Raw genomic sequence first — 144,179 nt, 5'->3', positions numbered from 1 at the left:
AATCTACGCCTAAATATATAATATATCCAATTGGCTATACATTTAAAGTGTTAACGTCTGTCTCGCTGTAAACGCGCAGCTTTTGTTTTCTTTTTTTTTTTTCCAGTACAGCGCGTAATCTGCACAATGAGCAAACAATCCGCAATGTCTCAATGTCATTTGTTTGGCGGTTTCGAGTTTCGCGGCAGCTTGTTGTCGTATCCTCTCGGGTCGGTTGTTATGCACGCGCATACGTGTGCTGTTACGAGAATGAGAATAACTACGGTAATGTTTCGTCGTTAGTTTTCTGTATTCTCCTTAATGGTGGGCAGGTAGAGGGAGAAACTTTCCATCGCGCGCGGTTCTTGCATGTACGTGTCGCCGTGTTTAGCGCTCCGGCGAATAAAACCTAATGACCGCTTACCGCTTATTGGCATACGGCGCAGACCGGAGAGCTAGGTCGTTTTAGCCAAGACCGCGCGTTTGGCAACGAAGTCGTGATACTTCTCGCTTCGCAACTGATGCCTCTTGCCGCAAGCCGCGACGAAAGGGAAAGGCTCGATCTGCAGATTGTACAGCAAGAAGATGCTGTCCGTTCGTCGTTTCACTGCTTATCCGTTGCATTTTACTTACCGATCTCTCGGCTGCCTCTGAACAGTCGCGTCTGAACGATCGTTCGATAGAATCACCCTGCGATTAATCGGCGACGAGGCTAATCCCGAGACTCCGAGACCTCTCTTCTCGGAGCAAAGCTTTCGACGTGAATCTGTTTCTGGTGTGCGTGGCACGATCTCGACTAAAGCTTAACGCTTATAGAATCGCTCTAATGCCTCGGTCTGACACGACATCATCCTCGGTACGTTTCCTCTCGCGCTCGTCATTCTTATTTGTTCGAGTAAAGTTTCGCGTCGCAGTTGCGACTCGTTGTCGATTCGGTGATATCGCACGATTCGTAGCTACATGTCACGATGTTTTCGCTGATTCATTGCGCTCGCGATACGAATGTCTCCTAAACATTCTCATTCCGCCGTATATGATTATACGAAATGTCTCGTGACATCGTTGCGCCGCTCCGCGTTGTTACGTCGCGCGATTCTTGTCGTCCTGTTGCAACATTAATATGCACACACACACCCAGCCGCGCGCGCGCACGTAGATTAATTTTAATCTTGGTTTGATTGACTTTTTATTTTTTTCCAATTTTAAGAATATTAGAACAGAACAAAGAGTAAATTAAAAACTCGTCGCAACATATTACGACATTTTTCTCATTGCATTTAATATATGTCGATTGAATAGCGCTAATTAATTTCAACGAACAAAAATGACGGGACTCGTATGAAAAGAACGAATGCTATTTTAACAAGAATAATTCAAATTTGCAGATATTACATAAAGTAAAAGAATTAATAGTAAATTCAAATTTAATATATTTTTTATCTTAACATTACTGTACAGAAACAAATGAATTATTTGTACCCATGAGGATCTTTATTTAAACGATTACTGCATAGTGGCTCCATTAGATCCACATCAGCTCCGAGGAATTAATCTACAATACATAGGTAGAAATGGGCCTGAGACTTGCGTGCATCAAGCTTCAGATTGCCGAGGTTCTAATACTTGTTTCTGCCCCAATGTAGATTAACTTCAATCTCAATTCATCTTATTTGTCATCTTTTTCTGTAATTCTTAAAACTGGAAAAAGATAAAAAGTAAAGTAAACCAACTATATTTCAGAAACTGAAATTACATAAATTTTATATTGAAAAGTAGCGATTAATTATAACTACTTTTTGAGTATTAAATTGGATTTCTATAAAGGAAGTTATTCTACGTTAATAGAAATGAGCGTACATCGAGCTTCGAATTGCCGAGGTATACCTGTTTCTGCCAATATAGATAAACTAGAATCTCGGTTCATTTACTCTGCTCCTTTTTCTTTTTTTACGTTGGTGAAGATGGACATAAATCATCCGGCTAATCTGGAGTTGTTGGCTATTTAAGTAGCATACAGCAGCCAGCAACGGAATTTATTTGGCATGCATGCCGTAGTATTCCGAAATGATCGACAAGCGGTCCTCGATTGATTTCTGCGCATTCTCATCGCGTGTTTGATTTAGCGTTTGCGGCAAAATGCCACGTACGTCCGAGAGGTAACGAGCTTCTAATGACAGAGGAGGTATCACACAATTTCCTTGACGCTCGTTAATTCTCCGATTTGTAACCGTACGGCGCAACGTCGCGTCGTGGGAAACTGACGTCTATTACCGGGAAACTAACTTTATGAATACCACTACGAACGAGTTCGACATTCGCGGTGCTTTGTACACACACCAACACACACACACAATCATTTCACCGATTGATTTGAAAATCTTCGACTGAAACATGGCTGCTAACTCTGTAATGACGCTTTATTTATTTTTCTTCTTTGATGTGTTGTCTTGTAATGAAGGTTGCGATCGTTAAGGCGATTAAAATCTTGGAAACAGCAATTCTGAACTGATTAGAACGCTTTTATTAAACCTCGGGGTGCTTTCATTAAAATTGGCGAAGGTTTTTAGTCAAGATGTTATTCTTCTTCTCATTAGAGATTCCCTCAGAGATTCCTTTTACTTTTTATCTTCCTTTGGATGACCAATTGCAGCTTGTCACTTCTAGTTTTACAAATGTGCTCCTGCCTGACATTCTAGCTTTCTCTGTTTGATGGAATAAAAAGAATCGCTCTAAAAAAAAAAAGGGTTTTTATTAATCTTTTGTGAACCAGCGACTCCATACATTTGGGATTATCCTCTTTTATTTTATAAACTAAACTGCTCGTTCTCGATTTTTATGAAATTTGCTCTATGGGTTAATTTAGCTTTATTCTGAATTGTCAAAAATACAAAATGCTATAGTTTCAATATTGCGTGCGTAAACGGACAAAATTAAAAAAAAAATAATTTGATTATCATATAATTTGGTTTTAAGGAATTTTTAATTGCAAAGAATAACATCAAGTTTTGCTTTAGTTGAAGCTCATCAGTACTATGCAAACAGTGTTGGTACTGACTTTCAAACTCTGCTTATATAAGTCCTGTGACACTAGATCTTCTTTCACAAAGGTTATTATGCTTTGAAATTCAATATTTTCAGGCTACATTTGAAACCCAGAGATATCAAGAATGTCTTAAAACCGAGTCTCACGATAATCAGATCATTTAGAAATTTTAATTCTGAGACTCCAAATCTAATTTGTCAGTGACTCCGGAAATTCTAAAAAATAAGATTTTTGTTTAAAAACTCCGATCTTGAAAGAATAAGAGAGAAAAAAAATATTTATCGTTGGATACGAGGTTTTGCTTAGAACATCGCGCTGGAACAGAGAATACGTATCCAGGCGGACCAGGTAGATGAGTTTGTTGCCATCTGGAAGCGGCTGTATCATTGACGGATGCCCGAGGAAAAGCGTCTGCATGGATAGTCTGATTCCTCGAAACCGTAAAGATTCCTTCTTCTCGCTCGGTCGCTCTTCACGTTCCTCTTCAGCCTGAAATGATCTTCGACCGGTCTCAACTAACGATCATACGCACGTGCATCCGAACCGCGCACCGGTTCGATCATAATCACAGAGCAGCTGTTTTGGTTGCAGCTATCGGTTGCGAACACCGTTGCGGGGTGTCACGAGCGTATAGTTGGCGGCGTAGATAACGTTTCCGTATAGCGTAGTTAACTATCGATTATACTTTCAAGGCTCCCATTACATATTTCATATCGGCCATCGCGCAGATATCGCGGATATCGCGAGACGCGCACGTATTGTCCGCGTGACGTCCGCGTAATCCCGCCTGGTTCGCGGAACTGCGACCACGCGCGGCGGTAGATTCTTTGGGACGGTTATTTTGCCGATCAGGGAAAAAATAGGTATATAGAAGTTTAGATAGAAGAAATAGATAGATTGTTTGGGACGGTTATTTCGCCGATCAGGGAAGAAATAGGCACGATCATTTCCTCGATTCTCGCCTGATCGACGAGTGCAGGCGTTTGATTCATGATGCCGTTGCTTATATATATAATATAATAAAACGCACGAAATGTGAGCGAGATATATATCGTTGGCTCTATAGACACGATAATTGATCTCCAACGGCGCGCGAATGCGAATCATGCAATCGGTCGCGATCGAAACTCTTCTTCGCGTCGACGCCGATGTGGAAAATCTTCGGCTCTTGTAGGTTTGCCCGTCACAGGTAACAGCTCGCACCTTTGCGTTTTCTAGGGATGTGCGAGCTATGTGCCGTTGAGAGCTATGCACCTTTATACATAAATTCTATTCCCTGATGAACAATTTTTTTCACTATCTTTTTTACACAAAGTGAAACAAATTTTTCATATGAATTGAAACAAATTTCCGAAATACTGAGAAAGTATTATATACATCTTTGTTTAGAATTTATGTATATATATATATATACATATGTGACTTTTGAAATGTTATAAAATTTTTAAGATTTTAGTCTAAAATTTTTGAAAAAGGTATCTGAACTTTTTCAGATAAAAAATTTGTATGAAAAATTCGATGGCGACCTCTTAACGTTAAAAGTATATTTTTATATAAGGTATATTATACTTCTATAGAGAAAAACTTGGTCGAGGGAAGGTAATGGTGACGGCCTGGCAGTCCATTCCGCCAACGCGAATGTGGTGGGCAGTACTGTAGTGTCGCAGCATCATACCCAACAGCAGCTGCAGCAACAACAGCAGCAACAGCACAGCAAGCAGGCAAGCATGACGGCGCATAGCAAACAAGTGGCCAACGCGGCCAATGGTGGTGGTAGCAGTAACCCCCAGGGCGACGGGGATTATCATTTGGTGCAGCATGAAGTTCTTTATTCCATGACCCATCAGTATGAGGTCCTCGAGTTTCTCGGCAGAGGTACTTTCGGGCAGGTAAGAACAAAGTGTATAATATATCGTAGAACCTTCTTGTATTTTAAACTGTATTGATTATGTTCACTCTTCCTGGTGAGAATGGGTTGTTGACAATTGATTTGTGCAGGTTGTAAAATGTTGGAAAAAAGGAACAAGCGACATAGTAGCCATCAAAATTCTCAAGAACCATCCATCGTATGCGCGCCAAGGTCAGATTGAGGTACGCATAAATATTAGTAAGAATAAGACGCAGAGTATATATTTGTAAACATCAACTGAATTATATCCTGTATTATATTGGGCAACTTATTATACTTAAATAATATTTTTGCAGGTCTCCATCCTGTCTCGACTTAGTCAGGAAAATGCGGATGAGTTCAATTTCGTGCGTGCCTACGAGTGTTTTCAGCACAAATCACATACCTGCTTGGTATTCGAAATGTTAGAGCAAAACCTCTACGATTTCTTGAAGCAGAATAAATTTTCACCCCTACCTCTCAAATACATTAGGCCCATTCTTCAACAAGTGTTGACCGCACTATTGAAATTGAAGGTGCAGTATCATCGTAGTTGTGTTTGCGTCATACTTGGATCGACATTGAAGATTAACGTGCACATATATGCCTTTACCTTTGCAGCAATTAGGATTGATACATGCCGATTTGAAACCGGAGAACATTATGTTGGTGGATCCAATGCGTCAGCCCTATCGAGTGAAAGTCATCGATTTCGGATCGGCCTCGCATGTATCTAAAGCCGTCTGTAACACTTACCTGCAGTCACGATACTACCGTGCACCCGAGATCATACTGGGACTTCCGTATTGTGAAGCGATAGATATGTGGTCACTCGGCTGTGTGGTTGCAGAATTGTTTCTAGGATGGCCTTTATACCCGGGTAGTTCCGAGTACGATCAGATTCGATATATAAGTCAAACGCAAGGCCTACCGACGGAGCATATGCTAAACAACGCCAGCAAAACAACAAAATTCTTTTATCGGGACATGGACAGTACGTAACTTGATACAAAATACCGGCAACGGGGGAGAGCTTTTCTTATAAATTCCACACGTATTTTTAGGTACATATCCATTTTGGCGATTAAAAACACCGGAAGAACACGAGGCAGAGACTGGTATCAAATCCAAGGAAGCGAGAAAATATATTTTTAATTGCCTTGATGATATCGGTCAGGTTAACGTACCGACTGACTTAGACGGCGGTCAACTCTTGCCGGAGAAAGCGGACAGGCGAGAATTCATTGACCTCTTAAAGAGGATGCTTACAATGGACCAGGTAGTAATATCTAATTGATGCTTTTAATTTAATGAAGAACAAGATTTTTTTCGTGTACACTCGGAGTTTTTCTCATACGAATATTATTTATGTTAAAGGAGCGCCGTATAACACCCGGCGAGGCACTGAACCACGCGTTTGTTACTCTGGCACATCTAGTCGATTACGCGCATTGTAACAACGTCAAAGCTTCCGTCCAGATGATGGAGGTTTGCAGGCGCGCGGGAGATTTTACTGCGAGTCCTGCGCATCATCAGGCTCCGCCGGCGCCTCAGCCACCTCCACCAACGTCTTTAGTAGCCAATTTTGTACCGACTACTAACGGCAGTGCGGTGACTCTCACTTTCAACAACCAATTGTCTAATCAAGTGCAGCGATTAGTCAGAGAGCATCGCACCGCACAAACAGGATATGACAATCTGGTATGTTTATATAACGCTTTATTTTTCTTATTGTTATGTATGTATTATTTTATTGCTTCCGAAATAGATTACAATCTTGTATTACAATATCGTATTTTTCACTCGAAACTATTAACTCTATAATCAACCAACTTATAAACCGAGGTACATGAAATGAAAGCTAGTTCGAACTCGAGATCTGCCGACTACGAGTCAATCTTTTATGCGGAGCTATATTTTATTTTCGCATTTCTTGTATTTTAAGGTACATGCATTTTGTAAAAACTTGTTGGTTTTACATAATTTATATTTTCTAATTTCAGTACCAAATATATAGTAACAGCAGTCGACGAGCGACACAATATAGTGGCTCGTCTAGTGGATCCAACAGTGGACGAAGTGGAGTTCATGATTTTCCGCATCAATTGGTACCTGGCATATTGTGTCCACCACATGGCTACCAAACTATGCCAAGTCCTGCAAAGCACGTAGTTGTTGCTCAAGTAAGAATAATTACCACAGTTATATGAGCAATAAATTCATTGGAACGATTAGTCATTAATAACGATTTATTTTACAGCCACCGCAAGCGCAACAAGCACCTTTGCAGATACAATCATCTATTATATCGCAGCAAGCCGTGGCTGCGGCGGCTGTAGCTGCCCAACAACAATACGCTGCAGTTCCCGTATCTATGGTCGAGACTGGTCGGCAAATGCTGCTTACCGTAAGTAAAATAGTATTTACTTTCAAATGACAGTATAATGGTTTGTTATGTTTTTATATACATTTATGATCATCATAGAATGCTGTGCAGACATCTTGGCCTGGTGGAAGTCGTCAGATGGCTGCGATCGTACCATCATGGCAGCAATTGCCACCGCAGCACATTCAACAACCACTCCTCAGCGATACTGGAGATTGGGGAAGGCCTCTTATTGTCGATAGTTCTGCTATTCTACAGGTAGTACTTGTCAATAAATTACTTGTAATATTTAGTGAAAGATTAAAGCTTATCAATATCTGAATGTAGCTTTTCTTTTTTCTTTTGTGATATTTTACATCACATGGTAGTCACTTAAAGGATGGTCACTCCATCCTTTAAATAATAAAACATTCTTCCTAATTTTTTACACGTTATAAAACTAGAAAATTCTCAGTTTTTAACTAATCTCCCTTGTTTTGGGGAAGGATCAGCGGCCAGTATTTCCTGTTACGGAAGTTTACAATGCTAGTGCACTTGTCGAGCATCCGTCGCAGAGCTGGGGCAAGCGCACCGTTACCAAACATCATCAGCATCATGTGACGGTACCTCAGCAGACTCAGCATAGACATGAACACAAGAAAGAGACACAACAACTGAGTCCTGTGAAGAAACGGGTCAAAGAGAGCACACCGCCGAGTAGTATGCGACGACACTCACCCAGTAGTCATTGGCAGGAACAGCCAGTGCAGTCTCATCATCACAGTAGCAAACACAGTAGTAGTCATAACGTGGAACATCAGCCAGTCGCATCCGTACGACAACAGACCATCACGATTGATGACACGCCTTCGCCAGCCGTTTCTGTTATCACGATTAGTGATAGTGAAGATGAGGCACCTGGAAAATGGTGAGTATTATACCAAGTGCTACGTCTCAGTATATATATTATAAATTAATATATCAAATGTGATAAAATTTTGTAGTTTAGGGATATATTTTTTATTTTAAACTTTAAACTCTTTAGTTTCAGTAGAGATTGAAATTGATATAATTTTGTAGAGTTCAGAGATTTAGATAATATAGATACACATATAATGCTTATGTTTATTTGTGTATATATAAAATGTAATTAATGTAAGAGTATTTTTTTATGTGTCTATCAAAACTTATATTTATTGAAATTATATTTAAATTTACAAATTAATCTTCCCAATAGGCAAATCAAGAGAATATTGTGTATATATATGTTTCCAATATTAATAGATTATCTTTTTTTTTTTAGCATTATCTTTTGTAAAAGAAATATTTATTTAAGCACGTGTTATACATCTATTAGTTACTAGTTGGTAGTACAATCATGCATGGATATTATTGACAGCTGTGGAGACCGTCAGTGCAGCGCCTGTCAAAGTTTGGCAACTCGCCTGTCGGGCGACGGACGTCCTGTCCGTGAAGAAATCATACGAAGGTATATTAATGTAATATGGCGGTGTTACGTGGTTAATAATATTTAATTACATCTTATTAAGAATATGCAGTTAACACATACAGATTGTGAGTGTCACAAGAGATAGGATTAATTTGCTAGTTTGCATTTCGACCCTGCTCTATTAAGTCATTTATAGTTAATTTTTACCTAATAAACACTATGCTTCGGAAACACTATGCTTGAAAAAATAACTTTATAACTTATAGAGATGTTCGTGAATCATAATTATATTATATCCTTAGTATAAACTATAAAATTTTTATCTATTAATGTATGTTTTGAATAATACAATTTATTTGGTTATATAACGAAATAGACACGGGCTATTTAGGGATCCGGTTGCGGAGCTTGGTGTGAAACAACTGTCGACTAACACAAAGCTATGACACATAATAAATAATATTGTTGCAAATCATCTAGCATGCGATATTTCATGGATGCGGCATTAATTTGTCAATGGTTAAAGCACGCGACGATGATTGCCTCGATGACTCTAAATAAAGAAGTATCTTCTCCTTGATTTTGCAGCACTCAATCAACACCTCGCGTAATACAGCCGATGCAACAGTCAACACACACGAGCAGTCAGCAACATGCGAGTGGACATATTACAACACATAGCAGCTCGTCGTCACATCGAACGCATCGCAAGAATATCATTAGCTGTGTCACTGTTGGTGATAGCGACGGCGAAGCCAGTCCAAGTCGCACGCATGCCCATTTATATTTGCCGCAACACTCGCAGCATCAGCAGACCACACAGTTAATTAAGCACGAGCCGCAACAACAACATCATGTCAGCAGGTGAGTGTTCGATCACTGATGATATCGATATCTGCGACAGGAATTTATCATAAAATAATCATTCAATTTTTAAAATTAAATTTTGTTATTTTTACTAGTTTGTTATTCTTAATGATTCTTTCATCAAGTGTACATAATTGCTAAATTCTTTAATTAACTGTTGCTATCAATGTTTGTTACAGTAGCTCAGGATATTCTTCTCAATCACAAAAGAAGCGGCTATTGGCGAAGGTGCAGTCTGAATGTAACATGGTGAACGTCGCGACGAAACCGGAACCCGGTGTCGAGTACCTTGCTCCACATCCGTGTCACGCGCCAGCTTGCAAAGAGCCACCGACCTATCAGGTTAACTAAGATTTCTATTTTCAAGTACCACGTCTAATTTCTTCATACATTTTTATTTGTAATTCTTGTGAAATCACTGAACTATTTTGTTCACTTAGTATTCTATAGAATGACCGACAAAGAGAGCGAATAGAGAGAAGGAAGAAGGGTAACAAGGCCGCGTGTAACGGCAGTTTTTTAAAAATATCTTTTTCGTAATTTCGTTTGGTAAATGTTTTTTAGAGAGAGGATGACGTCTATGACATGCATGACCCCTTCTTGCAGTATGTGACCACGAGTAGTGCGCATCCTCACCTCCAAGAGCAGCATATTGTGTACACGACCGGCACGGACAAACGAGTGTCCTGGCCTGGGAAGCGAGCTGAGTACAAACATGAATACGTTCAACCACCAGCTGCTCACTCGAGAGACCATCAGAAGTGGGTGGTGGCCAATCCTGTGCATCAATATAGGTGAGGATCGTCTTTCTCGGCATGATTGTGCCAGCGTCTTTAATCGAGACATGCCATAATTATGAGATAAGTTTTAAAACGATTTTTAAACGATACGATACATAGCGGCGGAGCATGTTCTCATCAAAGGATCACCGTGTTATGTGCATGTAAGTTTTTTTTTTTTAAAGAAACGAACAAGCCAATGTAACAGTTAACACGATTTTAGGCAAGTAAATGGCATGTGAATATGTCTTTATCAGAAATCGTAGTAAAACAGTTTTTTAAATAAATGAGTTTATTTCCTCTTTCGATTATACGTCGAGCAGACTGGAAGAGGAGCTTGCGAATCTATTAAGAATTGAGAACGCATTCGTTAAATCTTCTATTTCACCCTTAAAGGGACGTATTGCAGTAAATAAATGGAGCGTATGGCGAAAAAATGGATTTTGTTTTGTATTTTATAGGCAGAGCCAGGTGGTAGGTACGGCAGCTCATCCGGGTCATACCCACAGTCATCATGGGCATCCAGCTCATCTAAGTCCCGGTGGCAGTGGCGGTGGTAGGAGTCCCGCCGGAGGACCTGTGATAGGAAGTGCCCAGCATTTGGGACAACCTCTCTATCAGGAATACGCTCACGTGCGCTCGAGAGCCCACGCGGTGCCGCCTCCTGTGTACGTTACCGCGGCACCATCACAGGCTGCAACAGCTATTCAGCAGCAACAAGTACCCACGTATCAGGGATTCACACCCGGGTGGGTAGAGAACCAGTCGATGCATGCGTTTTACCCATCTTTACACTTTTGTTCTAGCGTTAAATTTATGTCATTTGTGACCCAAAAGTAGACTTGCTATTCTTTCTTTCATAAATGTTACGTTTTATGGCATGCAATATAAGTCGAAGCGCAGATCCGCAGGAAATCGATGATTATTTTGTTATACTTTCCGATATGCATTGAATAGCTTGATTTTTAAAACTAGGCCTTAATCACTGATTGTTTGTATAGCAGAAAGTTACGTTAGATGCACTAAATTTTTTTATTAAAACATACAATAAAGGATATTTATTGTAATGTGCTATAAATTGTAAGGAAATAGAATTTGTATATGAGTGCAAAAAATTTGTTTTATTTTGTTTTTATTTGAATTTTATCGAGAATTTTTTATTTGACGACAAATAACATCGAGATTCTGCTAATAGAGAATTTAAAATGTAGAATTTTGTTAAAAGTTAATTGTTTTCTACTCTTCTCCCGAGTTTTCCTTCATATAAGTATTTGCTTTTGGCTCCGACTATCTATAATGTAATTATTCTATATTATAAGAGAAAAACTTATAATTTTCTTTTTTTAGAGCTTAATGGAGACTTTCTAATGTGCGTTATCCCGTTTTTTACAGCTCGTCTCCATTAACGTTATATGATTCTAGTCGAGCGTTGCCACCGCCAGCTCATCACAGCTCAGCCAGACCGTTACTGGCGAGTCACGCAGCACATCCATTGCCTGCACATATGCAGCCTACAGCCGTTTATGGATTGGCCCCGCTTTCGCCAGCCAAACACCAATACCAACCTTCCAGTTTATGGTTTACCGAATAAATTATTACCGTCGAGTCGTGGATAAGAGTTGTGTATGAACAAATAATGAGTAATTGTATGATTTTCTGGGAACTTACGAGCCGCTCGTGCCAATCAGCGAACATGTAATCGATATCAAATGGCACAAAGAAAGAAAAGTGTTGTGTTGATTTTCCCTGTTTTTGTGCACCTGGCCAGTAAGTGAGCGGGTAGGGAAATTCCGAACCGCTGCGATTTGCGAATACGATCAGTAGCACAAATACACTATCAAACAAGTTTGCCGAAGAGAGCAAAGAGCAGAAGCTCAAACATTCAAGCAAAAAATTTTGACAATCCGTCCTATATGTAAGCAGCGACCACTCCCTTCCAATCGCTCTCATAAGAAGTGAGACACAAGATCATGATCAATATAACTAGATCTCTTTGTAATATGTTTGTTACGTCCTTTATGTGTCCGAAACAATTCCATCGTCTTATCGTAACAATTTCATAAGAGGAAAGAAACAAGAGGCAAAAAGATTATCTTGCTCTGATATACAATTATATTGCAGGGTACCGATCATTTAACTTTTCTTCAGGCAGACATGTAAAAAGTGAAAACTTTTAGCATTGAAGTTAATGGAGAAATTTTTCATCTATTAGAAAAAGTTACATGATCGGTACCCTGATTTCTCATAAAATCTCTGACACTTTTTTTCTTTCTTTTTTTTTCTTAATTTCAAGAGACACATATATCTCGACATATGCGGCATACTTTAAATTTCGTAAGTTTCCAGAGACGCGAAGTTTTATTACGGAAACGGTAGAGTTTATAAGGACATTGTACAGACCAAAATTTTCTATCGAATTGTTCCAATCTGCTTAAGTCTCATACGTATAGTTTCTTTCTCTATTGTACATACATATACATACATATATATATAAATATATGAAACTAATATGTGACTTAAATAGATTGGGAACATTAATATCGATGACAGACAAGATATGCACGTAATGGCAGTGCCGATCCACATGCACGTGGAACTGTTATTAACGAACATATGCGATTTATAATAACGATTTAATTTAACTGCGTAGTGAGTCTGCATTTCTTTGTGATATGTCGCAAGACATATCGCGCGCGAGTATCTTGTTTTTAATGCTCCTTAACAAAATTATTTTAGCGAACTAGGTTTTTTTCCAATTGCCGTAGTAGCGTTCCTTTTGTTCTTGCTCGTGAAGTTTTTCGATTACATTAAGAATATCGCTAAGGGATGTAGCGCTCTATAATCTTTTACGATATTTTATTCATAACGGGCACTCAAAACTAATGAGGTAGCCACATTATTCTTTGTAGTTTGTAACGTTATTCAAATGTTATTCAAGTATACATTAACACATACACATACACGCATACACATACGTCTACACGTACATTATTCAGTTATATGTTATATCGCATATTCTCCAAACTTTTTCGAGTAGGATTATTCGGGTTGTCGTAGGTGTAGGAGTATTTGTCAGATATAAGCAAGGAATTTAGAATCGAGTCACCAATTTATTAAAGTGATTGCACTATATCTGAATCGACAAAAGCTTTGACGTGCCTTTTTTGGAACAGTCTCATTATTTATTATTAGATTATTACTTTATATCATCTTCACATTCATCTTATCATTTTCATCGTCGTCGTGATCGTTATCATCTCCATTAGCATTCTCATTACTTACAATCATCATATTGCTCTTATGTCTAACATATTTGTTTTGAATTGTGTAAATAGCATATTACAGGCAGCATGCCTCAAGCTTGTGGTTTGAAATGCGAAATTATGTGTGACCACAATTTTGAAAGATTCATAAATTGTATATAAGTTTAACGATCTTTCATGAATATTTCTTTTTCCATTAACACTTTGCATTTTGACAAGAGGAAGATATATGAATCAAGTACATTGCACAAATTAGTGAAAAAAAAAGAGAAGGAATGAGAAAGTGACAGTTTATCTTTTCAGAGTACAGAGTATAGTGATCTTTTCCTGATGGTTGGGAGGGAAAGAGAAAAAAAAATGCATTCTATGAAAGAAATGTATGCCACACACAAACAGCAATAAAATATCATACTGGGTTTTATGATAAAGAGTTTCTTGCGGATATCACAAATTCGCATATTTTTTTCCCGCATATATATATATATATATATATCATATATGTATGATAATAGTAATGATATATATATATATATATATATATATATATCATATATGTATGATAATAGTAATGATATTTGGGGAGAAAAAATTCTATTTATGGATACTTTTCATAAAATGATATTCGCAATTACGTTTTTCTCGTTTAATCATGTTCTTCCTTGTTGCATTTTCCGAACTACAGTCAACATCTTACATCACTGGTTTTCACTCTAATTTATCACTCTTAGACGATATCATAGGCATGGTACGTACGTCGTTCTTCTAGTATCGGCGTCATTGTGCGCAAATGCTAATATATGTATTTCGTGATTTAATGAAATAACGCTTATAGGCATTGTTTCGCTAATTCTATTAATATAAATGTATAGAAAGTTTGTAACGGTAATATTTGCGTATATGGGATTCATTGCGGTATGTTGTTTAGAATGATCACGTCCAAGTTTAATTAGAGATATTTTACACGTAGAGTGAGAGTGGAAGAGAGCGAAAGTATATACGAAAGAGAGAAAGAGAGAGAGAGAGAGAGAGAGAGAGAGAGAAGAGAAAATTATAGAATTTATAGATATATAAAGATATACAAGTGTAGTGTAGGTGTAACGGAGTTTTAAACATGTTACCGGTATCATTGAGAAGAGAACCCTTTACGCGATACAATAAGTAAACGACAAACGATATATACAGCCGCAATTTAACTATATTTAACTTATAGAGCAGGGCCATTACGGCTATCGGGTCCATGATAGCCTCGCAAATCTCTCGAGTGCCTTTATATCGAGAGGCATCAGACGAATTGATGTAATCTAACGATGCCGAACTTGCTTCGGTAAAAGCAACTCTAGATTTCTTTATTTCTTCTTTATCATTATCATAATTTTCTTTATTTGTATAGTTACGCAGTTTATTCTCTTTATCTTAAGATTGAGCGATTTCGTATACGGCTATTAATACGTTTGTACACATTGTACGAGGAAACAAAAAAATATTTAACCAATCGATGTGCCTGTTTAACAAATAATCGTATTTACACTGAGTAATTAACTGTAATGAGGAAAAAAGGAACAAGTAGAGAGGAAAGTCCGTTCTTTTTCTTCGACATAGACTGAGCACGCTATGACGTATCAGTAAAGCATCGCAATCATCGTAAAAACCGTTTGCTATTGGTATCCATCTCTCGGTTTCGGCATAACGGATCGGTCCACACCCAATTGTACATATACATACATACATATATACATACATACATACATACATACATACATACATACCATACATGCTTCCACGTATGACAGTAGAGATACTCGCGTTGCATTATAAAAAAGGAAAAAAGGGAAAAGATAACTACCATAATCGTTCTCCACGTGAGTAGTAAGAGGAAAGAACACAAGTCATGTCTTTAGCTTTTATCTCCCAACGTCGAACGTGCGTACACATACATAAACATGTGTACGTATGTAAAACAAGTAGTCATACCAAGCGATAGCGATAAGTTTCATCCCCTATATTTTTCGTCATCCTCTTCACACAAGTTCATGCATACTACAAGATCAATGATGATTTTAGTTACGTTTTTTCATGAGCAGGTCTTGACTGACAGAGATTTCGAGGAGTAGTACCGAGAGAAGGACATTCGAACGATTGCAGTTATATTAACGTTTCTCGTGGGTGTTCACGTGTAAGGAAGAAACACGTAATCGTGAACAGAGTGGTGAACATATAGGTGACATTTTAGGTGGGTGACATATCGACATATTTTAAGGGTACAAAACGTGCACGGACCACTTACTTAGGTCGACTTGATTTCGTATTGTATCGTATCAATATGTTGTTTGAGTTTTCGGAGTCGCTCGTCGGTCAATGCGTGCTCCGAGTCATGGTAACGCACTCATGGTCATTTTAATGAATATATAAGTTGTAAATAAGAAAAAAACACGTTCAAACCCCACACACACACACACACACACACCTATGTACCGTACACCTGATAAACTACCTAAGTAAAAAGAAGTAGAGACGCTATAAAACGCTGTGTGGAAAGTTAAGATACCGTAACTGTATCAATGGTTCTATATAGTTGTGATATTTTATTATAACGCTGATAGTCGCAGTTAACTTTTAATGGGTTCTCTCGCACGCCCGACCATACACACACACACACACACACACACATATATACATATACATATGTACAATACGTGTGTGTATACATACATTATATGTGTATATATATATATGTATATATACATATATATATATATATATATTGCGAGATATAAAGTATGTAGGAGTATCCTAATCTTAACACATTAATTAAAAGCGGAAGAGAGATTGTATGTTATTGCAGTAAAAATAATTCATGATGACCGATAGAACGATATAATAGGTGCATCCAGAAGCATGATCGCTCACTAAGCGCTCAATGAGCTTTTTTATCTAATTGGCATATTCCATTAGATCTAAAAATATAAACCAAACGGGTACAAGAGCTTACTGAGCACTCAATGAGCGGTCGTGCTTCTGGATGCACCCAATGTTACGCGCGTTTCGTTTCTTTTTTTTTTTTTAATTTCAAAGTCTAAGCTGTATCATCTGAACTTTCACGGATGTTTTCTTTCGTCTTTTCAGCAATTCTCAAATTTAAAATGTAAAAGAAATTTAACGTTTTATGGTTTAAAATTGTTAAAACTGCTTCATATTAGGATTATATGACTGATAAATTTTTCCCGTGACATGAATCAGGGGTTTATATATTAACTATATAATTGGTACTGATTTTCTAGAATAAAATAATAAATTATTATTTTTATCTACTCGCGCAGTCGTGCGCAATTGTAACGTTTACTCTTTTCGTTAGTGTAATAACACATATTACAGATAGATATCTAGTTCTTTTAATTGTTTTGAAATATGTACATATGTTTTTCTTATTGCATCCGTGGTGGGGGAGTGATATATTAGTCTTAGATGTAGTGCCTAAAGTGATGTATGAATGTGTGTGTCCGTTAATAAGATTTATTTAATGTAGAATCTCCAAGTCAGTTCCGCGCCGGTAGAAAAAAAAATTACTGTATCGCGAACGATTGCTTGAGAATTAAAGCTTGATTTATATTCAAACTCAATTAAAAATTGATAGTTTTAATACTAATAAACTTGTTTCAATATACTAATAAATATAGGAAAAGATCAGAGGTGATCAGGCGATCGGTATTTTTTTTATGTACGGGCCGCGGATTATTTATGAAATCATGCAAAAAATTGGGAAACGCTTGGGTATATTTAACGTGGAAAGATATTCGTGTAAATATGGAAATGCAAAGAAAAATGAAAAAAAGAATATAGAATAAGGGGGCAGGCTTACAATTTCATTGTGGAGTTAGGACTATAATATTCATCGCGTTATACGGACAGTTCGTATAATAAAAATTATATTATCACTGTAAACAAAATAACACTGACTCTCACGAGAGATAGATATGTAGTTACATATATATAAAGTATAGAAAAGAATAACATATTTTTGGAGTTAATAGAGGATTGATATTGTACTGTGCTACGTAAGTTATTGAACGTTTCTTAGGTTTTCGGTCTCTATTTGATGGATTGCTTGTCATAATCGGACCGCATTTATACAAGTATGGACAATTATTAACTAAACTACAGCCAAATTCGTCAACAATCGAATTAGATATTGCATTTTATTAAATGCCATATATTTTATCTTGCAAGTTATTCGATTCTATTTCAATGTATTCGAATGTCTTTTGAAACATTTCTACTAATATCTCGAATTTTTTGAATTTATTTGAGAAAATATATAAATCTAATATTATATTTATAAGCAATCCCCAAAAGTAAAAAGATTATTTTTTTAATTTAATATCTACATTTGAAAGTTAAAATAACTTAAAATTTGATCTAACTTGGACATAATTATTCAACAAGTTAATCATAACCAAAGAATCCTAAAAATTGTCGTTACTATGATAGATGAAGATCCGATTAAGGAAGCAAGAATAAATAGTCTGTCGCGCGGGGGTAATTATAATGTAGAAAGCGACGAGATTCACTATCTGACTGTTCTTCGATGTTCTTAATGTTCACTATTATACTGTGGTAATGTAACGGCAAATAATAATCAACGGTGGGAATTGTATTATATACGTTTATCGATTTATGCATAATGCTGTATTATAAAAATTAGTTATAGGTGAAAAGAGAGAGAAAGAGAATACCCTTGTATGTATAGACACATGATTGTTTAGATTCTTTAGCCGTCTACGAGTTTTATCTTGGCGTGGCTAATATAGTAAACTTTTGATTAGGGGCGTGTTTTTTTAGTATGGAAAATACTTCTCTCCACGAGTCGGTAGTGAATTTGGTGTTTTACAAATTAAACATTTTAGACTCTTTCTTCCTCGTAACATAGAAAAGACGATCCTCAAGCTTTTAGTTGCCGAATCGTTCGTGCATTGGACCAGGTAGAGATTGATCTTTACACTCATATTTGTAGAATCAAAAACAGACGTGCGTGCGTAATTAAAGGACTCTTTTTTTTTTTTTACAAACGCAGGCCATTTTTCGCTCTTTCGAGTCTCTCTACATTTTTCGTATTACGTATACACGTTGAGGGACTGAAAGCGTCGCCTCTTCTAGTATCCAGTGGCGTGCAAAACTTGTATTTTAACTACATCTCGTGTGAAATAAACAGTATTCATTTCTTTACTACTTATTGTATTTAGGCACGATTCTCTTAGCCATTCAAATAAAGGATAAAGCCGAGACAAATTAGAAGAGGCGCAGAAGTATGTGAATGTCCGTCTCATTTCGACCTTTATGTACGATTGTAAGCCGAACTTGCTGCTCTTTATCAACAAAGCATATATCAACGCTACGTACTTGTACCGTGTGTAAAATGTACGTTTCTCTTTCGTGTATTTTAATTGTACTATGATAATAGTAGTACGCGCAAGCTGCATAATTATTGGATGCGTCATTTTAGTGGCATCGTAATTACAAGTATTGTTTATTTCAAAATTACGGATCGTATAGATTATCGTAAATTCTTTAGTTTAAGCATTGATCAATTAAATATTCGATACATTATACTCAATAATCTCCAGCATGTTAATCCAAATTTCTTATATTTACACAGCTAATTATCTAAATTTATTTGTTTGAGTTAATTCGATAGAGTACTACAATTTTCGATAGATTGATTTTACGAAACAATTCAGGTCCATATTTATGTCACTCATTTAACGCTAAATGTTTTGGTATTACTTTAAGTTTTATCTATTTACAGGAAGATCTTAAATAGATGAGTCTCATGTAATTAGTATTAAAATACGATTTACGAATGCGAGCCTCAATTATCAGAAATAGTGTCGAATACAATTCTCTACGATCGCGCGTGTATATTCACTCTGTCAATCTTCTTTTAGAGAAGAATTTTTGTAGCGTTGCCTTACTAATGAATTATTATCGATATATATGATAATTGTTATACAATATGTGCGACATTCATACACACATACACACAATGCACATTGCCGAATAAATAAATTATTAAAGTAATCGATTAATATACTATCTGCCAAATCTCTTTCTCTTATTACACGAACGAACAAACATCATACAAATACATCATGAAAGATCCACGTTGTGGGTAGATTTAGGGTCGTACGAATTTGTCTAGAAATTATGAAAATTATTATTTGCTTATATTTGAGATTGATAATCCAAGAAATATTATCAGCTCTTCCAACGACGTGGCTCTTTCTTTGGATATATCACATATGCGCCAAGAATATATAGTAACCCCAATTGATCGTCCTAAGTGACGAGTAAAGTGAAGTTTCTAAACTACGATACTAAGTGTATAGAGCGTTTTTGAGCTTTCCAGGCTTTCCAAGCCTCTCAAAATATTGTAATTTGACCCAGAAAATCTCCACTTGCGTACGTGGTGACCCCTTCCTTGCGGGTCCGTTCATCAACACACAACAGCACACAAGTCGTAGTGTCATGAACGGTGTCACGTCTAAGCACGGATATCTGACGAGCAATTTAAACATTTTCGACAGAGCTTTTTTACATAAATATCGTAATATAAACGAGATGAATGTTTGCTTATCATGATTGTCATTTTCAAGTTTAGCGAAACAAAATGTTATACGCGGACCCGCTCTGTAATCTATTTACAATTACGTCTCAGCTGTTAGCCAATATATAACTTGAACAATCATCTCTTTCCGAGTAACATACGATTGTTATAATAAGATGGCATTATTTTGACTAGTATTTCATGAAAATTTTCATCCAATTTCTTATTTGAATTTGCACATTGTGTCACAAGTATAATAAATTGAAATCGCGAGATACTCCCAACATAAAGAGTTATTCTTTCCGATCTATTATTAAAAATAATGTATCGTATATTTTCAGTTATTGAGCGATACAAAAATTTGACATCTTGAAATTTACATTTAGCATGTTTACATCTTTGGCAATGTGTTTTCATAATTATTTATGTGAGAGTTGCTCTCCAATTATGAAAATAATTGGCATGGATACGCGCAAATTAAAGCATATATAGAGTAGTGTCTTTAGCAGGAACATAGTTACTATTATAAAGTAAAGAAGAATTCTATAATTAAGGGCTTTAGAATAGACTTAGATAGAGCGTGCCTTGCATTATCGCGACATTGATATCGCTGAATGTCACTTCTTCGGAGTCACATTCGTGCTAATCCGTACTTGGGCACTCGACAGGTGTGCATCGTGTGCGATTAATCATTTAAAAGCACATGTATAATTATATGTATTTACATATACAAACACATGTATGTAAAATATACACATATAATTATATATATGCGTATATCTACATAGATAATAAATGCATATATATACATATGCATGTATATTATAAATATTATATACATCCACTACTTATAAATATTATACATATATTATATAACGAAGCTTGTGTACGTGCGACGGATTATTACGGAGGTCGACCAGAGTACAAAGCGTAGATTTAGTTTGGCCTCGGAAATACTCTGCGCACGAAGTCAAATTGATGTCACGAATCAATGACATGATCGTCGATTCACTCATTAACAGAGTCCTATTGAATAGCGTAGAAAAAGAACCGCCACATTTTATTAATATTGTCGCATCGACTGAGAACGGATTGTCGTCTTCTTCATTGACAATAATCAAAAGTTACGACGGATATTTATCGAGACGAGCGAAACCTTTCTGGTAAAAATTCAAGTTTGGATACTTCTGTTAACGTAACATTTATAATATCTACATCCGACGTTGCTACATCAGGAAGGAAAATTCCGTGTAAAGAGGAAATTCCGACTCTCGATCGATGCGGTACAACATTTGACGAAATAATGTATATCGCGACGAACGTATAATGTATAAGCTATCAACAAATTTTTATCTCATCACGATGCAATTCGTGACCGTCGAGAAATGGCGATTGTGTTGCAAAGAATAGAAATAAGAAAAGAAAGAGACCGAAGATCGTTCGACGGATTATTAAGGCATTTCTTGGTAGTCACGAGTTCCTCGCTCTTCCGATAATAGGAATTTTAACAATCGGTGACGACTATTAAGAGTTTCTGGATTTTTTAAGTCGCGCATCGACGTTAAGATGCATATATCCTTTGGGCGCGAGAGGTCTATTTGATATTTATATTTTAATACACACACACACACATACACACACAAGTCGATTATATTTAGTGTATTGTAATTATCAAATATATTGATCGCTCCGGCCGTTCGCCCGCTCGTTGCGTGACTCCAGCACCTTTATAGAAATTTAGGGGCCTATTTTGTAACTCTTCACGATTGTAACTCTGTAGCGTTATAGTCGTTAAGAGGTACAGAATAAGCTCCTTAATACTGAAAGGTAGTGATTAATTACTTATTTTAAACATTAATTTTTACAACATGGGAAAGCCACTATGGCGTTAAAACAGTATCATATTTTAAATATGGTTGTTACCTTTCGACGTACTCTATTATAGAGATCAGTCATTATCAAAATTTGTTCCAGTGCGTTCTTTTAAAAAAAGGTCATTGCAGGTTTAGCCCCCCTGTGAATATCTTGCCTCTGAGGCAAGGAATACAATGAAATAATGAATTATATCAACTCGAAGAAAAATTGTAAAAAAAATTGTAATGCCCTTTAAAGAATAAAAGCGCTGGAAAACAGTGCTTCGAATACACAAAATAAGTAATTGATCATTTCTTTTTAATATTAAATTGGCCAGGATTAAATTGGATTTCTGTAAAGGCGGAAAGATAGCCAACTGATCGATCGAGACATGCTGGAATGGACGTACGACGATAGAGAACGACGAGATGGCGGACGACCGGTCGGTGCGAACCACGATTTTCTGTATATTACTGTAGTATAATAATCAAACACTAAAGACTAATGCTTAAGGTGATCGATGAGGCTCCGTTGTAATTCGGAGTCGCATAACTGTATTCAAATTATTATGCAACGTAAATGTGCGAGAGAGAGAGAGAGAGAGATTGAGATTGAGAGAGAAAATAAAGGGAGAATGAGTGCAGAGCAGAAAGGTGAGATGAAAAAAAATACATTTGATTAATTAACAATGATCGGGTACATGCAGCGGTAACAGACGTCACTGTGTCTTAGTTCGTAAATAAATGCGGATGCCCGCGGGTAATCTGTGAACTGAGTTGTGTAGTGTTAAGCGCACTCTCTTATTTTCTTTTAAATTAAACTTGAAAAGTCTCCTCGATTGCTCATTCAAAAGCTCCCGTTTCCACTGATAATATTCAGCCTGCGCCTATGAAATATCCTAAATAACAATCGCTGAATCTGTTATTTTCTCACGAGATATCTCTAAACTTTTTGACAATTTTTCTTTCTTTCGCGTTTAATCGCACATTTGGTTATTTCTGTCCCTATTGATAAAATTCAAATCGAATAAGTAAAGCAGTATTTCTTCAATATTCTTGTATTCTCTACTTTTTTCTAGACCAGCGAGTTTCTGAGCTTTTGCGTTCGTGATAACTTCGGAAACATTTTCCTCGGTAAATGGAAAAAATCGTTTTCTCACAGGTGATTTTCTTAGCGTCAATGTTCATTTTTTAACAAGTAGAATCAGACAGAGTAAGTCGGTTCGAACTTGGTATAAAACCTTTGATTTTTTGCTCTAACGTAAATGTCAATTATCTTGATATATTTGCGACTTTTAAGAACTGAAAATAACAGTTACTAAATATGCCTAAGTCAGCTTGTCACGCCTGAAAAGTCAACTGCTCGCATATCTTTTCTGGATGCTATCGGATAGCGTTGCAACATGCAGCGGTTTCAAAATGAAAAGTTTTCGTGAGGAGGAGATAGGAGGGTGGCAAAAAAACAAAACAAACAGTAATTCTTTAATTCTTACGTACCTGTTCTATGTATAATATACGTCTAAGTCTGTAATCAAAGTAAATCACTTCACCGAAAGAAAGCGATCAAAATGAGACGTCGATCAAAAGAAGCCTCGCGTTTGTAATATACATAGAGCAGAGAGTCTACTTAGACGTGAAACTCGAATCGTCCCTTTTTATATGACACTGCATCGAATTCAGTAGCCGCAGATTAATACGTGATTATAGTGATTAGAGAATCCGATACTTTGTGTGTATCTTAGCGTTTGTACTTCGCTTCGTTCTACATTTCTCTGTGCTGACGTTAAATAATGATGTCTTGGTACTCTCTAGATTGACCAATGTGATTCTGTGGCTTAGCACCCCCGATCCTCGCTCGTGTCCTTACCGAGATTTCAACGAGAATGCTAGTTTCAAGGCGGCACGATTTTTCTACAATGATATATATCTTCTTTCTGCCCTGTGTTTTCAAGCTATGATATATTAATTGTGAATTTGATATAAAGTCGTAGGGCATTTAAAAACTTACGCGATAAACAAGTGCGTATCTGTACGAAAGCCAATCCGTAGAACATTAAAAATTAAGCTTGTAAGATACATTCTTTGTAAGCTCCATAGTTTTTCATCGTTAGGAGATGTAAGGATTTCTACTCTACATTAACGTGTGTTGGCAAACACAGATATCGAGACATAGTAGATCTACGAAAAAGACGAAATCTATTTAACAATGTATATTCACGTTTCTTCTTACATCCAGTTTTAAGTCCTGTATTATTAGATTATACGGACAAAAATTATCGCCTGTAATGCTTCCCATGTTTCTCATATCAGAAATTTATTCAACGAGATTAATTTCTAACAGTTGTTATTACCCACGATTGTGTTGCTTTCCTAAAAATATTTACTTGTAATACATTAAAATTGGTTTTCTTAAAATGCAGAGGATCTAGACTTTTAATTTACAAAAACAGCTTGTTTTACTTATATTTCTTCATTGCATTTTATCAATTTTACATTTTTTGATTGCAGACACTCCATAATATCAAATCGAATCTGCGTAAAACTATTTAGCATAAACAAATCGAATGTTACAACTAGTAGCAGCCAAGAAGCAATAGTAAAGAAAGTTCAGAACGCTTTGAGAATTTTGTAAAATCTATCGATGTTTTTCCGAGCCTTGGGCATACGCGTATAGTCACATTCACACGCAGTAAAAGTGAAAGTTTTGCAAAATTGTTTCCATCGATTTAATTATTTGTAATTCAAATTTATCTTGGTGAAAATTTTTCTTAGGTGTGTTTTACATGTTTCAAACTTTCAATACAAATTTGAAAATATCATTTTATAACTCTTTAGAACATTTCTTATCATAATGAATTTATTAAACGTGAACACTTGTCAGAAGTGTTGAAAAGTATATCTCTTTTCTTTGTTATATAAATTCGAAAATATTCTAAGAGTTTTCATTTTATAATTTCTAAAGAAAATATTTATAAAATTTAAGGTTTGAGACTTTTTTTTTTAATCTTCGTAAATATTTTAAATATAAAAAATCTTTTCAAATATATAAAATACGAGTTTTTTTCGTTAAAATAATTAAATGTTTTTCTGAAATGATATGTCTTACAAGAACCGAAAATGAAGTACCGGTGAAACATTTCATGATTAATTCGTACAGTTTTCGTTATTTCATTAAATAGCATTTTATATTAAAAGTTTAATGTAAACTGCGTGTCAATTGAGAGTCTACACAGCGCAGTGCGTCGTTTGATTTTCATTAGTGAGGTGTTGCCCATGAAGTTTCGTGTCTCGAGTTTAATGTTATATAAATCAGAGCACGTAATTATATTAACTAAGCATACGACTGAATAATCAATCTAAAATTATTGTAATAAAAAAGGTGATTCGTAGAATTTATATATATATATATATCCGTAAATAAAGTTTGCTGGTAAAGGACTTGCTTGCTTTATGCGACGTCGATTCGCTGTATATCTGTGGATTGTGTGTATACAGCGGGACGATATTGTATAAAACAAGTACATTGCCTGCAAGTAAATGTTATATATAATATATATATATATATCTATATTGTAACAATTGATTAAAAATCAGGGTATGTCTTAATATGTGTATGTGTAATACATTGATTCATGTACGACACACCCCGCGATTACCGAAACGTTGCGCGTCGGAACGAAATAATTACCGTATATTATAACGACGTCCGGGGCGTGATATTATATTGTAAATAAACGACGGCGTTATTTCGTTGATGCATTTTGAGCATGTGCTGCTGTAAATGTATTATTGGGGATCATAAAAGAGGGAGTGCGAAAAAAGAAAGCGGCATCGCGTATAAAGCGTCGTTTTGATTTTGAACAAAAAGAGAAAGAAGTAAAACGGCAATTTGGTATTAGATCGCCGTAGATTTCTTAATTATTATTATTGTTCCTGCCTATTTGCAATCTGTGACTGCAATATCTCGTAAACACGTCGGACCAATGTCGTTGTGAGCACTAGTTGTAAAATGTAACAGCCTCCATATCGTTGAGTACCCCCATTATTATCACTTAACAAAAAAAGGGAAAAAGATAGAGAAAGACATCGTCGTGCGCGCGCGCGCGCTTCGATATATAAGAAGTCTATTCATTTTGAGAAACTTTTTACACAGTTCATCTTCTCATTTTTTTCTTCAACATGAAAAAAAAAGAGAAAAAATGAGAACTGTGCAAAAAGAGTTAAAAAGAGCAAGTTAAAAAATGTGTTTGAGAGATTTTTTCCTGTCAAGTTAAAAATTCAATTTTTTGTTTATACAAAAATTATTGTTCACGTTTTACACGACATGCTTTATCCAAAAGATGTTTTGAACATTTTCTTATGGCGGTCAAAGGATATAAAGATGTCATTAGCATTTCTTTTGAAAGTCTGCCGTATATAGGCATTCATATAAGGATAAATATCTCTTGTTTTAAATCACATAGTGTTAGTTGTAATATATATGTTTTATAACGTGATACATACATGTGTTTAGAGAAAGTAGATTTATGGGAATTTCTACCAATATAGATTAATTTTAACTTACTTTTCATCTTCTTCTAGTTCTAAGAATTAGATAAAACGAATAAATTAAACTGAGGTCAAAGTTAATCTATATCAATCTATATTGATAGAAATGGGCCATGTCCAAAATCAATTGATCTTGACGCGAATAACGACTGATGTCTTTTTTATAACTTGCCCGTTATTACAATGATATATAAATTACTTTGTGAAGAAAATAGCCATTTATTACAGCTGAGAAAGTTTGTACAGTTGAAAATGGTCTTGTGCGACAGATGCTTGATTCTAGTATAATTCTAGACTCTTATCCGCAGAATTCTTTTTTTATACATATGATGCGCTCACATCAACAAGACTTGCAGATAAATCTCGCCAAAATGATCCCTGGTCTCAACACGATAATATAATATATTCCGGATATATCATGATTTTCAAAGAATTAGTTATTATTATTGGTGAAGCACGAAATTTTCTCAGCTGCAGCTTCTATTGAGGTTTGTAACTTTTTTTTTTAGTAGCTCGAGGCTCGGAGTTGTTACTTCAAGCAACGCGTGTACATTAAGGTGACCAATCCCTTAAGGCAGAGACATTTAAAAAAATGTTAATTATTATAATTAAATTTTAATAGATAAATATTTTTTTAATAATTGTCAACAATGCACATAAATAATATATTATATTATGAATAACTAACGACACTTAATGTGTAACATCACCTGAGATCACAACAAAAATTATGTCAAGTTATGAGATCACATTTTCTTTTAGTAAAATTGTACTTTTTGATAATTGCATTTTATAAATAATATAGGTTTCGAATAAAAAATCATAAAATTCTTTACGTATTAATTAAAAATTAATTTTACACTTAGCATTTTTGCTTATTTCATATTTATTATTTTCACATTTAAAAGAGGGATATTTTATTACATAATTATGTCCTTAATTTAGGACAAAATTTGAGATGCGATGTAAAGTGGAATGAAGAATAAAAATTTAGAGCTGTCCCTCCTAATTTGAGATGGTTGGTCACTAAGATGTACATTCATTCGCAACGGCGAGTGAATTACTATTGTCACGGTATATGTATTAAATACACTGACGATAATAACATTAACGATAACAATTACAAAATAAATGTTGCCTTTTGTCACATTGGTAAACGAGCAAGATACTAATAAATTATGTGCGATTAATAATGTAATAATCTATTGTATTATAAGTACTAATACCGCGCGATCACGCATTATGTACAACGTCGTGGAGATTATTTCGTATGATTGTAAATGATATATGTGTTGCGTTGATGTAACGCGTCCCTATATTGCAGTAGGGCTGTGAAATAAATCAACCAGACACTTCTCGCTAGTCTTGTCTTTTGTCCCTAAAAATATAATTGCGTAGTAGGAAAGTTTTATTAAACCGTTTCGTTTTCGTAGAAATGCATGCCTAAGGGACCACGATATTCTTTATTCTTATCTTAACATAGTTTACAGAGTTATAATATGTATTATATTAATCTACATTCAAATATTATTCTACACGATTAGCGCCATGTGCCTATATATTTTGATTGATATATAAATTAAAAAAACAGTATTTTAAATAAAATCTAACACAGACACATGAATAGATAAATTTCCTTAATAGTCTCAAATTCTTATCAGATCTGCATTTGGATATTTCAAAATGTCGTTGGTGATACGTTAGAGCTATTATTTTGTATTACTTTATGCAACACACTGGCCTGCGTAGAGGATGTTATCAATTCGGTCATATTGACAGAAATAGTTTTTGATGACGTATAGAAGAAATGCAGCATTAAAACAGTTGTCAACAATAGCTGCATAAGGAAAATTGTAAAACCACATAATATAATCCTATGCCCCCCTGTAAAATCAATTATTAAATATATTTATTTTGCTTGATATATTAATTATTTTATTTGTTAGATTAATTTGATTTAAATGGTTCTTCAAGTATTTTCTATACAATTGGAAAATTGTATTAAATTTAACTAGAATATATATATAGAATAGAAAGTAAATTTGTTAAGAAGTAACACAAATATTATGTAAAAAATTAATATAAAAAAACGACACTGACACAGTTTGTAAGCAAATTGTGGAAGAACATTTTTTAATAAAATAAACATAATTTGTTCAATTAACACATTTTAGTCATTTGTCTTAGAATTTATGTTTTAACATATATTATTTTATGTTATTTGCTCATTTACTTATAAATTATGTTATTTTAACAATGTTAAGAAATGTAAAATATCAATTTAACACAAAATATTCAAATAATACAATCATGTTATATTAACATTATAATATGTATCAAAATTTTAAGAACCGGTTTTTTGACCATATTTTTTAATGTGTACACACATTTTAAATACAATATGTATCTTACCTACAAGTATTGGTAGCAACGATCTTATTAAAATTCCTCCAGATAAAAATGTCACCAATATAACTAGACTCCATTGCAACCAGTTAATTTGAATTATCCACAGGAAAACTACCGGAATATAAATGCTTAAGGAATATCCATACAGACACAGAAGTTCTAAGAGTCCTGGAACGTAATACTGAAAAATATCAAAAAAAAATTACATAGCAAAATAAACAATATTTAAAAAGGATAATGTAAAGAGCAATTCAAGAGTTATCGATAAATAAAAATAAGAAGTTATTATATATAAAAAATTAGAAATATAATTAAGAGAGATAAATTCAAACTGCATACATAACATGTTTCAGCTCCTAGATTAAGCCTTCTTCAGATGTAAACAAAATCATTTTATCATAGTGAAGGTAGAATTATAAATGTATTAATGAGATGTCAGATAAGTGACTTCCCGAGAGAACAAATTCGCTGACAAGAGATTGGTAAATTCAATATTGGTAAAATTGGTCGGTAATCTATTGTGGTAGAACGTGGTGTAAAAAAAAATGGATTTCCCATTGTCTCCCATTATAGCGGATTTGATACTGCAAAAGTTAGAGAAGAGCGCAATGATATCGTTTCATAACATCCCGTTTTATTTCCGATACGTTGACGATGTGCTTACTGCAGTCTCTCCTTTCAAGGCAGAAGATCTATTTAATCAATTTAATTCTTTCCATCTTCGTCTTCAGTTTACTTTGGAAGTGGGGGGGGGGGGGCAGCACTTTAAACTTTTTGGACCTGACAATTATAAAAAACAATTAACTGATTTTTGACTGGTACCACAAACCAAGTTATTCAGGCAGATTTCTTAATTTCCTTTCTATAACCATCCGATATTACAAAATAGAGATACAATAATATCACTAATAGATAGAGCCATTTTATTATCCAACATGATTATAACACTAAAAATTTAAAAACAATTATCAATATTTTATTAGATAACGATTACCTGATTAATTTTATTTTTGATACAATTAATAAAAGAATCAATAGCCTAGGTCAGAGAAATACAAATTGCCGATGTCATCTGTCATTAATAATGATATTAATAATGATATTGATACATCTGAAGAAGGCTTAATCTAGGAGTCGAAACATGTTATGTATGCAGATGGATTAATTATATTTCTGATTTTTTATGTGTAATAACATTTTATTTTTATTTATCGATGACTCTCAAATTGCCCTTTATCTTATACTTTTTATGGTTTTGACATTGATAGTTTTATTTAATTAGTATTTATTTTTAAAAATAATATTTATAATATATACTAAAGATTTAAAGCTTAGAAAAATACTTAATAACAAACCCCAATCACTTCTTCTGCACTATATCTGTTGGTCAACTTGAGTGTACCCCATAGGCCTAATGGTACAATCCATGCATAAAGAAATATAATAGTGGCTGCATATGTCACAATATGAAAATTATATCTCCAGTGATACTTGTTAGAACTAGCAGTCTGCAAATAGTTTACCATGTTCTCACTAATCGCAATAGCAAACACCAGAGTCACACTTATCCAGAAAGGTCCATATAAATCTGGATTTGGCTTTATGTGCGTTAAAAGATAATCGCTTCTATGTGGTATCATAGAACGCTTGAGCTTCTCCAAGATGTCGTTTGTGTTGACATTAAAAAACTTTTGGTAATACTCAATTGTCCAGAAGTTGTGCTGAGCAGTATCTAAAAAATGACATACTCTCGTTTAAATCATAATAATGTACCACAATAATATATAATGATTACTTATATCGATAAAAAATGAAACTGAGAAATTCTCCAAGAAACTATACAAACCTTCGGTTTTAGCAGGCATTCCTTGTAAATCTTCTATTATGCCAATATCCACCGAGTCATTTGAAAGGTCATTAAAAGGTTGGTGAGCGGAGGTTCCGGTGCCCAGCTGTCCTTCGGAGTTGCCAGCATGACTTATCGATGAGAAATCGTGGAAAGATATAAACTGCGAATCTGTGTCTTTTGATTGACCACTATCCATGATTAAATTGCTTTTTCTTCTATATTATGGTTCCTGTCTCTCGTAAAAAAAGTATAGGAAGACAATACGACCAACGATACTTTTTTAATTAATGACTCCCGCCTCCAGATGACCAACGATACAATTGCAATAAATTGCAATAATATTATCCTTTATCAGTGATGACAGTATGACACTGATGAAAGTGATGTATGTACATTTGACGTCCTTAAAGCAAAGCTTTCAGCTCCTCCATTTTTCCCCACCCAAGTGACACAGTGTCATCACGCGTCACAACGGACAGGCGCACTCGTGCTGACTATACTGGATTCACAGATACCAACAAATACTACATGTAGTCGGAAAGACAGATTTCCTAACCTGAATAGTCGTCAACTTTAACGCTAAATATCTCGGTTCGTAGGGCAGAGCGACACTTTTTTCTGCCAGATTCTTTCGTTTCATGCAAAAACGCGACGAATAAGCCTGATATGATCGATTTTTGAGGTGAGGCAGTGATTCTGTATAATTACCTATATTATTCTATATTATTATAAAAAATTTCTTTATAATTGAAATAGTTAAAATCGATTTATTCTTTTATAGGTTAAGTTAGGTATGTATGCCTGAGAAAAGAGGGGTAAAAATAAAAATGTTTCATCGGCCCCATAATTTTGTAAATTTTATTCGAAACGTAACATGCCGATATCATGCCGATCAATTGTGTATATACGAAGTTGGGTTAGTTAGAAGACATGCCAGTATTTTAATAGTGCCCAAGTATGGTACACAATATAAAGTTAATGCTTTTTCGAATTCTCAAAAAGTCTTTGCCAACAGAAAGATAGGTAGGCACGGGGTTTGCAGATGGACTTGTGTGACAAGATTTTTATCCGATGATGCAAAGTCTAAAAATAAGTCTGAAACAAAACTAGCTGAGGAAGTTCAGCAGAGAATAATCGAATTAAATGAAGAGAAATTAGGTAAATTAAAAGAGAGAGTATTAGACATAGAACCAGTTATTTCTGACGAGAAGAAGGAAGGACAGGCAGCAAAATTTGTTGAAAAACAGTCTACAGAATCCAAAGAACCATCAAAAGATGATGTCATCTCAAAGAAAGGTATATCAATATAGACCGATTTAAGTTCAAAATATTAATCTTCTGATTTGTAGCAAAAAAGAAAGTCAGAGTTGACAAATCAACGTCTTCTTTGGAACGTAATTTTATTACACCTGTGAGGGCTATGGCAGATTTTTTGTTAAAGCCTTCTGATTTAGAGAGCTTGCCAAAAACAAAAAGACGTTCCCCATATGAACTTGAACCACCTATCACAGTTTATTGGAGGAAAGATGTCGAGGCTAAGTAAGAGAACTGATTCGATAAAAATTTCTATATACTTATGCTTTAAAAATTATTTAATTAAATGATTTAAAGTTTTTTTCTTTTTTCATAGAGCTTTAGAAGTCTGGGGATCTAGAGAAGCTTTGTTAAAAGAACTTTTGAAGAAAGAAGTTGAACGGAAGATCTATCAGCAAAGTAAATATTATATGTACATCTTCATATATATACTTTTATCAATTTACTTAATTTAAAGTACTTGTTCCTATAAAAGAGAACATTTCATCAAGACAGAGAATATCTGTGCTTAGAAAATATCCATCTTACAGGATTATTCACATATTCTTAGTCTAATAGGAGTATCCTATAATAATAAAATAAAATTAATTGGTACAAAGATTGAAATACAAGCTTTTCGTCATAGATGTTTTTACGGTCAAACGGAGATTGAGAGATTACAGACGGGAAATTGGCAGCAAGACGGAAATAATTCAAAAGGAAGGTCTTTTTGGAAGATCTGGTAAAGTAGTGTTGACTGCAATTGCTATGTACGTACTGCATTTATTGTACTGTGTATCATATAATTGTGTAGATTTGCTCAATTAATTTCTTCTTTTCCAGAAATGCTAGTAATTTTTTGTGCAAGTTAGTTGCTTGGTTATACACTGGCTCACACAGTATGTTTTCCGAGTGTGTACATTCTGCAGCAGATACTTGTAATCAATTGATTCTAGCATATGGCATTCATAAATCGGTGCAGGTAAATAAATAATTAACGCGAATAATTTTAAAATTTCTATCAAGTTCAATTTTATTTATACAAATTATTTTGCAGAATCCTAATCCCGATCATCCATATGGTTATACGAACATGAAGTACGTTTCCTCATTGATATCGGGTGTGGGAATCTTTTGCGTCGGTACAGGTCTTTCCATCTATCATGGAATTCATGGTCTTCTTTTTCCTGCGCCATTAGATACACTGTTCTGGGCATATTTTGTCTTGGGTGGATCTTTGCTATCTGAAGGAGCGACTTTAATGATAGCATTACACTCTATAAAGAGAGGCGCAGAGGAAAAAAAAGAAAGTCTTAAACAGTTTGTTCTGGAAGGACAAGATCCGTCTGTGAATGTTGTGCTCATGGAAGACTTTGCAGCTGTAAGTTGTTATTCTTCTTATTTTTTGTTAAATCTGTTAATTAAGCATTTAAAAAGATTTTCTATGTCATTATTAGGTGCTTGGAGTCATTGTTGCAGCTGGATGTATGGGCTTGACCTCATATTTAGAAAATCCAATGTTTGACGCTATCGGTTCACTTCTGGTTGGCGGTCTGCTCGGTGGAGTGGCGTCTTTTATAATCTACTCAAACGTTGCTGCACTTGTAGGAAGGAGTATCTCGCAAGAGAATCTTGATAAAATTAATGCTGAATTAGAAGCAGATATAATGGTAATACTAATTTTAAAAAACCAACTCGATATTTTAAATTCGTTGATTTTTACGTTTGTATACGTTTTAGGTTCGTGCGATTCATGATGTGAAAGGCATTGACATGGGTAATAATTTAGTAAGATATAAAGCCGAACTGGATTTTGATGGACGAGAACTCACAAGATCTTATTTAGATAAACATGATCTTATTGCAATGTTGGAGGTATAGATTTTATATTCTTATTTTTATTTTGAAAGATAAGATATTATATTAATAAACATCAAATATTTTTTTGTAGGAAGTGAAAAGTATGCAAAATATTGATGAATTAGAAGCATTTTTATTAAAACATGGTGAAAATATCGTAGATATGCTTGGTGGAGAAATTGATAGAATCGAATTAAAATTAAAGGTAAACAAATATGTTTTGTATGTAATATAATAATAGTATATATTAAAAATAAATAAATAATAAAGCTCTCGAAGTCAAAATAATAATAAAGGTAAAGTAAAGGACAAATACGCGAAAGTCGGTAATAAATAACAATTAAAAAAGAACTTACATGTAAAATTACAATTTAAAATTAGAATATAATTAAATAAATTTTGATACATTATATGTAAACACTTTTTCATATCAAAATTTATTTAATTATATTCTAATTTTAAATTGTAATTTTACATATAAGTTCTTTTAATTGCTATTTATTACCGATTCTCGTTTACCCTTTACTTTATCTTTATTGTTATAGTATATATTATAGTAGCTTTTTGTTGTACACTATGTGAATATTTAAAATAATAATTAAAAATTTTTTATACGATTTCATCTTCTCATGATTTTCAGAAAAATCATCCAGAAATACGGCATTGTGATTTAGAAATTCTATAAAGACTTATTGATATATAGATTCTCAATTTAAATCTAAGTAAAAGTGGATGTAAATTATTATTTTGATGTAAGGAATTGTTTTAATAGAATTATTTGGACATATGCTTCTATTATAGGAAACAACTTGTGTTTTATTTACTACCACAGAGAGAAAAAAGAATTTTTGTAAAGATTTTATGTATGTTGTACAGATCTTGTAGAATTACCATTCAGTATAATAAATCAGGGACTTCTTAAACATATAGGTATTGTTACAAATGTCTTATTTATTTCTAAAATGTTGTAATTTATGTGTGTACACTCTTTAAATTCTTTGGAATCTTATTCATAAAGAGTGAATATCATTCAAGAGATTTTAACTGTCGGTCGGATATCTTGAGTTTGGGTAATGGTAATGCTAACGTCAGTGCTATTTTATATTTTCTTATAAAAAAGAATGATGGCTAAATCGCATATGTTAAAATATAAATTTTTATTCTGTATATTTTATTTGATTCGTTTTGAATGAGTTAAAACGAAACTAAATATGCAAATGTATACTGAACTGGTCGCTATCGAACTTAATATCACAACAAAGCGTTACTATGGGTACCTTGTGATCCTAAATACAGACTTAAGTCTGTGGTGTACACGAACAACACTCTGTGGTGCGAAGTTAAACTAATAGTTTTATATATTGTACAAATACTTTAAAGTTGAAAAGAAAAATTCATATGGATTTATATACGCGTTTGAAATTAATTGCGAGATGGTCGCGAATCGACCGTAGGACAACTGAACGATTAATTTATGCTTTAATTGCGTATTAAAATGACACGCGGAAGTCGAACCTCTCGAAGATCTGCAGCGATCGGTAATCAACAGCGGAATGATACCGAGGATGAAGTTTCTGTTCGCAGTGTGGAGAACGATAACTACGTGAAACACGGTAGCACGCTGTCACAGAAACGATGGACCACCCCGGAAGAGTCGAACCGACCTTACGAACGAAAAATCAAATCAGTCAGTATTATTTATATACAGGGCAAAAAGTAATTCAAAAATTGTTCAAAGTATCTAGATATAATTAACTGTAAATTATTTGTAATTTGGTAATAATTACAAATTGCAACTATATTGCAATATTTCTACATATGTAATTAGTATTCAATATTCAAAAATGAATGAATGATTAATTCACTCTGGCAGTGTACATGTTATTTTATTCATCGGTAGCGCAACATTGTATTGATCTAATCAACAATTAATTTAATAAATTATTAGCATTTTATTTGTGTCAATTATTTATTATTTACCGGGCTGAGAAGCACTAGGTAATTATGTAAATTTAATCCTCAATTAGTTATTGGATTTTTTTCTAAAAAATTAATCGTATTTAATATAGAAAGATGAAAATAAAGAAACTGAAGAAATAAATTGTTGAAGATGTATATTTTAATTAAAAACATGTCAAAATATTATCGTAAAAATATATTTATTTCTGCAAGTAAAATTACGTTATAATTAGAAAAAGTGCGATTGCTATCGGTTTTTTACGCAACCTGATGATGCTAGGTAGAAAAAAGTTGAACACTTAACTTTTTCTTTTTCTATACATCGAGTCTCTTCCCGATTTTTAAAAATTTTGCGCAATTTTCAAACGTTCTGAGTATGCCATATCTCGTAACTGAGGGTTAAAAAATTATAATTGAACTTAATTATTTAATATCTTAGAATTTTCCTCGAGGACAAAATAATACTGAAGACACGGAGACCGAATCATCGGATGTTAAAAGCAATAATAAGTCACGCAAAGCCGAATTACACTCGACTCGTGGAAAACCGGGTTATTTAGACATTCACGTGAACGAAGAAAGAATTACATCGGGATCTCTTGGGAAAAAGAGGAAACATAGTAAACGGACTGAAAGACGAAAGTTTGAAACACGGCCTCGCACAGCAGAGACCTTTCATGATCATAATCGAGTAGATATCGGATCTTCTGTGAAACGCTACAGTGACAGGGAAGGTAGTGTCACTGATAAATCGCGAAGAAGAAAAAGACACATTTCCCGAGGTAAAAAAAGAATCCTTTAAAAACATCATAAGAATCAAACTAAAAAAAGAGAGCTGATAAAAATCTATTAGAGAATCTATTAAAGAATATATCTGCATTAGAGAAATTTCAACATTTACGAGGAATAAAAATAAAATCTATAACATAAATTTAATAATTTTTCACGCAAAGAGGACGACGAGGTACCTATCACTGAGATCTTGAAAAAGGCTCAAGAAAATGCGCGCACAAAATACGAAGAACCTGTGCCACTTTCGGAATTGACTACGGACACAATTTATATTCAAGGCAGAAGCGGCTTTAGCGCCGTGAAAATTGGTGGATCGAGACGTGCTTTGGGAAATGATACGACACATGCAACAAAAGATAGAGGAGGCTGCGTTTCTGCAGAGACTCGAACTTATACGCTCATAAAGGTAGCAATCACAGCGCAAAAATTTTGGAAATGCACAGGCCTCGTTTATCAGGGTCTCTTGGGCGGTATGGCATTTCTGCATTTTATAATGGTAAACCATTCTTTCTCAACTACCAGTGTTCGTTAATTTAAACATAGATTTTATGGATATAAATTTAAAAAAAAAAAGCTATCTGATTTATGATTGCAGGTTCATGTCTTTTTTAACACTTCAATGGAATTCATATCGAATTATTCAATCTTCTCCGAAATATATACGAATATATTCTCATTCTTAGTTGCTCTTTGCATCATCTCCATCTTCGATAAGTATGTTCGACATTTAAAAAAGAAGATTCGCCATAATTTTACCTTTAAGGCTCCTGTTCATTTATCACCACTAGCTCAAATTACAATATCAGAAAGCGAGAAAATATACAGCCTTGTGCAAAAGTATTAGGCACCCTTATTATTATTATGGTTATATTCGACATGCATTCTTAGAATTTATTCTTTTGTCAGTTATTCATTAGATGGTATATTTACTCTAAAATGTGAACACAGATATGGTTTCAATGAAGTAATAAATGATAGAGGGATTAATTGAGATTTTTTGTATTTTTCCAATTAAGTATTATTCTATTATCGGTGTTCGTAGTGAAAATATACAGTCAGTTTTACATCATGACAAGTATTATGACACTTTTTGACCAAAAATAGAATAATTTTTTTCAATTCTCTTAATTTATTCACATTAGTTTAATTTCTATTTATAATTTTTATAGTGTATTTACTGATATTATGATCTAAGCTAATAGTGGTGAGTGAACAGAAACCTTAAATATCGTTAATTTCATAGAAGATATATCGATGGTTTTAGATTCGATCTGGCGCGGCTTGATACGGAACACTTACGCGAGATTTACACGGATCACGCGAAAACGGCGATCGCTGTTCCGCTTTACCTGGTAACGTTTGGACTTCATCAAGCATCGTCAAAGATGGACGATCAGTTAGCTCTAATACATTATCAAAGCATCAACGAAACATGGTCAAATGTAAGAATATAATGACGATTTAATAGATTAACAGCGAAGAAACGTGCGTAAGATTTTTTATGTAGCTTATGTACGTTTTTTTGTTTTTATTAGAATACGACGCAGGAAACTTTCCTGGAGGAGTTGAATGGCTGGCAGAAAATAACGATAACGAAGGACCTTCTCGCGATTTTCGCTTGGCTATTCGTCGCTCTCGGAACGCGGGATAACATGCTATTGACGTATCTCGAATCGATGGTGCAATACGCGAGCAACGCGGAATCCCCGAGATGACATTCGAAGAATGACTTTCACTGTCAAACGAAACAAATGTGTATGAAGTTCTTTCATGCGCAGACTGACTGCTATAAAGTATTGAAGATAGGAATATTTTAGAAAATAATTATTCAATCTTCTTTATATAAATACTTACCCCGATGCATATCGATTCGATCCTATCCAAACATAACATGTCACGATAACGTCCAAATAACGTTAAAATGAAATTGATTAAAAAATACTTTTAGTATATAATCGTGGTATTTTTGTAATCATTTTGACATTATTTTGATGTTATAATGACATGTGTTTGTTTAGATATTCCATGTATAAAAAATACACTGATATTTTCACTAACCAATGCTTCAAAGGAAAGCAAATACGATTTAAACATTTATTTGTAACAGAATAGCGTTTGATATGTACAATATGTATAAAGTTCGCCTAGACGCTAATCGATAATACATGTATACATAATAGCAAAGAGAGGACAATAATATTAAGATTAAAACCCGCTAAACAGAAACTAACAGTAACGCGCGCGCGCGTTACATCAATATTATAACTTCCCTCTCAACAATATAAGTGTAATATGATACTTTATAATACGATATTTTACAGATTGCATCAACATATTGGTTAGTATGTTAGATAGGCTTCTTTACCAAGCATGTGTGGTCGATCAATTACATTTATAAAATGTAATTAGTTGATCAATACGTTGATGTAACACTTAATACATAACAGTTACATTATTGATTAGGAAGTTATAACATTGATGTTATATTTAGTCTGTATTTAGCAAAGATAACATATGATCCAATGATACAGTAGTAAAATATGTTTGGACTTTTTCTCGTGCGAGGACATCGGTGGAATCTGCAATTGCAAGATTTTGATCATCAAACGATCGGCCGTTGTGATCGCGAAATAAATGTGTATCAAAATTCATACCGCGTGGGACACAATGGAGGGGGGGGGGAGGGGCTATCGATCGGTGGGAAAATTTTTGTAGCTTACAATTGTCGATTCGAGCGGCGCGCTCTCGTTTTTTAACGCGGACGAAGGTATTTATCCATAAATAATGTGCAAAGGCTTGTACTCATTTACGAAGCAACGGATATATACATGCTGCTTGTGTGTGAAATTTGTTACACGCTAAAGTCTCTCTCTTTTCCCTCTTCTCCGCTGGTTCCTCTTTAATTAACAATTTACACTGTCACGACGTTCTTTTTTTTTTTTTACGTGTACTCTAAAATATCTCTGAGCTTAACAATATCATGAAGGCACTGTTTGCAGTTCTATCAAGTCGATTTTCGCCTTGTCTACGCTGCACCGGATACAGATCGATCCGTCATCGTGTTTACGGTAGGTGCATGAATTCGTTCAATCATATTTATTCAACGACGCAGTGCGTGCGAGCCAAGATGAAAAAAAAGACATGTTAACTAAACTCGATGACGTGCGATCCAACCGTAGGAAAATTGACATCACTCGATCAGATCTTTTTGTCAGACCGCGAGAAAAGTCAGACGTGGTCATGTGGCTTCCATAACGCGCAAGTTTCATTTTTGTCATGGCTTTTACAACGGCGCAATCGGTATACTTGAATCGCGATTGAAAATTGTGCAAATTTGCAATGGCAGTATCGAGTCAGCGCCTTCGCGCGTGCAAAATTTCGTCGAGTTTGTAAAATATTACGTTCGACAAAGGAGATTAGACTTTGTGTATCCAGATAACCAAAGTGCAATATGCTAGTAGTTGCCAGCAAGTTCAGTCATGATTTTAAAGCAAATTTCTATCCATTGTATCCTCTTTAGTTTAATTTCTGCCATTACGATTTACCATAATGTAATAACGGAAATGCATCAGAAATGGAGCATACCTTGTCATTATGATGTCGTAATTCAGCAAACAAGCTGATGTTATTTGTCGTTATTTTGATACAAAATAATATTTGACCAGAATAACGACAAATAAGCTTGTTTGCTGGGAATGCAAGGTACTATACTCATTTTTCAATATATTTCTACCGATATTAGAAAAACAATAAACTATTTCGGCTGTTTTTTTTTGCTAGTGATCTACTAACATAATATGCAACACACAATTTGCGATACATTCTCTTGGTAGATTTGGCTATCTGGATAATTAACGTTAATGGACCGACGATGCACTATAAAAAAGGATTCAGGTTCGTTTTTATTCGGGAGAAAATACCACAGAAAATATTCAAACACCATTGACAACGAGAACTACAGTTTTGGCTAGTCGTGAGTCGCGCAACCGATCGGTTGCGCCGATCGCGAAAGGCCTTAGATACATACTCGAGATAATTATACTGGTCCTGCAAATGTGCCCACGCATGCTTGTTTATTAAAAGTGTGTTCATATCTTTGTAATTTCTTGCGTGGGAACGCTGCTTGAAAAGGCACTAAAGCCGGATTTAAAACCTGTTGGCATTGCTGCGAGCTTATGAAAATTCTGAAACGATACAATAAAGACGGTACCATTGCGAAATAAATCATTACGAAGGCACGAACAAAGTCGATCGATTTCAGAAGCGATTTTCGTGATACGTTTCAGTGTTTTCTTTCATTTCTTTGTAATAGCACCGTCTTTGAAAGGATCTATTTAATATCGTTGGTAATGCAGACGAGTCTTAAACCCAACTCCGTTGCACAAGTGTTCAATGATCAGAAGCACCTTTTGCTTTCAGACCGCAAGACGTCGGAACGATTTTTACAATTTATTGGTTTTTACCTTTGAACTTTTGCTTCCCTCTTTGATTGTCCGTAATCACGTAATTTGCGCAAAGTTCGCGGGAAGCGAGGCAACGATCGACGGAGACTGCGCCGTTTCTTTATCGTTACCTCTATTTTCACTTGTTGATACCTTTCTGAACACGTTAGGGGAAGAGAGTGATGAACGAGAGCCCGCGGTTGAGGATGGTTCCCTTTCATCTGTACGATCCCGCGGCTGTAATCGCGCATCCTCCCGCCCCTACTCCGACGATCAAACGGTCTCCGGATTGTTCTGCATGTATCTGCACCACGACTGGCCGTTGTTGTTGCCCTCGGGGCATTGAAGCAATTCTCAGTCGTCAAAGTCGTGCCTGAGCTTTATATAAAGGCAGGAGCCGAGAACGATGCCGAAGAGCTCGAGGACAGATAGACCGAGCCCGACAGCGCCCAGGATTATCAGGTGGTCTTTCGTCGTCTCCAGGAACTTGTAAATGCAGCCCTAAAATAACAGATATGTATATTTATCAATCTTGTGTAAAAATTATGTACTTCTGATGAAAAAGCTTATTTATTCGCGTCGATATTTATTTTGAAAAATTATAGTTCTTAGTCATATTAGACGCATTTTATTTTTTATAATTATTAAGTAAAAGGTATCAAATTTACATTGTATTATCCACCTACTTATCATTGTTGTAACCGAATAAAAACAAAGGTCTATTCTTTATCGTTGTACTAAACTGTACTAAAATATGTTTTCGCTTTCAAATATGTTTCTATTTTTTACTTTAAATACAATTTCATATTATAGTTCAGTTATAAAAAATCTTACAATATCGTACTTAGGAAAAGATTTATACTTTCTTTCTTTCTTTCTAAGAAAATAAATTGAATTCAAGTATAAGCTAATGTCACATCTCTGATATATAATCAGCCAAGGAAAGCAGAAAAATTCAAAGTCGCAGCAGACATACCGTGTACTGAATATTGGAGGGATGATCCCTTTTCCCACAAAGTAACGTCGGTGTCTTGCAGCAGCTGTCAGGTACGACGCTGCCGTTCTTGAGGACCTCCTCATCCTTATGCCACTCGCTCACGAGCCAGTCCTCGAATCTCAAGGCACCGCAGCATTTGAACTGCAAATTTCAATAATAGTGTCTCTTACGACAATATCGGGAAGGCTGAAGAAAAGTAGGCGAGTAGTTCCCGCGTGCCATGCATCCGTTATGTAAATATATTTCTCTCAGCCATCTTTACTGAAGAAAATTTTAATTACTCCGTGAAAAAGGAAAGAAAGAACTTTATAATTAAAAATTTTGTAACTTTTAATTAAAATAAATTGAAAATTCATTAAAAAATATATAAAAATATGATACTTTCGACTACACACAGTACCATATTTCTTATATTAATAACGAATCTTTTATAAATGATTATGTACCAAAGGAGAAACTGACAAGTTTTCGTCTACATTGGAGTCCGTTTTGTTAATTGTAAAGACACAGAGAGGTCCATCTTTCTTATTCTCCAATTCCGTTTACGACGTGTGCAATAAAGTATACGCGGATAAGACAGAAAGGGGGGAACGATGATAGCGGCGATAGCAACGATAATAGCCGCGGCGTACGATACTAACGATAGCAGGACGCGTTATACACCGGAGCATCGTGCAGTCATTGAGAAAGGAGGGTCAGAGGGAGCTAAGGGAGGATGGAGGGGAGTAGATTAATGGAGGTGAGAAACGTGTTCCGGCGGCGGCAGCAAGTTAAATGGTAACTTTAATGCGGGCACGTAATCCCGCGGGATTCATCGCGCGCCGGAACCATTAGTCGCGATAAACACTTCTACGGATCCTTTACACGTGCAGGCGTTACGGTCAACGAATTTTGCCTTCCTTCTTGAACACGCATAATTCGGGCGTCCCATCATCGTCTTAGAAATGCTAGGATTAATCTAGATTAGGCTATGCAATTGTTAAATTATTATACCCAATTTGAGTTATTTTTTTTATATTTCCATAAACAGTCACGGTCTCTACTCAATATGTCATTAATTTAATTAAAACAATGGTGTTAAATAATTTAACTCAATATATAATATGTATAATATTAATTTAGTTCAAATTTACTATATTTATTAAGTGTATATGTTAATATGATCACATTGTTTACTTTAAATTTACTAAGTAATTCAACCACATGTAATGTAGGTTGAATTACTTAGTAATTAAAAAGTGGATTAAATACCTATATTTAATTATGTATTTTGAATTAAAATAATACATTAAAATAAAATGTTGTTTAATTTAAGAAATTTATTTAAATTTTTAACCCTTTAAGCAAGCAGACATTTTTCCAATGCGTGCATATTTTTTTATACGAGTTATGTTATTTTGGTTTCTTAAAATGAATTCATGTGCTTTTTAATTAATATAAATTAAACGCAGTCTATAAGCACCAGTAACTGCAACACAGATTTTGATGTCAGCACCAGTAGTAATATGGTTCATATCAATAAGAAAATCATTCGACTTCAGCCATGACTGTGAGATAAAATCTAAATTAAAGAGAATATAGAAAGAACGTAGAGATAAATTTTTAGTGAATATTCCACGTGAGAGATATATCAAAAAGATTTTCGTGCGCATTCGTCACAGTACCGGTGTATACGAGACATTTATTTCCGTTCGCAGAGTCGCCTTAAAAATTCCCGACGAGCGCTGTCGCGGTAAAACTCGATTTCCCGAACGGAATGAAATGCTTGTACACGTAGATCCTCTGTGTATAAATAAAATGCGAATCCTGAATTTCTCGCTTGCCCGACAGTTTCGCCAATTTCGGCGGACGGAAGGAGGTTTAATGTCGTCGTGCATTCCGCGTGAAGAAATGGAAACGAAAATCTCCTCGGTCACGTGGCCAATGAGATCCGACAGAAGGGTGAAAATTGCAAGGCTTGATTTATCAGGATAATGGGTATAGTGGGAGCGACTTAGCTGCCGCGCCATTATCACAGTGCCGTAAATCCCATCACGTGTACGCATTACAAGTCCGATTCAAATCAAGATGCTGCACTCGGCGCAAAGTGGATCGAGAGACAACACGCACGCGATTAATGCTCTATTAATGCTACGCGACGGAAACGTTCCTTCAAAACAGGCAATATACACGTGATCGGCGTAATCCCATATACTACCGCACTCTCCCTACCCGTCGAATTAATCCTGCAAATATAACGAGCAGCTAGCTTAATCCTACGATTAACAACTTCGACTATTAAACGCGTAAATTCTCGTTTAGATTCTTGCGAGACGCGTAAGTGCATTCGGAAGAGAGATGACGCGCAGAGTGACGACATTGTGCTCGAAAGTATGAGACGAAACCGCAAAGTTTTTCGCTGCGAGTTCACTGTGGCACTAATCGATTTATAGCGAATGGGCGGGAAACTGTTCCGCGATGCGATAACGATGATTTACTATTGTAAGGTTCTCGTAAGAGAGTACCATTCGTCGGCGGAGGACATAAATAAAAGTGCCCTGCTCGCGTGATATCATGGGCACAAAAGCCGCCGCCGCCGCCACCGAAGCCATTTCGAGCTGCATTCGTAAATTAACGTCGAGTAATTCTGAGATGACGCGGGTGTGGCTTTCTTCCAATCAAGGAAACGCGGAAGAGCCATGTGGTGTTGGAGCTGTTGTTATCATCGTAAAAAGTATATCAATTTAAAATGAATTATACAATTAAAGGAATATTTTTGCAAAAGTTTCTCAAGTATTAGATATAAGAATTGTTAGGATATCGGTCGCTATTAATAGCGCCTCTATACAAATATCTATCATTGTATTAGGTTGGAATAAGTTTGTAGTACTATAATACTTTATTTTTATTACGTTTACATGTTTTTAAAAAAATTTGGCAATCACTTGATAAAGTGTTGATTTTAAGAATAGGTTTACTGTTTTTTTTTTTATTGCATTACGATTATTTTTAAGAGAGTTATGATTAATCAAAGTCAAAATGCTCCTTTTATTTAATCCATGATAAGTCAGTAACAAAAAATAAAAAACAACTTTATATGAAACACATTAAGTTTTCACGCGTTAGAAAGTTGAAAATTTTCTAAAGTTTTTTTGGACACGTGACAGACAAAGTGAAAGGAAAATTTCTCATTTTGTTCAGTTTGTAGTTTTCTATATGTTAAAATAATGCTCAAACTCAAAGAAATTGATTAAACTTACCAGATGTAGTGACCTTCGAAAAGTAGAGATTTTAAGCAAAATACATTTTGTAAACTTAAATTTCGTTAATTTTTTACAAAGTTGCTTGAATTTTGAATTTTGCAGCGCTATGAACTTTTGTTCCATCCCATTACATACGTATTATTTTGTTTCGTTTGTATACCGCTTCTTCCCTTTTACGTATAACGGACTAATCCCTCGGTATATCTATCTCTTCATAAACTCTAATTCTCATCAAGGAAGAATCGCGAATTGGCCATAATTATTCATGATTAAAAGGGTGTTCGCCGATCCTGGAACATCCTCCATTTGCGAGCGACGATCGTATTACATATTGACAAGCCATACGAAACGTTTTCAGCAAACACTCAACGCCGGTATCATATTGCGTATTTCTGATGGCACCGCAACGATGAAGCACCATTGAAGCTGCGCAAAAACGTAACTTGGGGGAGGTCCACAGCGCACAGAGACGCAACGGGAATAAAAATGACAACAAGGGAGGAAATTGATACCGCGGGGACTGCATGCACGGTATTCGTGATATCGGAATACTGGTCCTATTTTGTTCACAATTGTTCGATGGATGACTCTTCAAGCGCAAACGGCCGTGTACATGTACCATATATATATATATATATATACAAACAAAAAAATATATACATATACATATATTATGTATACCGGATCAGCCGGAGAGGTAAATAAGAAATTCTTCCCGATACACGGGAGATCGTACTTACTTCTTTCTGCATTTGGTCGATGGCCGCAGTTTCTCGAGATCGCACGGCATAGTTCTCGAGGAAGGTGCGATTCAAATTCATCTTCAATTCAGGGCCAACTTGTTCCTCATACAGACGTGCCAGGGCACCGACTCCGGCCTCCAGAACGAGCACCGCCATCACCACGAAGATGTACTGTGTCGGCAAAAGAAAGACGAAAGAGATTAGGACAACATCGGAACAGTCTTCCTGCAATCACGCGATTATAACTCAACATTTAACGCCTTTATCTAATGAAAGGAGTAACGATAAAAGAGCAACGAATGCCTCTCCGTCTAACTGAATGGGAATTTCGATAAAAACTGTCGAATGAATTCTATCGTTGAAAAAAAGAACAAGAAAATAGAACGGCTTTTAATAATAAGGAAAAAATAATTGACTTATCACCAAATAAATGAACATTCGCTTTATGTCCGAAAATATAATTCTTTGAAATGACGTTATATATGAAAGAATGATTTCTAACGCGCACTCTTTACGTGATAAAGCCCGAGATTGAATCTGTCAATTCTACCGTTATATTTTCACACAGAGAAGCTTCACACGTTATACAACGGTATTTATTTTTCGTGCTGTTGTTCTCTCTTCTCGTAGCTTTTTTTTCACGCCAAATCATTGATTCGCCTGATTCAAAATACGAATATCTCTGATATACGCAGTTCTCTATTGAAAAATGTACCTTTCGCGTGAAAATGGCGTATTTTGCGAATAAAGTTTGAAACAAAAACAAAATATATAAATATATAAATAAATAAATATATATATATATATATATATAGAGAGAGAGAGAGAGAGAGAGAGAGAAAGAGAGAGGCAGGTTCCAAAACGTACGATGTTTAATACCGTGCTTTCGCGTAATTTGTAATACGGATTTACGTGGAGCAAAGCCGCTGGAATATACGCAGAGTCACCTCGTTCTTTCGGAGTCATCGTCCTTCATCTCTCTCTCTCTCTCTCTCTCCCTTGTAAAAGCTAGCGCAACATATTAAAATTGCGTAATGTCCACCGAAGCTTTTCAGACTTTTCATGAATATAAACCCCTGCCGAGGGACGGAGCGCGCGCCATGGCAATCCCCCTTTCCTATGAATATTCAAATCTTGGTGACTAACTATCGCTCGTTCGTACTTTCGCAAGATTTTGCGACCCGGAAGAGAGGCGAATGTATACTAAGAAACACGTGAGAGAGGGGACTTTTTTTTATTTAATAATACGAACAGTTATTAATTCTGTTCTATACGGAGTGGCTTATGCGTTGCGTCATCGCGCTTAGCTTATCGGAAACTTAGTCGAATCGCGAGAGAGCAGAGTGTGCATTAGATGGATGAAATATTGGTCGATGTACGGAGAAGAGGAAGTGCATGAAGGAGAAAAGGGGAGCCGCATTGCCAGCTAATTTGTGATCGATTCTCAACTACGCTGGGAATTAAGCCGCATCGCACTAGTAAACGATGCTTTTGCGCAGACATTTAGTATTCCTGCGGCTTAATACAAGTGATGAAAATGGTAAATGGTATCGCAGAAACTAAAAGATTGATGGGAGCTTGCTAAAACTCATGATTTAAACATTTTAAGAGGATATGTTCACCCTGACAAATCTTTTAAGATCGTTGCATATATAGCACGATTGTATCGCATTTCATAAAATATTTCAATTTCTGCACAATTAAATTATTCGAAAGCAATTTATATTATTAAATTTATGTCATGATGTAAAAAAAATTTGAATCAATTGGAATTATTTTTAATCATTTCTAGTTGCCACTACAGAATATTAATATATCGTTAATTTAACTATAAAATAGAATTTAATAATTTAACTACACTATTAGATATTAAAAGAGAGATTACTTTTTCAGAGCTGTGTGTGTGTGTATCTAATTAAATTTTTTAATATTTAGCAAAACCATCCTTTTCGTGTGTATAAAAGAAAACAAATTATGTAATTTACGCGTTACAAAATTTTTTGAGAAAGCTTTTGGAACATAAAAGAGTCAGAAGATAAGTTTAGTTTAATTATAATCAGAATAAACCAACATAAAGATATACACCGCGTTTGCGGACAATCGCGCTCATCTCGACCTTAAAACTGATTAACAACGTGCTCTTTCAGTCTCTCAATTAGATTGGGATGCACAAGTTAAACGTATATGCGAGAAATTAGAGCAGCCAAGAGTAAGTAAGCCGGTGACGATCGATCAGATTTCCGCGTAAACGCACGCAGTCCAGACGCAGAGTAAAATGTGGAGTTTGCGATGCAATAACGTATGATAATTCGTAATATACGTATCAGATTGCCCGCGAGCAAGCGAGCGACGCGAGATAAACGTTCTACGTCGACTTTCATCTTCGTGTAGTTGTTAGTCAGTATCCGTTTCGGTCATTAAGTCGAAGCACAGGGGGCAAGCAGAGATGAACACACGCGGATCGAAACGCGCGCTTCCGCTTCCTTCGGCATGCATCAGCCGTTACTCGGAACTCCCGAGTGCGTTGAGAGTAACATTGAGAGGTTGCGACATCCGCTGCCGATCTCAATGTATATCTATAAGTGTACGTACATCATATTAGTACCTAAGTCAATAAATCGCACGGGATGTCCTATATGGCGGAAACAATGCGGAGAGGGTAGGAATGGCAATCGACAGTTTGCGATTGGTGAGGAGGCTGACAGTGAAGGGGAGAGACGATAGATTAAACGCACCAATTGCTTTTCCACTATATAGCTGTGTGTGTGTGTGTGTAATAAAAGAAAAACATGCGCGCACACACACATGATTTTGACCAGGAGACGGAAGCCGGTTGAACGTTCTCGAATAATAGTTCGAGACCGATGCTCTTGTCGCGGGAGCACTGGAAAACGTGCAACCTCGACTATCAAGTAAAGCTTGTTGAAACACAAATCGGAATTCAAAGTGCAAGCCTGGACACAATAATCCATAGGGAAAAGAGAAATAGCCAACGTGTACACGGCAGCGCATGCGGCAGAATAAAAAAAAAAAAAAAACTTTAAAGTATATGTACAGGACTTTATTAATGCCCTAAGTAATATTGTCTATATTTAACGTTATAAAAACTTTTAAAACATACTTTTTAAACTATAATATAGAATAGACACGATTTTTTAAAGAACTTTCTTATAATGAAAAAGCGTAATGTAGATTATGGAAAAAAGACTTTTATGTTACTCTTTCTATAAATCTTGTTTAAATCAGCCAGAAAATGATAGTTTCCTCTTTCTTTAGCATATAATATCCACAATATTTTAGAATTGCAGCGAATGCTGAAACTTGCAATAAATTTAGTTAATGTTTTTAATCTTCTGAGCATGAATAGTATCCCATTGTATTCGTCGTTATGCACAGTGCAGCAAGATAAACTTCGTCTTGAGATTACCGTCGCGAGACATTGAGAATGGAGTTTAAGCCGGTCATGGTTCTTGGACTTAACACGAACCTGTGATGGAAACAAGAGCAAGTACCGGAGTCAGCAAATACCGCCGCATGGAGAAGACAGATCATGAATGCACGAATGAGTACTATATATTTGATGAAATGCCAATTACAACTATTGCTGTAATGGGAACTTTAACATAAAATAACTCACTATCGAGTGATATCTTAATAATTATATACGTTAACGAGATTTAAACATTTATTATTAAATTTATTGATCTTTAGGAGGCAAGGGTCTATTTTTTAAATCTTACAGTTTTTCCTTGAATTAGTCAAATTTATTATAATTTATTATTTTATTGTATTTCTTGTCTCGAAATATGACATTGTTACGATACCATTATAGTGATTCACCTATTCTGTGAAGATTAAAAAGAAATTAAAATATTTGCTATTGTATTCAATAGTAAAGTTACTACTTTAGCAAAATATCGCGTGGCTAGATATATTAACCTTCCAAAACTGACACTGGGCTACATAAGATCCATTTAACTTATGTTAATTAAAGGACACTATAATTAATTTCGAGAAACTCGTGCAGAAAATAAGAATAATCTAAATTTGCAGATGTGACATAAAGAAAATTGAATTATTTGACATTTTTAACAAAGAGATTTATGTTTAAGTGGGTTCAATAAAAATCATCAGGTCCAGAGGATTAAAATACAATATCTAGCTGTAAAAAATGTTAAGAAATAAATATATAATTTAAAAGCCAAGCATTAAACAAAAAATTCTATACATTCATAGAAAATCATATTTTGAATATTCACTTTATCCGTGAATTCTAGATCAGAATCCTGAGAAAATGCATGAGCCGACAAACAAAATCGATCGCAAAAAATAAGACTGGGCAGACCATGTATTATGTACGTATAACTTTCTCCATGTACGTACTCATGAAGTCTTTCCTCTCCTCCGTCGAGTCGCCAACTCGTGTTCATTATGTGGATTTACCTACCCAACACCGGTAAAAATCTTAATTGAGCACCATATAAGGTCTCGGCTAATGAGACGGTTCGCTCGTGCCATCCGTGTATAGATAGTGAAAGGGAGCAGGAAAGTCGAGGCAAAAGGTTGCCGAGGCAAGAAGGCCACCTCCCTGGAAGGCTTTCTTGCCTCGAGGATCGCCGATAGTTTATCGCTGCTACGGTGGATTAAGCTCGTTACTTCGTCGTTATTAGGCAACAAGCACTTCCGGATCACGAAGAGGAACGATGATAATATCGACAATACGTATAGAAAAATATCCAGTAACGAATAGTATACACTGTTAATTAAAAATGCGGTAATGACATAATAGTAAATTGACGTTTTGCTTAAAGGCAAATTATATATTAGTAGATGTAATGGATAAGATCATCGAGTAGAAGCCATGCGTATGATAATTGGAAAGTAGAGGAATGAGTCGCCGATTGGATGAAGACATCTTGCATTGATTGTCGATAGTTTCCCCAGAAACAACAACGTAGGTTGTTATTTTATGATTATGAAGGCATAAGAGAGGATTTTACGAAAGTAACTATTACCACGAGTTTCTAGCTGTTTAGAGAGAAACTATATAGCGGTCCATTCGCTACAACGGTATCAGAGTTTACCAAACAACGAGCTAGCTGTAAGATAAAAAGCGATATAATGTAACAAATGTATGTTGTTAAAGGTACTATTTTACCATTAGTATTTCGACGTTATATTAGCATTATAGTTTTTACTTTTTATCATAATAGACGTTTGTAGCATTTTAAAGTTGTATACGCCCGCGGTTATAGAATTCCTTCCTTCCCTTCTTTTTGTTCTTTCGTATCTTTTTTTAACTTCTTTAATCATTTTCGTACATCATTGAAATAAACAACTGATATTAATGTAAATAATAAATAAAAAAAAATAAGGTTAAAGAAATGAGTATATACAAATAAATATATTTAGAACTGAAATAGTTTCATTATAAAAAATTTAACGTATCAAGTGATTTAACGTAGTAAGTGAATTAATTTAATTTTAATATCTTTTCTTATTTAATATCTTTGCTCGTTTTTCTGACCATTGATCTTATATTTATTTATTACTTTGCACGTAAGCAGTTTGTATTTCTTTATATATTTTAACATTCATGTAAATATCAGTTAACATGTTTTGTATCCAAAGTTTCCCATTTAGAACAAAGAAGGTAACTTTAAGAATATAAAGAAAGAAATTTTCTGTTTCTTCTTAGTTGTTGCTGCTATCGTAGTTGAATAGCGGGCGACTCCGTTATCTCGCAATAATTGTGCAATTCAACAACTTGAAGTCGGAAATGTAATTAGGAAAAAGGTTCCTGACTTCACGAGAGACTCGAGAGAGTATCCAAATAAGCGGAATAAAACGCAGCGCGTAAAACAATAGGGCGATACTAAATGAGGATGGGAAGAAGGAAGTTAAGAAAACGCTGTCAGGAACTTCTTGGAGAGATCACCGATATAACTTCGTTAAGGGCGAAGTAAAATCGTTATTCTGCCATTGTGGCGGACGCGTTTCGCGGGTAGCGCGCGGACTCGCGAATTTTCCACAAGGGCGGAAATTATGCTTCTCTCGGCAGGACAGCGGCTACAATCAGGCAGGATATTGTTCGTTTTCGCGAATGCATGGCCAGGAACACAACGAAAATGTGGAACGGAAAATTTTGCACCTCCCCGCTTATTGTGATTGCAGAGCGCGATTTTCCACGCGAATTCCCAAGCTTCGTCGTAAGTGTAGCGACAAATTATTATAAAAAGGATTCCCTTTTTCATGTCCCGACGTGATGCAAAAAGCTCATTTTCTCTGAGCGCTTTCGGACAATTCCATCTCATGTACATGTATTTTGTACTTAATAAATTTTCGGGTAAATCTTTATATACCTTCTACACAATGTGTATGCTATTTAAATATCGCGATTTGAATGAGAAAGAAAGAAAAGCTAAAATATGCAATATGAAAAATTTCAGGCATTCGACAGGTCTCTATATCGATGAGTTTGAAATAACTTGAAAGACATAAAATAATAGGGTTTACTGAGCGAACAAAAGAGACGCGTCCTAGAACGCGTTTCTTCGCGAAAGGCAAGGAAACGGTCGTTTTATACTGTTCGTAATCCGAGACGTCCAAAGAGAGCGGAAGCATAAAAATGAAACAATAACGGCTAATACTATGCAAAGTACTTTCAACCTGTCGTGAAGCTCAACTTTATGCTTTAAATTAAATTATGCTATGAACTTATATGGCCGTTATTTCAGGAATGGAACGCGCAAACAAATATGATACAGCGTATCTATTTTTATGTTGGTTACGTAACATATTGCCTTTCTACCTTTTATTATTAAAATGTAAAATAACTTTGTAGAATGATCTTCCGTGAAACTTACGCTGAGAAGTTGAAAAATTTCGAAGAATTTATTTCTCAACAGATAATAATGGAATATTCTGTGCTCGTTTAAAATTTAATTTTTAATTGCTTTTACAACAACAAATAAAATATAAGTGCGTTATAATTATAATACAACGTCCTAATTTATTATTTCTGCACATAAAACAGCAATATCATAATCTAGGAGAGCTTTAATCGCTTAAAATTTTACCTGTTTTTATTGCGAAGTCCTTAATTATTGGTCGTATTCATAATAACTCATACAGCTAAAGGATTAACGTTAAACAAGACGAAATTATTTCCTCATTTAAAAAATAATATAACTCAAAAAGTATTATTTTCGATTATCACGAATGGAGGTAGATAAAGATTATTTTTTTCAATCATCCAATGCACATTAATTTAACTTCATAGTCCGTTCGCCGCGCCAAATAATAATAATGCTTGTATCATTCTTAAAATTTTTCAAAAAAAGTCATAACGCCTTTTATAATAATGATACGTTTTGAGGTTTGTCATTTTTGTAAATAAAAAAAGAGTCTTCCATATGTTTAGAGTTAAGATAATTTTGATGATCAAAGTTTGCAGAAGAAAGTGTTCTATTTTATTGATCAAGATAAATATAAACAGAGTTGGTGATAATTCGAGTTGTATTAGTTTTGACAAATTATTCTGAATTCGTCATAATTTTTCAAGATAATAAAATCGTCACAATTCAAAAAGGGTGGTTTTTTAAGAGTTTTAAAATAAAAATAGTAAAAATGACATTTAATTATGTTTCTAAGAATACAAATTCTTTTTCATATATATATATTATATATTTAATTCGTCAATATTATGAGTATAGTTAATTTTCTGTTATATAAAATGAAGAATAATTTTTCCCTTTTTCTGAAGATATCAATTTTTTAGTAGGTTTGAAGTAAAAGTATGAAATCATTACAAATACGTCCATGTCAAGTAGCAATTAAAAATATCGTACGCTTATTAAATACGTTATTCCGTGATGCAAAGAGCAAGATATATCAAGTAATGTTATCTGTGTAAAAAAAAAGATTGTCGAAACTTTATCAAGCTATTACGAAAGTACGTTTTAAAAAACGGCATCGAGAATTAACGGAGAAACAAGCTCGTCTCGCGAGTAGCGTTTTCCCTTTCGTTGCGATTGCACGCCTCACCGAAAGGAGAGACGACAGACAGCAGCGTAAGAAATGCCGATTCACCGTGGCTCGTTTCGTCCGCGGGCGACGAGGAAACCGCGCAATTATAAAGACATTAAACTTGACGAGCTCGTAGTACCGACCGTACCTCATTGAATCTTTACCGCCGCTGAAGATTGCCGCGCCTGCAAAAAAAGGGCGCGATGTAGAATTCCAGGTCCGCCTTACGAGCAATTCGCTCCAGATAACTCGAGGCGGTTCGTCTCAGAGTATCTCGTATAATTGACGACCGGGTTTCAACGGAAAAGACGAAACGGGAAATTTTATAGAAATACCGTTTGTGCTGGCCGACGAAGTGACGACGCGCATCACGCAAATTTATCGACCTAAAAGTGCATCCTGCCATTAAACTTCCAATAAATGTCTTTTACGTTAGACGCGTCGCTTTGTGAGATACGACCGAGAGAATTCAACGATTGCTTTTATCAATGCGAAACGGCAGTAATCGCATTCGTTGAAAGAGAGTTTTAGGCAAAAAATATGTTTGTTATATAAAGTATATTAAAACGATAGAAAATGTATATGCTATTAAACGTGTGTTTAAAATTGAAATAATTATTGACACGAAAATTATAAGTCATGGGCGCATTAAACTACAGAGAGAAAATGTACCGTAAATTTTAATAAATAATTGTTTGAATACTATTAATATAACATTTAATTATAGAAAATAAATATTTGCTAATATTTGAAATAAAAAAATGTAATAATTAAATTATTGGTTTTTGTACTAAATAAATATATGGTTGCAAATTTCAACTAGCACTATTCAAATAAATATTTACTAAAATTTAGTACAGTTTTTTCTCAATATGGATATTAAGATTGATATTGGATTAGAATTTGATGAATAAAACAAAAAGTTCACTAAACTCACTACTTATTTTCTTTCTTCAATTCCAATCAAATTTCAATTCTAATTTCTAGCCTGATACGGATAGGCATAATGATAATGTAACATAATTTTAAAAGTTAATTGTCAAAAAGTATTTAAAACTTTTACTTAATTTTATTTATTACAATATTTGAAATTGTTAGCTTTTTTAACTTATCATACGAGCAACTAATCAACCCGCTATGTTCTCTCGTTCATAAATACATGTAAACACTGCTTAATAGTATAACGTATGTAAACAAAGAGTACTTTTCGTATGTTGAACAATTTCAAGATTCGCGATCAAGAAGGTCATTCTTCAACGTGGACACGTTTTAACAAGATACTCACTATCCGGCTTCGAGGATCTCCGTTTACGTCCCATCGTAACTCTAACAAGCTTCGTCACGTGCTTTCGAGGAAAAAAATTCGTCCCGAGTTCTTCAAATTTCACTATCAGTTACGAGATATTGTCAATTATTCAAAACATAATGAATGTGAAAATTAAAAAAAAGACACATACAATGCAACCAAGACATTGTGTATAATTATTTTGTATCTTACAAGTAACAATAAAAAATATATTGCGACTGAATAAAAAAATAATATTAAAAATATGCTACAAAATATTTTATAAATAAAAAAATATTATGAATATATTTTATCATTTCATCTTCATCTAATATTAAAAAAAAATTTAGACAATAGGCCTGAGAAAACATCGACTTGTTTCTTGTTCTTCTTTCAATATACCTCTGAACCAGCGATCATGCAATCCCTTTGTAATTTTCCAAAGCTCGTACGCCATTCATCTTCCCTCGATAATAAACACCCCAAATAGCGTTTTGCGGTCTACGCAATACCTTTCCAGTCGACGAGCTTGTTTTTTTCCTCTCACGACTTATTGTTCTCTTGCATAAATTAGCCACGAGCACTGCGATCAAGGCATGTCGAATACTTAGAAAGTAATGCAGTCTCGCCCGAAGCATTTGGATCCGATGCGTCCAGGAGAGATGTTAAACTGGTTCGAAGCCAGGCGTCAAGCTCTGTTCCGGAGATTCCACTGCCGCGATACGTCATTCTCGCCGCTGCTAAATCGAAAACATAGACCGGCGTCTCAAAAAAAAAGTTGACGGCCTTAAAAACTTGACCATCTCTTATTTTGATTGTAACTTCAATCACGTGTTTTATTCAATAAGCGTTTACTACCTTCGTGCAATTCGAGTGGAAAGTAATCTGCCCGATTGGGTTATCAATCATATTATTATATCACTTTCCAGATAAACTTTTGAAAATCTTTTTCACGAAGATATTAGAAGGAGCCATTACTATATATGTATATCTACACTTGCCAGAATACCACCTATTCTTTTATTAACTCTGTTATTATTTGTGCTAATAAATAATAAAATTATGTATAAAGGACTCTTGTTAATAAATAAATTTAAAAATGAATAAAGGGCATAAGAGTCAAAAATTAAAACTAATCTTATATGTCAATTTAAAAAAAAAATTTTTATTACGAAGATAAAATAGAAGATTGATGTTCTTAACAATATAATATGATGGTATTAACATTAGAATAAATATTCTATACATTAGAATATTCTAATGTCAATATCATATTATATTGTTAAGAACATCAATCTTCTATTTAATCTCTCTGTCTTCGTGATAAAAATTTTTTTTTTTAAATTGACATAAGATTAGTTTTAATTTTTGACTCTTATGCCCTTTATTCATTTTTAAATTTATCTAATAAATAATATGTTTAATTCACGACAGTCAATCATTTCATTTCATTATAAATCCTGTAAGCGGACACAAAATCTGTTGCTTTTTTAATGTAACGTAGATCGTCGCAACTAATGACGTTAATTTACTATTTGCTGACACGAGTAATGCAAGAGAATTGGCGTTCATGAGATGTCTATGTAAGCAAGTTTCTTTGCATCCATTTATTGCATACCGCTGGACGGAACACGGCAGATCGTGCGCGAGATGTGCACGGGAAAGTCTTACGCAATTAAGATCGAGCGGATGGATGGAGTCGTGATTCGAGAGAGTGCAGTGGCGCGGCGTGCAAGTAGTAGTATTACCCGGTGATTAGTGATGGTTGTTGTCGAGTGATTTAATGTTTCTTTTTCGCTGCAGACAGCGAGTCTCTCTTGAAACACAGGTGATTTATCACGTCAGCAAAGATACGAAATAGTCAATCGATAACGTGTGAAAATGATAAGACGATTATGGTTGTAATAATGTCGTAAGAGGACGATTAAAAAGCGCAGTTCATAGCCGTGGTGCTTCTGGGGGGAAAATCGCGCAATTAAGGCTGAACTAATGATTCGGGAAGTGGATACGGGTTAAGTGGAATTATCTGGTGATTAGCGACGGTTATTATGGGTGATTTAGTCCTCATCTTTATTTGAATAGATGAATCGCCCGCGTTAAAAGCGTATTACGCGTTTAATCAGATAAAGAGGAGTATGTAAATAAAGAACTTTCTCTTTGAATGTAAATAGCCAAAATAGATCTGTATTTAGCTAAAGTTATATGCACTGAAAGAAAAGAGTGTTTGAAATTTGTAATCATCACATATAATTACATGGTAAAATAATTATAAATATAGTTTCATTTTTTGATAGTTATTTGATTGCTATATTGTTAGTGATAATAATTATATTTATAGTTCTACATATAAAAAAATTGGCACACTGAGAATGACAATTATTATTATTAACATTATATAACAGTAATAACTACAAAAAAATGTAACTTCTAATCATAATTATTTTACTATGCAATCGTAGTTACAAATACAAAACACTTTTCTTTCAATGCTATAAGTTATAGGTATATAGTATCATTTATCACATTGGCGAACGAAGAAAGACTACGATTTCTTGAGTCCGCGGGGAAGGAAAGAAAATAATTCGTTTTGTGCTTGAGACGAGCACTTATGCAATTAAGATTGTGATTTGAAACTACATACATAAGAGAGAGGCCCTATTGGCAAATGCCACTTGTAAAAGGACTTTAACTGACGATTAGATTGAATAAAAGATAATTCAATTTCTCCGATTAGACACGTCGCGGAAGTGACAGTGTTAATACTCGGTCAACAGCGATTTACCGTTCAGAAAACTAATTGGAGTATAAATGAAGATGTTTATGTCTCTATGATGATCGTTAAAAGCTTCATTTTCTAAATTTTTTATATAGGCACATCTCTTATAGAAAGCTCGATATTTAAATAATATTTGCATCTCAATAGACTATGTGTTGTATATACGTTTTAAACGCGTATAGAAATAAACCGACGTGGAGAAGTGGCGGCATAATTTCCAAGGAATGGTGGAACACCGCGGTTAGTAACGATCGGCAAAGCTCGTTACTGGTGTTTAACTATCATTTAGGCAGGATTAAAGATAATCCAGTCGGTGTCGTTGGAGATATAGCGAAAGCGTGAGCTACCACTTACGGTCGTCGCGGTAACTCCCGATTAAGGTCGATTTATTACACGGCGAAGGGTATCCCTTCTAAAAGGGGGAATGTGAGCGGAGATAGGGGAAGGCCGCTAAATATACCTCCCGGTAGGCTTATCGTGGGTGACTATTATAACTCCCGCGGAAATAAAGAGTTTTCCATTGAAGATATGCTGACGGTTTATAAAAAGTAGCCTATTATCTTTCTAAAAGTAAAGAAAAAGAATAGAAACTCGAGTTTTCATGCACGGAGTAACAATTTCTTTGAAAGTAAGCGAAGTCTATCGAGAAAAATCTTCTGTTTTAAATCAATAAAAAGATTCAACAAGAACGACATTTTGGTGAGACGAAATAAAATTTTTAGTAACTAGGTAGACACAAAAATTATGATAACTATGCAGATCTGTTTGATCTTACCAAAATGACGTTCTTTTTAGATTCATTTGTTAGTTTAATCAAAACATTTTTTTTTTCAGTGTAAATACTGATCTGAAGATAAAGGGCATAATAAGCAGGTAAAATCTGCTCCCGCACCAATCGAGCTCAAGTTGGTGTCATTAGTTGGGTACCCCTGAGATGTAAAACTTCCCCAAATATTAGCCTTGAAAGCGAAATAAAAAAAGTGTTATTTTTTTTGGAAACGACTGTATTAATTTTAATGAAAAAAATATATGTTGTAAACATCGTTAAAGACAATTTTTTGAAATTTTTACGATGCCGCGGCGCGACATACCTATTCCTGCATAAGTTTGTATTAATGCACGTTAAATCACAGCTATACGTATGTGTCCGCACGTATGCGCGTGATCGAGTGTCCCCGATGAATAATGTCGTTCGTGGCGCGCAAAATATGCCAGTGCCTATAGGCTCCAGTCGGCCTCGGGCAGCATCGTCGAGACTTTGTCGGCCGACGGCGATAATGTCGGAGGTGGTAGACTATACGTAAGGTCAAAGGCGAACTCGAGAACTCCCTTTACCTGAAGGTTCAAAGGAGGAGGTCGGGCATTGTTAGTAGCGACTTATTGAGGGAGAGCGGATCTGGCGCCCGAGAGAGTCGCCGGCACGGTGAATTATCTCATATCGACATTACGGTTCATTGTAATCGGCTGCGGGATTATCGATTTTTCATTTATAACCGAGAGAGGCGAGGGGCTTCCTGCACATCGATCAAGGCCAAAGGCGCGTATTTTTAGCGACCGTGCGCACTCGGGAAGTATGAAATTTGCGGAAACGCGAAAATACGCTCTCACTCATGCAATGAAACAAAAATAGCGTCGCACTACCGATTAATCCGTAAATTACACTTTAAACTAGTTTACAAAAATCTGTAGTATTATATATGTGTATCGTGCGACAGTCGTAAACTATAAGTTTATAAATATAATAATTTTATCATCCTTTAGGCGGATAATTGAGATTTGCTATCTTAATAAAACAACTCCATTTAAATTCTTTATAACATGATTGAAAAGTGAGATATTAAAATTAAAAAATGCATTTTTCGAAATACATGCAATACGGGCATGACTTCTGATCAGAATTTCAAGATAACGTTAATCTTTTCTTACAAAAAAAAATATCAAATATTGTAGAAATCTTAATTAAACTTCGATTATTTTGAAAACTTGACATGAAATTTAACTTGCGGTTATTATTTGCAATACATCCAAAAATCTATAAAAAACAACACCTTGTTTCGTTCAAAATAATTTTTGACTGTAAACTAGTGTTGAGATTACCGTAAAAATAAAAATAATTTATGCTGCGCGCGACAAGATTGCGATGCGGATCTTCGGACCGAAATAATATTACTGTAATCGAGAAAGATACTATTAGTTTATTTTGTCGGATAGGGGGATTAGTTGGCGTTGAATAACAATTTTTAATTTACTCGTACAATCCCCACAGTTTACTTTTTTTGCTAGTCACGTAACTAACTGGCTTCTAACCAACAAAGACTGTACTGCCCCGAGCAATAATGTTGAAGCTGCTCAGCTAAGTCAAAGGAATGTTCAAACCCGTAGGTGAAGAGCAGCTCGACTTCAAGCAGCGTGCTCAAGCTACTTTGACGAAGTTGTTCTTAGAAAGTTCCAAAGAACGATGTTAACAACGAATAGCATAAATAAATTCTTTTGAAGTCCTTCAGAGAGTCCACCGTCATTTGACATTGGTAAATGATCGTTAAATAAGATGAAAGGAAAGGATACCTTCAAGTCGAACAGTATAACCAGCGTAAAGTAAAGGTTTCAGAGGTACACATGAAATTTAATCGGCCTCAAAAGCAATTGCTAACTATGGTTAATTGAATGTTCTCTGTTTGCCTATTTGTTACAAACAGAATCACGATTTAAAAGGAGAGAGTTAATTAAACTACACTTAGAGCTAATTGATGTTAGTATGAAACCGTCCATTAGACAGTTAATATGAACTTTGTTTAATAATTTCACACTACAGCTACCACAAAAGTCATTTTCATATTGCATGTATGCAGCTTCTCTCTATGACCAACTTGGTTTAAATATGCTCTGTGTACATATCTATATGTAGATATCTATACTGCTTTCTCTCTCTCTCTCTCTCATCTGCAGACTTCGTACCTATACATGTTTCTGATATCTGGTTCATTCTATTTTAGAAGCCCTATGGCTTATGCGCTCCCTACAGGATGTAATCAAAATTGTGATACAATCTGGAAAAAAAAAACGGAGGAAACTTATTGTACCTCATCTCTTGTCTTATTTCTTTTTACTTATTTTTACACGAGATAGTTCTTCTTTACCGACTACACGTAATTTTACAGTAAAAACTTTCTACACCTCATACACGATTCTATATAAATAAATTCTTGAATATAAAAAACGTTTTTTTGTGTGCACCAATTTCAAATTTCACTTGCTCTATCTCTTCTTATAACCGACAGGCTATAAACGAGACATATCGTCAAGATGGTTGCAAGATGACTTTCGATAATCGACTGAAGTGTTCGACATGATATCGATTACAAACAGCAGCCCATGATGTATCGGGACATCGCGGACGATCGCGCACATAAAAGCACATCTACAGCATCCTGGATAAGAAGTATCTTTAAGAGCGACACCTCGTTTATATCCGATACTTAACTTTGATATCTACACTTTTTCGCTTTTTCAGAAAGACATTCTCGTGACTATCTCGATCTTTCGCGCGCAAACTGGGAAATGAATTAGTTGAATAATGCTATCTCGTTGATAAATGATCCTCTCTTAAATCGATAAGATGGATGAAAAACATACGTACGATTTCCTTGAGCGATATGATGAAGTCAGAGTGACAAAACTTTATTTTCTCTACCATTTTAGCAGAAAACATTTACCTACTTGTAAAATAAAAGCAAAGCTTTTATAGACCATATAGCTTATTTGCCATTTATCATCTAAGATCTCGTACGAAAATGGAATATGCTTGGAACGGGATTATTACTGTAATCGATCCAACTATATTACTTCGCGTCAAACTCTGCAGTAACACTCTACATCGGTTTCTGGAAGACGATTAATGCGTAATTCGGACGTGGCGAATGATTAATGAATAATCATAATCAATTCCGGAACACATATCTCTAATAAACGTAGCGCTGTACGTAAAGTCGAATAATGAAATGGAACGAGTTAACTCGATCAATGAAAACGAATTTAATCAATAACACGTAATGAATAAGAGAATATTTCTCGTATGTCCGTCTCAATATTTCGATGAAACCGGTATTTGCCGTAGGAATTATTTCATCCGTTGAACGCTGATATATGACTAAAGCTCACCACGAGGAGGACACATCGATTTTCAGAAGTTACGCCGCCGCATCCGAGCCAGCTACCGATGACAGCTAGTACACCTGCGACGATCAAGGCGTAGGCCAAAGTAGGATACGTCGACGTGGACATCAGTGACACGTAGCTGTGCTTCGCCGCTACCGTCCAGATACCGATGCCACCTACTACCAGTCCCGACAGCTGCAACATATGAACGTGAAATCCTCAATTTAATTTTACGCAATGATGCAATGAAACGTCACGGAACATCCGCCGCGATGTGACTTACGATTTATATGGCCTGCCAACGCACTTTACACAGAGACGAACATTATGCAACTAACAAGGTGACATTATACGAGCAAGTTTTAGAGAATTAATGTACATAATTGAATAAATTATATTTTATAATTGTAATAACTACAAAATTGCTTATTTTACTGTACACAAAGAGACAATTTTTCCGAAATAAAAATTTTAATGTTGACCTAAAAATCATTTTGTTAGATCAAAATAATTATAAATTTTTTGCATAAAAAAAAAGAACTTTTTGGGGCATTACTCATCATGCTTCGGATTCCTACGAAATTATTTTCATCTATTTTTAGCTAAATGTTTAAATACTTCAGTAAGATCGTTCTTTCCGTATATACATTAATTAAGTTTATATAAATTTATACATACAACTTGTATAGATGTTACTTTTATAGTTATTTTTGTCACTACGCCTTTTTCTCTAGATGTAGTAAAGTGTTTCTCGATAATGCGTAACTGGTGCAAATAAGATTTCTCGCTCTTGATACGCTGAACAGTTTTATCATCGCTGATAAAAAAGGAATTTCTCCCGAACTGACTTCTCCCATGTTCAAACTTTGCCTTTTACAGGCAGCATCTTTCTACCCCTTTCTTTCTTTTCACAGAAATAAATTCTCTAATATGACGAAATGAATCTTTTAAAAGTTGACGAAGTGAAACTAAATCTCATTGATCTCTCTCTCTCTCTCTCTCTCTCTCTCTCAAATTCCTCGGAAGAAACCCGGGATTGATTATATACTCGTCCGTCATCTCAGCTGTCGTCGGCATCTTCGAGAAAATCTCTAGGATAATCGCTACCACCGATCATCGGGGAGAACACAGCTAACGGGAAACGAGAGTCGTCGTTCATGTCCGCGGAGAACTTCCGATAGGATCGGTCTATGGACAGTGCGTTTCATTCAATTTCATATCGTGCCTGCACCGGCTTCATCGCGGGCGCAAAGTCGCTCCGATGAGTGCTCGGATATCGTCACCGCCCACGACAGCTGGTACAAGAGAGAGAAAGAGAGAGAGAGAGAGAGAGAATGAATAACGGATATTGGCTCGATAACTACACGCACGAATGCACGTAGGCATTGCGTATACGGGGTGTCCGTTAATTGGCGCCGCGAGCAGAGAGCAAGCGTTTCCCGTTGATGCTGAGTAACATTCCGAGATGTTGCCCGATAATGAATTTTCATTTGAGATCAAAATTTAAAAGATATGGCAGGGATAGTTTAAAAATCACTCAAGTTAACCCGACGCTCTTAGCTTCTTACTAAATCCAGGAAAAAAAAAAAAAAAAGAGTTAAAAGGATTATAGCAAAGTACTTAAACTCATGTCGAGATTACTCTTCCAAGATAACTGTCTCTAATTTCTTTAGAACCGTTCCTTGAAAGTACTCTCTTAGAGCCGTTTCAATTCGTTTCTCTTATCCGTAAGGTACGCAAAAATTCTCGCGCGACTCTTTTTATTATCGGCCCCGTTTTACGCGCGTAACGGAAGTGTCATCGTCAAACGTCACGCATCGCGCCCGATTAAATGCCGCGATTTATCCTGCGGTTCTTTTTGTCCCTCACGCCGGACATCGTTTTTCTTGCAGCGCGATATTTTTTCCCCTTCCTCTCGTTTACGGTGACACACGGACACGCACAATGTTCCCTCGCGAGAGAATGGTCGCAGGTATTCCAGAATATACGAGCCATGCCGACGTAAATATCGGCCGATACACGTGATATTTATACGGTATCGGGGAAATGCGGTTCACGTAGGTTATACCGTGCACTGTCTGGAGAACAATGACTAACTTAGAGAGCGACTAGAGTTCTTCAAATATCACTAATATGCGATTTTATGATTATATACTGCAAAAATTATGTATAAAAAAACGTTCTAATTAAACCAACCGAAGAACCTAACAAGACAGTAACCAGAAATTCTGTTGAGATTTTTCGTTAGTTAATCAAAACATTTTTTTCAGTGGACATCATGCGATAGTCGATACCGAGGGAAAATATGTAAGTTTCAACTGCAACGCTGCACAGAATTATTATTAGAGAACAGTCCATGATGATTCCTACCTAACACTATTTGATTAATTCTCTAATATATACATACAATACGATATTATTTAAAACATATCCAGGAAGGTGGGATTAGATCTGCTTCTTCTATTTATTTATAAACGAAAAAATGTAATAAAGTTTACTAACAAAATAATTATAATAAAAAAGAACGCTTTGATTGACAGAACTGAGGGATCTGCCCCAATCTATATCATTAGAGGGTTAAAACTTTGTGTTTCTTCCATTATTATTAGTCTAAGCAACTCAGAATGATAAATGATATTGATAGTCTGAGATTGACAGAAGTGTATTATTGTATATGTTACACCAATAGCGATTATCATCTAACACTCGGATATTACGGAATCAATGCACGAACATTTGCCAATGGCTGCATAATAATCGATAATGCGCTGGCTGCATTAACCCTAGGAATCGTGACAAGAAATTTTTTGTAGATTCCATTCCATTTATTACGCTCCAATAAGTATCGAAAATCTGTTTGAATATTATTTCCATTCAATTTTACATTCCGAATAAGTTTTCCAATTTCAGATAAGATATACTTATCTGTATCTCATTGCATTTGAATCTTATACGATGTACCTTTTCGGTAAAAATCATAGTAGAGCGGCGCATATATATAACGGAGGACTGTTATATTGGAAATAAACTGATATTATTTGTAAAATATGCGAATGTCGATCGGTATGCGATATTTACGATATTGAGGAATGCGGCTTTAGCGTAAAGCTCATCGATGTTTTAGTTCGAGAGCTGAAATTACCTAGCCTGGAATTTACGGTGTAAATGTGCGGATAATGTGCGACATTGTAACGGCGTATTATGATAATTTGCTTTAGAGCCGGTTCTCTAGCAAGGAATAAAAGTACCGTAATTTTATTCGCAGGAAATACTGTAGTTGTGATATGTATATCGATGACGTGTATAATTGTAGAAAAATAATTATTTAGATGAATAAACCTACTGTTGTGTAATTGCAATGTTCAGATCGATTCGTGACGTGACAGACAAGCGTTGCGATGCGTTCGAATGAATCACTTCGCGGCGAGACAAGAACGCGTCACAGGTTCGTATAGTTTTTCACAAACGATAGGATTATTTCGGGGTATGATATACAAATTTGTGTAATAATGCTACATATTTGATATTTGAAATATGTGCAGTTTTTTTTATACTGCAGGTTTATATATTATACATTTATATGTGGACAAGTTAAAATAAAAAATTAAGGTTATTTATTGACTAATATTGTACAATCATATACATTTATACTATAAATTTTAAAACCTTTTATGCTAAAAGGGATAAAAATGTTGACATTCGACACTGAATGTTTTGTAATAGAAATAGAGGCTCACCCCCGCTCTTTGGAAATATGAAATGTACAGAACGTAATAGTAAGTTAGAAAACCGTGAAAATAGAAAAAAAATTTATTCACAAAACGCTTCAGAGAAATGGATACTGCAGAAAAAAATCAAGCGAGTACAGTTTTATTGAACTTTCAGTATCATATACACAATGTATTTAGCCCACAGGAAAACTAGAGTTTAAAAAGGAAAAAAGTGCTGCAAAGCTGGATTTTTGTAAAGAGATCTACAATAGTGTACTTTTTAAGTACAATATCAAAAGTTCCCATTTGTCGGAGCACAGTCAGTTGGGCCATCTTGAAAAAAGATAATTAAACCCTCTTTCGAGCTTTGCAGCATTTTTTCCCTTTATATCGCCAAAAATTGTCTAGTTTTCCTGGGCTAACCAAAATTGTGGACAGAGAAAGCCATAAATAACCTTAATTTTTAATTTTGATTGATCCACGTATAAATGCAATATATTAATTAAATTATGGCGTAAAACTGCGTGCTACAGATCCGTAGCACTATGACTCGAGGGAAAGAGCTTGAGATGTTCATATAATAATGTCACAAAACGTATTATTAAATGTTGCAATTTTTTGATGGCAAAGAAATAACATTTTTATTTACAATACCTACGGTATTGTGGCGCGTTTCTCCGAAGTATCGGCGTGATATTCGATACAGGACACGTTTCCACGCATAAATAACAAATGTTTCGCCGTATCCATTAAGGAGTCAACGGCCATGTATCCGAGCAATATTCCTGGATACCGCGGGGTCGTATTCGGCCAGCGTAACGGGCACGTGCGTACGTACGATATTCCGCACGAAAAGGAACTCGATTCGATTCCCCACGGTTAAAGGGCCATCGCGGTACCGCGCGGGCCGCAATTTATTATTTTATCATTGTCCCGCGATAGCCGCACATACGAACGTTTATTCTCATATAGGTACGCTGTAATCCCGTGTGCGCGTTGGGTCGGCGATACGCCGTATAAAATTGTACGTATCGCGCGTCGATATTCTTCGCGTCTACGTGCCCGTATTTCAAATCACCGGCTCCCGTATCCCTCGCCGCTGCCGCGCGCGCCGCGGAAAACAAAGCCTCTGAGCGGAAAGAGCGGACGTATAAATCGAAACTGCTCGCGTTTCACGATCACGGATTCTTCCTCAATCTCGCGCGATACGAAATGCCGCATGATTTCGCTTACGTCGTTCGGATACGCTTTGCATAATTGATCCGGCAAGCCGCAACATGAATTAAGCATGAATTAGGTCCACGACGATGGTACATGGAGGGGGGGGAAAAAAGAGAGAAAGGAAACACGGTGCGGAATCTCATTTGCGGGAGCTCGATAAAATGAAACTTACGACACACAGTATTTATTGGATCTATAAGAAAATTCCGTCCGCGTCATATTTGATCTTCTCATATAATAAATTGCGAATCTACGAATAAGATTTATCGCGTTATTTTCTAGATACTTCTTCCTATTCTCCCGGTAGATTCCTGCTTAATACCGTCATCTTAAACAATATCTTTCGGCACGCTGCTCAGGTACACTTCAGTCAGCGGTTCGCCTATGCATATAGTGCAAAACCCCGCGCGAACTGCATCTGATGTAACGAGACAGCTGGCGAGCCGAACGTGCCAGCCAATGCAGACGCGCGATCAGCTCTGGGTTAAACTACGTTGCAACTTGGGGGCTATGTTATGCTAATCCGTTCACGTACTCGCTAAAATTTCGCCGGACAGCGCGACGCGCGGCGGAAACGACGAACGGGAAACGAAGAAATTAAAAGTCGTACATCACATACGCGGCTGCATGGAAAACATCCCGAAAATTATTGCGGACTCGTGTGAAATCGTGTAACGCGACGGAAGCACAATATAATGAAATATTCGCGTCGGGAGAATACATTTTAATTTCTTCATTAAATTCTGTGGCATTTCTATCTTGTGCGAAAGATTTAATTAAGATTCGCGCAAATTCGCGCAAACGTTTTGGGGAAAGAACAGGATGTTATATGTAACCACTAATTTAACAAAGGAGGACGTTAAGCCGTGACTGTTTCTCGGCTAATATAAATTTTGAAATATACAAATTATGTATCATATTAAAGGGCTACTTAAACAGAGTTGAGTGGTATCAACTGTTTACAATGCCTAACATGCAAAAAATAAATTAACTTAAAATTAACTTAATTAATAAAATAAATTAAATTAAAACATTAATTAATTATTATAAATAAATTAATTTAATTAAATAAAATAAATAAAATAATTAAATAAATTAAATTGAGGGAGAGCGAGAGAGAGAGGAGAGAGAGACGACGACGACTACTACTTTAACTACTTTAACTAAATACTTTCGATCTGTCTTATGTGTCTTGTATAATGAAAAAAATACTTGGTTAATTACATTTATTTCATATCCGTTTTTCATTAAGAAGTTTAATACCTTTTTTATGCACTTGGCGAATATTTTTTTCTTTTTTTAAATGTGACTAATTCTATTGAATCTTCCTATTTTCAAGGCTCGATTAGGCATTACACTTTCTGAGATTTTTAAATCATACTAGTCAATTAGTATTATCTTTCATTATAATTCTATTAAGTAAATTTATATTTCCTCTATTGACTGAATCTTTATATTTCAATTTCATTTTATAAACATCATCCTGACTACATTTTAATATTGTGACTTTATGTTCTACATGCGTTTTAAACTTCTGTGGTTGGAATTTCGATTTGACATCACTTGGTCATGTAAACGACACATTTCGTATATGAAAATAAGTATTTTCGCCACTGAGAATTACACATGTAACCACATATGTAAACTTTTCGCTGAAGATAACTAAAAAACAAGAGTCAAGACGTATGTGTAAATTCTTTTGTAATAATTAAAATTAGTCACAAAAATACAAATATATTGCATTAATTATACCATTAAAAAAAATCTCATTTAACTCCTTTATTCAATTTAATAAATTTAATGCTATTTATTAGAAAGAGGAAATAACACAAACACCTGTCATTACAGAACATAATCTGTAATATAAAATATTCTCATAATTTCGACTGGAATAAAGTCAATGTTACGAATAAAGAAATTCATTTTAACAAATGTTTGATATCTAAATAATACGTACATATTAAGATTACGATTTGAATTTATAAAGCAATATATTAAACTTCTGGGTCCAATTCACTTTAATCATTCATCATTTTGATACGTAACTTTCCTTCTCTCATTCCCCTCCTTTCATTTAACTTCCTTTTTTAGAATCTATCCTACGTGAGGGATAGTCCATGAAGGGAGAAGAGAAAATATTTAACATCCGGTTCTCCCTTACACTTTTATTGTAGTTTATACTTGACTTCCGTACTGCATAGAACTCAAATCCAAAATCGAAACGTTTACGTTTACTTTAACTTTGTTTGGTGAGTACATTTCAATTAGTTGCAAGTTGTATCTATCGTGTCAGTAATATATAATTTACATACCAATATTCACGCGAAGCTCATATAAATACTTTACTCGTATTAGAGCTTTTTCTCTCTTATAAATATTAATACTCCATTTACAATATGTAGCGAGTTCTACTCGTTTGTTTTACAACGATAATACTTATAATAAAACGGAATAAGTGAGAGGTATCCGCCAGATACACATCGTCTCTGTTATACAACTTTAATTTCGCCCATCGATCGTGCATGCGGCCGAGCGCGTTTACGATCACTACTAGATCGTAACTTTCAACGAGTTGTCTATTGGAAATACTCGCGGTCTGACAGCCACGGAAATCTCGTTTGGACTGGTTTTCTGGTATTCTCAAAGGGACGTTGGCGACCTCCACCAACGCCCCCGCCTTTCTCACGTCCGAGCTTTCTTTTTCTCCGGAATCGACCACGAGCTTATCTCATCTCTTCCTACCGATACGATGCGATGTTACCGATATCCACGGGGCAAATCAAGTTCTTAAGATGTAATGATGTTTAGTCCCTTTTTTATTGCACATTCCGCAGTATAATTCTTGACGGATCAATCCGTGGAAAGGCGACCTCTGGGATCTTCTCTCAAAAGGAATTCCATTCGATACACAAAGAAGATACGGGGATACCACGGTACGGAAGGATGGAATGAATAGCGACGACGCGGCGCGCGCGCGGCGGCGGCATTCCCGCGCGCGATTCGACTTTTTCCACTTTTATTCCTACTGCCCGTGATCACCCGCAGATCTATCGTTGGAATTGGAAGCATCTGTTTCCCTCTCATTCGAGAGCAGGATAAATGCCCGTTCCGGGTAGAACAGAGAACCGAACGAAACGAAGGCGAAGTGGAATTAAAGGCAACATGACAGTTCGAATTTGTATACCGCCTCTTTACCGCTTTGCCCTCTTTATCTTTCTCTCCGTGCGGCGCTCATTGTCTCCCTAATAAAAATTCACTTCGTCGCTCCTGCTCTTGCGAGCAAGAGGGGAAAAAAATGTGTACATAGCCATCGTGCAATTGCCGTCGTGCAATAATTGCGGAAATGGGATTCGAGGCACACGATCTCATGCTTCGCTGTATACGGACAGGAGAGACACTAAACGATGCGATAGGGAAAAGGGAGAGAATCGCGCGAAGAAGGAGGAAAACTGTAATATCTTTGAGCTCCTTGATACCAGTCTCGGACGAAATTCCGAGCACCTTCAAACGGCGTCCCGCATTCCCGGCGGGGTTAAGTACTTCGTGCGAGCTCTTCCGCAGGCATTCTACTGCAAATGCCAGGCGTTCTCTAAATAATTAAATCATCTCCGCCATGCAAACAGACAATTATTTCGAATACGGCCGTCGAAACTTCGTGCACGCCGCCCGCGCCGGTCGATGTCAAGGACTGGTCGGGGCTGCCTGCCTACGTCAACATAAACGCGATATAATTCAATTCGTTACTTAATTATTCCTCTCCGTACTTCGTTCGTATCTCGGTATTAATAATATGTTATTTATAGCGGGTATCGCGCAAAAGTTAATTAAAAGTTTATCACCGATCGACTGGGTGCCGCGCGTTGTCAGTCTACCGTGACAAAAAAAAAAATTACGTTGGCGCAATTAGAGGGTAATTAGAAAGGTGAGTTGCGTATAAATAAGACCGTGACAAAAAATTGTAAGAAAAATGTTAATTATGATTTATTTGATACGGACGCAATTTTACGTCATACGAAAGTATCTTGTTAATTGTTGTCATTTCTTTTCCGTTTTTACTATTCCTTCTTTTGTTTGTTAAACTTAGTTCTTACATTTCTAAACGTAGTAGTTGGGAAATTTGAGTTACATTTAACACGTGTCACATGTTTCAAATAATTCACTCTTTTTTAATTTTTAGCACAGGACGAATATATTAAAAAGTAATAAAAAAATAATAACTGCAACGAAACGATTTTTATTTCTACTCAGTTTGTCCGATATTATTCGAATGATGTTTTCCTTCTGCATCGTATATACGAATACAGTTCATTATGACTATGATTCCGGGATCTTTCAGTGACCTGAAATAAAAAAACCAGATGTCATTTTAATCAGACCACTTGTGATCACCTTGTTGGAACTATTATATAATTACTTTGATAACTTAATTTTTTGTGTTTTCTCGAAGTTCAAAAACATTTTAAAAACGAATAATAAATTTTTTTAAAGGTCATTTCATTTATCAAGCTAAATTAATTATTCTACTTCCAACAATAATTGCAAGTGTTCCGATTAAAATGATGTCTTGTGTTTTCCAAAGATCCGGAATTAAATACACACAACGCAACGTACACGCACGCACGCACACAAAATCGTAGACAAACTATTTACAGCAGAGAGAAAAGAGATTTTATTTAAATAATAAAAAGAATAAAAATTTCATCTTTAAATTGCAACAAAAATAATTCAAAAGTTATTTAAAAAAATATTCACCCACTTCAAAAAACAAATTCCTAAAAAAGTCTTTAAAAATTTAACATCAAAGTTTGAACAAGGATCGATTTTAATACAAATACAAAACGTTTTCCACTATAATATATGGTAGTCAAGAAATTCCATGTTTTATATAATATCTTATGACGATAGGACAAGCCCCACCTTCGAGCGATATGCTAGCCCGCCAAATGCACTCCGATGTTACCAGCGCAGCGATCGATTTCTCTTTTTTTTTTTCTCCCCACCGATCGATCTCCGACGCCAGCCAGCATTTTTATTACATTAGACGTCAGGATTTCAATATCTCGACGATGTACGGCCGGACGACGAGGAAATAAATTTTTGCATGATAACACTACGCGCTACATGAGAATCATCCTATTACCGGACCAGCATCCGAAATCTGTGCCGGACAATGCGTATACACGTCGTGTAAAGTCCAGTCGTGGCCCGTTTACGTCGGATGTACTCGTTTCCATTTTAATTGCGCCAACAACGTTTCGCGATACGCTTCCGGCGATTTCATCTCCAACGGTATCGGGAAACCATGACAGTGCTATAGCCACCGGATGTCCAGTATCTAGAATTTGCTCGCTCGCGAAATTGTTGTCAGGCTTTTTTCGCAAATACTAAATTTTCTTTGTGCATTCGTGAAACGTTTGTATAGTCATGCAACATTTTAGCGAGTTTAATTGTTATATATAAAATAATTTTTATAACAGAGAGTAAGTGAAAATTGACCGAGAAGGGTTCAAATACAAATAGATCAAAGAAAGCCATAATTCGTACAAAAAAAAAAACGGATATTGCTGCTCAATAATATTTTGGTGTAAATCTTACAATTTCCAGTTCGAGCAAACTACGCACCAATATATAATATCTATATATGATTTATCGATCTAAACTGAAGCTGAAATGCGTATAATATTATAAATTAAAATAATAAGTAATTTAATAATACTGATGTTAGTGAGCATCAATTCAACTGTAAACATTTCAATTGTAAAAAATTGTTGTACTTTATAATGTATTCAGTATAATAGTTTGTTTTCTCTTGATTGAAATTCTGCGACGTGTGCAACGGAATTCTACAAAGCATCAATCATAAAGCCTCTAACTAATAGCATCGTATTTTATAATGGAACACGTACATACGGCAGATTAAAATCTGTAAATAAAAATACAGACTTTTTATTTATTCAAATGTTGAAACGTTTGTATTCAACCGATATATATCACGGCGTGTCTTTTGTTTCGTCTTGTGTACCAAGAGACACACACACCTACAAACTGAGTTATCCATCTAAATCACATTACGTTGCTCGACATAACAACTGTAACTGACATAATCAGTTTTAGAATATGCACTTACGTAATCTCGGACCGTTCTGCATGCGTATCTTCTCGAAGTATGTCGGGGTTGCATCTAATTTTAGGTTCCGTTTGCGGGCTCCGCACCATGTGTCTAAATCTACGCGAATTTCGAGAACGTCCGTGTATCTCGTACTTGAGTCAAATAAAAGTAACACACTTTTCCCCTAATATAAATTTACCAAATTCTTATATATGTACATATACACACACATGTCATTCATTTAAATGTCGAGACATAATTAAAAAAATGGTCATTCTTAGTTATCTGCAAAAAGAAGAAAATTCTGAATGAAAATTCAATATACTTCTGAGTGAAGAGCTATAATGATACGTTTGTTCTTCTACAATTAGTAGCATTACAAAATTTTAATGGTGCGAAACGCTCGAACTGGAAAACCTTGTTTCCTTCGAGTTATAACATTACGTTAATGTAATAAATAAGCGATACGTGTATGAATAATCCCTTTTCAGCTGCAGGACACATAAATAATCGTAGTACGAGTTTGTCACGATATACATGTAATATACAAATAAAATAAAAATTATTTGAAGAATGTTTTCGTTTCTACCACAGAGGAGACATTTTGCTGGGAGACGTCGTCTACATAATTTAAATTCACCAGCCTCCCTTATGTGCAATCCCTTTTTAGCCGCGGGGCATATAAATAATCGGGGCACGAGTTTTGTTATAATATTCACTGTCACATGTTTCTTAAGCGAGTTTTCTATCTGTTGTACGTCTCCTCCCGGATATATATTTCTCAACGCTCGTTTCGATAGTTCTCCGCAAACTTTCGTTTGAAATTTTTTTCGCTCTTTCTCTCCTACGTGCGCGCGTAAATACTGCCATGAATTCGTAAGTATACATTACGATCCGGTAATTCTCTGGCAACCTTATTCAAAGATACAGTCCGGATGTTGCCGCCGTCGCCGAGAGATATCATCTTCCCTGCCGCGCACTTTCTTCCGTCCAGTCCCTCCCATCCTCTTTACGACCGCTGGTGCGTACATGTGTGTGTGTGTGTGTGTGTGCGGGCGCACAGAGAACTTCGCATGATTTACGAGAAACGAGTTAAGAGCGCCGCCACCGCGTAATGATAAACATTTTCGACGTTGCGTGCACGCTGAGAACGCGCGATTCTCAGGCCGCGAAAGCGAAGAGCACCTAAGCGCGCGGCATGTAATTTAATAGAATCGTTTATGGAGAGAGCTTTATGATAATCGAAGGCTTCGTACGTACGCACGTACATATCGGATTGTCGTCGCTCTGTATGCTTAACCAGATCCTCGCTACGCCAAGATACGCATACGACGTGTGTTTCTCGCGATGATCGTGACTCCGTCATTATAATTAATAATTCGTAAAATTATTTTTTACCCGCTTCCTCACCGAGTTTCTTCGATCCAATTAAAAATGATTAAAGCCCCTCAGCGATATCTTTTACACGTGAACGTATCATTCACGTGTAAATGCGCACGATGGGACTTGAACGGTCACGCTCGGCGTTAAATATATACGGAGAGAAAACGGGCTATTATCTTTATTAGATGCTTTCTAAAGCGAGTGCGCGGTTTATTGCCAAGGCGCGGATATAATCAAAAGTTTCCAACTCTTGGCACGTCACTCTGGCGCGAGGATGACGGAAAAATGAACCAAGTATTACGGAATTATGAAGGCTAATATACAGATATTGCAGCGTAGATAAAAAAAAAGTGTGTACAATAAAAATGCTAATTTTTTACTTGTGTCACTTTTTTCATCAACGCAACGATATATATATATTTATTTTTCATGTGTGTGTCAAATGATGTCATTATATTAAAATTCGACCGAATAATTTTGATAAAATACCGTTGTCGTGGTTTATATTAAAATACTAATTGAAAATCTCAATTCAGATTAACACATAAAAATAAATAATATCGCTAATTATATATTGCAAACCGAGCATGCAATTTTCATCTATTTTTATTTGTTGCGATATGAATTGAGATTTTCAATCAGCGATTTCAATATAAATCACGGAAACAATATTTTATTTTGGTCGGTCAATTTTATCTGATCTTACCTCTGATGTTTTAATGAACTTTAACTACTTTACCCCATTCCAGCTCTTAAATCAATTCTTGACTTAACTTGAAAAATTTTGTGTAATTAGTGTTTTATCATAAAATACCTTTTAATTTATCCAAATTGAATGTGTGTTGTAGATCCAACGTCTGATTTTAATAAGCGCGCAATCGATATGCTACACATAGACGTTCACCAACGTGGCGTCCCACGTTTGCTTTCATACGTTAATATCACTTTGCGTTATAGCGTCTTTAATTCGAATTAACGGCGAAATCTCCTGGGAGCGATAAAGTACGGCCGCTGCGTCGAGCGGAAACGGTAGTTTCCGCGTACCCTCCATCTATCTCGTATTTTATGCTACTTTGCTTCGTGACCGGCGTTTTATCGCATAAAGGATCTATTGATCTACCGTAAACCGGTAGTCGTCTTCGATTAAAACTCAGCTCGTGATAGTGGCCGATAAATTTTGCTTCGGCAACAACGACGGCATTTATAATCGCATTTAAACGCGACGGCGATGCTGCATCTCTCGGACAAGAGAACTCGCCACGATTTGCCTTGGTACGTACATACGTGGGGTACGAAAGAAGGTGAATATCCATTAGCATAAGACTCGAGGAGATCTTCGGTCGAAGATAGCCGGCCCCCATATTTATATAGTCAGGATCGATCAACCGTCTCTACGAGTCCGATAAAAGAGCCACAATCCTGTGATACGAAATGATACATCGTTTGTATAACATTAGCTATCATTAAACGTAGCACTTTTAATTGAAATAACCAAGAATTACCACGTTTTTCCAACAGTCATGAATTTTTACCGCAAGTTTCTTTTTCGCGGTCAACGTAAGAGAGAGAGAGAGAGAGAGAGAGAGAGAGGAGGGGGAGGGAGAGAAAGAGAGAGAACGGTGGACAAGCGAGAAGAGCAAAGAAAAACAATGTGAGAGAACTGAGTGAGCAAGTACATGAATCAGTACTCTGAATATTTATAAACGAAGAGTAACGAAGGAGCGAATGAGAATGTGCGTTAAAGCGAATGAAATGAAATACGGAATTTCGTAGAGCGGAAGAGAGGAACGAGAAACAATTGAGACGGGCGGCTCGTATATATAGACGTTAATAATTATTACGCGAATAATGAGAGTAGCTCTTTTTATCATGGTACGATGAATTAATTAAATAATAATATATCACTGGTTATTATAGAAGCAGTAGAATACACGTTACACGCGCCGATAATCTGTGCCCGATATTCCGATTATTTAAAAATGTCGAAATCATTGGAGACGGTGCCGCGTTTACCAATTTACAATACTCTCTCCCGCTACCTCCCGATATCCGATCTAGAGACGTCATTTCATGGCGCATTGGATTATTATTCCGCGATGGCGAGCGTGAAACTGGCCTTAAGCCGCCGGGTGCCTGGAATATTCCAAGATCCAATCTCGTGGAGGCACGTAAATCCTCGCGAGGCAGCCCGGAGGAGGCGAGCCCGAAGCCGTTTGTATCCCAGGGCGAAATTAGAATAATTACGCGTGTAATCTAGCCCACTTTTGCCGTCGTCCGACTTTAAGGAAACCTCACGGACATCTCTCTTTTCTTTTGGGAGTATTTAACGGTGAGATGTGTACCTATCCCGCGGCAATGACAGACAATGCGGAAATCCGGTTAATCCCCTTTCCCCGAATGTCTCTCTTTACAGAGATGAAGTCATGTCGTCTTCGTGAGATGAAAGATTGCAGTAAAAGATTCCACGAAAGATTAAGTTTTATAACCTATAAGTGCTGCCAAACGACGCACGCGATGGTACACTAAATTATTTCCACACACATTAATTATAATTAACTCTCTGGACTTGACGCCAAAATCTGTAACACACTTATTATACATCGCATCTGTAAGACTCATTTAATTTATGTTATTTTAATATAATTAATTTTAACACTGCACACAAAGTTTAGATATTCTAGCAAGCAGTCTCCGTATCATTTTATAATAGTCTAATTATGTGCAGATTGTATTTATTATAGTTCAATTTTTAGACATTTTAGCAAAATCATTTTTTTTCGTAAAGAAGTTAAAATGACATAACTTGTATAAAAAAAAAAAACAAAAAACAATGAATACTATAGTATTCATTTTAATAAGAATAATTTAAATTTGTAGATGTAACATAAAGAAAATTGAAATGTTTGACAAATTCAATAGACTATAATACTGTCGGTTCCGTGGAGAATTAAAAATTCATATTTTATAAACATTACACGCAACTTTTCCCTTTTTACTCAAAAAGCAAAAGTAGGTATTTCTATATTGTACAGATATTATGAATACATATAATGGAAGGAAACGATTATGTTTAACATACGTTTACTACAGAATATTTAACAAAGCCGCGTTATTAATATAATACAAAACCTCTGTGCAGTTTATGATTATATTTGTATAAAATATGATAGACGTTAAACCGCATTATCATTATTAATTCGATAATAATTCGTCGCGATATTTATATATTTATGTTTACGCATTGCGAAATATCCTTTTGAGGTATATATCACAAAAAATAAACATTTCGAAATAATACATTTACAATGCATTGCCATCGCTTTGTCATTGTGTACTCTTCATCCCGCGTGTCAACCCGTTCACAATCGTCCCTTGCAACACGTATCGCGTTTAATCGAAAGAGTCGATGTCCGCGTTCGGATGGATTGAATAACACAGAAGTGGCGTTTATTCGCCGCACGTTACAGGACGCGATGGCCGAACTAATTAAGCGTGCGAAGTGCCTGCAGGACCCGAAATAATTCAGCACACGATTCCTCTTTCATGAGAAAGGGATTTCGATCCCGACCGGCCGACGAACGGCGTGCATTCTATCGGCGTCGACACGCCGGTATGTGCGTCGCGCACGCATTCGAGACGCTTCGAAGCGCGCTCCTGGGAACGCACCACCTCCTGGGAATGCGCGCCGCTCTGTCTCGTCGCGTCGAGCAGCCCGGGGGGCTCGACTACGGTGGAATCGCGGGCATAATTGACGATCAAAGTGGGTAACTCGTGCGATTCTACATTCGCCGACAAGTACGAGAACAGGAAGATAATGGGGAAGCTTCGCGAGCACAGGTGCGAACGATTCCGTGGATTCCGCTCGCTTGAGATTTGAGTGTCGCTCTTAAGTGAGGAATCTACCTCTCACGGGATGCGCTACGTCTCTAAACATTATTATTCCTACATCAATGAAACCTTTTACGCATAATTAATTACGCGTTTGCAATTTTACTTAAAATTATTACGAGTAATTCACGTAAATTTACATTATCGATGAAAATGGCTAGATTTCACAAATAATATATTTTACAAAGTAGAAGTTAATTAATATTATTAGATAATATTGAGCATACGTTAAATGTTATTTCATTTGACTGCGTAAAAATCCCCCGCCTTTCACATTTCTCTAAAAGCTGTCAATTAAATTAGAGCGCGATATTAAGGCCGCGAGTAGGAGAAATGTTGTGACAAGAGAACCAAGCGAATGCTTCATTTGAGTACCGTAGGTACTTATTAGTCAGTAATTAGCAACCCCGTCGGCGATATGGTTAATTATTACAATTAAGCCATTCTGAGCTGAGAGTATCCCAATTCCTCGCGGGAATTTCCTGGTACGCACACACAAGGTTGCTGCATTATTACTCACGCTTGGATTTAATACAATCCCGTATGAATTCGTATTATAAATTACTTATTGCTAGATCTTCGTTCTCAAAGAGCATTTGTGAAGGATGTCAAAGGAGGAGATATACCTTGTTCAAAAACGAGAAAGAAAAACGAGATAACGCATGCTGCGATTTATGATAAAATGTATTATGTGACGCAAGTAAGATTAAGCACTTGTAAGCAAACTATTCCACACGCGAATTTACGCGAATGTTATTTTTTCCCATATACTTTAACATAATAAAGGTTTGCAACGTTTAGGAAAACGTTTAAGCTTTAAATTATAGTCTTATATTTATTCTTATTTAAATTTAACTTTCTACCTTTCCTTGAATCATTGAATCATTCGTCAATAATTCATTAATATCAAGTACTTATTCAAGTTAAAAAACACACAGAGAGAGAGAGAGAGAGAGAGAGAGAGATACTTTCCACACATATATAGTGTAATTACTACTTCTAAATGAAATAAAGCTATATCCATAGAAATCGCCTCTTTTTATTATATATTGAAAAAAAAATCGATAGAGAGTTGATGTGTCTTCCTCCCTTCGCGTCAAGCAAAAGTTCTAATCCAAATGTTATTACAATTAATTTTCAATATGGAATTATCTTGATCAAAGCGCTCAATGTTTAAATAAATTTTAAAATATCGACAAAGATATTTATAATGTATGTACATTATAAATTTTTGTATGTAATAAGAATATAATTCAAGAGCCTTACTCAATCTCTCATATTCGAAAACAAATCGAATCAAATGCGCTGTGATTTGATTAAAATTCGAACTGATTCGCCACCACTGCTAGAAAATCCGATAATTATGATACCGAACAATTGCCTATGTTGTCGCGACATAACAAGAATTATAAAAATAATAAATGTAATATTGGAAAAAAATAAACTTTTTAAAAATATAACTATTAATCTTTCAATAGCTAGAAGCATATACGGATAACACCCTACGACAAATATTGAAGCGGTATCTTCCAGGAGAGAGAGAAATTACATTTCCACTAAATTCAATTTGTAAACGTGCGCGGTTATACGCTTCCGCGCTGTTAAATTGGAATAAAATCATTTCTCGCTCTGTCTTGATTTCTCCGAAGTGCAGTGCAAGGATTTCTGTAATTACGCACTTGCCGTCTCGCCCGGTGCATCGACGGCGGTAACGTTGAATTCACTGACTTTGGTCTGGCACTGGCTACAGTTCTCTGAATGAAATCAATGAGCGTAAACGCACGTGTTAAGCGGACGGCATTGTTGCGCCAGCATTGTTCGAAGCAGGTTATTGTTACATTATGCCCGCATTATTGAGCCTTATTACGAGCAGACGTTTAAAGCAGCATATTCCACGCGACTTACATTGATGCACAGTGAATGCGTGAAATGTGCATCGATGGCATCCTGGGAGTCATACATTTGCGTTTTGATACAAGTTATATAATAGTATTGAGTGATAGACAAAATACAAAACACTATCGACACTTTACTGCTTTCACTAAAATGATTGATTAATTTATATACGATTTTTATACATTACGGACAATAAGATTGTTAATAAGGAAGGTTCATCGACTACTTGAAAATTTATAAAAAATCTGAAACTGCAGTTATGCAAAATACTATAAAGTACATATGAACCTATAATCACACAGTAATTTTTGTTTCTTATAGTAATATTATAAATTTAATATAAAATAAACCTACTTTTACAAAAATAAAAAATTCAGAATGAAATTGCATGATTATATTATTATCAGTTACATAAATTGATCAAAAGTATCGTCAAAATTTAACATCAGTTGAATGATGTTACATGCATAAAACAAAATGTAACTGTTAAATTTTTATGTAATATATCATACGTATTTCTTATTCATTTCAGATTTTTCGTATGTTTGTTACAATAAAATCATTTATATTAAATAAAAATATTAAATGTTGATTAAAGGTACACAATATGAATAATCTATACGTATTCAACAATTCTCCCATGAAATACAGAAATTCATGGTTTTTTATGGTCTAAAACAATATAAAATTTAAAAAATTATTTTAATATTTTTCTACCATTTGTTTAACCATTTAATATAGTTATGTAGTAAACTCGGAAAAATAAACATTTGCGTGCTATGAAAATTATCTCATGTGTTAATTCATGTAGGACGATACTTTATTACATTTTTTGTATCATAGAATTAAATCAAATAACTCTCTTATAACATTATTTATCTATTATAATATCTATTCTCTATATTCTTATATTTTTCATTTATTTCCTAGCGTTTTTCTCTGATATTATTTTCAGATATTAAAGATTAATTTGACACGTTTAGAAAAATTATAGTCTTCTCAATTCATACATGATAATAAATGATTGGTGAGACACTTTATTTGATTACTCAACTATTATTAAACCATAAAAACTTGTAGATTTAAGAGATCGTAAGGAAAACAAAATTAAAAAAATTCCTTATTATATTAGTGTGTAGGTCAATCATGATAAAACCATGAACGCGTTTGAACAATATTTAACACTTTTCATTAGTTATAGTTCTTATAGTTTTCAAAATACAGAAAATCAAATTTACTTTGAAGGAAAATTTTCATCTTATATAAAATCACATTTATCAACCAAAACAGAAAATTGCTATGCGATTAGATCTGTGCATATTTTATTTCTGTAAAGTTTCAGAATTAGTTTTAGAAAATTTGTGATTTGCCGAACTTTCTCCATAGGTAGGAATATGAAAGACCCAGTGTTACAGTGTATCTTTTTTAGAAATCAACAGAGCGTGAGATTTGCAGACTACTTTTAACTAGAAGATAATGATCTTCATTAAAAGTTCCGACATTGCGACGACTAAGATTCGACGACGAGTATCATCAGAAAGTAAAATGATTTCGGCAAAGTTTTGAAAAAAAAGAAAGGACGACTCTAGTCGCACCGCAATCTCGCCGATTGGTTTCGGGAACCTCATCTATTTAATCACAAAATTATCCATCGGCATCACGCATTTTAACGAGGTGCCGACGTTTAGAACTGAAATTATAAAGCCGATAGGTGTGGACCACTCTGATCGATTTTTCCTTATTCTGTCCTTTTTTCTCTCTTATTTCTTTTTTCGACCGCACTTTAAAGCGCTCCGTTCTTGTCACAACATTGCTTGCGTGCTTGTATTCCAGACAACGTACAAGGTGTCTGCACTTTACGACGAGGACTTTATTAGCATTTTACGCTATGTATCATCTCGCGCCAGCGTCGATGTCAATATATGTATATATATATATATCTCTCATTTTTTTGTAATATCGAAAATGTAGGAGAAAGGAGAGGAGAAAAAGGAAAGAAAATCGCTTGAAGGTGTCGCATTTTCGAAAAATAAGGAATCTCTTTGCTCCTCCCACGCTCTTAGTAATCCGAGCGAGCACATCGCGTTTATAATCTCGCAGCGATCCAGAGCTACGATTTTTCGAGTACACTCTGTACAACATGACATACCTTCGTTAGAATGATCAACGTTAATTTATTACACAAGATTAATGACTCGCGGGATCCGTTCTATTGTACGATTATCCACGTATACGAGATTATTATGTAATTACGAGCGTGAAGCTTCCCTTTCGATTAATGCGAAACGCTGTTCTTCCGGCGCAATATCCGCTCTTCCGTGCTCCAATTATTTGCCCACGTGAGCTGTTACGGCGGGGTCCGAGAGATTATTTCTTGCGTTGCACTTTAATCCTGCGAGCCTCTCTCTGTCCCACGTACAATAAAGTTCTCTTATAGGATCGAGAGCACGCACGCGATCAAAGAAACGTTCGTTTCAAAAGTCCTCTCATGCGCGATGATTTTCTTCACTCTCCCTCTTCCCCTCTCCTACCTTTCTTCTGTCTGTCCCTTCTCTATTATATTTTCTTTTCTTTCCTCTCCCATCTATATTTATTTAACTCACGCTAAAAAGCACACGTGGTATTCGCGATAACAATTAAAGGCAGATAACCGGGTGCTCATCAGTTTTGTGCCGGTGATTGCAAAGTTTGCCGGACATCCGGCCAAGTGACGATCATCTTTACGATAAATGTGGGCGCCACGACAACGAGCGATTCCGTTCTCGTCGCTTTAATCTCTCATAAATTGCGAAAGCGGAAGACAGATGAGAATAATTGTTGAATAATAGCACAGTTTTTCCATCTTGTTTCAATCACTTCAGTGTTCACCAGCTATATACGGGATGTTCTGGCATTCTATCGTATTTCCTTTGAGAGACGCATCCTTTAATTGTCAAGTACTGACGCAGTAACTCAATTAAGATATTGAATGTCAAAGGCTACGTAAAAGAATATCTTGACTGATTTCTATAATACATTGGGTAATACTCGATGTACTTCGTGTAGTAATTCTTTCAATTAATAACTATCTACGTTTTACGAAAACTTGACACAATATGCTATTAATAACAACACCCAAAATTTAATAAAATTGACATTGCTTTTTTTGATTGATGACATCAGCTCTACTAAGTTTTAGATCATAAGCCATTGGAAGTAAAAAGTTAGGAAAAATGAACGCTTCGGTGCTTCGCTCGTCGAGTGATTTTATGTCTTGCGACGGAAAGTCGACTATATAAACCGGTTGGAAAAACGAGACTTGAGGATTAAAGTAACTTCGTCGGAAAGTGCAAAGAAGACTGCTGGATATAGGGAAGATAGGAGAGATCCTCTCGCGAAGCGGGACAGCGGATTTCACGGTTCGCGTCTTTCATCTGTGCTAACGCGCGTTCCTGCGTAGATATGTCTCCGAAATAAAATATTCCTTTCTTTCGCGCGCGCGCGCGCGCGGGTGTCGGGATAAATGGGTGATACGTACAAACAGCACCACGTTGTAAATGTGAAGAACGTATTTCAAGAAATTCACGGAACAGCAGCCGTCGTCCCTGGTCCTAAGTCTGGTGGAAGTACCGGGTAATCTCTCAGCGCTTTTGGCCATTTTCAGTCGATCGTTAGGCTGCGTGCGTCCTTCTTGTCACCTGGTTGCCGTTACTGTAAAACAGAAATGACAAAAAATATCAGAAAAGAGGAAAGAAAAATTTGCCTTAAAAGATAGACACAAAATTTTTGAGAAAATATGATAATTCACGTTTCGTATTAAACTAAATGTTTACGTGTATATATTATATTTATGTGTGATATGCATACATCACATATATAAATAAATATAATGAAAAAATGTATGTCCTTATAATATAAGGCGTTAAGTAGTGATACAGCTAAGAAACTTTCGCGAGAAAAAGTTATCTTTACGCAGCGTGAGATAAAAAATAAATACATAAAGAAACAGTTTACGACTATCTAAGAAAGCGTTTAAGAAAGTAATCAACAAGTTTTCGACCGTCTATTGCCCAAGAAAGTAATCAACGAGCTTTAGTTTCAATGTCGGAATCTTCGTTGCTGCTTGCTTATACTCGCTTGGACAATGGATGAACCTTAAAGCTCTTCTTGTTCCGGTTCGATGTAAACTTTGTCGGAATAACATCAGTGCGACTTCACGGTGGATCAACAGTGACTGAGAAAAGTTCTTATGTAAGATGTGTTAAAGTACTGAAAAATTGTCTCTTCGATCTTGATCTTAAAAATTCGACTGTTCAAAAAATGTGCGCATTTAATGTCGTGAAATATGCTTTTTAGCAATAAAAGGATGTAATATTTGATCATAACGTATAAATTCACATGTCACTGTCTGTAAGACGACAGTTAACAAAAATAGAGAAGAGTTTTCTTGCTCAGACAATTTATAGTACGTGCCGGAAAACGCTTCCTCGAAAGCAACTCTCACCTTTAGACGACAAACGGCAAAGCGCTTTTTCCTCTGCAAAGAAGCGAGTTAAATTTAATGTCGTTAGAATTCAGAAGAGCGATGTGCCGTGCCGCTCGCCGTCTTTATGTCGCGAATGCTGGCAAAGATATCGGAAAATTGACGTAATTTGATAATCACGTACTCGATGGGCCCCCGTCAGATAGATATTTGTGTAATGTATTATATATTAGGCGCATGTAAGAAAATATAGTTGGCGACGTAAGATAATGATCGAGTATCAAGAGAGTAATTTTCGCGCCGGTTCGAAGCGAAAGCAGCGCACGTTGACAAGAGCCCAAGCAAAAACGATTCATAGATTTTAATCTGAGGGATTATGATTAGCCATAAGGGACCACCGTCACTTCCTTCTCCGTTATATGAACTTTACTTACACGAGTGATGTATTAATGTCAGGTGGATTTTCAAGCCTTGAAGCTGCAACGTTTTCGAATTGAACGATTCGTGTAATTTTTTCGAATTTCTTAAATCTGTTTATCAATCGAAAGAGAGTTCTTTTTTTTTCGATATTAGCAGTCATTTGAATTATAATACAAATGGCGAAATAATAATGTAAAAAGAGAACCTCAGTCATATCCAATGGAGCCAACCTTGGATTTGGCACATAATGTCGTTTCACGTTGCCAAGAAATGTGAAGGCCCACCTACGCTTTAATGCATAGCATCCTCTATCTTCGCTCTTTTCCCTTGCCATCCTTTCTGCAATTCTTTCGTATGCGTACGCGAGTCGCATTCCATGTAAGAATGCACGAGAACGCCAAGTATTTTGCTGCACGAAAAGCTGACACGACAGATTGCATGTGATATTTCAGTTCTTTGCACATGTAACGATTATACCCACATTGAGAAAGCAGCGAGATCAAGTTGAACATGTCGAAATGACGTGGTTAAATATCTGGATTCTAGATGATGGAACTTGATATCTAATAACACGGTAATTTATAGGGGAAAGTTGCCAAATCACTTGAATTTATATTTCATATTTGATATCTGATTTGTATGTATAATATATATATTCGATTGACCTAAAAAAAAATTTTTTTTTAATCAGCCTCTGAGTTCAAAAGCTTCCATTTCTCATGCCAAAAGAACACCTGAAAATGAGCTGGCCACGGATCGGTTCACCGCGTCCGATCCACCGATTTGATATCGTACAACTTTTTGTAAATATAATATTTTCATATCTCTAAAAACAGCGGATATTTAAGGTGGACAAAGTTATTACCCCACCCTGTATAACACATACAATTGCATGACAATACTATTATCAGCCACACACAACTAATAGAAAATTAACATCAATTAAACCTGATTTTTTAAGTTTAGCACGCACAAAACAGGATATAACTGTTGAATATTATGCATTTCTCATTTATTTCATATTTTTCATATTTTTGTCATAAAATTGTTTATATTAAGAAAAAAATATAATATATTAATGTGTTATGAATATGAAGTACGTTTTATGCGACCGGTATAACGCATTCAGCAATCTCTCCCCTATATAATTTAGTAATCTATTTAAGTAATCGCGTTATCCCCTCATTTACATATATATGCTTATTACTGCATATTATAACTCTCGAATTTTTTTCGCAACTCGATGCTATTGTACGTAAAGGAGTATTGATTAATTTGTAGTTTGATTATAGCGCCGCATTGTTCTGTGAATTTCGATTCAGGGCAAGATTGCAATTCGGCGGAGGAAAATTGCATTTGTTGTGGTCACAACTCCTGTTCGTACACGTGACTTGTATACCGAACGAAAATACATAGCAATCACTCGATCTTCTCGACCGATATACATCGTTGTGTGCAAGGAATCTTCTAAACAGCATAAAAGAAGGATAAAAATCTTGTGCATACAGCCCGAGTCTTTTTATAAACTTTCTACTTAATTTTAGGTATATACATGCATTTCCTTAAAACATTAATTAAGTCTCCTCGGAATTTTAGATTAATACATTTAAATGAAATAATGTAAAGATGTGGAAGGAAAATATACAGAGAATATACTTTTATGCCATCGTATAGATAGAACTGAATGGAATATTTGCATCCTCATAAATTCAACAAAATTGTCGTATCAAGTATCGTTTAATGAAAATCGAGAACTGCTGTCGTGCATGATCGCACCATTTGACATTATCTAATAAGAAGTCAGAAATAAAATAGTGACTGCCTCTTTCTTGTTTCGAGCCGTCTCTCCTCGGCCAACAAGAGCGACGAGAGTGCGAAGGATAAATGGCGCATAATGAGGATCGGAAGGGAGAAACGCGCGCGGATCACGCCGGGAATTGGTAGGTGGTGGATGGAGAGCGGAAGACAGAGGTGATTACGGCGACGGGCGAAGAAACCTGAGAAGGAGAGATGAAAGAAGAGAAACCGCGAAATTAAATGGGTGTGACCCGTCCCGCGTGTCGTGTGGGCGAGGCTGTTCTCGAGGTGTGCGAGTAGAAAACTTCCCCGACGTGTGTATGAATAAATTTTTCTCTCCGCCGAGTGCAAGGTCAAAGCTTTTAGTCGCAGGTTCGATGCACCGCGATTATTGACCTCCTAAAATTTGTCAGTTATCCACCCGCTCAATTACAACACGCAAACATATCCCCGATTAAATGGAGTATCGATATATATATATATATGTTTTAACGCGAATAATCTGTCCTTTTTGGAGAGGAATATAATATATGTATATTTCTTCACGCAATATATACCATATATCGTATATTACGAAAATGTGCGATTTAACTTGGATGCATAGATAGCCAATTTTCAAAAAAGCGCGCACAGGAATACGTAAATATGCAAATTGCCGTTATCGATTCACCGAGAAATGCACATATACATTTTGTGATAATCAAGTGAAATGAATTCTGATTGATGATGTTAATTTAATAATCGCTCAAATTAATGTACAGCGTTGAATTCCGCGCGAATGATGTAATGTTTATCTCGAATTTCCCCGCTGCTGTCGCATTTTATTTCGATTTTTTTTTTCGCAGATTATTGCAGACCCCCACCTGTCGTTACCGATACTATCATACCTTTTTCTCGAGCAACACGATGATCATCGATCGCGCATAAAAAACGATTAAATCGACGTAGGTACCAAATACGTGCTTTAGCCAGGAGTAACCCGCTCAATTTTAACAGATTCGTTATCCACTTCCGGTTCAGAGGAGCGCATTAATTCGCGCTATGGAAATTTCCCTGCTCGCGTCGTTACTCCGATGAGAGGGATACGGGGGTTGCGAAGTTCTCTGGAAATATCGTCCATTATCCCCGATGCTTGCCGCAGAAAATATACAGACGCGAATCAGGACAACAACGTAAACAACTTCGCGGCTTTCCACGTCGGAAAACACATACTCTGTTCGCCGGCGCGAAAAAAATATCGCGGTTACGAAAAATACATCGTACATTCATCACTCAAGCGGTTGTGTAATATAGTATACTTTCAGATTGTAACGATCATAATATTACCTTTATCAATAAGGGATGTTAATTATACATATATTCGTTACGAGACAAGCAGGGTAAAGCAATTAATCGACATCGAATGTTATCATAATGATATGTTATCTTAGGACTATATTCAATATATTACTCTTATAAATACTAGCTATTAGACATTAAAAAATTGCAATAACAGAAAAAATGCATCATGTTGAAGCAAAACTTACAGATTATGCTAACAAATATAGATCGTGAAATATGAAAAAATTAAATTATATTTTTAATAAAAATATTGAGTTAATAAATTAATTCATTCGGTTTTCTTTAGGATGGAGAAGGAATAAAGCAATTTTATATATTTTTTATCTTCAAAAGAATTGGTAATTAGATAATTCGATAGAGTAAAGTTTTAACATTAAGAACTTGTTTCTTAAATTGCGAACAATTTTTAACAGAGTTATAAGAAATCAAAGTCGGAATGTTTTTTTTTACTTAACACTCAGTAATGAAAAATCGTAAGAATATTTTTTGAAAACAAATTTTGAGGGAAAACTTTAAGCTTTTTCACGTGTGTCAGATAATCAACAATTTTTGCACATTTTTTTGGGGGCACGTACAGGTCTAAAGTAAGAAGAAAACTTTCCGTTTTTTTTCTTTGCAGTTTTCTCTATATAAAAATTATCAAACTTTCGTAAACTCAAAAAATACAATAACCTTTAGAAAGTAGCGATCTCAAGTTTAAAAATCCTTTTTTTTAATTTAAATTTCATTCATTTTTTTTTACAAAAATATGTCCAATTTAAACTAACAGAACCGAACAAAATTATTTGCCAATCAAATACCAATCTTTTAAATTTACTAATAATTTTGATACCTTATATTTTTTTTATAATTAATATTGTAATTTTAATGACTAACAATGTATTATACGTTATACAGTATCAACATAGTTGGACAAATTAAAAAGCTGAAAAGATTAGAACATAAAAAAATAGGAAATTTGATGGAAACTGTAGATAAAAAATCTACATATTCCCAATATCTAAATTTAAAATCTCATGAATGTATTTTGAATATAATAATACCGACATAATGAAAATGTTTCAGTTCCCTGATTATAAGTATATATACGTACGCATCCAAACGCGATTCAATAAATCGTAATACCTACATGAAATGTTAATATTTTGCGAAGTTTATACTACTGATATTTTCCGGTAGGCTGAACAATGATATATATACATTTCATGAAGAAGTACTGGTACGTTAAGTGATGAATATAGTAGATATTTGACAGGCATTAACAACTGACGTATATTACGAAAGTCAATATTGATTCTGTTGAAAATTAATGAGTAAATATCGTTTAGTTATACTACATATATCCAACAATATAATGCATCGCGCGGCAATTTGAGAGTATTAACTGCTCGCAAATGGCTTCATAAATCTCTTAATGCGTATATGTAAAACTTAACTTGCATGTAAAATATCGACAATCTGCCGTTCAATATTCATTTGACTAATGCTTGCGTTGCTCATTAAAAATAAAAAATAAAAATTATTATTTGTTCTCGAGTACTTTACTGTTGCAATTGCAGAGATAGGAAAAAAGAGTTCTATGGAAAGAGCAAAATTTTTGTGGATGGCAAAGGTTCGCTTCGCGTCTCAGGCGAAGCGAGAGAGAATTCTTCGGGCGTTCCAGTAACATTTCCGAGGCGAATGGCTGGTCCTGCTGATGGTCCGAGAAATGAATGGTCGTCGGTGAACATGGACTGTGAATAAAAAGTCGCACAGCTGCGCGATACTCACGGCACCCGCGGAGAGTAAAGTCACGACCGCGGTGGCATAGCTGAATTTTTTATAGACGTGCACCCGCCACGGTTTACGGTTCGGAAATTTACTGCCGGACCCCGGGAATATAATTCGGAGGAGTAGAAATTACGCGTGGAATTGTCCATCGGCTAAAGCCGATCAAACATTTCTCTCGTTTGTCGAGCGGCGCGGCCGATCCAAATCGATAAACTTCAGCGATTAAATTCAATTCTTTTTTCTTCAAGAATTTTTCATCTCGCAGGTAAAAAAAAAAAAAAAAAAAAAAAAGATAGAGTCTAATTAAAATAGTCGTGGACGTGCTTCCCCGGGTACAATTCAAAAAATTCCCTCTTTTAATTAAATTTCAAACGTGTTTGAATTTTAAAACTCGGCTGTAGATATTACGATGAACTTTATTGCATTAATAAATTTAATTCTTTCGCAGATGAGCGGAAGATTTATCGATATATTCATAAGTCGGTCGCGACGCGATCCGAGCAGCTGTCGCGGACGTTCGTTCGCGGGGTGCATTGCCGACGCGTAAAAAAAAACCACGTAATGCGCGCGCTTTTCATGCGAGAACGGATAAAAACAAGCAGTGGTGATAACCTACGAAGGGGGGAATGGCATCGTCAGCGCAGGGACACGCGCCGCTTGCTTGCGCAACTTGGTGTTTCTTACGTCCCACGTGCTAGGAAGTCGCGCCTGAACGCCTACTTGAAAATACGACCCACGTCGTACCGGATGACGCATCGATATGCGCGCCTTCGATGCTTTTATAGATCCCCGGTGGGCCAGAAAAAGCCACCAGGTCCGGGAGAACCTCTCGACGGAACGCTTCATCTTCCAGATGCGCGACTATATCGATCGGTGATATATCGTACATACGACTGCCATGGCTTGACTCGAGAGTTAACGATTACACGCGGGCTCCCTTTCCGATTTCTTCTCTCTTTACGACCTCGTGATTATTAAAACATCATCGCCCTTCTAAGTTCTCGATTCATATTGTATCTATAGATATTTATGAGATACGTCAGATGAAGTCGGAATAATTCAGAGGTCAGACCGACGCCGACGGTCCCCTAGAATACCGGAAAACATTTGATATTGATGTCCCTCAGATTAATTATTTCTCTCTCAGGTTTAATTTTTATCTGCATTTCTATCTGTGAGCTCGGTCTAAAAATATTTGGAAACACTTTGTGTAAACAAATAATGAAATGACAGATTTAACCGATAAAATTTTTTTCTTACATATAAGATTATGTTATCAATAAATGATCGTATGTTTGAGATCTATATATTAGAAAAGAGGAGAGAGAAAATCATAATTAAAAATTTTAATTCAACAATGATTTAAAAAATATTTTTATTTATTTGTATAGTCTTAAAATATTTACGTTAACACTTGCGGATGTTGATACGTATAAAGATTAAATACTACAATACAGATAGTTTAAGATTATTTTTATTAGTAAATCATTTGTACATGAAACTCTCTCTCTCTCTCTCTCTCTCTCTCTCTTTAAATAAAATTAAAAACTGTATATAAAATAATTTTACGAATAAAATTGATCTTATATTAAGTTGTACACTATTTAATCTTTATAAATATATTAAAATCAAGTATTTATAAAAAATGGTCAAATATTGCTTTAAAAATTGTACAAATAAAAATTTAAAAAAATTGTTTTTAATCGTGCTTAAATAAAAACTTTTATTTTATTGCTTTTTAATTATAGAGTAAACAAATATCTTGTACTATGCTTATATGAGATCGTGCGAATTTGCGAATTTCAAACGCACGTGTTGATGGTACTATCGAAAATCACGGCTCATAATATATCAGCGACGACATCAGCGTTGTCGTTCGAGCCCTTCCCATCAATTTGTCGCGGTACCATGTTCCCAGCATAGACATATCCTCATTTATCCCAATGTTCTATATGTCGACGACCAATTTGCTAATCGAGCCAATCATCCAATCGCATTAACCTTGCCGGCCATTCAGAGACCCCAGTCTCGTTTTTATTGGACGGTTCCTGCGAGAGGATTTTAAATTCGCGTTCCTCGAGAACGATCATACAATTACGAGATGCAGTCGTTCCCGCTCGATCTAATTGCATCAGAGAAATAACAACGAAGACTCTTGTCGCGCACGTTAATTATCATTGACAAATGTCACATTATGGAGATATTTTGCGCAATTCTCCTCTTCATTCGTCTAGTGATTACGGTACATGTACTTGAAGTCCGCCTTCCGACGATCGTTTAGACAATAACGTCAGCTTGTGCATTCCGGTACGAATTGCAATTCAACGTATGCTCGGGTAAAGCTGCAGTAATGCATAACGCGGCTGCATCCCCCCCCCCCCACTAGTCACGCTGAGCTACCGAGGGGGAGATGACAATAACTGTCGCGATAACTGCACAAATGCGAACAAACGCGTGTGTACGGTACACGTGCGTTGCGTTTGTTTGTTTAACGTTAAACTGCAGCCCCGGTGAAATATAAAATTTTTATGGAGGATATATCCATCAGAAATAATTAAACCTGGATATGTATTGGGCCCTCTCTCGCCAAGAGAATTCGCCCCGGGAATTTGGCTGCGCAATCAATTATAGAGATGGATGAAAATGTGATGAATAATTTCTCAACGAATATTCCACCGAAGTGCTCATTTCGATGGCAATTTTTCGGCGAGCACTTTTATCGGAGATACCATGAAAACGCGTCGGTATGGTGTCCGGGGTTTTTGATTTTTAACGCGAATTATTTCGCGCGCACACACATGTGAAAAGTAGGTGGCGCGACTCCATAACACGCTCGACTTCAGATGAAATCGTAATCCCGATTCTCTTCCCTTCGCGCGCGTTGTTTCTTATTTCGCGAGAATCGTTCGACGCGCGTTCCCCGAGCAGCACCGTTATAAAATTTAAGCGAGAAAAACGGAATAGTGGCAGACCGAGAGGCAGACCATTGGATTTTATAGGCCAGCAGCCTCTCAATCAGCGCAAGAAAAGTACTCCACCGTAGAAGAGAGGTAATAAAGAACGGAGGACTATAAAGTTATAATATGTTTCGTGGATTTAATTCGCTTGCAAAGAGATTTGAGCTGTATTTATTGTACTCGTTGCAAACCATTCCTAATATATATAAGACCTGCATTTCTCGACTTGATTGTTTATAACTTTGTTACGTTTATAACTTTATTAGTTAATTAAATGTACGAATTGCATTGTGTGTGGAATAGAAAGAAGGAAGCTCTTTTAGATATAAATTTCAGATATATAGAAATTTTTTATGTTGCGTAAAAGCAAATAAATTTCGATAAAAATTTATTGATGAGATATCTCATAAAAATTATTATAAATACGAATTACAATTTTATCCAGTTGGAAAAAAGTTTGTGTTAAATTTAACAAATTTCACATGTTTCAAACGGTCTGCTAAAATTTTTGTATTAATTTAATGTTATATGAATGTGGTAGAAACATTTTTTTCCAGTAAAATTAACATTTATATATATATAATATGATAAATTAACATTTTATTCTTTCATCACATAGAATTTACGTTATAAAATACAATATTTTATATTATTTATCTACTCACTCTCATAAATTGATATTTCAACAATACGAAATATTAAATACCAATTTTATAACATAAAATATCCAAATAACACAATTAATAGCATTATGTTAAATTAACACATTTGAATATGTTAAAAATTCGACATAAAATAATAAGGATCGGTTTTAAGTATAAAATATTTTCTATTGTGCATAATATTAAATATTATAACAAAATTGTATTTAAATAATATTAAACTATATATTGCTTATTTTATGTTATATAACCAGGTGACACATTATATCACCTATCCAATTGCAGCTTCACTTATTACGTGCTTTTAATTTCTCACGTTGCCTTGTACTTACTTACTCAATACACGTAACATTGTTCACCGCATCGAATTATATAAATTCAATTATTAATCTATGCAAACGATAAATTATCCATTATCATTTTTAATGGAAACTTTCTAATAATTTTTTTAAATATCGACTCCATATCTCTTTGAACAAAATTCAAATGCAATAAATTGAAGCAGTGATGCGAAATTTGAATAACAACGACTATAAAGATGGAGTATGTGTCGCGTGTCGCGATACATTGTATATTGTAAAATATGGAAAGTATATTACAGCACGCAGAGAAGAACGCAGTCACGTTTCACAGACAAAGACGTGATGGCACGCAGCGATAGGAATAATCGACGATACATGAAGGAAGAAAGCTCCATGGGCCGGTTCCATAGAGGAGGGTGAGCGCATCCGTGATGTCTCTGTCGCGCAGCTACACGCTATATATACTCCCACGACCACTGCGCTGCGACTTACTTCCGGAATAATTTATTATTCAGGGGATAGCCGAGATTTAAAAAGCTCCTCAACCATCCCTATGATTAATGATGCAGATATTGATGACAGATATCTACCTGCGCGATAAATATATAGAATACATAGTAGCTCTTCGTCTCAGTATTAAAAAATTGACAAAACGTCGTTATGCATATAAATACATTAGAAAGAGTGAGAACCTTAATCTTTATTCATTACACTCAAAGACGAACACAGTAGTGATGACGTAAATATTATATAGAGTTATATACAGTTAAAAAGTACTCTCAATTTATTTCTCAAAAGAGATGTGGGGTAGTAATAAAAATAAAAAAGAAGAACTAATAAAATACTATTTATAAAAGTGATCATTTTTCAATAAAACTGTTTTTTTTTTTTAAATTTATTTTTCGTTCGATACTCAACATTTACGTCAGTTTTTGAGGATGCTTTGTACTTATTGTCAGGACTGTGTACAGCAATTATTATAAAATATTATATATAATTCATTCGAGACTAAGTACATTAATTCTACATATAAAACTTATATAGTTGGTCATCCATATGATTCACTACTACTATATCTTTTCCTTCAAGTGTGCGGAAAACAGTTTGGATCGCAAAGAGTTAAGCATCGTGTATCGCAAGAAAATTAATCGCATTCTCCTCTCGCGAGCAGGTTATTAAAATCATTCGGAACACACTCTGGAATGAGCAGCCTTCTCCTCTGTACGACGATGATAATCGGAAGCCATCATCGTAACTCGCCAGGCTCATTGGCGGCGTAATAACAGTCAGGGTATCTACAGATCGCTGAAGCTATGTAGTTGCGCTAGCAGCTGCACAGCCTTGGACATGCAAAACTGCAACGGGGAGAACGAACGACCGCCGCCACCGCCCACGCTGTCCGCTGGTACGTGCGTGTGTAACTGGGATTGCATCGTGGAAAATTGGATAATACCGCGGCCACCGCCGACGCGTGCACGACAAGCATCGGCCGCCGTTGCGGGCTGTTACTCGTCGCGTTTCGCTTCGGGTTGGCGCGAACAAATTTTGCAAATTTTTCGCCGATTTCAAGCGGCAACTGTCTAAAACGCGGGGTTCGTTTTCGTTTTCGATATGCTACAACGAGCCAGTAACGAGCGAGATGCTGGACATTCCCGGAATTTCCAGCTTTATCGCGCGATTAACGGTGGCCCCGGGAAATGAAGCGAGTGGAATTTTCATGAAATGATCCTTCACAGTACGGAGTGCATTCGGCCGTTATCAAATAAACGCGAATGCGGCCGGCGAATAGCGTTTTGCATATCTTCCCTCTTTTTCGTTGAAGAAGTACATAGTTGAAAAGAGAGTAGGTTAAGTTGGCACCCCAACTATAGTACTCAGGAGTTCTGATTAGAATTCCTTATAGTTAATAACAAGAGTTCCGCTCAATAAACATTTTTTTTTACATTTTTTAAAAATGGGGTGCTAACTTTTTATCGAATTTCGAGATGGAATAGTTCTGAGCGGCTTAATAGCTTCAATTTGCGATTGCCTAGAGTTCCTGATATGTAAAAAAATTTTCGATTAAAAAAAGATAAAAAATTTTTGAAAAATTAATTTTTAGATACAATAGTTCTGATGATAATTTCTGCTTCTTTTTGACGATACGAAGAGTTCTCTATGATTTTCAATGACATATGCGCTTAATAATCATTTTTTAATAATTTTTTAAAATGGGCTGCTAACTTTTTAACGAAATTCAAGGTCGCATAGTTCTGATCAGCTTAACAGAACTATTTTGTGAATACCTAGAGTTCTTGATACATAAAATACATTTTTGAAATATAATAAAGTTTAAAAAAATAGTGGAAATCTTTGAAAATTTTTTTGAGAGTACCGAGTAGTTCTGAGTTGCGTTTCTTATAGTACTCGACGAGTTCTATCGAAAACTGTAAGGTGGATTGGACCAACGATTTAGAAGATACAGCGACATTTGACAGAAGATCAACAATTTTTTAAGTGAGTAGGTATATCTCGGAAACCGTTGGTCCAATCGCTTTGAGCCCTGATACTTTTCGACAAAAATACTTAATTACAAAAATTGTGTTTTTTGCTATGGGAATCCTAAAATGAAGTTCAAACTCCGACGAGAGTTGTTTTACCAATAAAATGCGACACTTTGACATATTGATTTTTATATAGCACTATACATCAATATCTGACGTACACGAGTGGAGGGTACTAAAAAATACCACCAAACAGACTACGACCGAACTTACACTTAAAACATTAAATTCGAATCTTTATTTTCTTCAACACCTGTACCATATGTTCAAAATTGTACCATCCTATACAACCGGGTCGATGTCACCGTGGCGGAATTAAATGAATAGCGTAAAAGTAACGATGAAGGACGTGTATGAAAGCCGTCAGGATATAAACTGTCGCGGTCGTATCTAGCGAATGTGCGCGAGTTACGAACCGTTATTTATCGAGTTATTACGCCGAATGTCGTCCGCGACACGGAAATAACACGAGCGCACTTAAGTGATCGTAAAGGGCCGCGCCGTCCGTTCTCTTCTTTACGCCACCCTACGCCACGCTACGCGCGACGATAAAAATTCCGTCACAGGGCATAAACAAGAAGCAGCTTATACACACATCAGGACAAACTGCGCACCTATCGAGGGGCCTGTGTGTGTATCGAACAACGCCTATGAATGCCGTTGCGTCGTTTGTTTGCATAATTGCCGCGCGATTAATTCCGCAAACGACGAAACACGGCGTGTTCGACGGTGCCGGCACTGATATCGGCACAGGTATTTACGACGGGATAAAAATGAAACATCGAAAGGATCGCGCTGTGATTCCTCCATTTTCACCGAGGCAAATGGAGGTCAGAGACGCGCTTTAATTGCCACGTGGCGCAATCTACGTCTTAATTAATCAAACCCGTGGTTAACGATGTTTTTTCATAAGTCGTGCGCGGGATAAAATTAATGGGGAAAGTTCCCCCTCGTAAAGCTCGTGAAAAATGCAGCCTGCCGTAGAGCTGAAACAATATTTTCCATTTAGAATTACAATTTTTCCGCTTTAATGACCGTAAAGCGGTACGTACGGGATGGCCACAAATTCGCGCACAATATATCTGTTTCGTTTTCAGAAAAAAGTACGAACAAGTGCAGTTTTAAAAAGAACCTATTGCAGCGCGTTTTCTCATTGTGTATTTAGTTCGCAGTACCGAAGAAACTCGCGCGAGTCTCTCTCATTAATCAATATATTTATTAATTAATAATACTTTAACATCTCATTTTTTGTTCCCCTCGCGAAATTAATATTCCTCTCTTAAACGTAATAGCGATACGACTTTTGCATCACCCGAGTGATATTGGAATTTCATTTCCGCATCGAGGGTCGATAGAGCATCCCTATATCCCCGTATTGAAAAGTGCCTATAAGTACCTAATTTTCCGGAGAGTTAGAAATTTTGATACGGAGGTTGGGTTCGATGAAAATTCCACAACCCGTCGCATTCTCCATGGATGCATTGGCGCGTTGACCGTAACGTTCCGCCCCGTTCCGTCGCAATACGGATCGTGTGGTAACCGAGAAAAGTGTAACGCCGTTGTCGTTGGAAAGAATGTCGTACGTAAATAAAGAACATTTCGCCTTGTTCTCCTGAATTACGGCGCGCGTAATTACGGCCGTCGCGCAGCGAGAAAAGATTAATGAGGCCGAGGTAAAATGAGAGTCGAGCGTTACAGTAGAGGCTACTCCATCTGGGCACTACCAGTGGTGTAGGTAGGTACAGCGGATATCGCGATGTGCGCTTTTTTTTTTATTCGAATCTGAGTTTCAGGTGCTTTAGAGCGGAACATTCGTGCTTTTTTGGGGCGAAATATTCGATTCGTCGTGCGCGAAACCACTGTTTCCATCGCTGCATCGTCAATCCCAATTTTTTCGACCGACCTTTTAATTAAGCGACCCAAATCTCCTTTCTAAAATTGCGGCAAACTTTTCGCGCTCAGCTGATCGCTTTGACAGCGCGTTACAAAAGAAAAAAAATATATAATACGGGCGTCGTGTAACTACATTGCTTTAGCTGTGGTTATAATATGAACAACCATTTTGCTGTCGAGCTCGCGCTGTCGCTTTTATTATTCGGAAAGATTGTGCTATTAATTCTATAGACAAAAACATGAAAGATAATAGATAATAAAAGGTATTATAAAATATATAAATTATAATCATTAGATAAACAGGAAAATTGAAAGAGTTAATTAAAAAGCTTATTCTTTCTTTCAAATATAATATGAATTTTTTCAACAAGAAATTTGATAATATATATATATATACAGCAGCCAAAAATATTTAATAATTATTATATTTAACTAGAAATAATAATTATTTTTGTCACCGAACACTTGTTAAAATTATAAAATAATTTTTTAGTGTTGTAACATGAAACAAGTATAAACAATACACTTTTTATGTATATTTAGAGAAAAAGATATCGTCTGTGTTCATTTTTGTAACTTTTCCAACACACCTAACGTAATCATTAAAACTTTGTCATAAATACGTATTCGTCCGACTAAAATGTAAAAAGTTCAATAATAAACCGGGCGTGTAACCAGGGAGGGGGAGGAGTGGGTTGATAACACAGTTTGATCAAGCACTCGCCCGTTTTGTCGTTGTATCTCGAGGCGTGGTAACGCGTCGAAAAATTAACTAACCGCGTCGCGTCGATGCCACTGTCGGTTTTGAAATAGAAAAAAAAAAAAAAGAAAAAGAAAGAAAAAGGAAAACGACGAATTGTCGACGATTACTCGCGATTTCGTCCTCGTCTCGCGCACGCAGTTTCACGACGAGTTAATACATTTTCGAGTCCGGGACCGCCGTAAATTTCACGCGTGCAGATCTCGCACCACGCAGCGGCGATAAATTGGTGGACGTTAACACCCCCGTCAACGAAACAGCTGGTACGCGAATTTTTTTTCCCCTACGCCGCGCGCAATCAGCGCATGGATCGTACGCGTACAGCCGGAATCGTCTTTTTTTTTTTTTGCTTTATCCTTTTTTTCACCATTCGCCACTGTCATCGCGGAGAAAACGAATTATCACACAGGAAAACCGTGTGAGATCTATGTATCATCGCTTCTTTACTTCGAAACTGTGACAACTAAAAAGATCAAGTTTTCCAAAGAAGGTTGAGAAACTATTTATTAACGTAACAATGAATTATTGAGATTAATCAAATGATATCATCGAAAAGAATATATTCTTAATATGTCCAAATTTCAGGTTAAAAAAACTTTAAAATATCACAATATTCAATATTTTTTGAGTTGTAATGATTGATATTTATATAATATTTAATTTTTTCATAATAATAATTCCAAAATCTTTTTGTGTTACTTTTGAAGTAAAAGAGTGATATATTTACGTGGAACAAGATGGACGGGAGATACGATTATAGGAAAATATACGCTATGTATTTTGCTTGTTAAATCTCAGCTACATGATAGACTATATAACAGTTTTTACCTATATCCAATAAATTCTATGCATAGCGTTCCATAATTTTAGATCATCTTTTGTGGATAGGGTAAAGTTAGCTGAGCTAAATAAAAAATCCTGCATTATTTGCACGAAAATTTCGCAATAATTAATTCTCCATCAGCAATGTTGAACTTTACAGATACAATTGATTTTTTGGTTGTGCATTCTGGTAGATGAATTTAAAATAAGTAAAATATATATAATTCAGTTTATGTGATAATAAAAATTTCCTGTTAACTTCCTTAGATCTGATTTTAACAAAATGTAAAATTTGTATATTTCATTGAAAGGCATATTATAACGGAACATATAATTTTTTTATCCAGTCTGTTCCATCTGCCCTCAAGAGGTAATTTGCGAATATGAAACACCATATATATTCAAATGAAATAAAGGTTTCGAGGCTTTAACTTTCGGATGATATTCGAGGTGTCAACACTCACGGGAGGGATTTACCACAGACAAACGACAACGGCGATTTCTTTAACGGACATGCGAACCGAGGTCGTCGACCGAATGATCGTCGACATGATACTGGCGATACAACGAGAACGATCTCTGGGCGACAATCAACTCCAGGATAGAGACACTCGTGACGTCGCACCCGTGAGGGAAGTTAAAGCGGCGGATGTTGAAGAGACCGCGATTATGGCGAAAGCGCACTGCAGGCTGTTAAAGCGACCTGCATACTAGTACCGCTGAATAATTTGCTCTGTCCAAGTGCGCGATCGACGGAAATCTAAGGGTCGGGTGTCTAGACATTCTCAACCACGATCTTTGTATCAACCTCAGAAGCATTGTTGCCAGGAATTTACATTGATATTTGGATGGCACTGCTAACGTAAAGCCACGCGTAAGTTCGAGATAACTAATTTATTATCATTTCGTCACATCGGAGAAAATTACGAAGAAAAGATTCATGAATCTGTCATGGAATTGTCACGATTTTACGTATTTTCAATTACGCAATAATGAAAAATAGCTAAATGATTTTATACACGATACAAAGCTCCGTAGAGCTTCGAAACTACAGATGTCGATATTGCAGAGTATAAGCGTTCACTACTTCAAAAGTAATACAAACGTTAAGATTTCTAGAAAAATGGAAAAATATTTTTTCAATTTAACAAGAAAATTATTGCGATTAATATGATATTGACAAGAGGAATATAAGTATTCTTAACATAACCCAATTTTTATTTTTGTCATTTTTGTTTTGAAACCATTTTTATCAGTTGTGATTTTTTTTAACCTTTACAGAATGGCTTTACAAAAAGCCACTATGATTTAAAACATAGATCTTCGCCTCTTAAATATTAAAAACCATATTTATATTGCGAATTATGAAACACCATATATATTCAAATGAAATAAAGGTTTCGAGGCTTTAACTTTCGGATGATATTCGAGGTGTCAACACTCACGGGAGGGATTTACCACAGACAAACGACAACGGCGATTTCTTTAACGGACATGCGAACCGAGGTCGTCGACCGAATGATCGTCGACATGATACTGGCGATACAACGAGAACGATCTCTGGGCGACAATCAACTCCAGGATAGAGACACTCGTGACGTCGCACCCGTGAGGGAAGTTAAAGCGGCGGATGTTGAAGAGACCGCGATTATGGCGAAAGCGCACTGCAGGCTGTTAAAGCGACCTGCATACTAGTACCGCTGAATAATTTGCTCTGTCCAAGTGCGCGATCGACGGAAATCTAAGGGTCGGGTGTCTAGACATTCTCAACCACGATCTTTGTATCAACCTCAGAAGCATTGTTGCCAGGAATTTACATTGATATTTGGATGGCACTGCTAACGTAAAGCCACGCGTAAGTTCGAGATAACTAATTTATTATCATTTCGTCACATCGGAGAAAATTACGAAGAAAAGATTCATGAATCTGTCATGGAATTGTCACGATTTTACGTATTTTCAATTACGCAATAATGAAAAATAGCTAAATGATTTTATACACGATACAAAGCTCCGTAGAGCTTCGAAACTACAGATGTCGATATTGCAGAGTATAAGCGTTCACTACTTCAAAAGTAATACAAACGTTAAGATTTCTAGAAAAATGGAAAAATATTTTTTCAATTTAACAAGAAAATTATTGCGATTAATATGATATTGACAAGAGGAATATAAGTATTCTTAACATAACCCAATTTTTATTTTTGTCATTTTTGTTTTGAAACCATTTTTATCAGTTGTGATTTTTTTTAACCTTTACAGAATGGCTTTACAAAAAGCCACTATGATTTAAAACATAGATCTTCGCCTCTTAAATATTAAAAACCATATTTATAAAAAATTGTGTATAAATGTTATATCTAATATAATAATATATTATAGTCAACAAAATGAGAAAAATGTACTTTTTTACAGTTTTAAATAGATATAAATTAAACATTTATTGCACTTACATTAAACGCATTTTATCATTAATATTGCGTTAGAAAAAGTTACAATTAATTAAATAGAAAAAAACATTTTTGAATTTTTATTTGAATAATTTTTGAATTTTATATTTATTACATTCTCATTGAATATTATTTATAATATTCAACACAAATCGTTACATTTTCAATTTTTTAAATAATTTGTGGAATTATATTGTAAACGAGAATTTATTAAAAATAAAAAAAAAATTTTATAGTAGTAGAAAAAAGGTACATTCTGTACACGAAACAATTTCGTCGAAGGATATACCGAAACGGGAGTTGACAACAATAAAACTTGTTTTTTAGATAGCAAAGTTTTTTTTAGGGAAACGAGAATATATATCATTATTTAACCAGATGTTTCTAATCAAGAAAAAAACGCTGCTGTAAAATGCACAAATGACTCAATCGTGTGTATTAAGGGTTAGAAAAGATTAGTACCTGGAATTTGATTTCACACACATCAGTGATGTCAATAGACAGCGGACACGTTGCTCAAATATTAGAGCAGGGCAATGAATATCTTGCCAATAGAATAAGCTATCCATACTGATTTCTGTATCTCATTGACGATACGCTGCGACTTGAATGTAAATATTATGCAAATTAATACTCGCTGCGCTCTACGGCGCAAAAAGATTCGCATGATGGAACGGCTGCGAAATATTTTGAATTTTCAGATGCGATGTGTGATCTCTGCGAAGCTTAAAATTGCTTCATATTGCAATTTTAATAAACTACCGTATCGGATTAAAAAAATATTACACTTTTTTATAAATATATATATATATATATATATCACGTGATATTCAGTTTTCCTATGTAATTTCGCAACTTCGTTAAAATCGCTACATCGCGTGAGTGTAAATAAATGAGAATAATTTGGTATTCCAAGTATGAATATTTTGTGCAGCAGCTCATCTCGCTATGTGACACCACAAAACTGTATATCATAACTACTAATCACTTCGTCGCGATGATGACGCGCCTCCATAGTAGTTCTCTCGCGAAAATAGAATTTTAGATTTGCGCAACGGAGACAAAGCATTCAGCGTGCTAGTTTCGTAAAATTCACAACAGAAAGTTCTAAAATGTTTTAAATCGTCATAAAGTTGCTCTTAACGTTACACACATACATTGTACATAGTTAAGCTGTTTTAGAACGCACCTCCAAGTATTACCTACAATACCTACAACATCCCGTATCGTTTACATAATTCTGTCGTCGACTGGCTTCTCGGAATTCTGCGTCGTGATATTATGGCGGACGTAGCCCGACACGCGTGTAAGACGATAACTTGATAAGCATATACCTCCCAAAATACAGTTGGGAGAAAGACTCTTGGGAGAGTCAATAAAGTATATTTAACAATGCTTCAACATGAAATAGCTAAGAGTTAAAGCAATATCTCGTAATAACGTTTGGCATTTCTAAATTACGACGATAAATGACGTTCGTAACTCAGACAGAACGCAAAGATATTATAAGATAATATCAAGCAGAAGTCATTTTAGAAAAAATTATAATAAAGTTATTCGATACTCTTTTGACGATGACTTTGTGAACTCTTGAACATGACGATGATTTTTAATTAGTCGCGTAGGGTTGCCACAACTTCACATTTTAAGAAACATTCTGATTGAAAAAATGGACACACGAACCAGAATATATCAACTAGAATTCTAATAGAGTAAATCAGAAAATTCTGATTCGTTTATTTTCAACGAGAATTCCAATTAATCCAGACATTTATCTCGATGCACGTTCGAAAGCACCGCGTAGCCCCGTGTTTCATTTTAAGTTTATTTAACATTCAATGAACAAAGATAAAATAATACACAGGAGAACAATGAGCAAAAAATCATTTTGTTTTCAATGTGAGTATTTTCGTGCGATTAGCTAAAGGTTAAGTGATTTTTTAAGAAAAAAAAAATCATTGATGATAAATTCTTTATAGAACAATATTTAATTAATTTTTTCCTTAAAAAAAATGGTAAGACAAGATGATATAAAGTAGAAATAATTTTAAGAAAAATCATGATAATGTTATTCAATGATAATTTTTTCTTGAAAAAATCTACTATTTGGATTCGAATCTCGATTGAGATAATATTTTTCGCAAAATCAGTTATTTATAGGATTTTAAAGGTGCTAAAATTTAATTTGTTATTATTAATACTTAAGCTTCAATTTCGAACAATGTTTCAAAACCGACAACAAATAATCGGAACATAGATTGCTTAAAGTAGAAATTGTATAAATTGTATTCATAAGAAATATTAATAGGCGTCACAAAGAATTGTCTTGAATATAGCGTTTTCTACTACTCTCTCATGTGCTTCATCTAAAAAAAAAATTACTTAAAAATCATTATCAAGAGAATTCATAGTAAAAATCATCGTCAAAAGTATCGTTTGACATCATTGCGATTTTTTTTTAAATGACTTCTACTTGATATCTACTTCATGTTATTATAATTTTTGTATTCTATCTATAAGGAACTCGAATACAATATAAGTATTCCATCATTGAATTACTCCCAGAAAAGAGAGAATTGCGTTTTAAAGTAAGAATACTCTTAGTATTGAAAAATTAATGTCTACGTGTCGAGGTTATTTCTCCAACGATAATAGACACGTTTAGTTCTTTATAATCCGACTCTTCGTGTTGAATAAAAGAAGACATGGATCGAGAGGAAACGATATCGCACTGGAGGGCTTGTCTAAGGTAGCTTCTGGAGTTCAGCGAATCCATTTAGTTTCTACCTTGAATACCCCGAACACCAAAGTTGGATTGGTTCAGCGTTACGAGCGGCGAAGTAGACGCGTCGGGAAACTGGAATTAAACGCGTCGATGCGATCCACGCTATTTAACACATTCACCCGTCTATCGGTTTGACGTACGTACGGTTGAAATAATTTTGGTAATCAAGCAGAAACTCGAAGTTGCACTTTGCAGAATATCGATAAAAGAAGTAAAACAACCTGTTTCGCGCTATCACTCCTCGAAGTTGCTGATTTTATTTACGATATTAAATAAACTCGTAAAAATCATTGAAGCCAGAAAAGTAGAAGACCACTTCGTCAGTATATATATTGAAGTCATAGAGAAATCTAAAGTTACTTCATCAGGAAATGATACAGTTGCTCTTTCTCGAGATTATTAATTTAGTCAAAAAGATTTCTCTATTAAATTCGAAATTTTAATTAAACCAAGTTATTTCGAGTTTTTTTCGCTCTTTAAAAGAGTAAAGACAATTTCTTGAAAAAAATTTTGTAAACGTTTCGCTGATGGCAATCAGGTGGCGGCGTATTAAACCGCGTAAAAATGAGAAAATTATAAAGTAAGAAGTGTGTGTAACACTGCAGAGTGTAACAGCAAGGCTCTGATAACAGCATTCTGGTTTCGTTGCACGCGATGTGGCTAGGAACAGTACGTTGTGTTGAAGGCACGGTACGGCTTTCGGGTCACAGAGTAAAGCAAGATTCTTGCGTGCCGCCAGACGTTTGGGATTAATAAAATATCGACCGAACGTAAATCGGCGTTCGATTAAAGTCGCCACTAACGGAGCTTCGTTTGTGCCCATCCATAAAGCGAGCGAAGCTTTTCGTTTGACGCGGCCGACCGAAGGGAAGCTTGATGAGCGTGGAATAGATGAAAAGTCCGTGAGCAAAAAAGCGGAAAGAGGCCGTCAGATTGTCGCGGGTGGAAACAACGAAAAAAAAAATGCAATATTTCACAACCTGCGATGTTTCGAACATTTTACTTCAAACAAAATTTCATAAAACAAAATCGCACTATAAAAGCAAATGTATCTAAATTGTAAACATTTATATATAAATATCCTAGAAAAAAATCAGTACAAACATGTTAATTCTTTAATGCGCATTAATTTGGAAAAATATATACCAACTTGTCACTAGTCTTAAATTTATTAAGCAGATATAAGTGTCTTTCTTCAATTTTGATAAACTTTCAATGTGTTATTTTGTAGATAAAAAAAAAACACATTCTTTTTTATATCTTGCTCGCTCATATGTATTTTTAGGAGGTAAAATATTCATTTGATATAATTCGGTTATTTTGTTTCGAATGTCGAAACGATAAAAAATGGGGAAAAATTTTAATACAAGTTAAATGGTTTTAAAAGTAAAATAATAACAATTTTTTCCATCTCTTACAGTTTTAGACGCCCCAGCGTATTTCAACTCTGAATCAAGGCCCCTTATTGTTGGAAAATGGAACTTGTAGTGCCGTCTGTTAAATTAATTTTCACTAAAATAATCTTTGACACTTGTTAAAGTTAACATTTCAAAAATACCCTAAATTTTTGTCAAGTCAAAATAGCCTACTCGCGGCAAGCGATTTTATGGTTGAGTTACCAGACGCCCCCCAGCTATGCGATTCTAGAGAAGTGTGCCAACTAAGAGTTAACAATATTCACTCAAAAAAGAGCTAATCAATTTTTGTCAAACAGGTATTTTACTCCATGTGTCCGAAAACATATTGAAAACTCATCAAAATTATAGAGGAACATTTCCATATGCATCAACAGAATTATCAGTCTCAATAGATTTACACGAAATTCGGCACAAGTAAAGTCTCACATTCCGTTAGATTTCCCGAGACAAAACAATCCTATGATTTCGACTCTCGAGGGGCTCCCTTCATCCTTCCCTTAGAGAATCACAAACAATGTCGGCTATCCACCGGAAAATCTCATCCGATCATGGCGCGATCGCGTTCTTCTCATCGCTGCCGAATTCCGAGCACGCGTTTCTATCGTTTTCCAACGGGAGAAGGATTGAAAAACGGGAAGAAAAGAGTAAGTGAAGTAAGAGTCGAAAGAGGGTGGCGCAATAGCGAAGTGCGCGAGCAGAAACCATCCAATCTGACTAAAACGAGGTCCTCCGTCTGCGAAACGTGGTGTGAAATCTCATGGCTCTCCCTGGAAGATCGTTTTTTATCCTGGTTTTTGACGCCAGGATGGAGAAGGGTGGTTAACGCAGTTTTTTTATTTGCTTCTTTTCCCGGTCTCTCTCTCTCTCTCTCTCTCTCTCTCTCTCCTTGAGGAGAATCGTTGGCGAGTGAGCAAGCTCATTTCATCACTGCCAGCGTGTGGTTCCTCTCGGAAATGGAAATTTCGTCGGGATATTATGGATCTCGCCCGGAAAATAGGACGGACCATGAGGGTTAGACGTTAACTGAATATTCGACTAGAGAACATGACAGATAGATCGCCAAGATCTTTGTAATAAGTTACATTATACGAATTGAATGTACGTTATTAAATTTCACCCGAATGTTATTAATCGCCGTGTAGAAGTAGAACGGACTCTGCGATGGCCAGATATTAATTGAATACTCTCGATCGATATGATAGATCGCGAAGATTTCCGTGATAAATTGTCCGTTGAAATGAACGAACGTTATTAAATCTCGACAGAATATTATGGACGCGGATGGGAAAGGAGACCGAACTGTAGATATTCCAGACAATGGATATATTCGCCTCGAAATCTCCACGATAAACTGGTGTAATATTGTGAAACGGTAGACATTATTCCTTGGTTTATGCTGACGGAGTGCGGAGTTCTCATCCTCGTGTCGATCGATACACGACATTTGGCCCTTGGAACGATTATCGCATCGCAGATTCCAGACGTCGGAAATGGCCAGGATTTATCGCTCGAGCGTCCTGCTGCGCGCCCCCACGGTCACGAAAATGATTGCAATTAATTACGAGTTTCCCCGTGGCATGTTATGCTCGAATATGATGTATGACGTGTCCCAGAAGTCACCTGCTCCTCTCCCGGATCCGTAAACGCTCAATGTTAGATTAAGAGAAAATACTGCGACTATTGATACCGTATAGTAGCGCTCGAGTGAAAAAAGGCGAAGCGATGTTCCAGGTATAGTATCGACACGCGCTTTGAAAGCCAACTTTTCCGTGAAAGTATCTCTTTTTGTGAGGAATAGGAGCAGCTTGTATCGCTTTCTTTGAACGTGAATTTCCGCGCCAACGTCCGTTCTATCCTATGGTCTTTGTGTCAGCGCAAAGGCAGAAACTGGATAGAATGAATTATCACGAAACTTGGCGGATTATAAGCCGCCATTAAACGAAGAGAAACCCTGTGGTGGCGTTACAACGATATCGGATAATAATAATGTCTCTCTCTCTCTGAAGGCGGAAGACGACCATTTCCGGCTATCTCCTTCCCTTTCTCCCTATCATTCTCTGCGTCATTCCTCACTATCCTCTTATTTAGAATATATATATATATATATTCTTTTTTCTCTATGAGTGTCGAAAACAAGGATGAATTTAACAAAGAGAAGTTTAATTGCGTATTAATGCTTACATAATTAGGAACCCTTAGGGCTTGAAACTCCTTATTAAATTTTCTGCCAAAACCTTCCACTTTCAGTAAGGCAGGCGCCTCAGCGGGACACGGAAAAATCTGTGCGGAGGTGTTGAAAAGTTCATCGCGATTTTTTCTTTTTCTTTCATTCGTGCAATCTGCTTATCTCTTCTTAATCCGACCGATAAAACTTTTAAGTGGGTACGAAAGCTGTTTATCTTTAATCGCAGCACTTTAATTGATTTTAAAGGGGAATCTATTACTTTTTAATATAAATTACAATTTCGATGATAAAATCACGCTAATAGATTTATAATTATATAATAATGTAATATTAGATATCGCAAGTGTCACGAGAGGAAAGGTATATTTTATTTTCTATTATTTGCTACACAATAAAAAATATTTCGTATGACAACAATTTTATGCTAAAACTGGTTCTTGTTAAAATTTTGACATTGAATTTTTTACATGTCAAGTGTCAATCTAACATAATGTGATTGTATTCTTTGAACTTTTTAGTCAGTATTACCTATATTTTTTATGGAATATTCAATTTTTGATGTAACATTTATTGCGTTACTTCTTAACATATTCAACTTATATTAAATTAACACAATGTGTAGTCTAGTTCGAACAGGTGAAATGTGTTAAATTTAACGCAATTTTTCAACTACGTACTTGTTTGATTTTTCACAAAATACTAATTATACCATATTTGAACGTTTTGATAGTTCCGGTGCGAACATATCCCGAATTGAAAGAGGAGAGAAAGGAAGAGATGGGGTTGCCCAAACACAAAAGCCTAGAGAATCCGTCAGCCAGCAAACTCGAGAATGTACCTCTCCATCAATCTCCGTCCATACTTTTACAAAGAAGCCTTTAAAACGCCACAAAAATGGCAGAGATAGAAAGACATCACACCGAGTGAAAAGAATTTCTAGCACTCGGTCTATCCTATATACGAATGCAACTTCCTGAAAGGAACTTTTCAGCGTCTCTCTTCTAATTATGCGCGGTCGGCCGCGAGCACATTTAATAAAAATTCATGCGTAGTCTAAAGTTTTTCATTCATCTCCTCCTAAAGTTCATGCACTTTTATTTTTATTAATTGTAGTGAATTTTTATCATTTTACGCATATTATGAGTCCTACCTTTTTAAAGAAAAACATTGAAATAGTTTTTTCTTCCACAAACATATCCCCTTTCAGGCGAGTTTTAGGAATAACAGTAATTTCGATATGTCACACCCGATGGATTGTATGTCCTCCGAGATTGCAGGAACCACCCGTTCTGCGCAACTTTCGATGGTTTTATTTCGAACCCGTGCGCACAATGCCGATTATAATGAGCAGAGACGTAGAGGCGCGTATTCAAGGGGCGTGTCGGCGCAGTCAGCAGTGAAAACAGAAGAGTGATCCGGCAGTGACTCTCGACGTACAAACAGGGCTAACCACCCCTCCAAAAAGCCATTACTCACCGACCGTGTCCTGCTGTCAGGTACAATTTGTTCTACTCGCGAAAGCGAGAAGAACGACGCGCACCTCATGCTGGCTGTGACAGATGAGCTCGGGACCCACGTATGGACAAAAAAAAAGAATCACCCCCACGATGACACGCGGTACTGGGCAAGATTTCCGCGGACATAAATCAAACTATATAAAAATTAAGGCGATTTGCGCGCATTTAACGGAATAATTTTTCCGCATACATCTTGTATTAAACAATAAATGTTGTTTTAATATAACAGCAAAAGTTTAAATTAAGAATGAAAATCCGTAATATATTTTGAACACATTTTTCCTTAAGCGATGATGATAAATATCTCTAATGAATTCCATAATTGACATCGTAGAGAAAGAGAGATTTAATCAGCTTAATTTCTCTCTCTCTCTCTCTCTCTCTCTCTCTTTTGATTAAATTATTGCATGAATGTCAAATATTTTCCGCTTACTCCATTGCAGAGATATATCTCTTTACCAAAAATATCATAATCCTTGTTTGTACAATTTTCCCTATAAACATCAAAATTATATCGTGTATTATTCTAATTTTATCCGTGTAACATATTATATTTTATAATAATAAGTGAAGTTCATATTTAATAAACTATATTTAGCATGATAAATAAATCGCGAGCATTAAATTGTAACAACAATTTAATATTAAATATAAAATATTATAATAAGATAAAATCTTGTAGATGACGATTTTCAAATTGCTCAATTTAAAAATTAGATTTGTATCACGTAGGTCTCTTATTTCGCTTTCTTATTTCAAAAGTAAAACATATATCTTTCAAAAAAAACTAGATAAATAAAAATAAATAAAGAAATCAAAAGCCCTTCAATTTCTTAATTTATTTTCTACTGTTTCGCTTTATAAAATAAGACACGTTTCAGATTAAAATAAATCGATGTCAATTCAATTCTCCTTTTAACGTTATTAGCTGTTTTAGCATAAAACCGATATGAGGCAACAGTTAATTCCGTGAGCGACGGCATTAAAATACTGCGATAATTAAAAGCGCTCTGCGAGACTGTTTCGCGTTCGCCTTAAATCGTCGAATCCATCAAGCTCGCCGAGAAACGCGGTGCGGTACCGACCGCGTCGCATGCAAAGTCCCGGACGTTGCCTTTCCGCCTTACTGAAGGTGCGGGGAGAAGAAGAAAATCAACAGAGATGTGTCTCAAGTTTGACCCACTCTCGCGGAAACGAAGAGATAAAGACGCGGGCGACCCACCCTCGCGACGGGCCGGAGAGAGAATAAACGCTAAGAAAATAATCCCACGGGTTCCAAACGAGATGCCGCCCTCTTCACTTCCCCGAGGCTGCCATGGAGCTCTTAAACCACCGTATTCATGAGAATACCGTGGAGAAGAAGTACCGTCGCGCAGGTGGATATACGCCGTATTCAGCGTGCATAAGAGGCCCTTCCTGATTTGCCTTTCCTCCCCCCCTCTCTCTCTCTCTCTTCCGGCCATTTTATCTTTTATTTCCTTCGACGACGTCGTTCGTCGCGCGCACGTCCCTAAGCGTATTCGTGGTACTCGCGCGCATAAAGCGCGAGACGAAAAGTAATCTGATTTCAGCGGATCTGCCGAGAAGCTGCCTTTCGCTCGTATGATTAATGCGCTGAAAAGCTACATGCGGTGTCGAAAATGCTGACTTACGCTCTACTATGCCAAATGCACCAGACTTTTAACTACTTTCTTTTTTTTATTGAAAATAATCTATTATAATACAAGGAAGAAAAGAAATACGTGTACTTAAATCTATTTTATATCAGCGAGTTATACGCTTAATTAATCAGTCCAACCGTAACGTTAACGAATACCCTCTATTAATTACATTCAGCCTTACTAATGGCAGCGAATTAGTGGCCTGCGGTTAACAACGCGGAAAACGTTAATGTGTATTGTGCTTTACTTGGGGAATACTTTGATTTTGTCTTGTTACTCGCGCGGTATTTAGCGAAGCGTTTCCTGTTAATGAGATGCGCCAACACTCGCTGACTGCAAAAATGTTTACCGAGCAAACAACACTGGCCGCAACAGCGTCCCGATAGAATAGGCCCCTGGAGAGATCAGAGCTGTATGTACGATACAATCAACTTCGTCCCGACGACCTGACATCGAACGGTGTGTCAACATCGCTTTGATTCAGCTGCGGTCACCCCATCTTTCTCATCTTAGGCGTTTCTCTGAAGCACGGCAAGTGAATTTCAAATTGAAAGCTGTATTCTCGATATTGATGAAAGCTGAATTAAACAAATCTTGACTGACAAATTCAAGATACAACGATAAATGTGTAAACAAAGAACTCTGACAAAAATAAAAACTATGACAAAAAGACTAAGTTAGATGTATAAGATAAATTTTACTAAAATATAATAAGGTGCGGCAGGTGTTTGAAGTATAGAAAGCATGTTCCAATTTATATCTAGGTATTCATTTACAACAAATATCCAAATGTCATCTGCACGTATAACTGAATTAACTTCAATTGAAATTTTCTGAATTAATATTATATATGCGATTATTTTATTTACAGAACCGCTGACATATCGGACTTGTAAATATTTGGTAGTGACAGGACAACACCACGTAGGGCTTTTAAATTTACTCTCCAACAATCATTGAGCAGTTTCGTTTAAACAGATAAAAAAGGAAAATTAAAAATAAACAAAACAATGATTATTTTCATGGACGTTACATAAGTTTTACGTTTGTCAGATAAACAAAAAGGAAATATAAAAAAAAAACGTATTTCTAACAATATAACTATACTTTGCCTTAGAACTTTCCTATCTTTACTTAAATTTAAGATTACATTACCAGAGGGAATTCCTATTGATTTAAGCGGACGTGATTAAGACACTTTAAGATTTATGGAAAAATAAAAGAATCTCCTACTGAGGATACCAATATTCTTTCAGGAGACACTCTAGAGATTTGAATTTGCGGGACAACAGGAGAGAGAGAGAGAGAGAGAGAGAGAGAGAAACTCTCTCCTGGCAGCTTTCGTTCAACACTTACACCAGCAGTCAGAGACTACAATAGAGCTCGTGTGCCAAGATTTAATCGCGTCCGGAGGGAGAAGGCGGGGAAAAAGGCAGGAAGCCTGTAAGCAGCAATTTGTCCTGCCGGAAGGAAGGAACGATGAAAGGGCATTTAAAGTTTGCGGACAAGCGCGAGCCGACTTCACGGTACGCTAAACAAAAGGGGTTGGTTTACGGCGGTAAAGGCATCCGAACTTCCTTCCTTCCTAGGATGTAGTTCCCTTTTGTGGGGACACGTGAAAAGAGGTAATATCGAAAAGAAGAGAGGGGCGAATGAGAACGAAGAAGAAGTCATACGAAAGTATAGAAAAGTATAGAAAGAAATCGAGAAACTTATCGAAGGGTCCAATACACTTAAACCGCGCTACCGCGATTCGTTCCTTTCTCGGGCCTCTCTTGCCGTGCTCAAACGCCTTTCTACGACGTGGCTGACATCCAATAAGAAGAAAACTCTACAACCCCCGTGAGAAAACACGTCTCGCTTCACTTGGATCGACAGAAGGAGGGAAACGGAAACCGTCTTTCGTTACCAATTGCGAAAACAGACGTGCGGTCGAAGATGCGGCAAGAGTAGGTTCAGTAGATCGATGCTTAATTACTCTGGAAATTCCTTCCAGTGTCCCGAAGAACAGAAACCTTCGACGTGTTGGAAACGAAATCCGTGTGGTTTGCTCGCCCTTCGCCGCACCTGCGATTCCGACGAGCGTAACAATTTATTCACAAGCGATTGCGAGATGTAGGACTACACCTGATACTTTGAGAAACTGTTTGCTTTAGCGGCGAATCACTTCCAATCATGACGATATCTGGCATGCAAGCAAAATTCGCAGCGTAAAAATATTCGCAGAAAAAAATCACCATTCTCGTACAGATATTTTTCGAATCTGACGTTTAACAAATAGATATTGGATTGGAACAAAATTTGCAATACTACCTTTTTGTAGCTTGTCATATAATTTTTTTTTTTTAATATAGGAATTATATTATTTGATAGAGAAAGTTTCAGCTTTAAGAATTCATTATAAGTTGCGATATAATGATTTTTTTGTATAGTTATGAACAGTCAAAGTCCAATTGCTCCTTTTGTTTAACCTATAAAGTAACAAAAAATTTTAGAAACATTTTTAAAAAATGATTTTACAGGAAAAAGTTTCAAGTTTTCACGTTAGAAAAATAGAAAATAAAAAATTTTCGTAAGATTTTTTTGAGCACGTGATAGATCCATAAAATGAGAAGAAATTTTCCCATCTTATTCCAGCTCGTGATTTTCTATATGAAAATTACTGAATTTGAAGAACTCAAAAGACCTTTCAAAGATAAAAATTGTAAGCTTTAAAACCCATTTCCTAAATTTACATTTCGTTCATTTTTAACGAAGTTACAACTGCTTGAATTTTAGAGTTTATAGCGCTATAAACATTCGTTCCGAATCAATATTTTGCTCTCTGATGTAGTAATTATATGTACATATTTCTCAATACATATATATTTCTCAATACGTACTAGTTATTAAAGTAAATATCATTACATCGAATTGATAAGATGTCCGTCACGGAATGTAGAAAGGTCCAGATTTAAATCTCGGCTGAGATAATGATGTATCAAATTCTTTACAATATTTTTAACCCTTCTGTCAATGTAGATATTTGTGGGTATCTATAATATTAAATTTTAAAACAATGAATTTTACAAGAATTTCATTATGACGCTTCAAAAACTTTGTATTTCGAGCAATAAAAACAGTTTTGCAACCTTTATTTCGTTTTCACTTCCACATTTTTAACAGAAACCTCTTTCATGGAAAAAAATTTTTCCTGCCGTACTTTATTATCTTGGTTTGTTAAAATATATTTGCTGCCATAACTATAAATTTATAAACTAAGACGAAATGGTTTGCTGCAGCTGTTATAATATATGTAGGTATTAGAGCTATTAGCTGAGACATTAGTTATGATATCTATATTTTACCTATTCATATTTTACATCTACTATTTTAGCCTAGTAAAATTAGACGATTTTTGGCGATATGAAGGCAAAAAATTATACATTAACAAAAAAGTTAAAAATATTTATTAACATTAATATTATTAAATTGCTTGCCAATTATATAATATAATTTATAATATTACATAATTCAACTTTATTTCAAAATTGTTTCAAGACCGATAAATAATTGGCGCGTAGTGAGTTTGAGCTTGAGAAATTAATAATAAGATTCACGCAAAAATATTAGCTGTTTTCAGCAGAGAAAGCAGTTTTGGACATCTGTTGTGTAAGATTTTTTAACATAATTAGTTTATACATTCATAGCTCTAGTTAAAAATTAAGGAAAAAACCGTTGGTCCAATCGCTTTTTCACCTTACAGTTTTCGATAGAACTCGTCGAGAACTATAAGAAACGCTACTCAGAACTACTCGGTACTCTCAAAAAATTTTCGAAGATTTCTACTATTTTTTTTAAACTTTATTATTCTTCAAAAATGTGTTTTATATATCAAGAACTGTAGGTATTCACAAAATAGTTCTGTTAAGCTGATCAGAACTATGCGACCTTGAATTTCGTTAAAAAGTTAGCACCCCATTTTTAAAAAATTATTAAAAAATGATTATTAAGCGCATATGTCATTAAAAATCATAGAGAACTCTTCGTATCGTCAAAAAGGAGCAGAAATTATCATCAGAACTATTGTATCTAAAAATTAATTTTTCAAAAATTTTTAATTTTTTTTTTAATATTCGAAAATTTTTTTTACATATCAGGAACTTTAGGTAATCGCAAATTGAAGCTATTAAGCCGCTCAGAACTATTACACCTCGAAATTCGATAAAAAGTTAGCACCCCATTTTTTAAAAATGTAAAAAAAATATTAACTATAGGGAACTCTTCGTCTCGTCAAAAGGAAGTGGGAACTCTAATCAGAACTCCTGAGTACTATAGTTGGGGTGCTAACTTAACATACCCTACAACATTTACAAAGTTATTTTTTCTGTTGAACACAACCATTATTAAACACCAAGAATCGCTTTGCTCAAATACGCGGCCTTCTTCCCTTACTTGTGTTATCACTTCATAATTTTCCAACTCTTATCAATTTCTGTAATTAGAGTCTCGCCATTTGCGATATTCATCACCACGCGCAGTGCACTGCCAAGTTTAGGGCTAGGCAAGATCTCTGTTGTCGATATGTCCGCGAGCGTGATAGTTCCCACCAAGAACTTTATGTCGATGGGACCGTTAGGAACAAACACGCTCGCACAAAGCCGCACTTCCGCGAGATCGATGTGATGAGAGGAGTGTGTGTGTGTGTGTGTGTGTGCGAGAGACCGCGAGCTCTCGCGCTTCAGATCGCACGAAACATCGTCGCTTTGACATGGTTCGATGCGATTTTACAGAGCGGCACACCTTGTGCACGCGCAACTTACGCATTGTGCGGGTGCAACGGCGCGCGCTCCACGCCTCATAGGTTAGAGCGTTGTATGTGTATGCAGCCGCCGGGAATTACGTTGAATTCACGTTAGTTTCAGCGCCAGCTTATTACCAGTTGCAGCTAACCCGATAATGCGGCTAACCCTCGTCGTGGGAGCGAAGTAATTTTCAATTCTTAAACTGCGAAAGTGTGGCACGTCCGATCAATTCCAATCTGCATCGCAGAAGAGGACTTATAACGTTATCGCTGAAAAGCGGCCACGCGCGGGAAAAGCGGATGATTATTACACGCGTGTGGCGACGCGAAGCAAAACGACTTCTTTTTTTTTCCCCTTTTTCGACTACGCAGTAGCGAATCTTCAACTCCTTTGTGTCGCTCGCACGAGCGTGGTTTTCCCCCCTTTATGAAGGTAATAACCGCGAAAAAATCCACCTCTGAGAACAGGTGAGAAGAGAGAAGTAGAGAGATAAAGAGAAAGAGATCTCGACTACATCTCATTTTTTTAAAACCAATATTTTCTCCTGAATTCCAACTACATAATTCTAAAAGAGGATACTAACACATTAGCTAATGTTATCTCTTGGTATGTACGTGCTTCGTTTTGTAGCGATGTGAATAAAAATTTAATTATTTTAGCTGTGAATTCTTTCTCTCTCTTTCGCAATTCATCGCGTACATATCTTGGGACAGTGCGATAAACAAAAACAGTTAATTAAAATGGAGGACTCTAACACTTTAATCCAAATATATAAGGAAGCGTCAAATACAACTGAGACGAATCTCTCTTGAAATTTAATATCTCTCTATATACAAATGTTCAAATACATTTTCCAGTTCTTCAAACTGTGCACCAAACACAGCCGGTCTGGAAAACAAAGTACTAAACTAAAGCTGAAATAATATCATAAATTAAATTGATCGTTAATTTAATAATAATAATAATAATAAGGAAGAAGGGTTTTGTTAAAACATCTAACAATTTATAGTTATAGATTTTGATACGTCCTATATCGAAAAAAAAACCATATATGAACAATCCTGTGCTAATTTATTGTGTTATTCTTCATCGATGGAAAATTAGAAGCTCACCTATCCTCGATAATTCATATGGCGATTTGACGCGCTATAAATGTTCATTGTATCGCAGACCAATTGATACTTGGATGATACATGAAGTGAATCCGTGATGTAAAATTATGATAACCGCAATTGTGTTAGCTGCACGGGAATAATTTCACTTCAACGGTTTATGGTATATGAAATCGCTCGAAGCAATCCTCCCGCGCGCCGTGCCCCTTGAATGAGGTTCTTTTTCGACTTATTTATAACTAAGTCTCGGCTTGATTATGCAATCTGCTTTGTGCAATCGGGGAACACTTCTGCCACGCACGGAAATGCATTACCCTTTCCACGATTTCCACGGCTGTATAAAGCTGCCGGTGAGATTTCGAGCAAGGAATTCAACGGCGAATTCGCTCGCGTCGTGAAAAATGCAAACGCGCGAAAGCGAAAGAAAAAGACGAAGAAGGCAAAGACGGGGGGGAGGGGACTGAGCGGTGCCCTCAGGGGGGCAAGAGAAAAACCGGAGAAATAGTTTGAACTTCGAATTACCTGGCGGATATAGTACGCGAGGTTTGCTAGATTACGAACATTCGTAAGCTGCGCGCTACACTTTACGCGAAAAGAGGAATTCCGAAGAGAGGAGCAGTAACTCCGTCGAATGGAATTCTCATTATTTACGAACTCGCCGGTTCATCTTCTCCCCGGAAGTATATCAAAGTCGTATTTCTTCCGGGAGTCAATACCATGGACGTAGCATTCATAAACTTCATAACTTGCTTTAATAAAGCGTATACTACAATAACCGAGGCAGCTGTTGCGCGAATCAAATGAAAATCGAGAGAGACGAGACTGTCTTTTAAAGAATATCTTTCCTGCAACGGGGGGCTCTTTAAGATATTTCAACATGTATACACCCATTGTTGCGAAAACTTTAATTCGACCTACGATCTACAGCTTCGTTTTCTATACGGCTTTGCTATTTCTACGGAAATAAACTATGCGAAAACAGCAAATACTTGTTAAATTCATTAATTAACTCGCCGTCATTCTCTAGTTTACTCGCTATCAAATTAGTTCGCCGCAATCAAGTTAGCAATCGAAAACTTCCCCCTCAGACACGCAAATTACCAAGCTAGAAACACGGAAATTTGCAATTCGCTTTTGTTTAAGATTTCGCCGGCGCTAACTACGTACGTTACAAATTAGCAATGTCTTCAAGTATACTTGGGAGATGGCTGGGACGGACAGCAAAGAACTCCATGAAGTGGCAAGAAGAGTATCGGCAAAAACTGTGGAGCTGCAGTAACAAGCTAGAGTAGAAAATGAAAGAAACGAGCGAGTCCCTTCAGAAGAACATGACTTGAACTACTTTCTCCTGTATGATTAATTTTCCTGTTCACAACCAGTTATTTTATCATCAAGCAAATTAAATTGTGATAGATTACGTTTTACGCTAATTTCTTTCATGATTTTCGCGTAAAAATACGGGTGGATCTATTCATGTATCAAGTAAATGCTCTTAATATCTGTTATCTATTATTTTTAAAATTAGCTCTTTTATTTTTTTTTATCACGAGATGCGCTAACATTTCGAGTTATAAAAGTCTTATATGAAAGACATCAAGCTAAGCGATAAATCATAATTGCGCGTAATCAGTAGACAACAAAATGAATGTTTTATTTTACTGCTCGTTATTTCGATCAAGTTTTCATATAGAAAAAAAAAACAAGATAAATATCAAAGCTTTGCCATCGATAGGTATGGCATTCTAATTCTCAACACAAAGATCTCACTCGTATTCATTCTCTGACCTGATTTCGTTACTACTTCAAGGTTCTCTAAATGTAACTTGCACTTAGAAATTGGCCTCGCGACTCCGCAAGAAAGATCGAGGCTGCTTAGCAAAAACGACCCACCACGACGCGCTGGATAAAAAGAACGGAGGCGGAGAATTTTCTCGAGATGATGATTCGACTTGAAGAGAAGCCAAGTGGGAAGTCAGTGGAGCTTGGGTGGAAAAATCTCGGTATTTCTTGGCGACTTCCGCCCGCCCTCTCTCTCTCTCTCTCTGTCATTGTCTGACTAGTAGTTCGAAGTAGCCTAATGTCGAGAGAGAGAGAGAGAGAGAGGTGTGATTCAGTCCCGTACACGTGCGAGATCTCGTGCGAATCGTGACATATTGCGCTTCGCGGTAGCTGCTTCTGTGGAACGACTCTCTATGAGGGCGATGGCGACGGCGGGAGCGGTGGTGTCCCTCGTTATCCATATGCAATATGCATGGAAGAAAATATGCACACGCCAGTCTATAATTTAGCAGTGGCGGACGGAAAGTCTGTGTGGGATTTGCGTATGGCGAGTGCACTGTGTTGACGGAGACGGAGAGCACATTGGCAGAAACCGGCGCCAGCAGGTTTGTTGTGCTTGTCCTTCTCTTGATTAACATCCCTCGTCATCTATATCGCGGCCACCGATATGCACTGACGTATGCGGGTGAAATAATAGAAACGGAACAGCATTTTGAATAATATTAAAACGTTATCAATTATCGTTATTATTATAATTAAATCATAATTGGCGTTTGATTAATAAAGAACCACGTATTAATCATATGGAAAATATTTTGACTGTGACATTTGTGAATTAGGAGCTGTTAATCCAAAGTTTCAAATAAGCACTCGTATGAAAAATGACAAATTTTTGATGATAAATTTCTATTTAATTATTCATTTGTTGATAACGTACTTTAAATTTGCTATCTTTTAAAAAAGATAACACAATTTGCAATATGTTTTTGATAAAACAATTATGTGTTTTCTTTATACATCAATGGATTCGTATTTTACTTGTAAAAGTAAAGTATACGTATCAAAAGTATCAAAGTTCAGTTACTAAAAAATAAATATTTTAGTAGATAAAGATTTTTTAGTTTGATTAGACTCAAAATACAGCTTTCAAATGTTACAACAAAATCTAATTTTTTTTATGATTGTGCCTACAGCGACTTTTAAACAGCACCTTATAATCTACAAAGTATCGCAGTTTCAACTAATAATTTGATTAAAGTTACTTTTTTATATGTGATAAATGTAAGTCCTTTTGACAAGAAAGCTTTTGTCAGAAAAGTTACGAAAATACCAACGATATTGGAGATATACGAGAGCGTCTCGTTTCTATTTTTATTTTCATGTATAAAATTATGTATGTATAAAATTTACTAGGAGGAAACGAATATTGCAAGTGAACCATGTTTCCGATAAAATCAGATTCACCGTAGACAAAGAACGAATCAATTGCGAAGTTTTACGTCCAATTTGGCCGTTGACGTCCGCAAATTGAAAACGAATTCCAGAACTGCCACTCTTTGTGTTTCGCTATGACGCTGTGGGGAAATAGAGAAAAATATCGCTTTTGTTCAAACGATATCGGAAATGGAATAAAAAAAAAAGTCACAAGTCTGTCCGTGCGGAAGGCATACGAGAAATGCGACAGAAAAAATCGCGGCAACGCCTTCGTCAACTGTAAAGCTGCCGATGTAGAATCCTAAAAAAAAGAGAGTACCCCACACAAATAGTTATCGCGTGCAATTCCGGTACCATCTGTGGAAAATTTAGGATTTACCCGGCAATTTTGTTCGTCGCTTTAACAAGCGAAATATTTAGCGTCGCGGCGTTTTTTTTCTTTTTTTTTGCAAATAAATTGCGACCGCGGCGCGTCCAATGTCGAAAGCTGCTACGCGTAACAACGCCAAAGCCATTTTTTATCCGAAAATTTCGCGGATGGATTGGCCGCGTAGTGCCGTGAAAAAGGAACGTTCACGATCGCGCGACGATAATATTCACGACGCGCCTTCTACGTCGTCCGATTCGATTCGTTACGCTGCGGCGTAGATAAAAGTTATGCAGAGACCCGGAAATTAGAATTCAATCGATAAATCACTTTTGCCCGTCGATTTCCACGGTGGAAGCGCGCCAAGGCGCGTCCCGGAATGGCCCCTCCGCGAGATATAACGCAGCTAGTAACTGTTATTTCGACCAATTAGTTATCTGCACAGCACCCGCAGCGAGCGGAATGTAGCGCACGAGAACGATAAACATATATAATATCGATTCGCACGGCATTAAAAACGAGCACATTAGAGACATATCGAGCGCAAAGAATCTGAAAGAAACAGACGATTACGTTGCGATTCTGGACACTCCTCGTGAGGCTATTATTTCCCAGTAATATAATTTATAGGTCTTTATATACGCATTGTTTCCTTAAGATCCTTACAAGATTTCCTTGGAGTTTGCGCTTGTATAAGAATCTTTGGAAATTCCGGCAGTGTGCCGTTGTGATCTCTTTTTCAACGAGGACTTTCAAATCTCCGAGAATACCGTTTAACGAAGACGGCTCAACCCGTTATTTCGTTTAACGAAGGATCTGAAAACCTTGTGACGTTTCACGGAAGAAGGCAAGCTTTAATGGGGTCATTTTTCATATTTCGTGCAGGGTAACGAGAACGCACGGCGACGAGCGAAACAAATTGCGTATGTAATTATATACATCGCGTGTGCACTGAAAAAGTCTAGTAATAGTAATCAAGCCTGGATAACAGTTACCAGAGCTTTTCGATCAAATAATTTCAATCAAGTGTTCGGTTAATGTATAATGAAAACTAAACTTAATTTTCCTTTTCAAAATATTATATTATCTTATTTTTTGAATTACCAAACGGTTGGTTAGTATTAGTATACTCGGTAATATTTACTAAACATCAATTACGAATATTAATATACACACACGCTAAATAAAATATATTCGATGACATAGGGAAAAAACGGTTTTACTGAAAACGGTTTAAAAACTTATTAGTTAGATACAACTGGAAATAATTTTGTTGAACCATTATGTAGGACACTCAAGCCAGTCACGAGAATGTCAAAACTTTTTACAGCTTTACTCATCGTGCTTGAGTTCGTTAATAATATTTTCATGGTCCAACAAAATTATTTTCTAGCTAAATTTTTAGATACTTCAGTAGAATTGTTCTTTCCGTGCTTTATTGGGATTTTTCTTTTAATATCGCGTGAGTTGTCGAGAAATAGTATCGGCTTCAATCAGATCTAATGAAAAGGGAGAGTGAGACTGAAATGGAGAAGGGTCCCTTCTGGAGGTGGACCTTTCACCTAATCGTTTGAGAAACTATTGAGAAACCATATCCGCCGACATGCTCTAGCGTGGCCATTTATGGCCGCGCGCAAACAGATCGCACGTCCTAATGCACGTCGATTGTGCCGTGTTGAGAATGTATATTCCTTTTACCTTCGCACGTTGCATTTTCGTAATCTTTCTCTCGAGTTCCCTCGAAAACGATCAACCGTATTGAAAAAGGCAGAAAATCGCATGGGCTAAGAGAAATATATGTCGCGCACGTATTCTCTTGGAAATATATAAAATATACATATACAACACATACGCTCCGTGTATTGCAAAATTTTAGCCATACCTTTTCACGTTTGAATCGTCGAACAATTAATAAAAAATACAAAAGAGAATTTATTATTATTCATTATCAAAGATACAGTCTTAGTCACGAGTATAAAGTACCTTCAATTTATTGCGTTTTTTTTGGGGGGGAGGGCGGGAGGAAAAAGCGGTAATAAAATCATATTTTGAAAAACAAAGAAAACTAACAAAATATTAAAATGCTTTAAAATAAATATTACTTTTTAATACAAATTTTATTTTTCAATAAAATAAATATTACTTTTCAATAAACTTCAATAAAACGTGTTTTAAAGTTATTTTTCATTAGATGTAGAACGTTTACGTCAATTTGTGAGAGTGCTCTATACTTTCCGCCAAGGCTGTATTCGCCTGCAAACGCAATATTGTCAAAGAGCACGTGTATTATCGATAAGTACATCAATCGATGTACGAAACACGATTTCTTGCGTAACAAAAAATCTGTGCGTCCCTATAAATTCAATGCGACACTTAACTCACCCTATGTCATTGGCGAACAACGTCCAATTGATCCTTGACGCACATGTCTATTTCAAAGTCCTCGAAGCTCTCTACTCCACGCGATGGCTGTTCTCTCTGCCTCTCTCCTCTCTCTCGACCTGAAACAAAGATTTTAATTATGTTTAACCCCAATGATCATCAAGCGCGCAGGGTAGCGGGTAGTTTTGTGTTTACATTTGCCAACGACTACACGCCACGTGAAATTTTATCTACAAAGTCAATAACATCGATACATGGGAGAAATTCGATATTTGATGACATTCGAACGTGCCTCTTGTATCAAACGCTTTTAAAGTCCAGTGTGTTGCGCGAGTAAATTAATCACGTCGCGTCGTGTATTTTTATTCGCGCGCCAACGGTCGAATTTATCATAGGGAAAAGTTAAAACGTATACGAGGTGTAGCTCACGATTCTGTTAACAGAGTGAATATCGAAGGGCGATTAACTGCAATTAATCTTTGTGTACTCGTAAATATACAGGTTATATTCGCGAACTCCAGGATGTATAGCTTAAAATTAAATGAAGAGGTGGAGATATAATGCCTGCAAATAGGGTGATTTACCGCGTTTATTTATATACTGCGCTCATACAAATGCCGGGAATTAGAGAGATAACGTGAAGATTACGATGGGAAAAGTAGCTGCTTTTCTGGTGGTTAACACAGACAGTAAACTACCCTTTGCCTACATCGTGCTGCACCGCGAAATGGGAGCGAGTTATAAATGCCCGGAACAACGTTAACTCGTTTGCTGGATGCGCCATGCAAACGCGATCAGATTTATGGGTATTTACAGTAATGAGCTACGACTTATTAATATCAGCCGACTGCGCACGGACATAATATTAAAAAAACGGCTTTCGGAAAAGAAAGAAACGGCAGACATTTTATACGCGAAATGTTTCTCTACGAAAAGCCCGATTTCATCTTCGTTTGCAAATAAAAAGCAAAATTTAACAATATTTCAACTGAACTATATATATAAAAAAAAAATGAAAAAAAAATTACATAAAAACATTACGTTAAATATTGCACGATACATCGACGTAAAAATAATATAAAAACATTTATATAATAATCCATCTTTCCTTACAGTTTTATTTATTGAAGGATCGATCGTAAAACTTCTCTCGCGGAAAGTTAAGCACATTTTACCTTCGTCTCGGTGGATCTACATTTTATGAAATGGCTCTCTCGGAAAGTATAGAAGCTTCCCCACAGCAACAGTTTAATATCTATATTTTCGCGAAAGCATGCCGTTGCATAATTTCGCGTTGTAACGGATTGTTTTCTTTCGGACGGAGATATCGCGTTAGGTTCGGAGGACACCGCGTTGCACGTTGCATTTTTCAGCGAGTCATACGGAGAGTCTCATATGCTGCCGAGCGGCAGCGACAGCAACGGCAGTATCAGCTGCGACTGCAAATCCCCGGCACCGGTGCATCATCCGGGATGCAGAAGGAATAGAGACGATGGCGCATCGGGGACAGCCCTCTTGGGCCGGTCGACTTCCGGTGCACCGTCTGCAATTCCGTTTTGTAATATTAAATTCGCTCGGGGATGAGTATGCTCCGCGCACAAAAGAACGATAACGTTTGGATCTATTGGGGAAGAAAAAAAAATTGAGATATACAGTAAGCGAGGAAAGCTATCCTGTAAACTTCGTTGAAAGTGAACAACTCTTCGCTCTTCACAGATCCGTAGAAGCATGTACATATATATCTCTTCGACAGCAAGGTATTTTCTTCGAAATATGAGTTGATCGAATATGAAAGAGATTTTTATTACAAAAAGAGATATTTTAAGACTGAAAATTGCACCATTTCTGTTTACCCAATAATTTCACGATAAAAAAAAAAAGAAAATATGTAAAGCACATACTTTTACAATTATTGATTTACTATCTACAGAGAGTGAATATTGAATACCAAAGAATTTTGGGAAAAATCAAATTTTCTCTTTGACACTTTGTACCTTTGAAACCAAGCCTTTAATTTGTGTAAGAAATTATCCTTCAAAATTTTAAATTACTTATACTGTCAACCTTGTACATGTGTGTATTTTTTCGAAAAGAGAGAGAGAGAGAGAGAGAAAATCATTCCCTCATCAGAAAGAAATTTTCGCAACATCTACGTGGACAGGGATATGAAAATGTTTGCATAATTCTCGTCAGGAATTCTTAATATCCAGGTTACATACATTTATTCCCGCCTCTAGAGAGGAATATCTTCCTCTCATCTGGAGTAAATTAACGCGAGAGCACATAAACCTCACATGACGCAGGAGTCAGAGTGCGTCATAGTCAGTAAAAACACATTAGCTGGATTCATTCCCGCTTCGTGCGAAACATATTCGCGAAATGTTCTTCGTAGGATGTGAAAAATCGTAACAACGAAACACACACGTCCATCGGGAACGGGTAGCCGGCTGAAGACCGACGTTATCTCGAAAAACTCATAAATGACATATTGTTTATATACGGTGACTATTTTCACCCCATTCACGAAAAGCGCAGAAGATTATTACGAGTTTTTTTTTTTTAGACTATATTTCGTATTTTCTGTGGAGAAAACTGCAACGTTACACATTATATGACATTGGTGTAACGCGTCGCGTTTTATCTCCTTTATCAGACTTTTATCTTTTATCATTCCGTCCGCGATAGGCATTTCCCCGTGGGCTTGCCATCCTCATCTCGTTCTCTCGGCCGTAGCAGTAGAAAAATTGTGGAAAAAAGTTAACGTTTTCAGATCCTTGAAAGTTCCAATGTTCAAATTGAACGTCAAAGAACCGCAAAGTAGGATGGACATAAGAGAGAGAAAGTTAGGCAAAACATTTCAGAAGACAAAACTGATGTAGCAAGACGAAGAGAGCTTCGTGAGAAAAACTTTTTCTTCTGCTGGAGACATTGAAAAGGTCCCTTTGATTCGCTCTTATATCGTGAGTCGTCAACAATATCCGATATATCAAAAACCTTCGTACAGAAAAATAACACAAAACCCCTTTAGATATATTCGTCTTACACGGTCAGAAGAGCAAAACAAATATTTTATTTTAAGACATTTTTACAAAATAAATAAGCAATACAAATAATTCAATAGCAAGCTATTTATAATAACCTCGTATTAATTATTTATTATATCATACTTTCATATATTCTTAACAGTCTTCAAGTGAAGATTTAAAGCGTACAGAACGTTTACTGTAATTGGCAATATTTGGGACAATATTTCACGATCCTGTCTCACCATTTACCAATCGAAAAAATCTGGTCGATGGAAGCTCGTTCGGTTTATCGCGGGTTGAAATAGAGAACGAAAATCCCTGGCTGCTGTGAATAGTAATCCGCGTATAGACCACGGACAGAACGATTTCGCTCGGATGTCTCGATTATCCGAGCAATGTGCAAGTCATTTGTACGACATTCAAATATTATATGTCGGCTCGAATTGCACTCGATCTTCCATGTCGCGCCGCGTCTCATAAACGAGTTGCGTTCCCTATGGTTTACAAAATTTACATGACGCCACGTCTCTCATGAACGTTTTAGAAAATATTCCGCGAGAAAATCTCGAGTTACTGACCACAGCTGTACCACATCGAAATAGACCGGATATAATAAAGTTGAAAAAAATTAATGAGGTCGAATGCTGGTAATTTTATGAACGTTTATTTTATGCATTAAAATAACAAGTACATTTAATTAATATTAATGCGTGTATATTTTAATTATACATTTTGTTTGTATAATATGCACTATGAATATAATTTTGTCGCTGGATATTAAATGCTTTTTCGTTCGAAAATGCGTTGCTTGCAATTTGGCTATTGTAGAAAATGTAGAAAAATTGTATAATATCACTTAACGAGACAATACGATTATTATATTTGTGTCACGCACACGCTGTGAATCAATCTATACAAATCAATCTACCGAAAAGAAAAAAAAACAAAAAAGAATAGAAGAAAAACGTCCGTTATATGATAAAAACAGAATTCAATTCATATTTCGTAAAATGGAAAAATGGAAAGAGGAACTGGAGAAATAGACACACTCCGTGCTCTCTAGGAATGCATCCATATTTTTTATAAATGCATACATTTCGATTTGCGAGCAATATTGAAAATATCTCCTTTGAGGGATATTATGCAACATTTCCTCCCCGTCAACTTTTTCGAATACCTGTTTCATGCCAAAATAATCCATAGCACGTTTGATGCAACCGAATATATATTCTCATGCATGCATGCATAATGGCAGTTGTCGAATGAAATCGAAATAAGAATGTACGAAATATTCTAGAAATTATTACGTTTAACTTTAACAAATTTAAAATCTATTTCTTCTTCGGGAAACGTAATTCAAGATCTAATTTAATAATGTACATTTCTATTAAATATTAAAAATCTCAAATCACATTTCTTTAAAATTATTGTAATTTGAAATCTCAAATTGAGGTTCCCTCAAAATAAAAGAGAATTTACGATATACGTATTACTTATTATTTTTTTAAATCTATTAAGGACATTTAAATAACTCCATTAATCAAAACACGGACAATCTATGATTGCTGGAACAATCTGTAAAGTCTTTTGCGCAAAAAGAATGGAGAGAGGAGAAATCAGAATCCATCGATAATTCACGCTTACTTTTCCAACCGCTTCATTCAGTTACCTTGACAAAAGTCTATATGATATCTGAATATTAGATATCCGACGCGCGATGTCGGGTATTCACTTTTCATCGATTCGCCGCGATCCGGAAATCTACTGGATCTTTCGCAGAGTGGTGTGCTGCAGGCCACAGCCAGATCCGTTTTATCGTCGTCCGTAGCGAGGTTAATAAAGTTTTCATCGTTTCGACCGCCGGCTGCGCGGAAATGCAGTTTCCCTGTTAGCGGCTGAGCGTACACACAGTTTCGAACGGATAGAAACGGGCACAGCATGGATTCGGCAGCAGATCGACGATCATTTTAATCAATCAGCTATCTACTTGCCGTGTAAGCACGCTTTGAAAGACGAAAGGGAGGTGAGAGGGAAGTATTTGAAAAGAAAACGATCAATCGCACGAGTATATAAGTCACATTCGTATAGACCTCTAATAAGATTTCTTTCACAGCTAAATACATTTCTACACGGAGAGAATTTTGTATAAGCGTTCTGTATAATTATTTTGAGTTGAGTCCAACAAAGTTATTTTCAGATTTATACTTAAGCTAAATTTTTCGATATTTTAATAAAAACTGTTCTTTTCCAGTCTATTAATTTATATACACGAATGATTTAATTTTCGTTCAGAATTTCAGTAATAGCAACGAAATTGTGTTAGTCCCAATTTAGATTTGTACTTTACGCGCTAACACTTCTATCGTTTTGACAACGATGCTACACCTGCAGAAATCTTCGTGTCGGAGTTATCGCTCAATGATGATCGCTGATTTCTTCTCCTGATTTCTGCACACCGCTCATATCCTTGAGATTTGAAAAGCATGTGTCACCGAAATGAACTTGTAAACGTAGTGAAATTTCTGAAAGCTTTATCTCTTCTAAGTTATCTAACGCGTAACTCTGGACCTAAAATACTAAAATCAAAATCCTTGGGCAGAAGAAGAAAAAGAAAAGGGAGACTTTTAATCAAAAACTTGATGACACAGCCGCTACTCAAGCGTACGTCTGATTCCCTCTATGTTTGCTGCTATTATTCTATGACCACAGAGCACCTCAGATCGTTCTTATTCTAGTAGAGGGAACTTCGGTTCTACTAAGAGAGACACGGAAATTCGGCGATGTCGTTTTTCAGAGTAGTCGAAAATTCCGGATCAAATTACTTACGTACATATAGTGTATCCCCTTAGAACTGTACGTACTTTTAACATTTGATACATCTAAATGCATCTAATTTTTTGTTTGATGTAATCCGTTTAATAACAAAAATTTTTACGGTAAATGTGATTTATTGAAAAGAATCGTTCTCGGTGAATAGCGGAGCGGCTTGAGAAGATCTTAGCCAAAGCTCGACTTTCCGAGAAACGGTTTCTATTGTATTTCTTCAACGAAATTCCCGGAGCAATTTCGGAAGCAGCACACAAACGAGTCGCCAATCGTTTTAAGGGGAGAAACTTTCGTGGACTAGCTCCAATTTTTCCGCAACGTCCGACGACGACACGGCGATACGTACCGCCTCGCCGCTACGCTATACGCTGCGATTCTACGGCTTTTAACCAATGCACTTCCTTCATTTGACATCGGCAAATGCGACTATCGACCAATGGTTATGTCTGATGGATTCTGAGTTAACGCTTTTTCCTGCTCCATGAAGAACCGACATAAAATCCGATTACATATTATTATTCATTAAATTCACTGAACTTAAACTCTCTTTCGTTTAGCACACGGTGCATTTGCTGGATTATATTAGACTATAAAAAAATAACAAAATAGGGATGAACATGAGAGAAAGAGAAAGAGTAAGAAATAAAGCAAGATAAAGATACAAATATAAGCAATTAAGACACGTATATAATGAAGAATTTAGCAAAAAATAAATTCGTTAAAAACGTTTCAATTTTGATTGTTGGTGCTTCCGTATTTGCTGAAAACAAAGTTAAATCTACCAGAAGAGTATATTAGTTTATTTCGTTACGAGAATTGAGGTTTCTATGTTTCTAAACCGTCTGATTGCTCTTCCGTTCCACAGGAAATTCGAAGACGATTTCACTTAATGAAGTAAACGCTGATATCCGTTGGGGACGGCTTCGCTTGAACGCGATTGTCTGTGGCATTTTATCAGTCGACGTTTTCCCATTCCATTCTTTACCCGCGGTTATCGTTACCACTTAAGATACGTTTCCCTCTAACAGTAAAACCGGTAATCAGCTCTGCCGTGTTCTAATCACGTGAGCAAACTTTCGATATTAAATTTTTTGTTATGATTCTCGTTCACGTCGTTCCATTCCAAATCTCTCTCCTCGAGACACGACATTTAATTAATAACCAACGGCTGTCGCTTCAAAACGGTGCTTATCACGAACATATTCAGCACTGGCTTTGCGAAGTCATAACCGAGGTCGATTCAGAAAAGTCTCTCTCTCTCTCTCTCTGTCTCTCTGTCTCTCTATACTGACAGCGCTACGTTGTCTAACAATGCGGTGGACACTTCACCGTAATTTGGCCGGCCAATAGCAGGAAGATAACTGCGTTATGTGGTATTTCGACCTTAAGCGGGGGAAATTTCAGTAGGGTGGCAGAAGCAGACCCCGGGGTGCAATCTACTTATATTGCTAATACCTACAGCCGGACAGCCCCGGTGGGTAGCAATATTATTCTATTAACATTAAGATCTTTGACAACATGAGTCGCAATATTCACACCTAAAATGCAAATTTAGGAACTGCTTAAAATACATATCGTCGCATTAATTTTGAGTTTTTTCTATAAAAAATAAATAAACTTTCTTCTTATATGTGTGTGCGACAATTTTAATCTCATGTAATATTAAAATACAAATATTAATAGAGAAAGATCACCGAGATAACGACTTGCCACTTTGTCTACATAAAATTTTAGAAACATAAACAGAAACTAGAAAATCTATCATATACTACAGCAATTTATTAATACTGCTTGCAATTTTACCGTCGTAAAGTTAGCCCCCACCCCCAAAATTGTTTTTTAAATAACTTTTAAATTAAAGGTGTGCAAACGATGAGCAATCGAATAAGCTATATAAATTGCAATTTTGCAATAATTAACTTTATCACAAGATAAGCAAAAATGAGTAAATGACAAAATAGGCCTCAAAATGACAATTGGCAGTAATGCTATATTCCTATTCTTTTTCTTTCACAGGAGTCATTTGTACAAAAATCTACAAGTAAATAAGATTTTCTAGAATCTTTTCATCTCTACAAACGTTTTTCATTCATGATATGCATACTTTATACTGCTCTGCAAGACGCTGACGTCCAACGATTTCTTTCTTTGCAATTTGCAAAAGAAAATCATAAGAATTTTATTTTCGTATTTGTAGAATTCGTTTTTAGCTAATTTTTTTCACAACAAAGACAAGTCACAAATATATGAAAATTATGATTTACTTCTTTAATTATCTAAACAATGTTTTTAACGCAGTATTAATAAAGTGCAGTAGTTAATTTCCAAGGAGTAAGAAGATATCTTTTTAGAAGATCTGTGATGTCGGGTACTGGCGATTTTCTTCTACGAATCAATACTCGTCATATTAAACCGCGACATGCTTGTTTAAAATATATTAATGAGGATCTCTCGACTATACTAGTTAATTATTAATATATTTTATAAATCATAACAATAAATTATATTTCCCTTTCCTTTTTTTGCATTTGCAAATTCTATACGTTACGACACGATCGTAACGTATGCGAATATATAATTACATCGGAGCACCAACAAACTTTTTTTTTAAATAGATTAATTAATATAAGTTCTAAAATAATTGCATTTACGCCCTCATCTCCCATTAGCGTAGACTTTTTTATTCCTTTGAAACGTTTTTAGTCGCAAATAATTATTCGCATTCATATCTCACTTTTATCGATAAACGCGTTTATTTATTTCTGCATGAAAAGAAAGATTTTGCTGAAATATCCGACAATTTAGCTAGATATAGATTTGAAAATAATTTTGTTTAGACTATCAAAATATAATATATGCTATTGCTAAATGTGTTTAAAGACCCACTTATCGATGTGATATGGCGAATACGGACCAGAGTTTGTAAAAATTTCAACGTTACTCGCATCTTGTGAGACGAGCTTGATTAAATTCCTGCTCGCATTACAGTACATTATATTCACAATTTATATAGCGCCATTCATAATGATATCTGTCACAGCAGCACAATAAAGCGATCAATCCGGATCGGACTAACGCGCGGTGCCGAGGCTACATTGCCGCGCGTCCAGTTTGTCGCGGAGCCCGTATAATCTTTGCGACTGCCTAAACGACTGAATCAACGATCGTCGAGGCAAGGCTCACGATAACATTCATGAATTCACGGATCCACAGCAGAATACGAGTATACGAGGGCGAGCGCGAGCTCGTGAGATACCGAGGTGTGATTGAGGCAATCGGAACCACTTTGACGAGACGCGACCCTTTCATTGAATATAAGAGCAAAGGGACACGATTCATTTGAGAAGTGGGACGAACGGATTAGATCTCGCGTCCGTTACGTGTACGGCACCGACAGCTGTGATTAGCAAAATGGAAATGGCATTGGTAAAGCGCAGTACCCCGAATCGTGGTCCATTGAGAACAGGATCTCCGTTCATGCATGCGGATAAGCGATGTCTATTGTACTGCATTAAGGAGCTGTCATTAGCACGCGCACGTCATTTGCGTGAGGTATACGGCTGTTTATCGGCGTATGCGCTAAAATATATCGGTTACCTCGATAGAGAGGCTTAATTGATACGTCGGTGGGAGAGTTTCTTAATTACGAGCGGCAACGAGTGCGAGAGTACGTCAACCACGCGCAGTGGTCGGGTATTACGACGCGACGTGGTCATTTTTCTCGATCGTCACGGATGGTTTAATTAATTTAGCGTCGCCCGCTGTCTGCGAGTAATACAGAAATAGCAGCGAACCGGTTTATATATCTCGGCTCGACATGCCGATACGTGTACGGGTATATACGCTCCGGTAATTTAAGTGTTTTTTACGCAATTTAATATTTCTTTAAAACCATGTTTCTCCTCTTCATTACCCTTCACGACACTTGAAAAATACTTTACGTTTGTATAAATTAAATTACAGCTCTTATACGCCAAAAAACTTTCGATTTTCGAGGGTATGTTAAGTTAGCACCCCAACTATAGTACTCAGGAGTTCTGATTAGAATTCCCACTTCCTTTTGACGAGACGAAGAGTTCCCTATAGTTAATAAAAAGAGTTCCGCTCAATAAACATTTTTTTTACATTTTTTAAAAATGGGGTGCTAACTTTTTATCGAATTTCGAAGTGGAATAGTTCTGAGCGGCTTAATAGCTTCAATTTGCGATTGCCTAGAGTTCCTGATATGTAAAAAAAATTTTCGAATAATAAAAAAAAAAATTTTTTAATTTTTGAAAAATTAATTTTTATATACAATAGTTCTGATGATAATTCCTGCTTCTTTTTGACGATACGAAGTTTTCAAAAATTTTTTATTTTTTTTTTAATATTCGAAAATTTTTTTTACATATCAGGAACTCTAGGCAATAGCAAATTGAAGCTATTAAGCCGCTCAGAACTATTCCACCTCGAAATTCGATAAAAAGTTAACACCACATTTAAAAAAAATGTTTATTGAGCGGAACTCTTGTTATTAACTATAGGGAACTCTTCGTCTCGTCAAAAGGAAGTAGGAACTCTAATCAGAACTCCTGAATACTATAGTTGGGGTGCTAACTTAACATACCCGATTTTCGATGTGTTTCGAGTTTCAGTTCTGCAAACTGTGAGACGTTGAAATAAAGGAGAATAGATAAAGGGTATTGCGATATCGGTCACGATTCACATCGTGACTCGCGATGTATTATTAATCGCTGTTCGTTCTCTCGTGATCTCTATGTAAGGAACGACTAGCAATTGGTCCCTGATGTTTCTACATGATCGATTTGTCTGAACTCGCGAGAACAACTAACAAGAAATAGCAGAGCCACGGGGATGTTCAACACAGCTCAATAAATTTGTCTTCAGTTATCTAAATATATTTATTTGCGAAGACACATATTTACAAATGCATTTCCATACGTACAGGTTATATCCACATAATACTAATAATATTTTCTTATTTAATTTTGATCTAAAATGAATGAAAAAGAAAATTTAGAGAGAGAGAGAGAGAGAGAGCAGGAAAAATATATTACATAATTGTAATAGAAATTAATTTTCCAATGTACCTACTAAAAATACCAGTAACGGTTGCTCAATTTCCGGGCATAATTAATGCGACAACAACGACAGATTGTTGTCGACGCAATTATATCTCTGAATTGTTATTGAAAAGGCCATTAAAAACTAGCAAATCAATAGCGATAAACAACAAGAAAATTCAAGACGAATGATAGTCTTCTAATTAAAAGGAAACTGTCTAACTTAAATTTGACTTGCCATATTACAATTATTTACTCGTAACTATTATAAAGCTGAATGTTCGAAAATGTACGAGAATCGATTACCTAATTACTCTGACATGACGTGTACTTCGATCTTTTGCGACCAAGTTGTGCGTAGCCTTTGCTATGAGACATGCGATCTTAATCGGCTAGGTTGAAGTAAATGAGGCTAATTAGGATTTAACGTATGCGGTCGAGCTAATGAAGCTCAACGACCGGTGGCAAGTTTGCACCGGAACCAGTAGTTGCCGTAACCGAGGTAACTTCATGCTCAAAAGACGAGATATAGCTTCCTGCCATGTGTCTTAATGCGCTTTAGCGACTATAAACGGCTTAACAGGAGGTTGACGCCGTAGCCGTGCACCAAAGCGATGTCTGTATAACACTTTAATTAATAACAGCACTTAAATTCGCGTTTCGTAAATATAGATGTCACATATGTCGTACGTCATGAACAAAATCTAAAGCTGGATTATCGAAATGATTTATTTAATATTGTCATATGTTATTTAAATAAATAAAATTCTAAGGTTAAGTCTTCTCTTGGAAAATTAAATGACATTTTCTATATGCGAGGAAATGCCGAATAATTGCCAGAAATCTCAATAAGTTTATACTGTATATGTTTATACACATATAGATATGTGGACGTCACTTTTAAGAAAACGTTTCGCTTATATATCTCAATACTTCTTACACGCGATAAGAGGATAGAATGTATCAGGCGACACCGATGAAAAGTCGCTTGATAGAAGTATCGACTTCAAAATAAAAGTCAGTAGGTTGTACGTGACCATTTTTTTAATGTGATACTTTTATGACGTATGTTTCTTATGTCATCAGAGTGCTTTCACGTATCTCATATATTCCTCTATATAAGAGTAGTACACTCGTAAAAGTAGATGTGAGAAAATTAAGCGGTCTATAATAATACCGAATGTTGTAACATTAATTGTTAGCAAGATCTAAATCAACACTTTGACTGCAATGTCAGATGACGCATAAAATTTGCAAAAATCTCGTTTCTCATTTGTGAGTGATTTTATTTACTCAATTATAAATAATCTTTTATAATCTTTTATTATAAATATTTATAAGATATTAAAGAAATATAAATTATAACATATTAAGAAAAATAAAAAAGTATTAAAATTATATATTAAATTTATAAAAATATTAAACTAACCTTATTAAGTTATCAATATCGATATAAACTGAATAGTTAAAGAGTTAAAAAAATTTTATGCAAAGAGATTATTTGATCGATGTACAGGAAATATTCACTATTTAATATAAAAAACAATATTTTATATTTAGTATTGATATTTGTAAAATTACTGTATTGCAAATATATTCAATAGTTTCTGATAAAATAATAAATACGTAATACATATAGAATTAATTTATTTACAGTTAATGATTATTCTAAATTTAATAAGTTTCGTAAAAACGGGGACCATTTATATTTTCATTCAAATTTATTTGTTAAAAATTTCAAATGATTACAGTTTAATTAAGGGCAACGAAACGAATTATGCTTTTATATATTTTTTCAAGAGGTAATTTATGTAATGAAGGGAAAGCGTGTAGAGATGTGGAATAATAATTAATAATGAATAATTGGAAAGTTAAGGGAGCGATTGAATTATTAAAAAGAAATGGCTATTCTCTGTTTAGCATAATCGTGTGCCACGAGATCGTTCCCACGATTGGGACGTCCGCGCCGAACAGACGATGTCTAGTACTCCTCCGAGGTTAGAACCATTTCCATGAAAGAACAGAGTGCCGTGCCAACACACAGCACAACTCTCTAACGAATGACATGTGTGTGTGTACGAGACTATACGGTATATTGTATGTATGCGGGGAAATAACGTTCCGAGTGAAAAATTCGAGTTTCAAAGTATGAACACCCCGGAGGCGAAGGTACGAGTAACGCGTCTACCAAAGAATCCAAACGGTCGGAAAGAAATTCCCCGCAGATTTAGGAGGCGTAACAGGTGATTCTTCCTCATCGCAAGACACGTCGTCTCCGTGGCACTTTGAAATATGATTTTCGTTACGACCTTACGTAGCTCGTGTCGCAATTAACATTGGTGAATAAAAGCAATAACCATCCATTACTCATCTTACTTAGTAAAAAGTGGTGATTTATGCTCGCTACATGAAATACATCAAACTCAACCCGAAAGATATAATATAAAGGATGGCCCACGTATAAAATGTTACAAGCTACTAACTCTTAAAAGTATTTGTCCAATCAAAAAGTTGTTCACGAGAAAGTTTCATATATTCGAAGGGCCTTTCTAACTACGTAGACAAAAATCCATCCCCTTGAAGAGAGGCGGAGAGTAACTTCAAAGTTTCAAATAGGATCACCTGTGAAGTGTTACATATTTGGATTCTACGGGCAAAAACAAACTTTGTCTGAAACATTTCTTTGGAAAATGCTCCTATCAGAAGTTACGAACATTTAAACTTTAATGTCGAGTGCATTGAAATTAATGATAAATTAAATAAGAGCGTCTTAGTTTTTCTGTTTCTTTTTTTATTTTATTAAATGTTCGAACTGTTGACTATTAACTTCTAAACAACGTGCATCGCTATGACACAATGATTTTTCGCAACCGCGTTCACCACAGACCAGGGGATTATACTTAATCCTTCTCTCTCTGTCCCTCTCTTCTACCTGAATGTTATGAGACCCATCGCGTGTTAGGTTCGTCCAACCACGTAATTCTGTCCTTTCAGAAGAATCTCGACAGGTTTTATTTCTCAGCAGGTATAAATACCTGAGAGCCTGGCGTACGCTTCATAGTCGAGGAGGGTCACCATCCACTCGTAGACAAACCTATTCCGTCTCGATGCTTCGACATGAATGAACAACGATGGTAATCACTCTAACTGAAGAATGGTGTGATCTCAGTTGTTTAATAATAGCTGTAGAGACAATAGCTGTGATATTTTTAAAGGTTTTCTTTTTCGGATTTATACAAAATGTTGTAAATTCCCATCTGGGAATTTACAATAATGAAATATTTCTCTCGATTGTAAGACACAGAGAAATGTAAAGTACAATTTAGAGCTCAAGAGAACGCGCGATTATTAATGGCATTTGGTAAGGCCGTCATAAATTAAAAAATTTATAGATATTAAAATATATTGTTATTTTGTATATATAAAATGAGATTATTTGTTATAGTGAGTAAAATGCAATTATAACTTCGTGGAGGATTAAACATAAATTGCGTTCTTCTATTTCGTCCTAGCAAGAAGTTACACATAAACGAATTCCTTCAGTCTCTCTCGTTTTTCATCTCGTGCTAATAATCTAATTCGATTATCTTATGGAAAAATTAATTATTTGTGTGTTACAAGCAAATATCATAATTGAACGAAAAAAATACATCCACGACCACATTCTTTTATTAATCATATTAGCAAATGAGATTAGATACCACGTACTTATCTTAATCTCTCCTCCCACATTTTCTCTTTTACACATATGGTATTATTTATAACAGTCTTTTCGTAATCAAGATCTAACACACTGTATGGAAAAAGGGTAATTTGTGTTCTGAGAAACTCCTAAAATGGTTGAATCGAAAACGAAGCGTTGATTGCACCGAAAATTTGCTTGCCCGGCTTTCACTCTCTCTCTCTCTCTCTCTCTCTCTCCTCTCTCTCTCTTTCATTCCGTCGTCATTAGCAATATCCAATTAACGAATATTTTCGATTCTTTGAAAAGGGTTTTCATCACACGGACGGAAAATCGCGCGTCACGTTCAAACGGGCGTGCCAACACAGCGAGCAGATTTTTCTCTGTTTAATGGCTCTCTATTCTCTCATTCGTACATTCGATCCGTTGATTCACGGCGTGATTCGACGCGTTGTCAATTAGACCAGTGCAAGAACCAATGACCGGAAGTAATAGTCTATCGAGAATCATGGAAAAGGTCTCTAACCGAGATGCGTGTCAATTTCATCGTGCCCTATGAAAATCCTTTAATATTCAGCAGTCACTACTATACATGAATTTTTCGTAAACACGTCGTAATACCATTCAGTCACATATTAGAAGCGTCATTATTTTAACACGTGTAAAAGATAACAAGCGATAAAAGTTTTGATACAAAGTCATCAAGATAATAGGACACTTTTGCCTACCGTATTAAGCACAATTTTCCATTATTTTGCGAAAGTATTCACCTATTATTCTCCTCTTCGTAAACAAAGCAGCAAAAAACTTGTAACATATACCGAAAAATTAAATTTTTCTATTAAATTTTTCGTATTAAATTTTAATAAATCATTTGTTTCAATAATACTAACTAAATATGTAAAGATACGTTTGATTGGTAAAAGAACTATTAATTCAATTTAACTATTTTGCTAAATATATCTTTTCCCGAGTGTACAGGGAACGATATTTAAAAACTCCCCAGTGACACATTGTTTTGGTATATGACAATTCATATTTGCAGCTTCGTTGTGTCGAACAAATAGGATTGTCAATCATTTATCCCTCGAACTGGAAACTTTGCGAGGGGGCAACTTTCGGTCAATCGCTCATTACGTGTGACAACAGCTGACACATCTCTCCGAGAACATTGCGAGAACGCAACTCTGAATTAATGCAACGTGGGACAGGTCGAGATATGCGAAACAGAGATGGGTGGAGAAGCGAGCGAGCGCATACGCGCCGTTACACACGTATACACGCGGTTGGATTTATGTCAACGTATCTATTAACCATGCAACATCGGCAAGCCTCGCCTGTCCGGCGCGAAAGCGCGATCATCGTATATATGAGCGCGAAATCCAGTCATACGCGAAATCTCGATGCACGACCGTATTCCACGCGTTGTGAACGGGTCCTTGTAAAACGGAACGCGCGGGTACCGGCCACGCGCCTACGCACGTGCGTGCCTTAGTATAGGCGGCTAGGCTCACGGCTGAAGGTGGACACTTTTTAAACACGTGCGCAGGGTATTAAGACGTTTACCACGGAAACTCTCGTGGTCCGCAGGAAAATGTATGGTTATAGCGGAAGAACATTAGTCTGCGCGCGTGATTTATCAGCCGTAGGGCGCCAACGATTTGCGATTAATTTAATGCTCGGGTTGTACATTATAATATATTTTAGGGTGCGACGTCGTATAATCTATTTAAATATTATATTAATATTATACATATATATAATTTATGCTATTATAATGATATTTTATATGTAACATCCTTCTAGAATTATAACTTAAGAGATTACGATTTCAATAATATGACTGCAATTCGATTAATTCAGTAGTAAATGATGTATAATGTTCTGCACGTGACTCGAATGAACTGAATTAAAAAGAAACTTAAATTAGACTTTGGCAGCTTTTCCGATCTTCAATTAAGTTTGTCTGACCATTCTCCTCCTTCGTATTGATTCCGCTTCGCTTTATTTAATTTAAACGGAGGGAGCTGATACTTTGGTAAAACTTCGTTTAACTCAATTTTCATTATCGTCGATGCGCGAAATATATTTAAAGCAGAGCCTTCATTCTTTCTTTCTGTGGATCTCACTCTTATCATTTTTAACACTACGAGACAACTGCCATTTGCATAAAAATGAGACACTTGCGCGCGAAGAGCTCAGAATATCTGATTTGGGAAGGGATATACTAATTCCGTCTAATGACATTAATCATGATCAAAGTATACGAAATTTCTATGAGATTGCGCGTTATAATTAAAGTTTCGAACCTTTCAAAGTACTCATTTTTTTATCATTAAAACTTTTCAAAGTTGATTCAATCTCGCCATAAATGCGTTATACATCTGAGTAATTCTTACATTACAATGCCCTTCCGATTCAATTAATTTATTTTCGAATTGACAATCAAAAGTCACTTTACTTTCCTGCTATCTGTGTTTACGTATTTCTAATAAATGTACCCGTTCCTGAAAAAAAAAAAAAAAAAAAAAAAAATAGCAATCGTGGAACAGGAGGAAGGAATCGATCATCAATACATCGTGTTATCTCTGCGTAAACGGCATGTCAGCCTTAACTTTCGTTTAACACGACCACGCAGTTCTCTCGCAGTGTACAACACTTTCGGTTCGCTAACTTCAGTCGCGACGTTTGAATTATTCAGCGGAATTATTTATGAAGTTTCGGAACGAGACGAGATCGAAAATATATTAAATTCACACACGGCCTCGTTCATGGCTGTGCGGCGCGAATTGCTGGTTCATATAAATTCATCGCGCTCTCATGTTTATATATGATTCCAGCCCGCGACATGCAAACGGTAATACGTGCATTTATTGTAAGAGAACGATGTTTTCCACACATCTGCACAATACCTAACAAGGGTTACCCTTTGCCAATTGGAAGCTCGTCTTTACGAGATATAAACTCCCTGCCTCATTAATTGCGATCATATCTCTCATTGCACTCCAACGGGACTGCAGCGTGCGCTCGTAAGTGTAATTGATATTGCGTTAGGATTAACGATAATTTAAGTGCTTTAATTAGATTCTCGTTGTAATTCACGCCGGGTAATTATCGTTTTACAATTCGCGTTGCATATCCGAGCGCTTACGTTTCTCAAGAATGACTGTCACAAAAAATATTTATTGTTTATTGATTGAGTTAATTGCTTTTGGTACACACCAGACACAAAACAGACAAATGTATAGGGTTGGGAAAGTTACTTTTTAAAAGTAACGCGTTATTTGCGGTAAAAAGTTAACTCGTTACCGTTACTTTTCATTACGTTTTTTTTTTTTATAATTATGCAGTAAACGGGCCTACTCATTGATTTCGATGAAATTAGGGTCATTCGACGCGATTTTGCACGAAATGAATGAATCTGGCGGAAAAACACCGCAGTCGGCATCGTGAATTGAGTTATTAAATGTTAAAGTTCGAAATTTTAGAGGTTAAGATATCTGTCATCCCGATTCAATACAGCGCTATGTATACGTTCTGCTTTAATTACACAAATTCTCTGCTTTAAAAAAAAACAACAATTCAATGTTTTAAACACGCAAATTCTTTGCATTAATAGTATTACTCTAATGAGTATATTTTTATTAAGATTTTAGAAGGGATATTTTTGCATTCACAAAATGGTAGGACACACTGTATAGTACATGTATAGTGTTCAGTCACTTCAGTACAAAACTCTGACGCTGCGTGCGCGAGTTCGATCGCATACGTTACACATTGTTTGCGTCGCAATGCATGGTCTATATACACGGGCAGACACTCTGAGGCATTTTGCGGTAACGCTTGGGGATTGTTGTCTTGGATCGTTACAATATACTGCACAGATCGAATTCTCTCGATACGTACTCTCAACGTCGCGACTGCGAGACGACTGACTGACGTCGACCTACCCTCGACGGTTTCTGAATTACGAATAAGCTCGAACGATCAGGTTCTCCAATCAATTCAATGGTCCCCAAGAATAAAGGATCTCGCGTTTCAACAAGACAAAACGTGTATATGCCGCGATTGTGTTTTCTACGAGACGCGACAGGGACCGATGTCGCGACAGAAAGACGCCGAAACTTTCTTCCTATAAGCTGCTGGCTTCTTCCTTCGGTTTTTTGTATTATGTTTATATGACCGTATATGTGCATGTGCGTTGTCCGTCCATCGCTTCTTTTATGTGTCGTGATGATCGTGGCCAGCGATCTGTATGAATATTTAAACTATGCAAGTCGTACATCTCCACACTCGTATAATCTTTCGTATATGTATATCGAAAAAGTATACTGAAAAATTATACTGAAAAAACGCAAAGAATGCCGAATGAAACACGTCATAAGACGTGCTCGTCATGCACGATGATGCTTTCCGCGTTAACTTTGTTGATAAAATTTCGCAGCATTTAAAAGGTCTTGTCATAAGTCTTACTTAGATCCTATAAGTTTTGTAGATAATTCTTCTTTTAATTGATTTATCTCTTATATAAGTTATATATAACAAGTCTCATGATACATGTTCTAATAAAGATGTTGATTTTATTGCTTTTCTACTATTAATCTTATTTTAGGAAAAATGAACATTCTCCCGTATACGAGTTGTTTCAATATGTAATACTAAATTATTACCCGATCAAAAAGAAAGAGAGCGAAAATTATTTCAACCTTAAAATTCAAATATTTATTTGAGTCTCAAAGTCTTTCTAAGTTATACCTACGTACTATATACTGCACGTATCGAATCTCAAACTTGTGTTCTTACTACTCGAAAAGGAGTGTTTTAATTGGCGGCATAGTTAGAGAGAACAGGCAGCGTATCACAAATTTGCATGGAAAGGCAACGAGGAAATGAAAAAGGAAGAAGAAAAGAAGGATTGCCTTTTAAAGCGGCGAATCAGCGAGATTTAAAGGGTTACGAAAGTCCCGGCGACATCGAACGGCATATAAAAGACTATTAGCGTAATTAGCCGGCCACATGTGGTCATCGGACAATCCGCCGAAGATATCGGAATAAGAATGACGAAATTAATGAGGTGTAAATCGCGGAGATATGTTTTAATTAATGTCCTAATTATATTTTTCCTGAATAAGTTTTTTTGATAAAACTATACAGTAAACGGAATTATTGCACAGTTTGACCAAAAAATAACACATATAATCTATTCAATTACGTAGAAATCTGAAAATAATTTTGTTGAATCATCAGAATAATTATTCAAGACTGGTTGCTGAAATGTCAAAACTTTCTACATGCTTGAATTTTCCACG

At 35.9% G+C, this 144,179-nt stretch overlaps 5 protein-coding genes across 5 annotated transcripts in view; 3 read left to right on the top strand and 2 right to left on the bottom strand.

The window, feature by feature from the left end:
- The window catches only part of Hipk (Homeodomain interacting protein kinase), a 30,066-nt gene extending 18,104 nt beyond the window's left edge, over nt 1-11,962 (top strand). The window contains 16 exon segments of the mRNA XM_018542128.1: nt 4,600-4,911; nt 5,021-5,113; nt 5,228-5,446; nt 5,532-5,904; nt 5,975-6,189; nt 6,288-6,611; nt 6,914-7,093; nt 7,171-7,317; nt 7,396-7,554; nt 7,782-8,203; nt 8,633-8,764; nt 9,314-9,589; nt 9,772-9,934; nt 10,163-10,386; nt 10,833-11,120; nt 11,764-11,962. Of these exon segments, the coding sequence (XP_018397630.1) occupies nt 4,600-4,911; nt 5,021-5,113; nt 5,228-5,446; nt 5,532-5,904; nt 5,975-6,189; nt 6,288-6,611; nt 6,914-7,093; nt 7,171-7,317; nt 7,396-7,554; nt 7,782-8,203; nt 8,633-8,764; nt 9,314-9,589; nt 9,772-9,934; nt 10,163-10,386; nt 10,833-11,120; nt 11,764-11,962 (3,726 nt within the window).
- A 16,115-nt stretch (nt 11,963-28,077) lies between these two features.
- Nucleotides 28,078-31,324, bottom strand: LOC108775694 (protein YIPF1). The gene is made up of 4 exons (XM_018542127.1): nt 30,889-31,324; nt 30,398-30,774; nt 29,046-29,223; nt 28,078-28,517 (listed from the first exon to the last, which is right to left on the bottom strand). The coding sequence occupies exons 1-4, from the start codon at nt 31,085-31,087 to the stop codon at nt 28,312-28,314; spliced, it is 960 nt and encodes a 319-aa protein (XP_018397629.1). The 5' UTR covers nt 31,088-31,324; the 3' UTR covers nt 28,078-28,311.
- Nucleotides 31,325-31,492: 168 nt separating this feature from the next.
- Nucleotides 31,493-34,756, top strand: ZnT49B (solute carrier family 30 member 9). The gene is made up of 11 exons (XM_018542133.1): nt 31,493-31,573; nt 31,673-32,187; nt 32,241-32,430; nt 32,522-32,604; nt 32,831-32,954; nt 33,028-33,166; nt 33,242-33,565; nt 33,642-33,854; nt 33,925-34,059; nt 34,136-34,249; nt 34,685-34,756. The coding sequence occupies exons 2-11, from the start codon at nt 31,689-31,691 to the stop codon at nt 34,727-34,729; spliced, it is 1,866 nt and encodes a 621-aa protein (XP_018397635.1). The 5' UTR covers nt 31,493-31,573; nt 31,673-31,688; the 3' UTR covers nt 34,730-34,756.
- Nucleotides 34,757-35,184: 428 nt separating this feature from the next.
- LOC108775679 (uncharacterized) lies at nt 35,185-38,666 on the top strand. Its single transcript, XM_018542110.1, has 6 exons — nt 35,185-35,731; nt 36,443-36,785; nt 36,957-37,291; nt 37,391-37,509; nt 38,060-38,237; nt 38,331-38,666. Exons 1-6 carry the CDS (start codon nt 35,540-35,542, stop codon nt 38,508-38,510), a joined length of 1,347 nt encoding a protein of 448 aa, XP_018397612.1. The 5' UTR covers nt 35,185-35,539; the 3' UTR covers nt 38,511-38,666.
- Nucleotides 38,667-38,940: 274 nt separating this feature from the next.
- Nucleotides 38,941-124,368, bottom strand: LOC108775719 (CD151 antigen). The gene is made up of 6 exons (XM_018542170.1): nt 124,274-124,368; nt 84,188-84,360; nt 62,467-62,658; nt 46,217-46,390; nt 42,214-42,375; nt 38,941-41,738 (listed from the first exon to the last, which is right to left on the bottom strand). Exons 2-6 carry the CDS (start codon nt 84,305-84,307, stop codon nt 41,592-41,594), a joined length of 795 nt encoding a protein of 264 aa, XP_018397672.1. The 5' UTR covers nt 84,308-84,360; nt 124,274-124,368; the 3' UTR covers nt 38,941-41,591.
- Nucleotides 124,369-144,179: the final 19,811 nt, after the last annotated feature.

The sequence above is a fragment of the Cyphomyrmex costatus genome, unplaced genomic scaffold (genome assembly GCF_001594065.2).
Source record: "Cyphomyrmex costatus isolate MS0001 unplaced genomic scaffold, Ccosl1.0 scaffold306, whole genome shotgun sequence".
Lineage (NCBI taxonomy): Eukaryota > Metazoa > Arthropoda > Insecta > Hymenoptera > Formicidae > Cyphomyrmex > Cyphomyrmex costatus.
Note: the sequence above shows the minus strand (reverse complement) of the source record. Positions and strands in the feature narration are given on the sequence as shown.

Coding starts and splice junctions, on each gene's coding strand:
- ZnT49B (XM_018542133.1), top strand. CDS start 31,689: ATGCCTGAGAAAAGAGGGGTAAAAATAAAAATGTTTCATCGGCCCCAT. Junction 32,431..32,521: donor AGGAAAGATGTCGAGGCTAA/GTAAGAGAACTG, acceptor CTTTTTTCATAG/AGCTTTAGAAGTCTGGGGAT. Junction 32,605..32,830: donor ACGGAAGATCTATCAGCAAA/GTAAATATTATA, acceptor TTTTCGTCATAG/ATGTTTTTACGGTCAAACGG.
- LOC108775694 (XM_018542127.1), bottom strand. CDS start 31,087: ATGGATAGTGGTCAATCAAAAGACACAGATTCGCAGTTTATATCTTTC. Junction 29,224..30,397: donor GTGCAGAAGAAGTGATTGGG/GTTTGTTATTAA, acceptor GATATTTTTCAG/TATTACGTTCCAGGACTCTT. Junction 28,518..29,045: donor GTTGCTACCAATACTTGTAG/GTAAGATACATA, acceptor TTGATTTTACAG/GGGGGCATAGGATTATATTA.
- LOC108775719 (XM_018542170.1), bottom strand. CDS start 84,307: ATGGCCAAAAGCGCTGAGAGATTACCCGGTACTTCCACCAGACTTAGG. Junction 42,376..46,216: donor TCGACCAAATGCAGAAAGAA/GTAAGTACGATC, acceptor TGAAATTTGCAG/TTCAAATGCTGCGGTGCCTT. Junction 41,739..42,213: donor CCTCCAATATTCAGTACACG/GTATGTCTGCTG, acceptor CTGTTATTTTAG/GGCTGCATTTACAAGTTCCT.
- LOC108775679 (XM_018542110.1), top strand. CDS start 35,540: ATGACACGCGGAAGTCGAACCTCTCGAAGATCTGCAGCGATCGGTAAT. Junction 36,786..36,956: donor AAAAAGACACATTTCCCGAG/GTAAAAAAAGAA, acceptor TTTCACGCAAAG/AGGACGACGAGGTACCTATC. Junction 37,510..38,059: donor ATCATCTCCATCTTCGATAA/GTATGTTCGACA, acceptor CGATGGTTTTAG/ATTCGATCTGGCGCGGCTTG.